The 144,179-nt window shown below is 49.3% G+C and overlaps 1 protein-coding gene and 2 pseudogenes across 6 annotated transcripts; 2 read left to right on the top strand and 1 right to left on the bottom strand.

Annotated features, from left to right (window-relative positions):
* Positions 1-8,533: 8,533 nt before the first annotated feature.
* LOC114491110 lies at positions 8,534-8,872 on the top strand (annotated as a pseudogene).
* Positions 8,873-38,284: 29,412 nt separating this feature from the next.
* On the bottom strand, positions 38,285-142,427 carry FBLN2 (fibulin 2). 6 transcript variants are annotated; one of them, XM_036018313.1, is made up of 19 exons: positions 142,314-142,427; positions 106,897-108,252; positions 70,044-70,155; positions 68,514-68,643; positions 64,785-64,965; positions 61,139-61,348; positions 60,447-60,560; positions 59,736-59,837; positions 57,604-57,744; positions 53,412-53,546; positions 51,176-51,313; positions 49,235-49,378; positions 48,984-49,112; positions 48,427-48,552; positions 46,228-46,344; positions 45,584-45,712; positions 40,617-40,740; positions 38,719-39,076; positions 38,285-38,658 (listed from the first exon to the last, which is right to left on the bottom strand). In XM_036018313.1, the coding sequence occupies exons 2-18, from the start codon at positions 108,191-108,193 to the stop codon at positions 38,719-38,721; spliced, it is 3,687 nt and encodes a 1,228-aa protein (XP_035874206.1). In that variant the 5' UTR covers positions 108,194-108,252; positions 142,314-142,427; the 3' UTR covers positions 38,285-38,658. The 6 variants fall into 6 exon arrangements, with proteins under 6 accessions (XP_035874206.1, XP_028360305.1, XP_035874207.1 ...); XM_028504504.2 differs by having other exon boundaries at positions 38,285-39,076; XM_036018314.1 differs by lacking the exon at positions 48,427-48,552 and having other exon boundaries at positions 38,285-39,076.
* On the top strand, positions 78,020-78,538 carry LOC114490495 (annotated as a pseudogene).
* Positions 142,428-144,179: the final 1,752 nt, after the last annotated feature.

Genomic DNA, 144,179 nt, shown 5'->3' with positions numbered 1-144,179 from the left:
GGCCATTCTGACTAGGAAAAGCATTAGAAGCTATGGGGAAAAGAAAGCCTGCTGAAGGGCAACAGGCTTGAGGTTAGATCTGATGTCTATTGCCAGCTTGCTGAGAGACTGGGTGACTTGCCTCCCTGGGTCTCAGTTTCCTCTATAGGTACAAGGTGAGAGAATATATTGATCAGGATTATTTTAGGTGCAAAGGACAGCCAACTCAAACTGACTTCGAGAAATGGAGGAATGGGCCCTGGCTGGGTTGGCTCAGTTGGTTGGAGTGTCCTCCCATATCCAAAACATTGCAGGTTGGATTCCTGGTCAGGGTGACCCCTGGTCTGGATGCATACAATCCCCAGTCCAGATGTGTGTGAACTCTGGTTTGGGCGGGCATGCACCAGAGACAGCCAATCAATGCTACTCTCTTTTATTGATGTTTTTCTCTCTCTCTCCCAGTCTCCCTTTCTCTCTCTCTAAAAGCAATGAAAAAAAATGTTTTTAGGTGAAGATTTTTAAAAAATAGAGAAAAGGGAGTATTTGTGCACTGTTGGTGGAAATATAAATTGGTGCAGTCACTGTGGAAAACAGTATAAAATTTCCTCAAAAAATTAAAAATAGAGCTGCCATACAACCCAGTAATCCTACTTCTGGGGATATATCCAAAGGAAATGAAAACAGGATATCAAAAAGATAGCTGCACTCCCATGTTCAAAGCAGCATTATTTACAACAGCCAAAACCTAGAAACAACCCAGTGTCCATCAATGGAGGAATGGACAGAGAAGATGTGAGATGCACACACACACACACACACAATGGAGTGTTATTGGCCATGATAAAGAAGAAAATCTTGCCACTTGGGCAACATGGATGGACATTGAGGACATTATGCTAAGTGAGATAAGTCAGGCAGAGAAAGACAGATACCTCAAGGTCACTCACACCTGGAATCTAAAAAAAAAAAAAAAGTCAGACTCATAGTAGAAAACAGGTTGCAGTTGCTGGGGGTGGGGGAGGGGAATTAGGGAGAGGTTGATAAAAGGGTGCAAACTTTCATCTCTAAGGTCTGAGGGTCTACTGTGTAACATGGTGAATATACACTATGTTGTATACTTAGAATTTACTAAGAGAGTAGTAGAACTTGAATGTTCTTAACATACATATGTAAATAAATATGTGAAGTGATGGATGTGTTAATTAACTAGATGGGAGGAAGACTTTCACAATGGGTACATACATCACATCACCGTGATATACACTTTAAGTGTTTTACAAGTATATCCCAAAAAGCTGGGGAAGATAAATAAAAAATGGAGAAGTGCACAAAATAGGCACATGCAAGTAAGGAGTTCAGCAGAAGGCTCGAGTCATGTGGCTGCATCCTTGCTGTCATCAGGGACTGCCTCTTCAGCACTCAGCATAGATCAAAATTTATGTAGCTACATTCTCAGGCAGGGTCCCCTGGTGGTGGCAAGATGTCTACCAGCAGCTCCCAACTTGCAGCCAAGAGGCTTCACTCCCCCAGAAACCAAAAGGCATCTCCTTGATGACACCAAGCAGAATCTCAGGGGTGATTGGCCTGTCTTGTGTCATGTGACCATGTCCCCCAACTGCCTTGGTCAATCATGCTCTTCTCTGACATGCCCAGCCTGTGTCATATGCTCCCATCTGAAGCCTGGAGTGACAATCTTCCCCCAACCCCTGTTATCTCCCAAAGATAATAAATCTTCCCTAAGATAGCAAAGCGGGTGCTGGGAAGGCCAAATCCACGGATCACTAGAGAAAAGTAGGGTCTCCAGCTTATTTAAACACAGAACCCCATCCTCAAACTACAGCTCACACAGGCACCCAGTACCTGATGCAGAAGAAAGCTTAAGTTGCTTTGTTTGAGGGAGTGGAGCAGTCCAGGAACCCCATGAACACACTTCTTTCTCTGCAGACCTCAGCTGAGATATTTAAGGGCCCATCCAGCTGCCTAGAATCAATGTTCCAGTGGCATCTGGGGGTGGGGACTTAGGGGTTGTACCACCAATGGCAGCGTGTGAACAGAAATACCATGCCAACCTGCCTTTTCCTGCAGATAGACCCCCTAGCTCACTTTGCCCAACTACCCACCTGACAGTTTAATACCTCTTCAGCAAAGCAGCCTCATCCTCCTCCTCCACACCTCCATGGTAAGGGAACTCATTCTCCTGATAGTCTTTACTCCAGTCTGACTGGGACTATGAGCTCTTGCAGGGGCAGAAATGGTGCATATTGTCACTGTTGTGTCCCCAAGCTAGTGCAGAAGGTTCAATAAATAGTGGGTGGATGAACAAATGAACGCATGGGTGAACAGGACAGGTGGATGGATGGATGGACAGACGGACAAGTGGATGAATTAAAAATATATCTTCAAAATGGCATATCTCTTTCCCAAAAACTGAAACAAAAAATAACAAAAAACACTTACTGGGACAGAGCTAACACCCCCCTTCAGTGTCACCCAAACATGCACAGAAGGTCCTGGCCCTTCTGCCCTCTGACCCACACAGACTTGCTTCTGTCCTACCCACCCCATTTCAGAACAGCCCTATAGACACTGGGGGAGGTAGTGACCAAAACCCCTGGGGTTGCCTCTCTAAGCTGAGGGGTCCAGCTCCTCCAATTACATTCTATGAAGTGAAGTCTCTACTGTCTGGCTGCTCCTCTGGACACACTGCAGCCTATACCCATTTTTTCCTCAAAGATCTCAGCTGCAGCATGTAGGAGATTCTGGACAATACATGGAAAGAGGCAGCAATCACCTTCCTCTGTCTTGCCTCTGTGCCTTAAGTGACATGGCTTGGAATGCATTTGTGTGGCTACACCACCCAGGTGCTAAGCTCTGACCACCACGGGTAGTGCTAAGCCGTATCTTCTGATCCTGGCCATAAGACAGCTTACTTTTTGCATCCAAGTGCTGCAATTGCCCTTTATCACTGTCAGTGTGACAAGACCATTTGGATTCCTGAGTTATTTTATGGTCTGTCTGTGGCTTTGGGTCATCTGCAACTTGGCACAGCCATGGGCAGGATATGGTGGCACTTCGCCTGAAGAGACCATGACAGAGGGGAGAAGTGCTCTAGCCTCACCTTTGATGGAGAGGGAAGGGCAGCACAGTGTCCTCGTCATAACTGCCTGAGTCAGACCCTGACACACAATCTTTTTCTAAGTGTTTTCTTTCCATACTTGCTTCCCCTTATCTTAGCTTGAGCCATGGTGCCCTCCTGCCAGAAGTATCCTAGGGAGTCACTGACAAATGTGTGAGACACGAGTGTGTTCTGTGCTTTACAAATGGGAAACCTGAGGCCTATGGAAAAGGTGTACCTTGACAATACCTCTCTGAGCAGCAGCAACCACGTGGGATGTCCCTTCTGTGAACACAACTGTACAATGTCACAGGCAGACCCAGCCCTTATGAGCCAGGTGACCTTGGCCAATACCCTCTCTGATCTCATTTTGCCTCATTGAAAAATGGTGCTGTCCCAGATTTCCAGCCAAGATGGAGGCATAGGTAGATGTACTTTGCCTCTTTGCACAACCAAAAGACGGACAACAACAAATTTTAAAACAAAAAATAACCAGAACAGCCAGAAAATTGAGCCATATGTAAGTCTGACAACCAAGGAGTTAAAGAAGAAACATTCATACAGACCGGTAGGAGGGGTGGAGATGGGCAGCCAGGGCGGAGAGGACATGCAGCAAGGCAATGGCTGGCAGACTCGGGCAAGCAAGGTGGCGGCTGGCAGAGCAGGCAGTCCCACATTTGCTTGTGGATAAACCAGGAGCAACAACTGGTGAGCAAGACAGACCACACAACCCAGGGTTCCAGCATGGGGAAATAAAGCCTCAAAACCTCTGACTGAAATAACCTGTGGAAGCTGCAGCAGCAGGAGAAACAAGAAACTCCCAGCCTCACAGGACAGTGTGTTGGAGAAACCCACAGGGTCCTAGAATGTACACAAACCCACCCACCTGGGAATCAGCACCAGAGTGCCCCACTTTGCTTGTGGGTAGTGGTGGAAGTGAGTGAAAGCTGGCCGAGAGCCGAGCAAGCGGCATTGTTCCCCCTCTGACCCCTCCTCCACATACAGTGCCACAACTCAGCAAAGAGGGATGCCCTGCCCTGGTGAATACCTAAGGCTCTGCCCCTTACAACCTAACAGGTGTGCCGAGACAAAGAAATATGGCCCAAATGGAAGAACAGATCAAAGCTCCAAAAATATAACTAAGCAATGAAGAGATAGCTAACCTATCAGATGCAGAGTTCAAAACACTGGTAATCAGGATGCTCACAGAATTGGTTGAATTTGGTCGCAAATTAGATGAAAAAAAAATGAAGGATATGCTAAGCAAAATAAAGAGAAATATACAGGGAACCAACAGTGAAGGAAAGAAAACCAGGACTCAAATCAATGATTTGGAGTGGAAGGAAGAAATAAACATTCAACCAGAACAGAATGAAGAAAGAAGAAATCAAAAGCATGAGGAGAGGCTTAGGAACCTCTGGGACAACTTTAAACATTCCAACAACCAAATCATACAGGTGCCAGAAGGAGAAGAGGAAGAGCAAGAAATTGAAAACTCATTTGAACAAATAATGAAGGAGAACTTCCCCAAGTTTCCTTTTCTCGCAAAGGAAATAGACTTCCAGGAGGCCCAGAAAGCTCAGAGTCCCAGAGAAGTTGGACCCAAGGGAGCACACACCAAGGCACATCATCATTACATTACCCAAGATGAAAGAGAAGGAGAGAATCTTAAAAGCAGCAAGAGAAAAGGAGACAGTTACCCATAAAGGCGTTCCCATAAGACTATAAGCAGATTTCTCAAAAGAAACCTTGCAGGCAACAAGGGGCTGAAAGAAGTATTCACAGTCATGAAAAGCAAGGACCTACATCCAAGATGATTCTATCCAGCAAAGCTATCATTTAGAATGGAAGGGCAGATAAAGTGCTTCCCAGATAAGGTCAAGTTAAAGGAGTCCATCATCACCAAGCCCTTATTCTATGAAACGTTAAATGGACTTATCCAAGAAAAAGAAGATGATCAAAAGTATGAACAGTAAAATGACAACGAGCCCACAACTATCAACAACTGAACCTAAAAAATACAAAAACAAAAACAAACTAAGCAAACAACTAGAACAGGAACCAAGTCACAGAAATAGAGATCACACTGAGGGTTATCAGTGGGGAGGGGGAGGGGAGAATGGGAGGATAGGTACAGGGAATAGAAGTGTAATTGGTAGATATAAAATAGACAGGGGGATGTTAAGAATAGTATGAGAAATAGAGAAGCCAAAGAACTTACATGTACGACCCATGGACATGAACTGTGGGGGGTGGGGGATGCTGGTGGGAGGGGGAGTGTGCAGTGCAGATGGGAATAAAGGGGAGCAAAAAATAGGACAAGTGTACTAGCATAATCAATAAAATATACTTGAAAAAAGAAAAATCATGTTGTAAGGGTCCAATGAGGTCATCTGTGTTGAGTATGAAGAATAGAACCCCAGGCAGAGAAATGGGCAAGAACTCTGAGTGTTTTCACTGTTATGTGCCAGGTATAGCACTGGGCACTTTTCATACATCATCATTTTCCTTGTTCAGGGTACACATGGTCATCAGGATGCATTATTCCCATTGCCACCTGAGGAAACTGAGACTCAGAGACAGAAGTCAGATCCACTGCATCCCCTCTCTCATACTGTCTGCTGTGTGTTCTATTGAATAAGAGGACAAAAGCATTTACCTTTTGGTTCACATGCTTCCAAGTTCATGATTATTCTAGTCTCGTGTCCAGACACTGGCCCAGGCTCTAAGGAAACTGTAGGGATGGTACAGAGAATGTCCATGTTTTCCTGTCATGGAGAAATCAGGGCTGACGTACAGCCAGTGCCAATGGCTACCTTCACTTGGTGCCCCTCTATGCCTCTGAAAGAGCTGGACCTTATACAAGTAAACAAAAACATAAAAAAGACAAATTCCAAAAGTCTGTAATGAAGAGGAAAAGGATAATACAGAAATGTGGGTGGGCAAGTATAGATTAACTAGGATGGCCAGGGAACATCTCTCAGGAAATACAATTTGTGTTGTTGAGAAAATAAAAAACATATTTTGGCTATCTGAGGGAAGAGAACCCAGAAGAGGAAACAGGATGTGCAAAGGCCCTGAGGCAGAATCATGTTAGGCAAGCTCAAAGAGCAGTGAGGTACCAGCATGGCTAGAATGAAACAGGGTGAAAGGAGATGAGGTTAATATTTTTCAAGTATATTTTATTGATTATGCTAGTACACTTGTCCTATTTTTTGCTCCCCTTTATTCCCATCTGCACTGCACACTCCCCCTCCCACCAGCATCCCCCACCCCCCACAGTTCATGTCCATGGGTCGTACATGTAAGTTCTTTGGCTTCTCTATTTCTCATACTATTCTTAACATCCCCCTGTCTATTTTATATCTACCAATTACACTTCTATTCCCTGTACCTATCCTCCCATTCTCCCCTCCCCCTCCCCACTGATAACCCTCAGTGTGATCTCTATTTCTGTGACTTGGTTCCTGTTCTAGTTGTTTGCTTAGTTTGTTTTTGTTTTTGTATTTTTTAGGTTCAGTTGTTGATAGTTGTGGGCTCGTTGTCATTTTACTGTTCATACTTTTGATCATCTTCTTTTTCTTGGATAAGTCCATTTAACGTTTCATAGAATAAGGGCTTGGTGATGATGGACTCCTTTAACTTGACCTTATCTGGGAAGCACTTTATCTGCCCTTCCATTCTAAATGATAGCTTTGCTGGATAGAATCATCTTGGATGTAGGTCCTTGCTTTTCATGACTGTGAATACTTCTTTCAGCCCCTTGTTGCCTGCAAGGTTTCTTTTGAGAAATCTGCTTATAGTCTTATGGGAACGCCTTTATGGGTAACTGTCTCCTTTTCTCTTGCTGCTTTTAAGATTCTCTCCTTCTCTTTCATCTTGGGTAATGTAATGATGATGTGCCTTGGTGTGTGCTCCCTTGGGTCCAACTTCTCTGGGACTCTGAGCTTTCTGGGCCTCCTGGAAGTCTATTTCCTTTGCGAGAAAAGGAAACTTGGGGAAGTTCTCCTTCATTATTTGTTCAAATGAGTTTTCAATTTCTTGCTCTTCCTCTTCTCCTTCTGGCACCTGTATGATTTGGTTGTTGGAATGTTTAAAGTTGTCCCAGAGGTTCCTAAGCCTCTCCTCATGCTTTTGATTTCTTCTTTCTTCATTCTGTTCTGGTTGAATGTTTATTTCTTCCTTCCACTCCAAATCATTGATTTGAGTCCTGGTTTTCTTTCCTTCACTGTTGGTTCCCTGTATATTTCTCTTTATTTTGCTTAGCATATCCTTCATTTTTTTTTCATCTAATTTGCGACCAAATTCAACCAATTCTGTGAGCATCCTGATTACCAGTGTTTTGAACTCTGCATCTGATAGGTTAGCTATCTCTTCATTGCTTAGTTATATTTTTGGAGCTTTGATCTGTTCTTCCATTTGGGCCATATTTCTTTGTCTCGGCACACCTGTTAGGTTGTAAGGGGCAGAGCCTTAGGTATTCACCAGGGCAGGGCATCCCTCTTTGCTGAGTTGTGGCACTGTATGTGGAGGAGGGGTCAGAGGGGGAACAATGCCGCTTGCTCGGCTCTCGGCCAGCTTTCACTCACTTCCACCACTACCCACAAGCAAAGTGGGGCACTCTGGTGCTGATTCCCAGGTGGGTGGGTTTGTGTACATTCTAGGACCCTGTGGGTTTCTCCAACACACTGTCCTGTGAGGCTGGGAGTTTCTTGTTTCTCCTGCTGCTGCAGCTTCCACAGGTTATTTCAGTCAGAGGTTTTGAGGCTTTATTTCCCCATGCTGGAACCCTGGGTTGTGTGGTCTGTCTTGCTCACCAGTTGTTGCTCCTGGTTTATCCACAAGCAAATGTGGGACTGCCTGCTCTGCCAGCCGCCACCTTGCTTGCCCGAGTCTGCCAGCCATTGCCTTGCTGCATGTCCTCTCCGCCCTGGCTGCCCATCTCCACCCCTCCTACCGGTCTGTATGAATGTTTCTTCTTTAACTCCTTGGTTGTCAGACTTACATATGGCTCAATTTTCTGGCTGTTCTGGTTATTTTTTGTTTTAAAATTTGTTGTTGTCCGTCTTTTGGTTGTGCAAAGAGGCAAAGTACATCTACCTGTGCCTCCATCTTGGCTGGAAGTCCAGCTGAGATGAAGCTGATTAATTAAAGATTCCTAAGAAAGAAAGAAGTTTGCCTCTCCAGGTAGTATCCGCTCCTCCAAAGCATGGTCAATTGTGTTTGAAGAAGGATACATAGCACCGATCACTTTTGATCCCAGAACATTCTACATAAAAACTAACACACAGTTGCTGGGAGTATGAACTAGTGTTAATATCCAAACATTGAAAATGCACATTCTGATCCCACCAGGCCAAGTGGTGGGGCCTCACTTTCCTTTTCACCACCTTGAAGCCTGTGGAGCCTGCCAAGAACAGGACTTCTACAATGACAAATATGTCTGGAAGGCTGTGGTCCACGGCCATTTCTGCTGGCTATCAACGGGGTCTCTGGGACCATGGGGAGCACACCGCTCTTCTTAAAATTCTTTATGCTTGAGATGAAACTGAATTCTATCTAGGCAAGAGATGTGCTTCTGTGTATGAAGCAAAGAAAAACACAGTGACTCCTGGTGGTGACCAAACAAAACCAGAGTAGTGTGGGGAATGGTAACTCGTGCTCATGGAAACAGTGGCATGGTTCGTGCTAAATTCCAAAGTAACCTCCCTGCTGAGGCCATTGGACAGAGAATCTGTGTAATGCTGTACCCCTCAAGGGTTTAAACTGATTGATAAGTAAATAACAAGCCTGACTTGTGTGGCTTCATTGGTTGGGGGCCCTCTGGCAAAGCAAAGGATTCCAGGTTGGGGCGTGTTGTTGGTTGCAGGTTCAGTCCCTCATCAAGACACAAAGGGGAGCCAACTGATGAATGTTTCTCTCAAACATCAATGGTTCTCATCTTTTTCTCCTTCCCTCCCCTCTCTCTAAAATATATAACATCTATTTTAAAGAGTAAATAAATAAATAAAAATGCACATTGTTTTACTAAGAAAATTTAGCTATAATGGTGATGAGGAGAATTTAATTACAGCAGAGAAAATCTAGAAAACACTCAAGTGTCAACAGAAAGTTTGTGTGTATTATTATACCGTGTCAAAGTCATGGGATATGATGTGGTCATGTGAGATGATGCTGTGGAGAAATGTTTACTAAATGGAAAGATATGCATTATATACAGTTAAAATGAAAAATGCATGATCCCTTCTTTCTAAATATAAATCTATATGTATAGCCATAGCAAATGCTAAGGATCATCTCTGTCTGAGGAAATTGCAGGCAAGTTTTGGTCTTCCTTTGGTTTATCTGGGGTTTTCCCCCTCTGAAGTTAGTTCAGTCCCTCTAAGTTAGGTTTAAATGGGAACTTTAAAGAGATGCATAACTTTTTGGTTCTATAGCCAAGACAGTATGGGGTGGACCGTGGTTCTGAGAGATGTGACAGGTATGGTGGTATGGTGACAGGTATGACTCACTGCCATGAGTCAGTGCACCATCTGCAGCTTTCTGATGACATGCTGACCACAGCTGAGTTCTCTAATAGGACATTTTCATAGGCTAGGGGCTGATCTGAAGGGAAGGAAGGTGGAGGGGCTGGGCTGGGCACACCGGCCAGCCCTGGCACCAACAGCATCCATACAGCAGTGCCCCAGTGACACACACCCTGTGTCAAAGCATGCCCCTCATAGCCTCTCTTCATGTCTCCAGCAACACAATCTGGAAGATATTGTTGTCCCCACTTTAAAGAGAGGGAAACTGAGGCTCAGAGAAGGGCACCAACTCACTTGAAGTCTCACAGCTAAGCAGCACCAGAGCCAGGACCCAAATTCAGTCCAGGAGGACTCCAGAGGACATGTGATTGGAAAAGAGTGCCAACTTACAGCCAGGATCCCTCCTGCCAGCTCAACATCTCTCAGCTCCTACCATAGCCTCATTATGGGAAACTAGGCACAGAGAGTTTTACAACTCACCTGAGGCCACAAAGCCTGCAAGTGTCAGAGCCTGGAACTACACATCCCCACTCACACCTCAGCTTCCACAGAGGGGGATATCCAGAGGGAGCTGAGGAGAGAGCCACCTCCTCTCCCTAAGGTCTTGGTGGGGAAACTGAAGCAGTTGTGGGTGGTTGCTGGGAGCTACTGATGATCCCCTTCTCAGGCATCCCTGCCTCTCTGCCTGACCCTCTCTAGAGACTGAGGATCTTGGGTGTGGATTGATCAAAGTATCCACGGGAGGTGCTCCCAGAGCCATGGGGTCTCATGAGGAAGCCCACAGAGGCACAGTGACTTTCCCAAGGTATCACAGCACAGGAGCAAGGCAGGGACCATGGACCTTCTCCCCAAGCACCACAGACTGGAGTAAGGGGGTTGTCAAGGAGAAGGAAGGAGAAAGCCTGCCTCTTCCAGGCAGAGAGAGATTCCTCAAGTCTAGCAAACAGCGTCACCAGGCCAGGACACTGTGGCCTCCAGAGTCACCGTTTCTGTCCTTCATGACCTCATCTCTTGGCTGGGCCCCAGCACAGCACGTGGTGCCCAGAATCAATACCTCTTGGCAGGGCCCAAGCCTCTCTTCTCTTCCTTATATCCAACTCCCATCCCTACTACTGCCCCAGGTGGCCCTGCCCAGCAGCAAATAGACTGGCCACCTGCTTCTTGCTCCAAGACAGGAAGTTGAGTCAGAGCCACCACCACTGCAGTCTTGAAGTGAAGCCCCAAAATCTTCAAGGAGCTCAAATTGATGCTCATTCCCAGCCACTGGAAAAAGGCGGCCTCCTTTCAAGTTCAAAAACTTCCCCACGCTCTCCGTCCCATGGCAGGCAGCTCACTTGGGCCAGTTTTTTTATGCTTCAAGAGGGGTGATGAATCCAGCTTACAGAGTGGCTGTGGGGCTCCACTGTCAAATGCGGTGCCTCAAAACAGTAGGTGCTTAATAAATGCTAAGTCCCTCTGCCCTTTAGTCTGGATGCTTATAAAGCAGGTTTGGGGTTGTTATCACACTCAACAGCAGCCATGTGAAGTAGGCTTAGTGGAGACAAATGACTCCTACAGGTGGGGCAGAGGAGGTTCGGGGACAGGTTTATAACCCAGCACTTTACGACATCCCAATGCAGTTCAAGGCTGCATATCAGTGCCTGGGCTGGAAAGCCTTTTGGCTGCTTGTCACTAGTTCACTCCCCATCCACAGATGGGAAGGCCAGGGCTTAGAAAGGTCAAGGCAGTGCTGAAGGTCACAGAGCAAGTCAAAGGCAGAGACTGACTGGAGCTTGGTGCCCACACTTCCAGGCCAAGGGGGATGGCAGTCTTCAAGGCCTGGGACTGGAGGATGCTGTGACAGGATGGGCCCCGCCACTGCAGTCACACTTATCTTTTGGGAGCACCCTTGCCCTCATGGTGCCCCAAGGGATTGATTGCCCTGTGTCATGCACGTGGCTTCTCCAGGGCAGGTCCCTGTTGCCTAGGCACCACCAGCATCAGGGCGTTAAGACTCAGTGACCTGGGAGGGGGAAAGAGAAATGAGATTCTGACTAGGCTGGGGCTGTTAAATCAAGGCTCAGGCACCAGTCAAGCAGCAGATGAGAAATGGGAGGAGTTGCTCTGCTGAGCAGATTGCAGAGAGTGGTGGGGACCGAGAGGAGCAGGAGACCACATGCCCCTTCGAAAGCGGGGTGGGTAACTCAGCTCCAGCCACTTTTTGCCAGGTCAAAATATAGGTTGTAGGGGCTTCTGGGGTGGTGTTGTTGATATATTGGTTTTAAGAAAAGCAATAAATCCAGATTTTTATATAAAATCTCATTGAATCACTGAAAACACTGACTCTCAGACAGAACCCAAGAGCAGGCTGAAGGAGGCCCTGTCCAACAAGGAGTGGAGCAGCCCAGGATTGGGCATGATGAAGACAGAGGGCTGGCACACGGAGGCCATCAGTGAACAAGGCGGGGTGGAGGTGGCAGCATGCTATTTGGGTTTACACCTGGAACCTCAGTCCCAGCCTCCCATGAGTGGGGATGGTCCCCATGTAGGCCACCCCTATTCTCTGCACTGTGAGGCAGGACCCTCATCCTGGCACCCTGAGGTTAATGAGATGCCCAAAAGCTGCCCTGAATCTGCAGCAGAGGCTGTGGGTTTGGGGCACTTCCTGGTGTCTTTGCTGATACCCCCCTTTCTCCATCAACCCAGAGACCAGAGAGGAAAGTCAGGGTGGGAAGTGACAACAGAGCTACCTAGAATACGCTGTCCTATAGAGGGGCGCCATGAAAGTCAACCTTCCCATCTTGAGTCTTGTGAATTTTATTCAGGGCACACCCCATACCCATGCAACTCACTCCCATCAGCTCAGATGCCCCAGAGGCCCATACTTGGTGTGGGCAGGGGCTGCCACACGGGCCTTGAGAGGGCACAGCCCCTGCAGTAAGCAAAAAATGCCCCTCCTCCAAGACGCCCAAGTCCTGGATCCTTTGAATGTATTATCTAACCTGGCAAAAGAGACTTTGCAGATGTGGTTAAAGAATGTTGAGATGGGGGATTATCCAGGTCACCCAGGTGGGTACAAGGTCCTTATAAGGTGGAAGAGGGAAGCAGATCAGAGTCACAGAAACACTTGAAGCTGCTACACTTCTGGCTTTGAAGATAGAAGACAAGGCCAGGAGCCAAGGAGTACAGCAAGCCTCTAGAAACTAGAAAAGGCAAGGAGAACGATTCTCTCTGAGAGCCCCCAGAAGGAATGCAGCCCTGCCCACACCTTGATCTCATCCTTGTAATACCCATTGTGGACTTCTGACCTCCAGAACTATTAAGAGAATAAATGTGTTGAGCCACTGTGTTTGTGGTATGTGCTACAGAAATGATAGCAAATAATCCAGACACCAGTCTGGCTTGTAGAGGGTCTGAGGGAGGAGTACCCCAGGGCTGGGTGAGGGAGCCTGGAGCTCACCGCCCACGCATCAGGGGTCCTTGGGCACACCTCCCATGAGACAGTGTGCCGGAAGGCCATGTCCCCGTCTTGGGTGCAGCTGTGGACACAGGAGTGGCCCAGCCTCACCCAAGTTGGTCTGTGACATTCCACACCTCTTGCCTCAACCACTGATTCAGATAACCCAGAGCAAGGCCAACAGAGGGTGGCATGCTCCTCCTCTAGAAATTGGCACAGAAATGATCCACTTTATGCAAAGATCAGAATCTCTGCTGGCTCTGTGGAAAATCCCGCAAGTAAGGCTGGAAGCACTGCAGCCACTCTGCCATCTTGAGGGGGTTAAAAACTAAAGGGGGCAGATGAGAGAAGCTGAGGCCTCAGCTTGCACAAAGGCTGTGGAGAAGGCCGACGGTGTCAGAACGAGGAAGCTTCAGACAGAGAAGGGGATCTAGAGTTCTGAATTATAGCAGAGGGAGAAGAGCCAGCATTTCATCTACGTTCTCCCCACAGAAGCCCCATGAAAACTGAGGCCAGATCATGACCCTCCCCTCCTCAGACCTCCAGTGGCCTTCCTCGCCCTGAGAAAAAGCCAAAGTTCTTACTGTGGCTACAAGGCCCTACATGATCTGGCCCAGTGACCTCCCTGACCCCACCTCCCACCCTCCTTTCCCTTCAGCCATTCTGTTCCATCTTGCCCCTGCTCTGTAATTCAAACACATCAGACACACACCTGCCTTGGGGCCTTTGCCCAGGCTGTGCCCTGTGCCTAGCGTGCCCTCTCTCAGATGCTCACTGGCTTGCTCCTCCACTTCAAGTCTTCACCCAAAAGTCACCCTTTCAGCAAGTACTTCCTTGACCACCCGTCTAAGACTGCACATGCTGCCACTACTCTCCACCCCATTTCCTGCTTGGTTTTCTTCCTAGTGCTTATCACATACCATTTACTCACTTACATCTTTTGTTAACTGACCAGCTCCCCAAGGGGAGGGATCTTCTCTGCTGTATTCCCAGTGCCTAGAACAGTGTTTTCCACAGCCCTTGCCAAATACCTACAGAAAGCAGAACTAGGAGACCTCCAGATAGAAGCTCCCCTCTGACACCCCCTGTGCATAGCCCCCCACCACCCTGGAGTTTGCTCTCAGGTGCCCCAACCTCCCACGCTAGCCTGTGGCACCAGATCTGTGGAGTTTGCACAAACGACTTTGACTTAAAAAGGGCAGGCATTCCTGGGTGAACCCTCCTGCCACCCTGGCCCCCACTTCACCCCTAGCCACTAGTGCACACAGGCACATTTGCTGACAGGCCAGTGTGCCAAGCATGAGTGGACTCTAGGAGCCCAGGGAGCAGCCTGCTAAGTGCCAAAAAGCTGCTCACAGTGGGTCACCATCAGCCCCTGCCCTGCCACTCCCCAGGAGAGCCCCGACTCTGCTACCTGAATGGGTCCTGCTCCTAGACACACGGGCATGCACACACATGCACACCTCCTTTGGAAATTCCAGAATCCCAGAATTTTAAACTTTTGAAAACTTGTTTGTTTCAGTTTAGCTCATTATCTGTTCTTGAACTTCTGAGCCAGGGCAAATTGTATACTTCCAGACACTCCAGCCCCTCAGGAGTCAAACCAAAAAGGTCTCATGAGATCATCCTATGGCAGCCTCAGCTGATAGCCCCCAGCACCATCCTTCTCTTCTTTCTCTGATTTTCAGCTGGGTTCCCAGAATAAAATCTTATTCCCAGCCTCTCCTGTGTCTAGAAGTGGTTAGCTTTCACCTGTGGGATGTAAGAAATAGTGTCCATGGAACAACAATGGAAATAATTTTTAAAAAATAAAGAAAAGAAACAGTGTCCAGCATCAACTTTTGAAGCTTTTATCTGATAGCCACCACCAACCGCTCCCCCTGACCCCTGCCTTTTTTTTTCTCTCCTTCCTCTGTGCCTCTGCTTAGAACTAAGATGTGATGGCTAGAAGTCTGGCAGCCATTTTGGACCACAAAGACCAGATTTCTTCTTTGGTTTGGTGAAGCCAGGAGCTAGAAAGAGGCTGGTCCCCACACCAGCCCTGTACCACCTACCTCTAGACTTAAATATGAAAGAGAGAAAAGTTTCTCTTGTTTAAGTCATTACTCTTTGAGGTTTTCATTTGTAGTCCAACCTTCTTATTGTAAACCTGGAGCAAGTGAGACTAGAGTCAGGTACGGACCCGTGCAAGGCTGGACAATGAGTCACACTAGGGCCAGTATAGGACTGAGCACCTGCCTTGTTTTCTGATGAGCCCTGGGCTGGCTCTTCTGATTGCTGTACTATGCTACAAGACCTTCTTCTCCCAAGGTCACCTACGCTATTCCTCTGCCTCATTGCCACCCATGGAGGGCCCCTCAGAGGCAGCCCAGGGTGGAGGCATTTGGAGATGTGTTCTGGGCCCCAGCAGGCACCAGTGCGTGAGCGGGGGCCAGCCGCTCCCCTCTGTGGCTGCATGCGCTACGTCAGCCCCAGGCTCTGGCCTCCATGTCTCTCTTCCCTAGCCTCCCCTAGAACCCAGGATTCACCCTCATCTTAAGACCAGAGGCCCTCAGGGGTCCCTCAGCCCAAGCTTGGGCTGCTTGGGCACCTAAGGTGACAGACAAGACACTTCCTCCCCGACAGTCCAACCCAGTCCCTCTGCACCCCAACTGGGACACCTGGGCTTCACACAGAGCTGGAATCAGCCCCAAGGAGTCCCAGCCCTGTCCTCTGGGCCCACCCAGATAGGGACCAGGGCTCCCTGGGGCTCCTCCCCACATTTATATACACTTGCCACTTTCAGAATCCAGCACTCCCAGAAGAAGTTCAGGTGAGAGTGGAGGAAAGGGAATGACAGCTCATGACAGTTCCCCCTCAGGGGCTTGTTTTTTATCTCCATGGAGCTGCAGGCGTTGGTCCTGGCCTTGCTGGCACGGGAAGGGACCCAGCACGAGCAGAGTCCTGTCTGTATACCACGCAGTGCTGAGTGCTCTTCACACATGATCTGCTTTAATTTTCATAACAATCCTCTAAGGTGTACTCAGTTATCAGCCCCATTTCACAAACCAGGAAACTAAGGTTCAGGAAAGCTGTCTACTAGTCCTGCCCCCAGTGAATCCAGATTCAACCAAGGTGCGTCCTTCTCCAAGACCCTCACTCGTGCTGGGCGCCCAGCCAGCCCTGGTCCCTGGTCCCTGATCCCTGGTCCCTGGAGCAGGCCCCACCACCTCCAGTGCCCCTCCCTTGGTCCTCCCACAGCCCACAGCAGGACAAAACTCCAACTTGCAGAATACTTTATGAATAAGGCAAAAGAAAGTTGTCCTGGCCCCTGTGCATGCCTTAAGTATTTAAATTCTTTTTCACAATTATCTCAAATAGTAATTATTGCAGGAGCAGATGCGCTTATCGCAGACAAGAAACCACCTGCCTTCCCATTTCTGTCAAAAGTGGAAACACTGACATTATTTTTGTGATTCGCTTCAATAGCTGTTTTCACTGTAAATACCACCTTAACCGCAAGAAAAATACCCTGGGAGGCGCTGGAGGTATTTGAGGTTTCAGGGGCCGTGTCCCACAAGGACCGGGAGTGGCTCGCAAGGACGTGGGCGGAAAGGACATGGAAGAGCTCTCCTCTCCACGCTGAGGGGCAGTGCACCAGATGAGAGAGAGATGTCATCCTGGTGGGGGCTCACAAGGTGCTCCCCAAAACCCCTTCCTCCTCTCTGCCCTAACTCCCACCCCCACTGTCAATTCCAGCCACACACCCTGCACTGCCCATTCTCCAAAAACACCTTGTTCACTCCAAAAAACATCAAAATCAAGGCCTCAGCTCTAATAGGAAGCTCTAAGAATTCAAAAACTGGAAGGGACCAGGTTTCCAAGAATGCTGCATTCTAAGACTTGCAAGTCTCCAGTTTCACACAGCACAGGGGAAATTTGGCAGTGGGGAGGCAGGGTAGGGGCGAGGACATCAGGGACTACAGCCTGAAAATAGCCTACCTTGGTAAGCTCCTTCCTCACAGAGCTATAGGGAGGCAGAGCACTCCCTCCCTCTCAGTCAAAGCTGACTTGGGAGGGGGGTGACCTCCCTGGGGGCACGCAAGCAGGGCCTGGATAGCCTCTTTGAGAAGTGGCTAGCCCTGGGTCAGGGAGAGGCCCTATAATGGCAGGATAAGCCATGGCCAGGCAGCAGGCATCCTGGACTCTAGTCCTGTGTCTGCCACAGGGTGGCCTTGGCCAAGCTGCCAGTCCTCCCTGGGGCTCAGCATTTCATCTGTCAAATGGACAGGCAGCCCTGGAGGGGTCTCTTGGCCTCATTCTTGGGTAGTACAAGTTGGGCAATCCTCCTCTTGACAATTTCCAGTGCTCTCATCTGAATAGCAGGTTTCTCCTGGCTCCACACACTCAAGTCAGTAATGCTATTGTCAACATCAATTATTATCGTTGAGCATTTACTGAGTGTCAGGCACCATGCTGAGTATCAGCATGCGCTGTGCATTGTGTTGGTTTTCTTGCACAGGGTTTCCATGCCGTAGTCCTGCAGTCATCCTCATTTTACAGATGGGGAACTGAAACTCAGAGAGTGTAAAAGAGTACCCAAGGCCACACAGCTATTTGGCGGAGGCACTCATGACTACAAGCAGACAATGTTACTGACACCTATGACGTGCCTTTAGAGATGGAACTGTTCCCATTTCCAGGATGTGGGCATTGAGGCTCAAAGGAGACCTGCTTTACCAGAAGTAGTGGCATTGGGATTTTAGCAGGTGTCCCTGATGGTTAGGAGGGAGGAGCTTGAGAAGAGAGTAGCAAAGATGGATTCGGAGAAGCAGAGCAGGAGTGTTTCATATCCAGCCCTGGCTGCCTCAGAGCCCCCTCAGGGCTCAGATTCGAGCCTCAACCTCTGAACTCCTTCCAGGTCGTTTCTCTGCTGCCCTCTTATGATCAATGGAGTAAATGCAGCCTTCTGCCGTTTTGGGGGCCTCTAGAGTCCGCTTGAGTGAGGGAGGGGTACCTGGATGGGCAGAAGGCAAGGGGCCGGGAGCATGGGCACAGCCCTTCTCTCTAGTCTCACTCACCCCACTCCCACCACTCCCCTCCAGCACGTTCTTACCTCTCAGCCTTTGCCCTTGCAGGTCTTTCTGCCTGGGACTCCCTTTCCTGCCTTTTCATGTGGTGGCTCCTTCTCATCCTCCAGCTTCCTGATGCTCTCTGCCCTCAGCTCTGCTCTGCTGTCCATCTTTATATTTGTCACCACCTGACATCACATTTTAAATTGGTTTGCTGGCTATTTCTCCAGCACTATACTATCAGCTCCAGTGCCTGGCACACAAATGACTACATGAACATTCCCACCAAATGGGCACCCCAACTTCTTCACCTCCATTATGGGGCAGCTATGACTTTAAAAGGGGAACCTCCTGATGAGTTTGAGCCCTATGTTCCCAAGGCTCTCAGCCCTACCCCTCTGCCCCTCCTGCCACAGACTGTCCTGCAGAGAACTGGGGACAGCAGTCGGAACCCTTGGGGCCACCCATTTCCTGACTGAGCCACTCTCTCCTCACAGGATGGAGTCTCCAGAGACTGCTGTACACCTCAGAGTCCACCAAGGGGTCTAGAGTTGAGCACAGGAACTAGGGAGCTCAGAGGACAGCAAAGCTAAGCTGTATATCCTCTTCCTTGTTGCAAGCATAGACCTTCAGTAATGTGGTCTGACAGACACAGTCATCAGCTCAAGAAACATATCTTCATGCTGTTCCATGCTGGTACAGAGAGATGTGCAGAAATGAATCTGGTCTGGATGTACTGCTCGTGGGAGACACACAGTCCCCTTCACTCCACCCACTTCTATCTGGCTCTGTGAGACTCTGGTTGAGTCTTTTCACATCCTTGGCTTTAGTTCCTCTCAGGTACAGCATGGGTCTAGTGAGAATGGCTACAAAGTTCTCTGTGACCATGGGAACCTCCATCTCACTGCATGGAGTCTCTCTCTCTGCTCTGAACCTGTGCATTTCATAAGCACACCCTCCTGATGTGCTTTCCTGCTTCTCCAGCTACTTACTGACCATCCTCCCCTTGTAGCTCAAGGGATGGCAGACTCAGCAGCAAAGAGAAATGTATCATTGAGAAAGAGGCTGTGCCCAGGCTGAGGGGGACAACCAGTGGCAGCAAGGGCTGCCATCCACCTGCTCAGCAGCTTTCTAAGATGGCCTGAGAGCAGCTGTCACTGGCCTCTTCTGGACGGAGTGGGAGGCCTGGGCCTGGCCTCCCAATGCAAGCCTCTCTTTTGCTATGTGACAAAGTTAGGGGAGGCAGCCACCCCCATCTACTGCGCTCCACACCCTGCCCTGGATGTGCCCCATCTGTGATAAATGAGAGGCATCTGCATCCCAATTTTCAGGTGGGGAGACTGGGGTTTGGAGCATTTGGCAACTTGCCCACATCACCCAGTTCATCAGTGTCCCCAACACCATGATCTTGGCCTGGCATAGACTCCACCCTCTATTGCCCAACCTGCTGCAGCCTCTCATTTTCCTCTTCTTCCTGAAAAGAGAAAAATTTGGGCCAAATATCTCCGGGCTGCTCCCAAACATCAGGGTTCACACAAACCCATTTCTCAAATTCCTGATTTGCTGCACCTCCTATTATAAGTCTCTGGGTTTCTCAGCCCAATGAGTCAAATACGCTGTCATGAGTGATGCTAATCACCACCTGTAGAGCTATCATGTGCTCTCTCAGGTCCTCCCCACAGCCCTGTAAAGCTGGTTCTATTATTAATCCCATCTCACAGGTGAGGAAACTGGGACACAGAAAATAAAAAGACTTGCCCAGGTAAGGGACAGAGCCAGGATTTGAACCCTGGAAGTCTGGCTCCAGGCTCTGTGCTCATCACCCTACACTATACTGATGTTCAGAGATCACCTAGTACAGAGTTTAGGTGTTGAGATTTGAACACTGGAATATTACATACGCCTGAGTGTCGTCTCCTTAATGCAATATTCACATGACCTCCACTTCCGGGCTGGGAAAATGTCGAGGCCTAGACATCTCTGGGTACCCATGACCCTCGGGAAAATGGACCAAGGGCAGCTGCTGCTCCTGAAAAGTGCACCGGGGATGTGGATTCCTTGGGGAGGCTCCCCGTCTGCAGTTAGTTTGGTGACACTGCTCTGGCTCCCCCAGACCCATCCTGCTCTCAGGGGCACGAATGGGGGAAACTGAAGCTGTGTCGAGGGCTCCGGTTGTTTGTGTCTACCAGGAGGCCCCTTCCCTCCTTGTTGTACCAAGCTTCCTAGGTAAGCAGCCAGACCGATGGTAGGTTGTGCGGCAGACGGACCTGACCCAAGCCTTAGCGGCCAGGAGACCCTCGGAGCAACCCCTCCGCTCTCCACCTTCCAGAGCAGACCGGGACTCTGCGTGTGCCACGGTACCGCAGCGCCCCCTGGCGGCAGCTCCCGACGTCTGGCTCTGGCCTTGGGCGCGGGCTGGTCCTTCCCGCGGAGCCGGAGTTGAATGCCTCCCCTCCCCGCTCCCCGAAGCGGTGGGGAAGGGACGCGCCCTGGGAAGGAAAGAGGTGCCCAAAGCCTGGCACAGAGCGACTGAAGGCTGGTGTGGATGAGAGGATGGAAGGCGGCGTGTGACTGACAGCGGCTGGAGGAGCGGCACTCCTCTCACCACCTGCTGCAGGCGACTGGCCTTACCAGAGAAGCCTGGGCTTCCTGTACCCCTCCCCACGCCAGAGCAGCAGCTAGGAGGACGGAAGAGAGGGACCACACCCCTAGCCTTGAGGTCATGGACCTTCCAGCTGCAATTTTGCCCTGGGGAGGCATGGGCAGGGGTAGGGGCTGCCCACCACTCCACTGTGCCTAGCAGGCAGGCCCACCTTCCTGAAGAGCCCAAGGGACCAAATGGAGCAGAGGCTATGAGTTCAGCCAGTGACACACACTTCAGAGGAGCCAATATTCTGCCCCACTGAGCATGGGACCAGGAAAATGGATGGGCTCAACATTGCTTTTCTTAAAGCAGAACTGTGTGCAGATGGAAATACCAGGGGTGAGCCCGCCTGAAATCAGTGGGTGGGGGACATACCCCTGATCCAGATGCCCTGGGTCCTGATGTACCTGATCCTGCACCACTACTCAGTCAACTTGGCCCTTGTGTGATCTGTTTCACAAATTGGAGACAAAGTGTAGGCTGAAGGATAAGGAAGGTGCCCAGATTTGGGCTTTTAACAAACATACAAACCTTTGGTGGCATGGTTTCCCCAAATCAGGTAGCAATGGTCCTAGAAGGGAGAAGGATGGTCCCTCTGCTAGAGCCTAGTGCCTCTGCTTCCACAGCAGCCTCTCTTCCAGGACAAAGGGAAGACACATTGTTACCAACACCACTGTTAGTAGGCCTAGCAGGCCGTTGAGCAGGAAAGCCCAGGCCTTAGAATAAGATGGGGAAACTGAGGACCAGAGAGGAGAAGCAACTTGCTCCAAATCCCCCACAGACCCTTGCATTTCCCCCATCACAGCACTCATCACAGCGGAGTCTGTCTCCCAGGGGCCCCGGACAATGATCACATAAAAAATATCAGGACACGTTTGGAAGAAAAACACAAAGGGTGAAAAGACAGGGGATGCTGGGTGGCGGGGGAGCAGTGCTTGTTGCAGGTGTGGGGTCAGGGAGGACCTTTCTGAGAAGGGGACATTTGAGAAAAGACCTGAATGAAGAGGGGAAGGAATCTTAGGAACACCTGGGAATCAAATGTTCCAGGCAAAGGACCCAGCAAAGGCCCAGAGGTGGGCACAAACTCGGGGAGCTTGGGAACAGTGAGGAGCACCCACGTGAAAGTGGGAAGGGAGTGGAGGAGATGAGGTCAGAGAGGGGGGCAGGGGCAGAGCTGGCAGTCTTACAGACAACAGTAAGGAAATTAAATTTATCCTGGGTGGGAAACAAGCGGGGGGTAAACACAGGCAAGTTATTTAGAATAATTGCTTGGGTAGATGTGAGGGGAAAGGGCCACGTGGGCAGGAGGGAGGTGGATGGGACAGGAGGCAGAGGTGGTGTAGGAGCCAGGTGCTGGCAGTAGAGGCAGGGGAGGTGGCTGGTTCTGATATGTTCTGAGAATTGGTTGTGCAGGATTTGCCTACAGTTGAATGTAGAGGCTAGGGAGGAGCAGAAGCCAGGGAAGAGGCTGGGTTCTGGAATGTTCTGAGGGCCCAGTTGGCAGGGATCACTGGTGGTTTGGATGTGGTGGGGTAGGAGTCTGGCTACCATGGCTCCATCTTGTGCAGCCCTTGATCTAATTCAGGTTCAGTCAGACCTTCCCACCGTGACTCCGGGAACCCCTAAAACCACCTCTCCCCTTACTTCTTGCCCATCTAAGCAACCCTGTGATCCAGAGGCCCCTGTTGAGAGTGTTCTCTCTTTAACCCCCATGCCTGGAGGGGTGGGGAGGAGGACGTACAGGGGACAGTCCAGCAAAGATTGGACGGGAAAGCGGCCATCCCCAAAAGACAATAGGGTGGGGGTGCTAGCACAGCAAGGAGGGAAGGCAGACACAACCAACCCATGCCCTCTGTGGGCGTGCACGTTAACTGATGTCCAGTGGACACACGCTGTCCCAGGGCCTGAGGAGTGGCTATGAAGATCATGCCCATTCTTGGTTATGAAACTGAGGCCCATGGAAGCAGATGTCCTAGCCAATATCCCTCAGCTGGGCCAAGCTGGGCTTGCATCAGCCTCGTCAGTTGATGCTATCCCTTCACCACAGGTGGTAGGTGGGTTTCCCCAGGAGTTCCTGTCCCACAGCAGTGACAGGGTGATTTGTATTCACTCTGGGCCCAATCTGAGGGTGTCTCAGAATGCCTCTGCTCCTCCTGCCCACCTCTGGGTCAGCTGCCCCTGGTCCCCAGTCCTGCTAGGCCCTCTGCAGGGAGGGCTCAGCCGTAGCCCAAGGGCATCTGCCTGGTGACCAGTCCCCAGGGTGGAAGCACTGAGGCATAAATCCTGACACAGCTGACAGTGCCCTGGGACAGACACAGAGGCCCACTGTCCTCTTCCTGTCCCCACCCTTCCTGGAGCATTTCACAGGGTCAGAGTAGCTAGGGTGGAGAGAAAAAGCACATAAACCTTGGCTCTTCCAGGCTGTTTCAGCCTTGAGCTTCCGACCTGATAAGTGGACTGAGAAGAGGATGAGGCCTGGCCCAGCACTGACCTTTTAGGGCTGAGAGTGAGAGAGCCTCGGAGAGCTGGGTCCCACTGGGGACCTTCGGGTGCCTGTGTAGAAGCCACGGCAAAGTCCCACCTGCACCCCAAGGAGCATGCAGAGAGGAACCTGGGACATGTGCTTCAAGTATTAGGGGGGTAGAGTAGGTCCCACACAGGCCCCACCCAACTGGTGCTGTCATAGCCACCCAGCTCCTGCCTCCAATCTGGCCCTAGCCTGGACAGCTGGACAAACTCTGACTACCACCTGAATGCTGGAGAGGACCCAGCCTTTCTCTTAAGCAGCTTGGAGTGCACACACACATTTTCATTCATTCAACAAAGAGCTATTAGTGCCTACCTTATTCTGTACCTGGTGCTAAGTATGGGGAGGACAGTGATGATGTTTATCTGCATAAATTTGGAGAAGGGCTACCCCACAGGGATGTGTGAAGGCAGAGGGGACACAGAGCAGGGACATGCCAACTCTGTGAGGGGATCAGAGTGGACCTCGCAGGATGAGTAGGAATTGGCCAGGCACTCCAAGCACAGGAAACACAATGGGCAGAGACCTGAAGGTGTGAAGACATTGAGAAAAGAACTGGGAAGGGCTACTGGCTGGTGTGGCTGGAGCGCAGGGCATGGATAGGGAGTGACCTGGGTCTGTGGAACTTAGACTTGATGCTTGCAGGTGGGGAGTCACGGTGGGCCCACACAAGAGGGGCCCAGAGCTGAATGCCTCCTCTGCTAGCTCAGCCCCAGATGTCGCTTCTCACCTCCTGACATGGCAAGCAAGGACACAGAAAATTCAGGGGTCCTGCTCCTCATCATCCATGGCTGGACTCTCTGTGTGGCCTTGGCAAAATATTCAACCTGTTTGGGCCTTAGTTTCTGCATCAGTAAATGGGGATGATAGTGGAAAGGAGGATGAATGTGGTGAAGCAAGAAGACTGAACATGTAGCCCATCTGTCTCCCTCAGAGGAAGCAAGGCAGACCCTACCCCCAGACCACTTGCCATCCCTGAGCATGCCTGGGCAAGGTCTCCTCTGAAGGCTAGCATGACCATGGGGCCATAGGTCAGGTAGCTTCCAGAACCCAGGCACCAGAGATCAGAACCCCCTACACACACACCACATCCCCACAACTAGACAGTGACATCCCTCCACCGCAGATGCACGCCCACGCAGGTTCTCTTGCCCACAGAAATGCAATTAATATGATATGATCATCTGTAGGGAAGCTCTTGTCCTAGTGTGCTGAGCAGAGTCTGCTTATACCCGTCGTCCCAGGCTAATCAGTGCCCCTTCTCTCACTCAAGTGTGCAGATTTAGACAATAAGTTATGAGATCAGGGATACTTGTTGGTGTTGCCTTTCCTCTCAAGAAGAGTTTTCAATCATTGTGTGCGAGTGCATGTGTGTTGTGTGTATGCACGCACATGTTTGTGTTTTATGTGTGCACACATACATGTGCATGCCTAAATATGCACTTGCATGCACGTATCTGTATGCACATACCCAGTTGTGTGTGCATGTTTGTGTGTTGTGTGTGCCCATGCCTGTGCCTGTGTGCATTTGCATGTACGTGTGCCATATGCACATGCACGCGTTTCTGTGTTTGTATTTCATGTGCACGTGTGTGCAGTTTTGTGGGATTGGGTGCATGCATGTGCCAGAGATGTTTGGCAGTGTGAAGGAAACTGTAGGTTTTTAAGTGCTAATTAGATTGAAATTATAGTTACCAAAAATACTGAGAAGAAGTCTGTAATACAGCACTATATGGAATTCTTTCTTAAGACCATATTAATGAATAACATGGTCTAGCAGCAGGTCTAATATTCATGGCAACTTTAAAGCACTGTTGAGCATAAGCGATGTTTTGAGATATCTGAAACACATATTAGATTTGTGAACACAGCTAACACTACTGTGGTTTGTTGCCTGCATTTATGAAAGGAAAAGCTCCATTTGCATTACAGGTTAGGAACAAAGAAAAGATGTCATTTTTGTGCATCTGTAGTCACCATCCCAATTTCTTTCCAGGTCCTGGAACTGGCTCTCAGACCCAGCACTTGCTGCGCTGTGCCCCACACACAGCACTCCCCTCTCTGTGCCTGCGTGGCCACCCACACTGCAGCAAGCTAGAGTCCCGCAGAACCCCACACCTGGTGGCCACGAGGAGCCTCTGCAAAAGGCCCCACCTCACTCTGACTCTGTGTTAACTCCATGAAGCTCTTGGGGCAGCACCCAGTTATCTTGCCCACTGCCTGCAACTCAACTGTGCACAAGCACCCCCACTCTGCACCTTGGAACTGCGCCGCTCCCCCAATACCTCACAACTTGGTGCTTTCATTCTTTGATTGCTGGTTCCTCTGCCTGGATTGCCTCCCCTGCTTCTTTATCTGGGCCTTCAAAGCCCACTGGAGGCAACACCTCCTCCAGGAAGCCTTCCCTAATGCCGTGTAATAGCCCCCCAAAGTGTCCATAGCCCCTTGCAGTTTCCTCATCACAGCAGTGACTGTCCAAATGATCATACCTGTTTCCATATCCAGTTCCCACCAGACTGTGAGCTTCCAAAGACTGGGCAAGGCAATGCAATGAACTATTTTTTTAGTAGACTATTTTTCAGAGCAGTCTTAGATTCACAGCAATATTGAATGGAAAATGTAGACTTTTCCTATGCCCTTACTATTCACACATGCATAGTCTTCCCTGCCATCAACTTCCCATCAGAGTGGCACATCTGTTACCATCTGTGAACCTACATTAACACACTGTCATTGCCCAAAGTCTGTCATTTACACGAAGGCTCACTCTTGCTGTTGTACATTCTGTGGGGATAGAAAAAAGTGCATAATGACATGTGTCTGTCACTATGGTATACAGAGCAGTTTCCCTGCTCCCAAAACTGTCTGTGCTACACCTATGCATCCCCCCTGCCCCCTAAGTCCCGGCAATCATAATCTTTTCACTGTCTCCATAGTTTTGCCTTTTCCAGAGCACCTATAGTTGGGATCAGACAGTACGTATCCTTCTCAGATTGGCCTCTTTGACTTAATAATATGAATTTAAATTTCCTCTGTGTCTTTTCATGACTTGATCGCTCTTTTCTTTTTAGTGCTCAATAATATTCCATTGTCTAGATGTATCAGTTTTACTTACCCATTCACATGTCGAGAGGGCAGCCTTGTTGCTTCAGAGTTTGGCAATTATGAGCAAAGCTGCTGTAAATACCTGCATGCAGGTTTTTGTGTAGATGCAAGGTTCCTGCTCGTATGGGTAAATACCAGGGAGCACGATCGCTGGGTTGTAAGGTGAAGGTTTGTTCAGTTTCGTAAAAAACATGCAAACTGTCTTCCAAAGTGGCTGCACCTGTTTGTGCCCCCACACGCAGTGGGCGAGAGCCCCTATTGTCCCACACCCTCACCCGCATTTGGTGGCATCAGTGTTCGAGAGTTTGGCCACCCTCACAGGTGTGTAGTGGTATCTCCTTGTTTTAACTTGCATGTTCCCAATAATATATGATAAGGACAATCTTTCATATATCATTTTTGTCATCTGCACATCTTTGGTGAGATATATATTAAGGTCATTGGCCCATTTTCAGGTCAGGTTATTCATTTTCTTATTGTTGACTTCAAAGAGTTATTTGTATTTTTTGGATAACTGTCCTTCAACAGCTATGTCTTTTGCAAATCTTTTCCCCCAGTGTGTTGCTTATCTTCTCATTCTCTTGACAATGAACTTTGGCAGTAAAGCACACTTGGGTGCAAGTCTCCTGATGAACTTGGGCAAGACACCTGCTTCCTCTGAGCTTCAGTTCCCACCTCTGTCCCACACTGTATAAGGATGAATGAAATCTTAGAGACGCAGAGTCCCCACTCACACAGGCTGCTGAGTAGAGGTTGGTGAAGCAGTCATTTCAGTTCTCTGGGTGGTGCCCTCTGCCCACAGTTCCACCATTAAAGCACTTGGCTGTTAATGGTGGTCCCGTCCATGGTAGGGAATGTCAATAAGTCCATTTGCCAGGAAGATTCTTGTGGGTGGGAATTCTTGGTCTCACAGGTGGGACAGAGGAGCTGACCCCAGGGAGAACACAGCCTTGGGGCAAGGGACACACTTGTTGAAAGGAGGGTTGTCCACTCTGCCAAAGTCAGGGCACCACTTAGGCCACATCCCCTCAAGGACATCCCTCCCTCAGCATCCAGAGCCCTCCCCATCCAGCATCCCTCAACCTCCACAGCCTCTGCTCCTGAAACACCCTTCACTCCACCCACTGGGCCATGGGCCGGGCTTCACGTGCCCCTGCCAGAAGGTATCCTGGCCCTCCTTGCCACCAGAAATACCTTTCCCTCATGCCCACGTGTCCAAATCCATCCCTCTCCATTGGTAGTGAGCAGAGCCCGCTGGGTTAGAGCGAGGGCCACAAGGGGGCACTATTACCCAGTAGATGTGCCAGAACTCACTCGAAATGTAGGGAGGTGCCACTTGCATCCTCCTGGCTTACAGACCAGAAAGGGGGGAGAATGCCTGTCTCAATAACCAGGAAATCTGGACGAGACAGAATTTCAAGGACCCTATCCTATGTCGAGGCATACCAGGCCCAGCTCGTACACCTCTAGTGATGGGGTGCTGTCCACTTCCAGTCAGGCTGCCAGGCTCAGACAGGGCTGCTCTTCCTGTAAGAAAAGGGCTTTGCAGTGATTGGAGCCTGATTTGCGGAAGCCACAAGGTTTTAAGAGGCCATGGGAACTACCAAATCCAAAAATTGGGTTGGCCAAAAAGTCCATTTGTTTTTTTATGTAAGATGGCTATAGTAGCATTTAGTTGTCTTTAACTTCATTTGAAATAAACTGTGTTAGACTGTATTGTGACAGCTGCCATATCAGTGTGCATTTTCTAAACAACTCATCAAAATTGGTGAATTTTTGTATAGCCATTTTAATATTGAAAATGGAATAAAATAAGCAATATTTTGAGACATTATGATTTATTATTTCAAGAAGGGTAAAAATGCATCTGAAACACACAAAAAAGACTTGTGCAGTGAATGGAGAAGGTGCTGTGACTGGTAGAACGTGTCAACAGTGGTTTGTGAAGTTTCATGTTGGAGATTTTCCACTAGATGATATTCCACAGTCGGGTAGACCAGTTGAAGTTGATAGTGATCAAATTGAGACATTAATTGAGAACAATCAATATTATACCACAGGACATAGCCGACATACTCAAAATATCCAAATCAATAAAGTTATTGGTGAAAATGAAAAATGTATCTTTTATATTACAGGAAAAACTAAATGGACACTTTAGCCAAACTGGTATTTCCAGAGAACAGATTTACTTTAAAAAATCATGAAAAGAAAGAAGACTGGGATTTCCAGAAAAACTCAAACCTCAAAAGTTTATGTGAAATTTCTCAGTGTTTACATGTTGGCTCAAAAAATTTCTAACTGTTGTGCCAGCCAAGCAGTGGGGCACGTGGGTCCTCAGCTCGCCAGATGGGGCCCTGATGTGTGGTGTGGTTCAATGGCTCATATGAAGCCAGCTCGTGGGAGTGTCCATATGTGGCGGTCAGACAGCGCACCTGTGCATGGGCCAACGGCACTGCATGGCCCTCAGCTTAGCATGTGTGAGGAAGTGAGATCATTGATGGAGACAGAGGTTGCAGGAGGCTGACTAGTGCTGCCTTTCTGGAGGGCAGACACCAGATGACCAGCGGTTCACTCCTGGTTTTGCATCCAGAGGAGTCCTGGAATAGGCTCCAAGGGCACGAGGCAGCCTGCTCACTGTGGCAGCGTCTGAGGGGTTGGTACCTGGGACAGCCTGGGAATCATCACCAGGGTCTGTTGTGGAGGCCCCGTGGAGAGCTCTGCATCATCAGACCAGATGCACACAGCAACAATAAAATTTTAATTGCCGTGCTGGGTGCAAAGCAATTAAGAAACAGAATGAACGTCTGTACCACAAGACCATTCAAGAATTAAAAATATGTGAGCAAAAGAATGCAGTATGGGAAGAGGATAAAGAAAAAGTTGCTTCACATCCAAGAAACCTAAAAACATGACCTCAGCCAGTTGATCAAGATCAAAATCAACAGTGACATGTCGTGTTAAATAAAAGCATGTACCCTTGATACGGTGGGTCTTTCCCCCCAGCCCACGATCCCAGTCTCATCCTGAGGAATACATCCGCCACATCCCAGGAGAGGGCGCCTCAGAGTGCCCTCGGCCCACACTCCTCACACTATCGAGGGAGTCAGAAACAAGGACAGTCTGAAAGGCCGTCATAGCCCGGACCAAAAAAAGGGATATTAGGTAAAAACGAAGGAAATCTGAACAAACAATGGACTTTAGTTAATAATTATCTATAATGGTTCACTCATTGTGACAAGTGTGTATAATAATGTAAGATGCTAACAATAAAATTGGGTGGTGGCAGTGCACAAGAACTCTGTGCTATCTTTGTACTTTTTTGATAAACCTAAAACTATTCTAAAATAAAAAGTTTATTCAAAAATTACATGCACACTAAGCCACAGTATTCATTTTCCAAAGCTCCTTCTAAGGCAAAGATACACAACCAAGATGTTAGAATGGAGGCCTGGAGGAGCAGGATGGGGATGTCGATATAGCCCCCAGGGACAGTCATGAAGGGAATGCCAGCCCTCTCTCCCAAGGTCTGAAAAGCCACAGAACAGAAAGGCCAGCAGCCCCAGGCTCCCCACATGACCCCCTGTGCATGGACACACCGGCCACCCCTTGTAGGGAAGCCCTCGTGCCATGATGGTGAGATCAGCCCAGACTTCCCCCTGCAACGTGTGCCTATGTCCAACTGGCTCCAGGCTGGCTCTGCCCAGAGAGGGCAGGCAGGCTGACCAAGGTGGGCCCACCAGCAGCAGGAATGCCTCAGCAGAGGAAGCCAGCAGGCAGCTGGGGCCTGCTTAGAAGCTACAGGAGGGTGTGTGTGTGTGTGTGTGTGTGTGTGTGTGTGTGGTGTTGGGGTACTATGCTCCACCTAATGCAGGCCATGAACTACCACCCCTCCCTGGGGCCTGAAGAGCACAGTGCATCATGCAGAAAACATGAGCGCTAGTGGGGATGTTGCAGATGCATCTAGCAGGCTTGTCCAGTCTGATGAGGAAGTCCTTGGCTTGTCCCCAAGGTAAGGGGGAGGGGGCCTAAACATGAGATAGGGCTGAAGTGATAAGACCAGCACCCATGGGTCCTAATCACAAGGCATTGGTATCCTCAGAGGGACCCACCTCTACAGGGACCTGCCCTCAGCCCTGTACTCCATTCTCCAGATGGGGCCAGGGAGACATTTGTAAAATGCAAATCTGGCCCTGTTACCATCCACAACACTTCATAGCCTGTCATCTTGAAGATTAGATTAGAGTCCTATCCAAGGTCTACCACATCCCCTCTGACCTCGCCGCAACTCCCTTCCCACCATCCAATCATGCCACTCATCTTTCTTCAAGTCTCCTGGCATATCAGCCTCTTCCCCATCTCAGAAGCTTTGTACATCATGTCCCCTTGCCTAGCATGCCCTTCCCACTTGTCACTGTATTATGTTGGATTTTTTCCTGTTGCATTTGACAGAAAACTCAACAAAACTAGCTTACACAAAACAGGAAGTAATCACAGAAATTTCAAGTATCAGTGGCCTGGCAGGGCTCGGCTCGGGCACTGCTAGCAGCCAGGACCATGTGTCTCCAGCTTTCTGCTCTGCTCTTAACAGTGCTGGCTTCAGTCATACTGTCACCCATAGCAGTGTGGAGACAGCAGTTCCAGTCTGGAGAGCCTCTCAGGTTCAAGGTCAGGGGAAAGAGTACCACCTGCATCCCAGTATTCCCAGCAAGGGTCTCATAGCACCTCATTGCCTCAGATGACATCAAGGGGTGTCCTGTAACCAATTACGAGAGTCAGGAAACATGCTCCTAGTCAGCTTAGGTCCAACACACATGGACACCACTGTTCAGGAGAGGAAATTCCCTAACAAAAAGGGAGGCACTGAGCCCAAAGAAGGGGTTTTGATGCTATGCTGGTGAAATGCAGATGGCCCCCAGAGCCCACCCTTTTGATTCCCTAGAATCCAGATGCCCCTTCCTCCCACTCTGAGCTCACACATGTATGAAAAACACAGAAAACACAGTGTCACCCAATCCACATCTAGGACCTCTGGTGGATGGCAAGTGTGGATGTGCCTCCTGATGATGAACCACCCACACACCCAGTGTCCCAGGTTGAGAGAGAAAAGCCACCATAAACCCCTTGCATTTTCATCCTTGGATGCTGTCAGGTGAGACAAGTTTCAAACTTACTTGTCTCTTTTCTTATAGCATTGAAAGGTCATCAGAAAGAGGTAGCTGATACCATCCAGCCTCCTTAGTTTATTCTCCCAAGACATGCTGGCACACTGACCGGCTCTTTCACACCAAACAATGGGAAGCACCAGTTTCTCAGCCAGGGCTAGGGCAGCTCTCACATTTCTCCACGACTCAGTCAGTCAACATTTACCGTCTGCCATTTCTAACACCCTACTCCCAGTACCGTGTTCAGTAAGAGGAAACATAACTTTAACTGGTTTACACAGAAGGTGGTTCATAGACTCATGGAATCCAACCCCCCAAGGAAAACCAGTGTCCCTCCTGGTCGCTGGAACCTTTTTGTTTAGATTAGTGTTTAACAGAGATGAGGTCATAGAGTAATGATCTCTTCAGCATTATTCATGTGTGTGTGTGTGTGTGTGTGTGTGCACGCACACATGTGCACACATATTAATTCAACTCTTTCAAAAAACAGACACCAGGACTGTTAGTGAAAATGGCTGTGAGAGAAATGGGGTTAAGTCTGGGGAAGGCTGGGAGCAAGCCATCTGCCCCTAGCAGAGGGAAGGAGAACTGAGTGGCTGGCCACAGCCCTGCCTGCCATTCATCTAAAGAAGGTTCAGCAGGACTGTTGGCAGTCTTCAAGGAGGAGCCCCATGTCTGCCAGGAAGGCGCCTGCCACGGTATTCCTGTTTTGCTCAGTCCCTAGCTGGGAGCATCCCATGGGAATCATGAGCTCACACAACATGACAAAGGCTTTCAAAGCTCAGCAGTGGGCATACATGGTCAGTTATACTCCAGTTAGTAGGAAGTCTATGAGGTGCATTCCCAGGGCACCCTGTTCTCAGGGCATCCACACAGGTCTGGTGGGCCGGTTTATATGAAAGAAAACTCAGCAAAGGAGGGTGAGTGGAGTGAGCCACAGCACCTGTCACTGCAGTTGATCTAGGGGCGATCACCGGTATTCCTCCTCTCCCTCCTCTACTATCAAAAGTGCCTTTGATCATAGGTGTGACTCACCTAATAGTATAACCCAAGTCTTCATTCTGAGGGATCTTTGAGAACTTGGTGTTTGACACCTGGACCATTGTGCCTATCTTGGTCTGGTATTGCTGCACAGGTCTGTTTGCAGGTACAATGGGGCAAGAGCACCTGAGATCATCTGAGTCCTCATTTTCCTTCCTGCCCCATTGGGTCAAAGCATCTCTCTCTCCTCTGCTGCCCAGGGCCAATCACCCTCTCAGTATATGGACTCCACTCCTTACTTACTAGTCCAGGCCACTAGGAGACCAAAGAGCGGTGACCATGATGTGCAAGTCTATTGCACCCTGCTTTTTCTCCCAGGAAGAGTGTGCTCCTTAGGGGAACAGAACCTCCAACTCTGAATAGTCCAGAGTTGCAGAGATAGGAAGAACAGAACCACTTAGCGGCCACTGGAGTGATGACAAGTGGGGTATACTCCTTTCATCCCTTGGATCCTGGTCAGCTTATCCTTCCTTTCAGACACAGCTCCATATAGGGCTCAGATTTAATTACCTGCATTCTATGGATGGCACCCCATTGTTTCATAATGTTTCCCTCGAGCCAATAATTCATTCACTCTTAGAAGGCCATTCCCACACTCTATAAGGATGGCCACCTCTGAGTCTTGTTTGTGCACGACCAGTGGGTCCCATGGTCATGGGCTAGTCTCTCAGCTGCTTCACTGTAGATCAGGACCCCAGTTGGATCCTACGCTATGCCCAGGGGTCGGACACTGTGTTAGTCCCCAGATGGTACTTCTTGCTGAATAGGCATCTAGCTCAAAATGGAAGGGGCTAATGTAGTGTTCCTTCACTGCCAAGTGGCCAGCAACACATGTAGGCTCTGTGTTCCTCCCGGTTGCATTCAAAAGCAGCAGTAGCCAGATCTGCTTTGGCAAGTGGGCACCCATTCCCTTAGGCCCATGGGTCACCCTAGGACTTGTTTTATGGGATGGGGTCCCAATGCACTGTGATTCCAAAACCTTTTGTTAAAGTCCCAATGGGGATACAGTTGGACCTGGGAGGATACAGAAATGTGATGGCTGAAGGGATTAAGGTGAACATTTCCATGAACACAGGAATGTTTGAACAGACCCTGTGCCTGCATCCTCATGAGAACACATATTTGTGTTCGACTGGGAAACACTTCCCCTGCCCAACTGTAAAACAGAAGACATGTACCTCTGCCCTTCAGACAACACTGGTGGACAAAACATGTTAGCAGACCTGCAACTGGTCAGTTCACTTGGGTTTTGGAGGACACATATTCCACATCTGGGGATATTGCTAACTCCTGTAGATAAAACTGATCCAAAGAGTCTCTGGAGTCCTCCCGCAGCGCAGACCTGGGCTTAATGCATAGCTGTGAGTGCCAGCCAGGAGTGACTGCTGAGGTTTGGGTCTAGAAATTTTCCATTGAGAGACATGGCTGGACATGGACCTTGACTGACACTGCTCTTATGACTGAAGGCCATAAAATAATCTTGAAATCCAAAATACCTATCATGTCATAGATGAATTTGAGGAAATGCTCTGATGAGGAGGGCAGTGGTCTCCAGAAGAGATCTTGTAAGCAAATGAATGTGTTTGTGCAGGAAGAGGCTACCAAGAGAGTGCTAGAAAGAACTTGACACAACCACAAGCAGGATTTCCCCCCTTCAGCTGAGTTTGGAACCACCTGAGTTTCCAGTCATATCCTACAGTCACTTGTGTGGTGTCCTATGAAGGCTCTTGATTGAGCAAGAGAGTTGCTTGGTGTATGGATAGCAGTTTCAACGTGTATAGACAGCATCCTGTTGGAAGGCTCCTCTGATGGGAGAAAGTAAAGCAAGTCTGCAGAATAGGCTGATGGCATGCTATTTGTCCCATTTGGTTTTTCATTGACTTGTAGGTGATGGCCAATGGCATGTTTAAGAAGAATAATGAAAACTGATCTATTAAAGGGTCCCCATGTGGGCCTGGCTCTATGGAAATTAGTATATGGGACTAGTTTATTAGTATAAAAAGACACTGATGCCCATCAGAATTCCAGTCCAGGATCAGGAGACTGGAATTGGCAAGTAGGTACACTGGTGTACTCCTCTGAGGTGGCCAACTGGGTCCATGAAACAAGTAGACATTTGGGGGATGCAGCAATGCAGAAGCTGGTTAAATCAAGACATATTCCTCTTGCCCCCCTCTGAGACACAAAATTTCAACAAGAACTGTCCTGTTAACTGGAGAGACTATAGATTGCTATGGGAAGATTCTCTGGAGTTGGCAAATGGACTAATTATGGAAGCCCCAGGACACTGCAAGTGGGTCCCAATAGGAAGAGATATTTTCTCTGGACTGGGCTTTGCACGCTCAGTTAGCCCAGTGGTAGATGGAAATCCTCGAGCTACTATAAGTCATTGGCACAGGAGACAGTATGCCAATTGGGACTGACGATTCACATTTCTTTGAAGACACAGTGGTAGTCCAGTGTTGTGTCCCACAATGGGCAGAGAGATCTCCCTTGGAGTAATTCGAGATAGAGAATCAGAACCGGCAACTGAACCACTGTCTATCTAAAACAGGGTGGGGAGATGCAGGCACGAAGGGCTGGCTTACATGCCATCAGCAGTGTGTGCTCACACTCAATATGAGAGGTGCAAAGGGAATGTCCCCCCAGATAGATTCCTCTGGTTTTCTAGGTGATCTCAGGGGAGAGTACTGTTATGACAACACAACTCTTCCCACAGAGAAAGGGTGCTGGCACGACTGTGTTTTCCCCCTAGTATCATCTCAACTTGCTTTTTTCCTATCTAATGCTGTTGTCCCAGAACCAAGGCTGCAACTATGGGGGCCAGAAGCAGGGAGAATTCCTGGGCACAAAACTATAACTAAACCTTTAAACCTTGATGTGACAATTCCTAAGGGCCTGGCAGGGTGGATCCTGCCTTCATCCCTCTGGCAGAATGTGGTTGGCAGTGAATGAGGCAACACGCCTGCTGGTTGAGGTGGTCCACTGGTTCTGCACAACCCATCCTCGCAGGATGGGAGTGGACTGAGGGGAGGCAACTGCTAGACTAGTACTGCTGCTTGTAATCTAGACCAGCACAGAGACTGACTCTAACGTCCCTTTCAGGGGTGGAAGAACTGGAGTACAAGTGGGGAGGGCAGAGGGAAAGGGAGCAAATGCATTATGAATGAAGGACACCCAGCAGAACACTGGTGCAGCTTTACATTATCTTAAGAGGCTTGGAGAAAGAGGACACTGTCTCTTATCTCGATTACAACAGACGCCTGAAAGGTGAAGCAAAGCCTCCTCTTAGTTGTGATACCTAACGAGGTTGAATGGAAGCTGCAAACCTGAGTGGCCTCACCATGGGACACATTTTAATGGGCTGGATGAACTGCCAATAGCTCAATGGGCCCCAGTCTTACTTTCCAGGTCACACTTACCTGCTGTGACATGGCATAGCACTGGCATTGTTGGTAAGGTCATACTTACACCAATGGTCAAGCACGCCGGCCATAGAGTTACAGCCTCCCCAGGATGCAATACCAATGAAAGATGTCCAGCCTGAGGAACCATTAACTCATTTCTATGCCAAGTGACTCTGCACAAGTTTATCATAAGGCACAGACAACACATCAAGAGAGGTAATGAGTAACACTAAATGTAGATGCCCAGATACATTCCTTCCGTAAGAAAGTCCCAGCCAGAGGCTGGAGGGGCTGACCTTTGCTTATCTGAACAAAGTCTGGCTTTTGCCCTTGGTTCCTGGGAGGTTGTCTCTAGACCGCTGGGAAGACCTAACTGGGTATCTTTGTTTACCTCAGGGTACTGGATGGTCTAATAATCTGACTTATGATAGGGACCTTGGGACATGCCCTATCAGTCTCACCTCCAGGAGGAACTAGACACTAAAGGTCAGCCACGCTGACAGTATGGGGCCAAGCTCCAATAAAAATGCTGGACACCAAAGGCTCCTGGGGTGGCAACACTGTGTGGACTGTCCCCCTTTGTGCCAGGACACTGACACAACCTGAGGACGTGAGAGCGACATTTGGCAAGAAGGGTGGCTGTGGGAACCCTCAAGCTTCTGTCCGGACTCTGCAGTGGAGACACACTTGTAGAGACTGTTCTCCCAAACTGCAGCTTGCCAAACTCCTTGCAGGTCTGGAATTCTAGAATCACTGAATTTTGGAAACTCTAAAATCAGAAGGAAAATCGTTTTCCCAGAGAGAGCCTCAGGTAAGCCGGCGCCGAGCCGGAGGCTGTATGTGTGTGGGCACAGCAGCCCCGTGAGAGGAGTGTGGGGACCCCTGCACTGTGGAGGGGACAAGACCCCAGGAGGGGACGTCAGTTAACCGAGTTCCTGTGGGGGGGTACTCGTCAGCTGGGGGAAGGACCCTGGATGGTGTGGGAGTCTGTCGTAGGCCTGCTGGGGCCTCCGCCAGCCAGCCAGGTATCACCCACCCCTCGCTGGTGTCCCCAGTCTGCTTCTGGAATGGAAGTCTGTTCCCTACTGGTCCCTGCCCAGTAAGTAAGCACGTCTGACAGATTTGCCAGCTCTGGTTCCCAGAAACAGAGGAACAGGGGCAGCTGGGCCAGTGAGGAAGAAGTCTTGGCTTCTGCCACAAGCCCTCGAGACCAGAGCCCGGGAAGAACAGGGGGAGATAAGGGCACACGAAGGTGGGCCTTCCATGGCAATCTCACACCTAAAGGTTTTAATTAATCACCACATTTTAAAATTGAGAGATTTTACATCAAAATGTACTTTGGGAACTTGTCTTGAAGAATGAGAACATCTGGCCATCTGGGCCCAGGTCCCCAGAAGGCAGCAGTTTTGGGAGCTGCAAAGGCCACCCCTCCACACAGGGCCTGTGCTCCCAGTGCCCCACAACCCCAGCGGGCCCGCGAGTCTCCATTTCTGACTGCCACACAGTCTGAAACAGACCCCGCGGCATAGCCGAAGCTGGCAGCACCACGGGTGCGCACACAGACACGCACACTGCTGTTTCGTGACCCGAGTCTTCTCTTCCCCAGGTACACACTCTGCTAGTGTCTGTCGCGGTTTTAAATGCTGGCTGCTATCCACTGTCCACTACATGCAAGACCCACAGAGTCACACACTGCACAGTCTAAAGTCCACTGCTTTAGAGAAGGAACCGGGGCGGTGGCAAGTGCGTGCTTAGGGGCCTCACACCCGAGTCCTCCTCCTCCATCCTGACCGGAAAGCCCCAGAAGTCTAGAGTGGAGAAAAAAAAAAAAAAGAATTCTCTCACCATCAGGTCCCTGTCTAAACCCACTGTCTGACCTGATGTGTTCAAGCCTCAGTGACAGGGACTAGGACCAGAGTTCCCGGACAATTCCAAAGTGACACGCTAGCTGAGGTCCACATGTGGGGAAGGAGGAGAAGAAATGAGGGGAGAGGAGGGAGAGGAGCAGTGGTAATTGAGGAAACGATCACAAAGCCAGCAAGTTGACACTGTGACCCGTTTACCCCCATGGGGCCTCTTAGTTAGGGACGAACTCCTTGAGTAAGACAATTGAAGGAAGGTCTAATCAACAGACTGACTCAATATCTGGCCTGGGGAAGCCGGGAAATTCAGACACCATCATCAAATTCAAACACTGTTTTTTCTTTTCTCACTTTTTTAGTTTATAACCCTTTTGTACTATTTGAAATTTTTTTTGCAATGTGTACTACTTTTACAATTAAATGAAAACACTTAAAGTGAATTTTTTTAAGTAAAGAAGTAATCACCGTGAAACATGAAATGGAAAATCAACTTTGGGGAAAGGCCTCTTCCAGTTGAGTCCAAAAGCCACAACATGGTCTCTCTTTCCAGTCTTTGGCCATCTTCTTGCCTTTGGTCCTCTAGGTCCACCTACAGAGCACTCGAAGTGACCTTGAACAGTTTTCAAAGCTTCCCTAAAGCTCCCGCTGACAAGATCCCTACCAGGAACCCACAAGGAATCAAGTCAGTAAAATTAAGTTAATTTACAGTTGTAGCAGAAACTGGCCCAAGAACCCAGCCCCACGCACTTGGTGCTGAGTGCCACAGGCAGGTGCGTTGGAGGGTGGTGCAGAGGGTGCCACAGGGACCAGCGGTGGGACTCCAGGTGACACGACCCCCGCATGCGCTCAAGGGGGTGCCTCACAGGGCAAAGGTGGTAAAGAAGATGTGCATCTTGGCCAGGAAGGTGGTGACGGAGCCCTGCCGCCAGAGCTTCATCTCCACATCCAGAGCAAAGTCCCTCGGCTCGCGCACTGACCGCTGTAGGTAGACAAGGCCTGTGTAGGCGTTGAGCCGACGTGTGCCAAAGTAGCCCTCCTCGTTGCCCCTGGTGATAGTGAGGGCAATGGTGTCCCCGGCAAAGGCGGGCACTGGGCTGATGCGGAAAATGTGAGCCGGAACCAGGAGGCCGGTCTGGAAGCTGAGCTGGTAGTACGTGATGTGAGCCGGTGAGTTCTGGCACTCCAAAAAGTCATGGCACGTAGTGCGCTCACACTTCCTGTGGGGTGCACGGGACTTGGTCAGTGGGCCGGGGGCTGGAGTACATCCATCCCAGGAGCTCCCACCCCTGCTGCCCATCATCCTGGACAAGGTGGAGGCAGGCGTGAGGGCCAGCTGGCCCCAGCTCTACCCTTCATAGCCTGTAGCATCTGTTGAGTCACCTTTTCTTTCATTAATTGACGCTTCTGGGCCATTTCCTCCTCTGCCTTGGAATGCCCTGCCCTTTCCAGGTAGAAGCCTCAATACTCAGCTATGCTACATGAGGGTGATAAAAAAAATAAATAAATAAAAAATAAAAAACCCTCTGCCAAATCCCAGAGGGGGCCAAAGGCCTCAATTCTTAAGCATAGCAGCAATGTGGTCTCTTTCTAGCCCTCTAAGCTACTGGCATGTCCATCATTAAATCAGCATAAAAGCTGACTGCTTCCCAGATGGGATGCTGTTTAGGTGCCAAGATTCAGCAACTCCAAAGACCTTCTGAGCAGAACTCTCTAACTGGCATGCTGCAGCACCAGGCCAGGCCAGGCCAGGCACGCTGCCCAGGAGCGTGGGCATGGCACTCATGCCATGCTGGGCCACGACACAGTGTGCCAAACACACGTCTTCACTCCTCTGATATGCACACCCAGGGGTGGTGCTGCTGTCATTCCCATGTTGCAGATGAGGCAGCTGGGACCCAGAGAAAGGAGGTCACTTGCCTAGGGCCACCCAAACACACTCCCTAAATCATGGACATCCCCGTGTGTAATAGTGAAAAATGGTAAACTGCCAGCAGAGCAGCAGGAAATGACACATTCATGCTAGGGAACCCTGTCTGAGGCAGGCTGCGTACAGGCTCCAGAGAGCCACAAGGCAGAGACAGCCAGCTGGAAATACTGGGGTGAGTCTGTGTGACAGCGCCGCGACACGTGCTGTATGCTCAGAGAAGAGAGCGTGGATACACCCCAGCTGGTCAGCAACTGTGTGATTGGTTTCATGAGAGGGGCAAGAGCTTATTTTGCACATTTTTATTACATGAATATTTTCATAACCATGTATCACTTTTGCAAAGGACTGTCACTCACTCTCTACACGACCTGTGCTAGGGGAAGACATGTCTAGCTATGGAGAGACCCACCTGGTGAGGAGCTGAGGCCTCCTGCCCAGAGCTGTGTGACTGGACAGCAGGCTCCTACAGTCCCATAAGACCCTGGGCCAGAGCCATCCAGCTAAGCTGCTCCTGATTCCTGACCCTCCAAAGCTGTGTGAGACGATGTATTTGTCAGGTTAAGGTGCTATGTATTAGAATAACTAGTATGGCGTGTGTGTGTGCATGTGTGAGAGAGATTTTTCTGTGCATCTTCCCTTCATAGACTGAACTTTCTGCAAGGTGCTTTCATCTGTGCCATTTGTGGTCAGTTTGACCACAGACTCTCCAGTGGGGGCAGGTGAAGAGCAGGGTGTGGTGAAGACAGGGGCCACGGGTCTCTTGGCCTCTCCCTGGGCATCATGGGATCTGTACAGGGTCCCAGGCCCAAGGCTGGGGTGGAGACACTCACGTTTCGGAGACTCGAGCGTAGTTTGGAGGACACTCAAAGCGCAGGCAGCGGAAGCTACCCTGGATATTATGGCAAGTCTCGGCCTCAGAGCAGTTGTGGGTGCCCAGTGCACACTCGTCCAGGTCTGCAGGGAGGAGTGAAGGTGGTTGGCAGGGATGCCCCACACTAGGGACTATCATCCAAATCACCCAGGCCTCCAGCCTGGGTCTCAGAGCAGCTGTTCCTGACTTCCAGACACAGCTCATAATTCCAGCCTGTGCTGTACACATCCCAGCCAGACCCCTACCCCCCCACACCCAGTAGCCAGGGGGCCTTGATTTAAAATGTAAGTCAGTTTTTGTCCTGTTCTCTGAGGGCTTTCCATGCTCCCAGAACAAAAGCCCTAGTCTCTCCTACAGATGCCAAGCCCTACATTACAGGGCCCCTCTGGCCCTTCACTGGGCCCCTCTTCACTTGGGCTACAGTCCTGCTAGACATTTCTGAGCTGCCCCAGTGCCCTGATCCTTATCCCACAGTTGGCTCCTTCTCATTTTTCAGGTCTCAGCTCAGGGCCACACCCTACAGGATGCCCTCCCTGAAAATCCTACAGTGGTCCTCCTCCCCATCGCCCTCCATTCCTTCCCCTTTTACTCCCCGCATACTGCTAGTCCTGCTCTCAAACACATGCAAACTATTTTGTCTGTCTGTTCTGTTTCCCACTCTCCCCCTCCTCAGTGTGAGCTCCAGGAGGGCGGGGTGGGGGGAAGGCATGTCTTCCTCAGTCCTGTGGGGTCTCCAGCACCCAGCAGAGTGCCGGGCACATGGCATGTTCTCTACATGGATTTTTGGGTAGATGCTCAAGACTCCCCACTTGTAAACACATGCTCCAAGGTGCACAGCTACGAATGCCCCCATGAACTGCATGGACACACTCACACTTCCTGTGCATATGGCTGGGCATATGTATAAGCTCAGACACACGTACACAGACACACCCACACACACATAAGAGCCCATTCAAGACACTGAAACACCCCCCCCCCACACACACACAAACATGAGTAAATATCTCTAACAAAACCTCAGAGAAGCAAGCGCGTGCGCATGTGTGTGTGTGTTTCACAGGGAACCTATGGATCAAATAAATGGCTCACAGAGACCTTCCTATGTATGCCTGGGGTGGAGGAGCAGGGGTCTGTCAGGTACTTTATGGGGGGCTTCAGATTTTATTCTCTGGTCCTCCATACTGAGCCAGTTTAGGGATTTCTCCTCACCCAATCCTCATGCCAGTCCATTAGGGTGAGGGTCACTGGCCCCAGAAGAGGGAACTGGGGATCTAAGATGGACATAATCTTGCTCAAGGTCACACAGGAGTCAGCGAGGCAGTTGGGGCTGGAAGTCAGGTCCACCTGATGTCAAAATGTGGGATCTAATCATGACGCCAAGCTGACTCCTAACAATACCAGCTGCAACATAATAGTAATGACAGCAACAGCCAACCTGCATCATGAGTTCACCACCCGACATTCATTCAATGCTCCAGGTACTCCACACTCACTCACTTATCCTCACAGGTATGGGTGTCACCCCCACCCCTGCATCCAGACATGCCCAGGGCTGACCAGCTGCAGCAGGACAGGGCCACCGCTCAAACCCAGGCCTGCTTCAGACTCTGGGCTGCTGTCTGCCATGCTCGACCATGCAGACCAGCTCACAATCATTCACCTCTCCAAGCCTCACTTTCTTCCTCTGCAAAGTTGTCAGGATCCCAATTTCCCAGGGAGGTGGAAAGGAAAGTGGGAGGAAATATGGCAGGGGCCAGGGCTGGCGGGGCCAAGATGGGCATTGTTGTTGTCCTGATGTTCAGGACAATTGAATCCACATGTTGCAAGGACCTCCTTCTTTTCCTTACCCTATGCCAGCCGCCCACAATGTGAGCAGGAAATCCTGACCCTGAAGCCTGGGTGGGGGTGGAGCAGGAATGAGATGGCAGCAGCTTCACTGTCTGCCCTGGGCTGGTTTTGACAGGTGTGTCCAGAAGTGGCAGGAGGACCCCAAGGCTCAGTGGCTGGGGAAGCTGCTGCAGGACTTCCCTAGGACCGCAGGGTCCTTGCCCCTTGGTGTTGCCAGGCGCCTGGAGCCTGCAGGCCTTTGACCCTGAAGCCTCCCCTGGAGAGCTCCAGCCAAAGGGAGAGCTCAAGGCTGTGCACCAGGGAGTGTCCCTACACCCCATCCGGGTGGTGATGTCATAACTCAGACATGCAGAAATAGGGGATAAAGTCAACAGGAAGTCTGACAGCATTGCCAAAAGCTGGCCCTTATTCAGGGGCATAGAGCCAAGGGCTTCACATACACTAAAAACGGAAGAAAAAAAAAGAAAGAAAGAAAAAAAGCAGGATTCCAGGTATCTTCTGCATGATCTTAGATAATATTATATTGCATATGTACAGGGTGGACAGAAGTAGGTTGACAGTTGTGAGTATGCAACACTGAGTTTTTTCTTGTATTGTTTATTAATTGTGTATTATTTCCCACATGAATGACTGTCAACCTACTTTTGCCATACCCTCTATATATGTTTGTACATATTGGCATAAAGACAGATCAGAAGGAAAACATCCAAATACTGGCAACAGTTGCCTCTCAGTTTGGTCGCGTGGTAGGATGTTCGATGAGCACCTGTCATGTGCTGGCTGCTGCTGTGTGTATTTGTGAACTGAAGTCACAACCCTTCCTTCACAGAGCGTAAGTTCCAGGGGGTATGCTGAACCTCAATGCCTGAACACTTTTCTGTCCCAGTTCTTACTATAAAGGAGAGGCAGATGCTGACATGAGATACAAACTGGCACACTCTGCCCCCCAGGGCCATCCCGCCACTGGAGCCATGAAACTCAGTGTTTGGTCCAACTCAGAACAGGACCAGGGAGCTCAAAGGAGAAAATGCTTAACTATGAAGTCCAGCGGCCACAGAGGGCACTGCGGCATGACTCAGGACATGGATGTGACCAGGCAGAGCCAGCATCTCAAACTCTGCCCTTGTGCACCTGTGATAGCAGAGACTCTTCCAGCAAAACAGTTTGGAGAGAAAATACAAGTGTCCCATGTGTGGGACACCTCCCAGGTGGAGGCTGGTGACACAGCATAGAGGAGATCTGTGCCTCAGTTCTGTTGCATCTCCGGGAAGTGGGTCACTGGGTAGGCTGTGAGGGAGCAAAAGGGCTGCCCCCTACTCTGGAACATGACGCAGAGAGTGGGATGGGGAGGCCAGCAAGGGGAGCTACGGGTGCCAGGGCCCAAGACCAGCGGTAGAGGTCAAGATGCACCTGTGGCCAGCACAGATGGGACACATGCCTGGGCCCAGAGAGCCCCCTGGTACGGCACAGGCACACTTGGATGTCTGGGCATTCCTCTGATCCTAGCCAGCACAGGCCAGGGAGAAGGGGTCAGAGAGAGACAGTCTTGAATGTGACCAGGTTTTCAACCTGAAGTGCTGTCAAGAGCAAAATTCGCTGCAGTTCTGATTGAATCTTCCTAGAAGTGACCACACTTGTGTTCTTCCACCAGGCACACAGGGCCTCAGTCTCGAAAGTGAAATCACGTTCTGGGAACATAAAGTATTTCCCATACAGCTCAGTTTATGGGGGGTAAAATCCCTACTTTTATGGAGTCCATACCAATTATTTTTTAAATTAAAAAGCAGGGTGCTTTGCAGCCAAAGAGACTAGGTTAGCTTCTGTGAGCGAGCCCAGCAGGCCTCCAATTTACCTGTTCTTACTCAGAACCCTTTAATTTTTATTATTATTAATTAATTTTATTATTATTAATTTTATTATTGTTGTTATTATTATTTATATCAACATACAGTAAGGAACCCTTTTGCATTGCAACTAAGGATACACATGGGACTGAAACAATCCTTTTGGGCACAGTGCACTCTGACCTACAGCATGTCCATTCTACCCAACCTGACCCTAGACCCTACATTCTATCCTACATTAAAAAAAAAAAAAAACTGAGCTGGCTGAGACCTACAAATTTGATCTCAGGATCCTTTTATAGGTAGCAACTGTTAGTCCACCTCTGTACCCTTTTGGGTGCCAACCCTGACCACTAGTTCCCCAGAATCACAGGGTCTGCCTTAGCGGACTGAAGCTGCTACCCAGGGACCTGCGGGCTCTCAGCCCCACCACCGGAGAAGGCTCAGTCATGAAAACCGGCACGGCACAGGTGAGCTGTGCTCTGAGAAGCTGCATTGTTGGGGTTGCGGGTAATGCTCCTATATCCGGCCCCAGGTGGGTTCTCGCCACTTTGCTCTGGTGGCTTGCCAGGCCTGGAATTTGGTAACTTTGGTGTATTCTAATAGTGCCAGACTAAAGATCATGATTCTTCAGCTTAAAAGACTGGATGTCACAGAACCATCCAGGGAAGCAGTCTCCTCAACTGCAAATTAAACAGGTGACTACCCAGCCCCTCTTTGTACATCTTCAGTGACAGGAAGTCCCCTTCCTCCTTTCCATCCCTTCCCAGCTCTGGACGAATATCTTTTTGCATGAAGCTCTACGATAAGCCTTCTGTAACCTTATTTCCTTTACTTTGGGACCCACCTCAGCCTCTGAGTCCAGAGACCTGGCTGGCCCAGTCTCTGGATAGGATCATAGACACTTGGGGACAGAGACTGAGAAACCTAAAGCTGCTCTTCAGCAGGCTTCTCACTGGACAGGTCTCTCATGCCTTTTAGAAGCACCCCATGAGATCCCTGCCCCACTTGCAGGGAAGAGCCCAGAGCTAAGTCCAAGTCTAGAAAATTGTAAGCTGGGTCAAGCAGCAGCAAGGCTGTCACCTTTCTCATCCCAGACACAGACCACCAAAGACACTGGCCATTCTGTGTGTATGCACTTGGTGTCAGAGCTCCAAGTGCACAGCAGGCTGTGTGAGGCTGTCTGCTAGGACCCTGGCTGAGGCCCTGGTGGGCAGGGACCCCTGCTTACCCTTGCAGGATCTCCCGTTGGCTGTCATGGCGTAGCCCGGCTCTGGGCATGCACACTGGTAGCTCCCTGGCACGTTGACACAGCGGAAGCCGCAAAGGATACTGGCTCCTTGAGCACACTCATTGATGTCTGCCAGAGAGATATTTACCCTGTGACTCTGCCCACCCACAGGTCCCAGCCCCTACAGCCATGCTATCCCTGCCACAGCTATGGAGCTTAGAACCCATTTTACAGATGAGGACAATAAGGCTCAGAGAGAAAAAGAGTTGCCCAAAGTCACACAGCAAAACAGGCCTCCCATTCTAGTGCTTGCTCCCAGGGGCTGCTCCACAAATACTATCAGCTAAGGGGCAATCAGGCACTGACACAGGCCTGGACGTAGTACTCAACTAAAGAACCCTTCGCTCCACTGAGGTCAGAACTGGCATCTCCACTTTGCAGAAGAGGAAACTAAGGTCAGACTCAGGAAGCATGTGCCCAAAGTCACACAGCCAGGAGGTCACAGGGATGGGACTCCAACTCTGCCGTGATGCTAAAGCCTCTGCATGTCTTGTGTGCCTCCGGCCCAGCAGGGACTCTTTGGGAGTTGGGTACGCAGGGAAGGGGTACCTCTCAGGAAGGGGCCTTGGGCAGAGAAAAGGTACCTGTGCAGGTATGCCCATCCTCAGCCAACTGGTAGCCCTGGCGGCAGTAGCACTGGTAGGAGCCATAGATGTTGGCGCACTCCTGGCTGCAGCGCTGGGCCTCACACTCGTTCACATCTGCAGGAAGACCAGCTGGTGGTCACAGTGGAACCCTCCCAAGACAGAGATGAAGCCCAGGGTCCAGACTCGCCTACAGCCATCTCTTGAAAGAACATTAGTTCCAGCCTCCCTTTGGGGCTGATGAGGAGTCAAAGGCCCAAATAAGGACAAGTGGCCCACCTGGGGCAGGCAACTGAGGCAAGGGCAGGGCTGGGCTTGCTGTGGAGTCCTGGCGTTGCCTGCTGCCTGGAGGAGGCAGCCACTGGCTGGACTCAGATCCCCTGGTCATTATAAATGCTTCCCTGCTGAGGGTCCTCAGCACCTGGTACAGAGAGCTCTGAGAAGTGTCACCCAGGTGCTAACAAGGACCTCCTCAAGTACTGCATGGGTGTGAAGGGGGAGCAAGTGCTGACATACAAGAGAGTGTGGGCTGAGCAATGTGGGACTGATGGAGTAAAGGGTCACCTAACAGCTTACAATTAGATGGAACATCAACTGGACTGAGTTCCTGTAGGCAAGGATGGGTCTTTCATTCACAAAACTGAGACCTGCTGACCTCTTATGACATGCTAGGCCTGTCCCAGGACCTGGAGGTGTCACCATGAACAAGAGGGACAAAAATCTCCAGCTGTGGAGCTGACACTTGTGTGTGTTAGAGAAGAAAGGGGGTGGGGTGAGGGTGGGGGGGCTAATTAAATGAGTCAAAGAACCAGCATGTCAGAAGGCGGCAAGTGGATGGAGAAAGAACAGAAAGGAGAAAGGGATTATGTCTGGGAGGGTTGCAATTTCGGAGCCACGTAGGCATCTAGGGAAGCATTCCAGGCAGAAGAAGGTACAGGAGCAAGACCTTGAGATGGGCGCGGGCCTGGAGCAGTAAAGAGCAGCAAGGAGATGGGTGTGATCAGAGCAGAGGAAGTGGAGGGAGATTGGGGGGAGGGGCGGTCAGATGCTGCAGGGCCCCGAGGCCAAGTCTGATCCACACCCAGACCCTTAGGGCATCACAAGAGACAGCATTCACACAAAATGAATCAACAACAGAATAAATGAATACTTGCATCTAGGCTCTGAGCTTCTGAGGGCCAGGGGCCACACTGGTTTCACCTCTGAGTCTCTAATGTCCAGCCACAGATGGGGAATGGCACTAGGTAGGGATGGGGTTGGTGAAGCCCTAAGGGCCAAAAAGTGGGTGAATGACCACTATAATGCCTGGGAGGCAGAGGCCTCATCCCCACAACTTGCACACAGCCAGGTGCAGAGGAGGTGCTCACAGGCGATTATAATTCAAATGAATGAATGATAAGAGTAAAAAGGTGTGGTTTGGGCGCCCATCCCAATGTCAGATTCAGCCAGGTCTGGTCACACTCCTCGGCCCCTGGACTGGTCCTGACCATGGCAAGGCCAGCTCCCACACACTGCCCCCTCCACCAGCCTTGGGTACATCCTACACAGGTGAGAACTTGTCTTCAAATGCCAACTGTGGGCAAAGTCCAGCCTGTTCACATACACGGTTTAACCCACAGTGTGTTCTCTAAAAGTTTAAATCCATCAGCAACATGTAAAAACTAGATTTTATATAAATACCTACTTTTCTGGCATCTGGAAAAGCCAAAAAGATTGGGCACTCAGGACTGTCACTGCTGGGTGGCACCCATCTGTGGGTGCTCTGTGGCTACCACCCCCTTTTGCCAGCAGATCCTGGACTCCTCAGATAGCCACAGGCCCTATCTCATGTTTTACCTACCTCTGTTCCCTATCTGGCCCCCAGGGCACTGAACCAGGACCAGGATCAGAGCTCCCCAAGGGGCAGAGGCTGCACTGCCATTCCTGCCTGCATGGGGCTCCCATCCAAGGATGTACATGACACAGAGACCCAGCCCCTCTGGTCTGATGTAAGTGGGGCCCTGGGCCCTTAGGGAGGACTCATGGCAGGAAACAGCTGAACCAGCTGAGGCCAGGGAGGGTTTGCAGAGATGGAGAAGTGGCATGAAGTAGGGCTGATGGCCCTGAAGGTGTGGGACTGGAGGCTGGACGCTGGTTTGGGCTTTCTGAAGTAGGTACATTTTTGTGGGGTCAGAGGTCGGAGGTCAGGGTCAGCGGTACCTTCACAGTGCTTGCCGTCAGCAGCCAGCCGGAAGCCAGAGGCACAGGAACAGCGATAGGAGCCGAGCGTGTTCTCGCACGTGTGCTGGCACAGACGGCCAGGGGACGTCCAGCACTCATTCACATCTGTGGGTAGGTGGCACGGGGGGATGGGTAGCTCCTGGAAGCCAGCTCCCTCCATCCCAGGTAGAAGAGGGGGCTGGGTGGGAAGTGGGACCCAGGACCCCAGGAGAGACAGGGAGACTCAGACTGGGAGAGTGGCAAAAAATACCGGGGACAGGAGAAAATGGCAATGAGAGTGTTGAAAGAAAGCTGGAGGCAGAAAGAGGGACAGAGAGTCACAGCAAAGGGCAAGAGAAGAGGGCAACAGGGACAGAGGCTAAGAGGGGCAGACGAGGCCAGAGCAAAGGGAACAGAGACACAGCCAGGCCAGAGGCAGGAGGGAAGTCCAGACCAGTGAGGGCAGGGCCGGCAGAAAGGAGGAGGCAGCCAGAAGGCCGGCCTGGGGCAGGCAAACACTGGGCCAGAGAGGAGCTTGGCAGCCAGCCCCCACCTACCTACACAGACCCGACTGAAGGGGTCCTGCTGAAAGCCAGCTTTGCAGTCACAACGGTAGGAACCAGGGAGGTTGTGGCACACCTGGCCCTCCCTGCATTGGTGTGCACCCGTCTCACACTCATTCACATCTGCCGGGGAAGGTAGGAAAGGCACACTGAGGCCCGTGCCCTCCCCCTACAGGGGTCTCCCACAGGCTAGAAACCCAGAAAGGCCAAGGCCGGCCAGGAGGCAGGGAAGCGTCTGGTCTTACCCACACACTTGGTCCCGTCCTGGCTGGCGTGGTAGCCTCGCCCACAGATCAGTGGGTTCCTCTGGCATGTGTAGGAGCCCACCGTGTTAATGCAGCTGAAGCCAGGCCGGCATGGCTCAGACAGCGACGTGCACTCGTTGATGTCTGCAGAGGTGGGTGTGGGTGACAGGGAACCAGGCACAGCCCCTCCCCAGGCCCCAGCACCTGGGTCCAAGGCTGCACGGGGAGGTGGCCAGTCCTGGGCTCCAGACCAGCCCAGGTAAGGGTTACAGGGGTAGACTGCCCTACCCGTGTCTCGTGGCACAGGGGCTTCAACTCCCAGAACTCAAGAACCTGCCAGCTGTTTTCTAATGGAGCAGCTAGAACCAGAGGGGAAATCTAGGCTGACTTATAGGCTGGCTATGGTACACCACACTCCTGCTCTGGCTTCTCCAAACCTACCAGCCTGCCAACTTCCTCCTCCATTGCTGCCTCCCATACTGTGCCCAGCCCACTGGCCTCTTCATCAGTCATCCCATCACACTTAGGCACAGCCTGCCACAGAGCCTTTGCACATGTTGTCTCCTCTTCTCCAGTGCACAGTCCCCTAATATTTTCATGGTCGGCTCCCTTATTTTCTCAGACCCCTGCGCCAATGTCGCCTCCTCAGGGAGGCCCTGACTGACCATTCTAGGTACAAAAGCACCCCCTCTTTGTCTTATTAAGGAAAGCACCCTAACTGCCACTTGTATAAATGTGTTTGCTCATTTAATCCCTCCCCTCCAAGATGTCTCATTAAACTGCTGCAACCCCTGACACACAACAGGTGCTCAGGAAGCGCCAGCGAGCGCATAGCTGAGGAGCTGTTTGCGGCCGGGCAGACCCCTCCCCACCTCGCCCTGACCCTGGCTGGGTGTTCCAGGGCAGACCACAGGGACCTTATCATGTCCACAGCCCTGTGGTGCCCTGAGGGGTTGCCCGTGTCCTGTGACAGTGTTGGGGCTCAGCTGTTAAGGGGGAAAGGGGCTCAGGGAGAGTTCCAGATGCCAGACTGGCTAGAAGAACCCCCAAACAGTCTTGAGAAAGCCTTCTTAAGATAAAGTTAAGGCCCCTCTGTCCCTCAGTGTCCTCCCTGTAAGATGGGGATGCCCACAGCTGTTCTTAGTAGTCAAGGGTAAGTGACAGAAGCTGTGTTCTAACAAATCCCTTGTTTCTTTCTCACCCCGAGCTCTCCTTGCAGTGGCCACCTTTTCATCCCTGTCTTTCATCCCTCCCAAGTTGAGTGTCGTTTTGATCACGTCTACACTCTGGGTGCCATCAGTAATCTGGGGTGCTGATGCTCCACCTCCAGCCTCATGGTCAGCAGCTTTGGGGAAGATGGGGCCCCGGCTGTAGGCCATGGACTCTTTGGAAGTCACTGAAGAGAGATGGGACGAGCATGAGATCTCTTCAGACCCACGTGGGGACAACAAGGCCAGTATCTGTCATACTGTGGGTCTCCACCCATGAGTGCAACATGAAATTAACCATGAAGGTCTTGCTAGCATTCTTTGCAAATATAAATTTCAGTATCACATGCAGTAGTGTTTTGTGAAGCCTGTGTTCCAGTCATGTTTGTGTGCAAATGTGTGCCACATCAAGATATAAAACATTCCTTCCTATTAACTGGGTTAAAAGAAAGTCGGTACATGTTCATCTAGTCCAGCCCCATAGATGGATAAACTGAGGCCACAGGGAAGTAACTCAGCCAAGGTCAGACAGCTCAACAGAAGAGTCTCTGTTTTGCAAGAGCCTCCTGGGGCCAGGCTCTGAAACGTCCATTCACAGGTTGGGGTATACTGAGGTTGGGAGAGGGAGAGAGCAGTTAAGCCAGGTCTCCTTGATCTCTAAACCCTCCAAGGCCCCCACCCACCCATGACACCTCCCAAAGACATCCCTGCAGGGCACTCCCTACCCACTCACCCACACAGTTGCCCTCCGGGTCCTGCAGAAAGCCCTCCATACAGCGCTGCCGTGCCTGGCAGTAGAAGGAGCCCTTGGTGTTGTGGCACGTGGAGCCCGCCTGGCAGCCGTGTGTGCCCAGCTCACACTCGTCCACATCTGACACACAGAGGCAGAAGTCAGTGGCTGGCAGGTCATAGGGCCTTGCCCGTACAACCCTACCATGAACTTGATGGTTACAAAGGTCCTGTGTATCATGGGAATAGGGGGAGTCCCACTGCTGCATGCCCACGCCCAATAACAATAAAGTGACGACATCACCGTATGGACTGTGTTCCTCCATGGTACCATGCACGATCCCCAGCAATCGGAGATCTATTTATCTATTTAATGCTTACAACTACCCTAGGAAGTGGGGTCTATAACAAACCTCACTTTACACAGGAAGATCCAGAGCACAGACATGGTTCCACAGCTGGGACCAGAACCCGGGGGGGGGGGGGCTATATTCTTCACCACTGCCCCTTGCTTCCTTGGGCAAGCAGAAATGGGGGACACGTGCTCACATCCCTAAGGTCATGTGTCCAGGCTTCTTTGAAAGTGGTGTTGGCAGCAACAAGGCTTGGAACTCTGAAGGATGGAGCTGCCAGACTAGGATGAAACTGATGCCCTCCCACCCCACCCCACCCTGCCCCCCACCTGCTGGGGCACTAAGCGGTTAACAAGGGGCTTGCCTCTGCTCAGCGCTCCGCAGTACACACAGCGGTGCCCGTGCTTCCCCTCATGCTTCCTGCACAGCAGGTACAGCAGGCTGTTTCCAGATAGAAAACAGGCAGAGCAGAAGGGCAACACGCAGAATCGATGGCAGGCCAAACCTCCCTCAGCTTTGCTGATTGCCAGACCAACCCCTGTATGTCTGTGTGTCATCTGCCCATCTGTGCTTCCTCCTCCAATCCCCTCTCTGGTTTCCAAAGCTTCCGCCACCTTCCCATAGCCACTCAGTCACTAGGAGGCCATGTGCTAGGCTCCAGGCAGCCAGACATGATTAGGCACAACCCCCATGTGGTTACAGTCTGGTGCCTGAGAGGCAGCCTCTCCACATCCACTGTAAGGAGCCCAGCACCCTGAGGTAGGACAGGGTTAGGGGGTGCTGGGGCATGTCCAAGGAGGTAGCACCCCTCCGCAGTCTGGTTTCATAGAGGGGGGCTTGCCCTAGATCTGCATCTGCCTTTGTGGATACATGCAGGTGTGTGCACACGTGTGCAGAGGGCCCTAGGCTCATTTCTCATCTAGCTCATCAACCCCACCTACGACCAGCTGGGAGCCAAACATGACCGTGTTAACCCACCTCCCTGAGCTCACACCCAACCTCAGGGCTCCTTCTCATGAGTATTCCCCAGGGCTTGTAACAAATGAGCACTTCAGTCTTCAGTATATGTTCCCTCCTTCCCCTAAAAGAGTGTCTGACACTCTTCTAGACACTTTTACTTAAAAATAAAATGCTTCATATCACATGAGAAACAGATTCCAAACTCCTTCCCCATCTGGGCCTGTCAACCCTGTACCCTCCTTTGAAGATGCCGGCATCTTGCTCCAGCCCTGAGACCCTCTTTGTCTTCTTTGAATGTGCCAAGATCTCTCTCCTCTCAAGGTCTCACACTTGCTGTTCCCTCTTCCTAGAACACCCTTCCTAGGAGCTTCTCATTATGTGGTTCTCCACTCCAACTTCACCTCCACAGGGGGCCTTTGAACCCCCACCTAACAAAGCACCAGCTTGTGGCTATTCTGCCATCCTATTTGCCTGTGTGATCCCATGACCCTCATCAGGCGATCGGAAACAAGGACACCATGACCTACCACTATCCCTGCCACCCAGATCCCTGAAGGCACATAAAGACACTGGGAAGTATCTACTAAAGTGATTCAATGCAACTCGTCCCCCCACCCCGCTCCAGAAGGCTAGAAGTCTCCAGTGAAAGGGATGGAAGTGATCTGTGGGCTCCACCCCAACATACAAACAGGAACGGAGGCGTGGCAAGGAGAACAAGTGGTACCTAGGCATCAACAATGGTAGCAAAGCCAGGAGCACACCCTAGCCTGCTCCCACCAGCCTCAATCTCTCCTTTGCCTCAAATACCATCATTTGTGAGGCCTTCCCAAAGGCATAAAACCTAAGTGCTAGAAGCTCTTCAGTCTGGGCAGGTCAGGAGGCAGACGGGGCAGATCAGGGGTGGGGCCTGCAGACCACTGTCCTCACCTGTACACTCGCCATCCTCGAGGACATAGCCCGGCTGGCAGGTGAGAGCCTTGTAGCAGCGGAAGGAGCCTACTGTGTTCACGCAGTGCTCTCCCCGGCTGCACGTGTGCAAGTCTGTCACGCACTCGTTGATGTCTGCAGGGAGAGTGATGTCATCAGAGGCCACCGGGTACTTCCTGGATGGCGGCTGAGCGCAGCCAGCACTGGCCTCAAGGTGCTCACTACCCAGAAAGTAGTGCACAGTTGATTTCCACCTGTCTGTGCATCTGTTCATTCAACAGAGATTTACCGAGTACCTGCCACGTGCCAACGAGCACTGTTCTTAGCACCAGAGGTGCATGGCGAACAAGATAGATAGAAATCCCTGCCATCAAGGGGACACTCAAGAAAAGGAGGCCCAACAGATGAACAAGCACATGTGTAACAGGAAGGGTGGCCATAGTGCTGTGGGTGAAGAAAAGGAAGAAAGCTGAGGGTGCTGAGGGGGGCAATGTGGGGAAGGCACACACCAGTTTAAGTAGGAGGTCAGGGGAGGGTCCTCAGAGAACAAGACATTTGAACAAGCATTTGAAGAAGTGACAGAATGAGAATGAGCCCAGCAGGTATTCCAGGTTGAGGGGACAGCCAATGCCAGGGCCCTGAAGAGGGGCCTACAAGGCAGGTTCAAGTGCCAGCTAGGAGGGGAGAGAAGGGTGTCAGGAGATGCGGAGGGAGGTAGGAGCCAGAGAGAGTTCCAGCCGGGGAAGAAAGTAGTTGGACTTCTTTATAACACGGTCCCCTGGCTGGGTGTGAATACTGCGGGGATGAAGGTGGAAGCTGTTAGAATAGGAGATGAAGGACTGCAGTCGGTGGAGTCAAGGAGCCACCAGGTTCTGAAAAACATAGTGAAGATGGAACTGGCAGGATCCAGCAGTGCATGAGATGAAAGAGAGCGGAAAAGAGGAGCCAAAAGGTCTACCGAGCCTTTGGCCAAGGGGCTAGAGAGGTGAGAGCACCAGCACCTGGGGTGGGGTGGCGGGGAGAAGCTGGCTTGCAGGGGAAGGTCGGGAACCCTCGTGGTCACACTGGATTTGAGGTAGCCAGAGGCATACCACTGAGCTCACTAAAGGGGTCTTGAGAGCGGTCAGCTGCTGAGGTTATCTGGTGGATGTGGCACAAAAAGAAGAGGCCAAGGACTGACTCCAAGAATGAGCCATTGGGAAGGGAAGAGAGAAGCAGCAGGGAGGGTGGAGGAGAGCCCTTGGAGAGGTCACAACTCAGAAATCATTACAAGTTGGTGTTAAGGGCACACGGACGCATAACTGGTGACTGCCTCCATGCTGCACCTGCTGGTGGGGGGGCAGCGATCATTCACTGATTCAGTCATTCCTGGACACTCATTAACTAGCGCCTGTTCTGTGGTGCTAGGTCCAGATGGCCGAGTAGGAGAGTCGGCCACAGCCCCTGCCCTCAGGGAACTGCCAGCCTGGGGGGGCAGACAGGACAGGAAGGGTGGCGACTCTAGGGAGCAAAGCTGGGCAGTCTCTGGGTCCTAGACTGTGAAAGTCTCTCCTCAGAGGGTATCGACATCTGAGCCAAGTCTAGAAGGATGACAGTGGGGAGGAGGGGTGCAGGGCTGCAGGGAGAGTGGCTCTCCCAAACTCACAGGTGACCCAAATGGTTAAGGTCATGCCAACTCTGGTTTGGTGGTGGGGAGTAGAGGCAGGAAAAGATAGTTTTGGGTCAGCGGTTTCTAAGGAGGGCTTGGCTGGGCAAAATAAGAACTTCGGATTTACAGGCTGATTAACAGAGGGAGACACGTGCCCAGGAGCCCCGTCTCCCGAGAGGAATCATGGTGATAAACAACAGCAGACACTACTGACTGAGGCTCGCTGGGGACCGGGCAGTCCGCAGGAACTGCCATCCTGCAACACTGTCTCACAGACAGGAACACAGGTCCCCCAGAGGGCAGGTGGTTGGGCCAGAGCCACGCAGCCTGCATGTGGCAGCAGCAGACCCCCGAGTGCCCGCCCAGGAGTGGGCCCTTCCCCTGCTGTGGGCTGGGCCCCAGAGCTGGTGGCTGCTCCCTCCCCATCATCTCGAAGCCCAGCCACCTGGGACACTTTTCCCATGAACCAAGACAGTCCTCAAAGGGCAGGGAACAAAATGCAAACAGCAAAGCACAGCGGAGTCCCCACAGAGGTCACATGTCCACTAGAGGTACTCTAAACTTGACACCACCCAGCAGTGTCCCACTTCGCCTTACAATACCTGTAGTGATGGAAAACTCACTACCTATGCAGGCTGCCTCAGTATAACACATTTATTAAATCACAATAATGACATCAAACACTTGGAAGTTCTCCTTATTTAATCTCCACAGTAACCCTCTGAGGTGGGTACTATTACTAACTCATTTCAAAGGTGAGGAAGCTGGGGCTAGAGAGGATAAATGGCTTGTCTAAGGTCTTATAAGTAGAAAGTGGCAGAGCAAGGATTTGAACCCAGGCAGTCTGGCTGTGGAAGCCCCACTCTTTATCTGGGCACCAGTCTCCCACCTCACCAGCTGGGATTAATAGACATGCCTGAAGCTAACAAGTGAACTGCAGAAGACACGAGTCTACACTTGCGGATGAGTGAGTACTGGAACAAAGTACTGGAGGACAAAGACAGCCCTGACAAGCCTGTGCAGGATGAACAAGGAAGGAAAGACATGAATGAGAATGCGCACTCAATGAATTTGGTAAACGAAATGTACCTTTGCTCTTTTAATCCTGGAACCTGTGTTCCGGCTGCCCAGCAACCCTTGTAGCACAAAGTCTTCTCTCCAGACCCCCAGAGGAGCCTGCACACCGGGCCACGGCAAGCAGGCGGGGCGTCCCAGGAGGGGTACTCACAGGCTTAGGACCTGCCTGCCCAGACATACACACACAGGCACAACCCAAACAAGAGGAGCCACCCAGCCGCTGACAAGCGGGTTGAAGAAGGCACATGTTGTGCCAATGGCTGGAGGCCAGGGGCAAACATGTCTGCGGTGGCTGCACAGCCCAGCAAATGGGACTGTCAGTCAGCAGTGGAAGTGAAGACAAGGACACGTTCAGGCTGGACATGGTCCCCAAACACAAAGACGATGGACTTGGCCCTAGGCACATGCCCTGAACGCATCTGTACTGTTCCTACCTCCACATCTTTGCTCGAGCTGTTCCTTCCACCTGGCAAGTCCTAGCCATCCTTGGAGACAGGTGCAAACGCCACCTTCTTCAGGAAGTGTGGGCAGGTGCTACAGCTAGAATGGCCTGTCTCTTGGCCCGTGTGTCTGTTGGAGCACTTCCTTGTCTGCCATGAGTTCCTGCTACTTTGGGGTTATAGTGTTCCTCCACACATGGGTCAGCATCAAGTCCACCCTCCTTGCTGCCCATAGACTACAGCTGGAGCCCCAGCACCCAGCCACCACAGGCACTGAGAGGCAGGTGGACAAGCTGTTACCATACACCAGCCCCATCCATGGCAGGCAGCAGAGGGGCACCGTCCATTCTCCAGTCCTGCAAGCCCTAAGGTTAGAGGTGAGGAAACAGGCTCAGACAGGAGAGCTCCAGTGCTCATGGCAAGACAGGAAACACCATGTTGGGGTGCGGGGCTGGTTCTGTCAGACCCCCCTCCACCCATTAATCTCCAGAGGGGACTCTGGATGCATCTAAGGACAATCCTGGCAGCTGACATCTCATGCTAACTGTGCCCCAGCCTCTGCTGCACTGCACACACAGGTAGCATAACCTACAAAGGAGGATCAGTGCCCTCAGTGTCTCCTTTTTACAGGCGACATAACTAAGGGTTGGAGAAGGGCAGCCATTGATTCAAGGCCACAGAGCTACTAGAGGGTCCTGCTTCATACCCAGGACCCTCTGCCTCCAGACCTCACAAGCTCTATCCTGCTGCCCCTGCCCACAGGTCCGACCTCCTCATTTCAATGACCCAGCCACATCATAAATCTATGGGAGTTTTCTGACTCTCAGATACGTCCCAGGGGAAAGCAACCTGCCAGGAGCATCAGTGGAGAAGCAGGACAGGACACCAATGCACATAGGACATGACATGGGGTGCCAGCTGTGCTGGGAGCTCATATGCAAAGGGCAGGCCCTGTAGCGTGTGGCAGGCTTGGTGTGGAGCAGAGCAGGGCACCATGACGTTGGCGGCAGCGGGGGCTCTCGCTTACCCACACACTTCCTGTGCACGTTGAGGATAAAGCCCTGGGCACAGAGCACTGTGTGGTTGACACAGTAGAAGGATCCCAGGGTGTTCACACAGAACTGTCGCCGGCTACAATCGTGAGCACCCAGCAGGCACTCGTCTTGGTCTAGTGACAGCCGCAGAAGGAAAAACAGAAGGGCCATTAGAGGGGCACAGCCTGTCACGGAGCAGCAGTGACAGATGGGAAAACTGAGACCCAGAGAGGGACAGGCAGCTACTCAGGGCCTCCGAGCCCACCAGTGGTATAGCTCTGGCTTTGGGCCCAAGCCTGAGTTTGTACAGTCAAAGCTGGAATTCCAGTAAGGACAAATGGCAAGGTCAGGCTCAGAGAGGGTAGTAAGCAGCCTGCCACCCACCCACATTCTGGAGATGCTCCACCTCCACAGGCAACCAAGGGAGCCATGTAAGGCTGGGGCTGCAAGTTCAAGTGTTTAGGGGCCAGGCTGGCAACATAAATGGAAGAAGGAGCCAAAGGGAGTTCTATGGGCAGTGCAAGGCCTATGTTCTCTCCAGAGGGGGACTAGAACTGTAGGCTTTATAAAGTTTCAAGAGAAAACTGAAATCTGGACATTTAAAAAAAATACTGTGCTTTTCATGATTAGTAATTCATCTGATTATTGTAAACAGGTTAGAGCCCAGCAGGACTTGCTGCAGGCCAAGCTACACCCTCAGAATGCCTGTCTGCAACCTCTGGCCTGGAACCCACAGCCTTTACTGCCAGGGCTTGCAGGAGGGAGGGAGACCTGGAGAGACAGAGACACCGGCCTGCAGCCTGGCTGGGCCTGAAGGGATCCTGACCCAGGAGAGACACATCCTCATGTCTTCAGGGCCCTGAGAGACAGGGAGTGAAGCCCAGAGAGCACCTGAGATCTGTCTCTATGACCTAAGACAAAGGCCTGCCAGTCACCATCATGTTGTGTCCTGAGCGAGTCTCCTGTCCTCTCTGGGCATTGGATAGTTGTCGTCCACATCAGAAAACAGTTTCAGCCCAGAGGCTAAATAAGGGTTTCAGCTTCTGGCAGAGGTGTATGCATTTTCCCTGACAGACTTAACCCTAGCATACCCAGAAACCCACCAGGGACACCTTTCCTGAACTTGAACTTGAACTGAAGTGTGTGTTAGACCATCTGCACATTCCATGTCTGTCTTACCTCCAGACATGAGGAGGTGCAGTCTCGAGGCCTCTCAGGTTATTCTCAATGTACTACGTACTGTGGAAACCACCCCAGCAGGTGTTAGGTCCAATGCCCCCATCTTATAGGAGGACATCCCAGCTGAGAGAGGCCCTGCTGAGACAAGATCACTGGCAGGGTCACTGGCATGAAAGGAACATGCTTTTAGAATCTCTTCAGCCTCTTTGTGCATGGCAGAGGTAGTCAACTGCCACCAACATCCTCTGTCCCCTCCTTAACAGAACTGAACTTTTCTTTAACAAACTGAACTCATGCCATCCAGCTGGGACTCATACTCCCCAGTCTTGCTTCCAATCAAAGGTAAATGGGAGGGATGAATGCCACTTCTGGGTCCTGCCTTATACTAATCTGGCATGCACTTCCCTCTTTCTCTTTCTCCCCCCATGACTGGATCAGGGACAAGGTGGTCAGAATCAACTTAGGCCATGCAGACAGAGAAAACCCTCAAGGACAGGAAAGGTGGAGCATGGTCCAGAGACCTGGTGAGAAATACATATTCTCAGGCCCCACCCCAGACCTACTGGGTAAGGATCTCTGGGTAGTCTATGGAATTCTCAGGATCCATGCTGTCACTAGGCTTCCAGATGATTCTGGTGCATGCTGAAGTTTGGGAAGCATTGCTCTAGAGAATAGCAAACAACATGATAAAAGAGGCCTGGGGTCCTGCCAGCCCGTGTGCCCACCCTGTACTACACGCACACTTATACATGGTGACATGAGAGGAATCACTGCTTAAGCTATCTGGAGCTCTTCATCACAAACAGCCAAACCTGCTCCCTCATAAACCTAAGTTTTAGATCCAGACCGCTTCCCTTATTTTGTTTGTCTGATCCTCACTTGGGGACCCTCACCACAGACTAACTCAGGTTTGGACAGGTATGAGGGTAACCCCCATGGTACTCACCTTCACAGGACACACCGTCTGCCATGATAGCATAGCCAGGAAAGCAGGAGCACATGGCTGTGTCCCCAATAATGCGGCACACCTGCTTGCAAGGCCCATTGTCTGGGGGAAAAATGCACAGAAATCAGAGACTGCCAGGCTCATCACCTCCAGCTCTAACCTATAGGTGGAAAGGCTGGGAGCCAAGGAACCCCACACCTGGACCTTTTTACAAGTTCACCTGTTAAACTGGTTCATACATCAGCTGGTGTCTAAGATGATGTGTTAGATCTCCCGCCACCCCCACCACACCCTTCCCTCAAGTAAGTGATGGTAGTGAGGAGGAGACAGAGAAGACAAAAAAGATGCAGAGAGAGAAGAAACAAGGAAGAAGAGAAGAGCAGAACAAAGAACTTTTTACACATTATAGTCTGCATGACAGTTCTACAAACAAAGATGTATTCTCTGAATTTCACAGGAACTGAGACCAAAAAAGTACCTAATTGGCTTGCTTGGGGTCATCATATACAATCACCCCAGGCTGTCCTCTATTCTCATCTCCTTTCTCACCCCAGGCTGACCCTCCCCCAAATCTCACCTCCCAACTCAGACAGGCAAGGCCAGCCGACCCCCAAAGCAGAAGCACCCCTTCGACAGGGCCACCTTGCACATGCCCAACACTAAAGAGCTCTACCTACAAGCAAGCCAGACCCATCCCGAGGCCCACATTACCTTTGCAGGTGTTGGGTTGCGGCCGTGGTAGCAGGATGGTGTTGGGAGGCACTTGGGAGGACTCTGACCTCAGTGCAGACTCCTCTGCAGCCTCTGGCTGTGGGGGGCGATTGTCTGTCCCAGGCAGAGCAAACAGGAGGGGGAGGTCTGTCTCACATCTTGTAGCCAGGCCTCAGGCCAGAACAGGCATCATTCCAGCGCTTGATAGAAACTGCTTCATTTAATCCACCACCACCCATTTCCCAGGAGAGGAAACTGAGGCTCAGGGAGCTATGCAATATACTTAGGTAAGGTCAATCTCACAGCTATTCACAGCAGAGGAGGCAAGGAAGAAGAGGAGTGAGTTTCTAGACTGACAACAAATCTATCCCTAGAAGCTGGCAACTTCCTGGGCCGCCTATTGGGGCTTAACCACCATGGGCCCAGGACTGGGGAATCAGACTGGGCTGATGGGAGCCTCTGTAGCTGGGGTCCCAGTCCTGCATTTGAATCCAGAGCAGGGCACTGGGGCTTACCATGCAGTAGAGTTCCAGGAAGAAGCCTATATGCTGGGCCTCACAAAGCCCATCTCCTATAGGTTCCAATGTGTGGGGGGGCAGGAGGAGAAGTACCCCACAGTCCCAACTGCTGGAATCCCGCACTCCCCTGGCAAGATTAACCCCAGCCCCTACCTCAATTGCCTGGGTCCTTACCTGGGTGGCAGGCACGGCCATCATCCTGTAGTGAAAAGCCAGGAAAGCAGGCACAATGGTAAGAGCCCACAGTATTGATGCAGAGGTGCTGGCAAAGCTCCCCTGGGAGAAGAAGGCACTCATCCTGGTCATCGCCAGGCAGGCTATTGGGCAGCTCGGTCTCCATGCTCAGTGACAGGGCCTCCCGGCTCCCTAGCTGCGTCTCTGAAACTGGGGAAGAGGTCAGATGGGATCTGGGTTGGCCCCAGCAGGTGGCCGAGACCTCAGGCCCCCAGAAAATCAGTGCAGGTCCTTATCAGAACCTTCTGCATGCCCAGCTGAGAGAGCATGGATGGATGATAGGTAGATGGATGGATGAACAGATGGATGGATGATGAAGGATGGGGGGATGGACAGACCCTCAGAAATAAGAGTGAACCCATCAGAGCCAGATCTACAACAGCCCTCAGGAAGCATTGGCTAAAGTGATAAATGGGCCCTGGCCAGTGTGACTCAGTTGGTTGGGCAACATCCCGCAAACGGAAAGGCCAAGGATTCGATTCCCAGTCAGGGCACATGCCTGGGTTGCAAGTTCTATCCCTGGTTGGGGGTGTGCAAGAGGCAACCTATCGATGTTTCTCTCTCACATCAATGTGTCTCTCCCTCTCTTTCTCCCTCCTTTCCCCTCTCTCTGGAATCAATAAAATAAAAAAACTAAAGTGATAAATAGGACTCAGACCCCTGACTTCAGTGACATCAGAGAGGACCACCTGTAGCAACAGAAAGGGCCCAAACCTGAGTTCCATCAGATTAAGAGCTGTACCCTCACTTGGGCGTCCCCTAGCTGTGTCACTTTCAACAGCACTAGGTCTTTCCATGCATTCCAACTATGTTAAGGAGGAGGTGAGAGTGGGAGAGAGAGAAGGCTCCCAGGGCAGAGCTGTCTTGGAAGACTCTAGATATACAGTCATGGAAAAGGGAGAGGCCCGCAATTCCTCCATATGGTAGCCTGGTGCCTCAGCTCTGCCCACCAGCACCAGACAGCCAAGCCCCTGAAGGGAGCAACTGCATAAGGTCACATCTGAGGAACATGTTTCATATTGAGGGCATTTATATTAAGTTCCAGCCCAATCAGCCCAGGCCCAGCACCTGCCAGCAGGGCCATAACGGATGATGGCCCAGCCCTACGGACCTGTGCTTGGGCTCCACTGAGCTTGCTACAGGCTGGGCAACATCTCTAGGGTTCAAGCTCAGGCCACCTTCATCAGCATCTGTCTCACAATGATTTCAGCAGAGGGGATATTGAGGCTTAGAGGAACAGAGTGATTTTTTCCTAGGTCACCTAAGCAGAACTGAAACCCAAGTTGGTCTAACCCTGATATTTTTGTCCCCTGAGGTCCAGGTTATCCCCTAGTTCATCACAGAAGGAGAGGAACACGTATCTCTGGCTCTGGACCCTTCTCGGCCCTGCACCTACCCTCTGACCCCCTGAAGCCAGACTTCCAAAATTTTACCTTGAATCAGACCTATGGGTACTAACCTAGCCTTCAGACCAATGCTCAACCAGCCCCCTAAAAGCCATTCTCATCAAGTGCAACTTCCTTGGACTGGACAGCCCCTGTGCCCATGCTGTCCTAGTGAAGCTGGCTAGTTCCTCTGTCTTGGCAGCTTCCCCTGGTCTGGCCCACGCACCACATGCTTGCCACCGCACACCATGCTGGGAGTCCCAGGTACCTACTGGGCCTACTACCATATCCAGCAAACTTTGTACCCACAGGTTACAAGTTCTCCCAGGAGCCCCTGGCCTTGTAGCCTACGGACAGCAGGCATTCTAATTTCCATGCACAGATTTCCATTGTCTTCTGTTAACATGACAGAGACCCAAGGATGACTGGGTCTGGTCAAATCCAGGACACTAGAAAGCCCAAGTCAAAAATGGGAGTCATCAGAGCCAAGAGTCTGGTCCCAAGTATGCCAAAGACCCACTGTGCATGTGGGGCAAGGTCCTGCCCCTCTCTGGCCCTCAGCTTTCTCATCCAGACTACTAAAACATGGCGATAGTAACAGGGTAGCATCTGAGTGTTTTGCCAGGCACTATCATAAGCTCTTGACGAGCATCCTGTCATCCACCCTCATAGAGGAGGAGGTGAAAAGCAGAATCCCTATCTGACAAACTGTCCAAGAAGGGCCATGATTTGCTGAGAAGAATGGTGGAGCTGGGATTCCAACCAGGTCTGCTGGACTCCAAAGGCCAAGAATTAACCTTGATGCTAGGACCATCTTTGGGGCTTTCATTCCCAGACCTTGCTCAGTCCTTGAAGTGCCCAGGCCTAGCCTAGTATTTCTGGAACCCTCGTGAGTACCTGATCCCTGGCTGGTCAAGGCTAAGTGTGTGAACACCGGCAGAAGTAACCTGCCAGGCACTAGCCCCAGGGCTGCTAGGCCCAGCTATACAAAGGATAACTGCTGACTCATAGGGACACCTTGACTGGGCTCCTGCTGGCCCACAGGCACAAAGAATATTAATGGCCAAGAGTCCAGGAGATAGCCCTAGATAGGGTGACAGAGGCTGCACATGGCAGCTGGAAAAATGACCAGAGCACATGGAAAGCACAGGAGGAAGAAGACCCCAGAGACACTCCAAGACCTAAAGCTCCCATGGAAGCTCCAGGACCTGGCTCCTGAGCCTCAGGTAGGAGCAAGCACAAATTCCAAGCTCTACAATGCACCTGGAGCTCCCCGCAACACACACACTGCCTATAGCTTCTGAGGCCAGTGCCAGGCAGGTATAGAGAGGGTAAGGGCACAGTCCTGGTCAGCCCTCAAGAACTCATGGTCTAGTGGTGAAGGAGGGCTGCCAAACAAACTCATCATTCATTCAGTCATTTGCTAGTGATTCTTCTACGAAAAGCACAGGGACAGGCACTGAGAATATAGACATAAAAGACAGTGATAGCCTGAAGGCGCTGATCAGGCAGGAGTGGCAACATTTATGAATGTATTCTCCATACTAGTTATACCCTGTTCCCTGAGGAAACAAGAATGGGATAGGTGAGAGGGATGAACACAAGGAAAGGTAAGCGAATGAATGGATAAGTGAAAGGTTTGCTGACCAGGTGAGTGGGTGAATACATGAACAGATGGACAGACAGATGGATGAATGGACAAACAGATGCATGAACGAATGAATGTGTAAGTGAATGGGTGCATGAGTAAGTGGTTGTGTGGGTGCATGAGTGAGTGGATGGGTGCGGTAGAAGAATGGATGGATGAATGGATGTGTAAATGGATAGACAAGGGAATGGGGGATGAATGGTGTATTGGATAAATGAATGGACAGTGAAATAGACCAGAGAATGGGTAGGGGATGGGTGAGATGATAGATGGATAAAACAGTGGATGGAAGCATGGTAGGTAGTAAGTAGTTGGCAATTCGGTGGGTGAAGTGGATGGTACTTGGAAAACTGAATGAAATCTCCATCTTGGAAATAATAGGCCAGAGCCCACTATCAGAAGGTACAAGAGAACTCTGTCCAGAGCAGAGCTTGTGCCTGAAGTCACAGATGGCTATGGATGCAGGGTCCCCAGGGAAGACCAGAGGGCTACCAGCTCTCTCCCCTCACCCAACTATCCCATATACCCTAGCCCAGGTTGAGGCAGCACCCACCTCTCTGTGGTGCAGCCTCAGGCTCTGGAGGCTGGCGGACCTCAGGCACAATGAGGGGGTCTTCGCCCTCACAGCAGGATAGCATGACGTGGTTGCAGGGGTAGCCCAGGTTGGGGTTGGATTCACATGACTGGCCCTCGGCCCTCACACGGAGCCCCAGGCCACAGCAGTCACAGCATTGCTGGAGAGAGACATGCAGTCACTGCCACACCCTGGCCCCTCAGCCTTCCCCTGGGTCTGTGAGCCGGTGGGACTCACTAAGGACCCCCAGAAAACAGCCCGGGTCTGGCTCAGTAGAGGAGCTGATAAGTGAGAGTGATTCATTTTGTCTTGTTTCTTCTGTCCAGTATGTACTCTCCAAGGGCAGAGGAGTCACTTTTCTCTATTTTCCACGTCTCTCTCAGACTAGGGCTAATGCAAGTTTTTTGAAATAATTAATAAATGACCTCTATGAAAAGAACTACAAATTAGCCCCAGCCACATCCACTACCCTCTGTTTTCACTAGCAGACTGGCAGCTAACAGCATTTTCAAGTATCCCTTGAAGTTAGAGACTAAAGTCACTGGATAAAGCTTTCAGGAGAGTTTTTAACTAGGGCTGATTCACCTTGAAAGTATATCCTTTTTGTAGCCCTCTTCCTCCTTTTCAGAACAGATGTGGTGGCTGGAGTTCTAGCCACTATAATGGGACATAAGGCGACTTTCAAGATGGAGGCTACAAGCTAAAGATGACCGAGCAGAAAAATAGAAGACAGAGTGTCTGAAGATACCGTGTAGATACACCCTTGTCCCAGACTGCTCGCTTCTAACAAAAATCTTCAATTGTTTAAACTACTGTGGTAGACTGATTATAATAGCCCCAATTGTTTCTGCTTCCCCGTGTCCACTGTCTTTGCACTGTGATAGTGCAGTTCCTCCAATCAGAGGAGAATATTTGCCAACTGCTTGGTTGCACTGTAAGATTTGCTCTGGCCAACAGGATGAGACAGAAGTGACAGTACACCAGTTCTGAGCTTAGGCCTCAAAAGGCTTTGAACATTTCTACTCTGTGTTGGAACTCTGCCCACCACTAACTGAACAAGCCCAGACTAGCCTGCTAGAGGTTGAGAGACTGCACAGAGTACAGAAAACTCATGCCAGCTGCAGCGATCCTAAATCATAAAGTACCAGGAGAGCCATCAGCTGGTAGCAAACACATAAGTGAGCTTAGCCAAGATCAGCAGAGCATGGCCCATGCCATTAAAACTACCCCAACTCAGGCTATGTACCAGTCATAAATCACTATGGTTTGGGATTGTTTGTTACACAGCAATAGCTAACTGATACTCCAGACATGCATCACCCAATGGTGACCACTTCACCACTTAGTGAAGACCCACTAGGCACTTAATAAACAGTTAGCCTTAACTCTGATCCTCACAACCACCCCACAAGACATATATTATTATCCTCACTTTGTAGGTGGACAAGCTGAGGCTCAGAAAAGAAGGCTGGCCCAGGGTCAAATATACAGATAAAAAATGGGATTCGAAATGTTCCTGTCACCAAAGTCCTTTCCCTAATATCATCTTTATAAGCAATCAACCCCAACACAATAAAAATTAAAGTCGAAATAATCTCCCAAATGCCACCCTCCTCCAGAGGTCCCTGTCACAGTCATCCAGGCTTGTGATACTTCAATTCCTTATACTCCTCTCTCCTAAACACCTCTTTCAGCGATGCTTCCTGAAGCTGTCCACTGCCCTAGTCTGCCCCATCCTCTGCTGCATGGGGGCCAGGTATTAACCCCCAATGTCTGTTTTCCATTCTTCCCAATTTTCAGTGGAGCATGTGACCGCTCCAGAATAAAGACATTCCTCAGCCTCCCTTCAGCTAAGTGTGGCCACTGGACCTGGTTCTAGATAATGTGATGTTAGTGGAAGTACCGCCTGTCCTCAGAAGAGGGGCTCTTCTCACACCCGTGTCCACAGCAGCATTAGTCACACAGCCATGAGGTATTGATACGAAGCAACTCAATGTCTACCAACAGATAAATACATGAATAGAAGCATTCTATACATGTAATGGAATATTAATCAACCTTGAAAAGGATGAAAATCCTGGCACATGCTACAGCATGGATGAACCTGGAGGACAGTATGCTCAGTGAAATAAGCCAGACACAACAGGACAAATATTGTGATTCCACATTTATGAGGTATCCAGAGTAGTCTAATTCACAGAGACAGAAAGCAGAAGGGTGGTTGCCGGGGGCTGGTGGTTAGTGTTTGATGGGGACAGAGTTTCAGTTTGGGAAGGTGAAGAGAGTTCTGGAGATGGAAGGTGGTGATGGTTGCACAATAATGTGACTGTGTTTAATGCCACTAAACCATACACTAAAAAATAATTAAGATGGTGAATTTTACATTATGTGTATTTGGCACAATGAAAAATAATGTAAAAGGGGGGGCCCCTTCCTTCCTGCTGCTCGGAGCTCAAGCAGCCATCTGGGACCAAGAAGCAGCAAATCACAGTTGGTAGGGCAACAAGACAGAACGAGCCTGTGTCCCTGAAGACCACAGAGCCACTCGCTCCTTCGGTTCTGGCCTGGCTGCCTCCAACCTCCAGCATATGACAGAATAACCAATGTTCAGGGAGTTTTCCACTACTTGTAGCCAAACCAAGGCCTCATTCCTAGCCCTGCCACCAGTGTGAGCTCTAGCACAGTAACTGATCTTATGTGAATCCTTCCCAGGGCCCTGTATACCCTTGGCTTGAAGCCTAAAAGATCTCAGGGCAATAGTTACTGTCCTTCACATAAGAGCCAGAGGTCTCCTAGCAGCCTGTCCTCATTACACCTCAAGCCTGCGGAACCCCTTTCCCACCCATTCTTGCCTCTGTGTCTTTGCTCACATTGTTCCCTCTCTTAGAAGTACCCTCCTCTTCTCTCTGTCCCAGTCTGCCACCTGATGAGATCTCACTCCATCTGGATCACATTGTCCATGTAGAAGAGCCCCCTCAATGAATGGTTCCCACAACTGCCAGAAGGAACCAGATAGTGTCCTTCAAAACTCTCTATGCTTCCCACCTCACTCAGAGCAAACCATCACCCTTATAATGACAGAGAGGGTCTGCCCCATCACCTCTCTGGCCTCAGCTCCTGCCACTCTCTCCTAACTCACTGCACTCCAGACACATAGGCCTCCTTGTTGCTTCTCACACCTGCCTCAGGACCTTTGCACTTGTTCCCTCTGCCTAGAAGATACTTCCGACAGATGACCACATGGCTCAACCCTCTCTTCCTCCAGGGTTTTACACAAATGTTCTCTTATTAGTGAGGCCATCTCCAGCCACTGTTAGCTGAAACTCCAGTCCTTCCCCACCCCTGACAGAGCTTATCCCCATCCTCTCTTGAATTTTTCCTCCCTGGCACCATCACCTTCTTTCTACCACACCATGTATCAATCTCCATCTATCTCCCTGACTAGAAAGAAGACCCAGAGAAGGCAGGGATTTTTATGTTACTCATTTCTGCATCCCTCATGCCTAAAACAGGGCCTGGCATACACTGGTGTCCAGTAAATATTTTGTGAATCAATAGATCAGTATAATAACTGATGATATTTTCTATGCAGATGAATAGACACAGGTATGAGGGTCCCCCCCACCATGGAACCCCACAGGGGAGCCCAAATCCAGCCCTCAAGGACCCTCAGGGGCCCAGGCAACAAAGGCTACAGGTCAGTCTTACCTTGTACAAGGAGACACCACAGGTGTCACTGTCCTCAAGCCCACAGGCCTCGCCCTCCTTGGCTCCCACGACGCCAGCCATACAGCTCTTCTCCTTCAGGTACGACACACAGCAGTGCTTCTGGGCTGTCCTGCAACAGAAGTGCCCTCAGCCCCACCTGAGTGCTGCCCCATCCTCCCACTGACCCTCTATAGGACAGATCACAGCTCCCATCTCACAGAGAAAAAAACTGAGGCTCAGACAAGGGAAGCCCTTATAAGCAGGGCAGTGCTGGTGGCAGGTGCCTTGGCAAGGCCAGCAAATCCCCCACTGGGTCACATGGGTTTGTTTCTTCTTAACCAAGAAGACTTAGGCCTAGGCTCCACTGGACTCATTGCTGTGTGTCTCTGACCAACAACAAAAGGGGAATTGGCACTCCAAACCCCCCACAAGCAGAGAAAGTTAGGAAGACCCAATCCTGGGTTGGCCTGGAGGAGAATAGGGTTCCTGGTAAAACCTCCTAATCTCTGCAGGGCTGTCCTGAGGCAGAGGCAGCTGATGAGCCAGGAGCATGCAGACAGAGCCAGGACAGAGAAGCAGGGTCATGGGAAGTAGGGTTCAGCCCCACCTGAGGAAGGGCATGTCCTGGCAAGGGCTACCCAGTGAATTTCCCATCACAAGAGAGATATAAGCACACACTAGGGTACTCAGCACAAAACTCCAGGAATGTGAATGGTGCAGGCTCTAACTACTAACCAGCCAAAAAAAAAAAAAAATGGTGAGACAACAAAGAGAAAAGAAAGGGAGAAGATTAGAATTTAAATGTTTCCAAAGTAGGCATGATGGGCTGGACATTCGCAAACATGGGGTCTAATCCTGGCCATGCTCCCAATGAGCTGTATAGCTTGGGATGAATCACATCACCTCTCTGAACCTTCTTTTCCTTGTCTGGAAAAATGGGTAGGTTGAAAAGATGGTATCACTAGAAAAAGGAAACAGTTAGTGGCTGACCAAGACGTCTTCTAGGCCTGGCAGAGGGCTGGCTGGCATGGCTGTAAATGATTCCATTGCTGAGATACTACAGTCCAAAGAAACAATCAATACAGGCAGTGAAGACGACAGTGAAAGGTCAGCCTTTCGGAGACTCCAAGGCAGCAAAGTAGGGAGAAAAAGAGGACCTTGTTCCCCAGCTCAAAGCTGAGTAGGTAAAACCTGTGTGGGTGGAGCACTGCCCAGCAGAAAGAAGTCCCCAATTACTCCTAGGTGACAATGGTCCTGTAACACTTGGTCCACACTGTTCACTCCTTCAATTTTGTGCATTAGGCTGGCTATGAATTTATGTGGCTAGTATATACACTGGGGACCAGTTTTGGGCTCTCCACACCTGCAGAAATCCTTACCCTCTGGGCCACAGCTGCCACATCCAATCACTCTTGTGCACCTGGAAACAGGTGAACCATGTGCTCACCGTCAGGGCCTGGGGTCCATGGCAAGCAAGGATCTGGAGAAGGGGAATAGGCAGCTCTGCATGCTCCAGGGTGCCCACCTTACCTGCAGACGTCACCCTCAGCACCACTCTCAGGGATTTCAAGGCACTCGTCATTGTCAATGGCCCACTGCTGTCCAGCTGCGCAGCAAGTCTCAATCAGGTCCTTTGTGGAGACTGTGGGTGGCAATATGGGCAGAGTCACCACCACCCTATAAGAGGTATGCAGTTCCAAGGTGTCTACGTCAACTAGTAGAATAGATGCTGCTGGTGCCCATCCACACCCCCATTACTGGGAAGGTAATGCACTCCCTCCACTGTTCTGGATGGTGGCTACCAGCTCACACTGCAAACACCTTTGGAGAACTGCTGAGGATGGTAAGTTAGCCCCATGGGGGTACACAGCCAATTGATGGGTGGCATAGGAGTACAAAGGTGACAGTCTTGTGGGGCCACTCACACTTGAGTTCCCTGTGGGATCAGAAGCCTTGTCCAGCTCCTTCCCTGCACCTCCCCAAACAACCTTGTGCACAAGGACCCCAACTCAGGCTCTGCTCTTAAGGAGCCTAACCTAAGACTCCAACACAGGACAAGACATAAGAAAGCAACTGCAGCAGCAAGGGAAGTTTAAAACTCAGGTGAGTTCGTGGAACAAGGTGCATGGAGAGAACTTCTATGACCAGGGAGGATGGGAAGGGGTCAGGGGCTCAGGGAGAACATCTTCCAACTCAAACTCAAATGGGTGAATCTGACCAGCTCAAAATTAAACTTCTCTGTATAACAAAGACCTCCATGGACAAATATAACAGGTTGCTGACAGGCTAGGAGGCAATTTTAGAATGTCTACACATGACAAAGTATTGCTATTAAGAAATATAATAACCTCCTGAAAACTAGCAAGAAAAAAGCAACCCCAACATAAAATACCTTTTAAACAAAAAAAAAAATCAGAACAAGCATTAAATGCCACCTAGGGGTGGCAGTGGGAACTGGCAGCCATTCTGGAGGGAGATCTGGCACTACTTACACAATGAAGTCTGAACATCAGCTAGGGCCTTGTGGTTCCGCTCCAGGTATACATTCTAGGGGGATCCTTGGCCAGGCCCATCATGCAACCAGCACATATGTGCACTTGAGCGTTATTGGGGAAGGGGCTTGGAGGAAGTCTGGAAGTTCACATTGGAAGAGTGGATGAAGAGAATTTAGAGACATCCTCCATATAGGACTCCACTTCTGTCAGAAACAACAGACCAGATGTCCACATGACAACATGACAACATGACAACACATGCACACAAGCAACGTGAGTGGTACAGAACAGAAGGCTGAGGAGGAATAGGAAAAAAACAAGTGGGATTCATTACACAAACCTAAAATATTGCACACAAAATAACAATACACACTTTACAAGAACATATAAAAGCAAAAAAATAGCTGCAAATTAAATAGAAGAGAACAGTTGCCTGTGGTGGGGGCAGAAGGATGGCAATGTGGATAGGAAATAAAAGGGAACAAAATACATAAATAAAACAAGAGGATCTTCAAAGGTGATAAGATATAAAGTGCCAGAAAATGAGGAGTACAACTGACCCAACCACTTCCCTCTGAGGTCTGAAAATATGTGACATTCAAAAATAAAGCTCATCTAGAATATCTATGTACATGATGAGGGGCAGTAGGGTGTAACAGAGAGTAACTCTAAGCCGGGATCCACATCTTCGTGCTACCATGTGTAGCTGTTTCTCCTCCCTAAAGACTCAGTGTCTGTCTCTGTTACAGAGGACCTAATGGCTGTACAGCTGCTGAAGCCTATAAGGACCTCTAAATAACCTGTAGCAATTCCCATAACCTGACAGGGCAAAGCAACTAAAGCACCAAGGGATGTCAGCAAGGTTCTAGGAACAGAGTGAGAGCTGGCTAGAATCACCAGCTTTATGCTAAAAGGGCATTTCAAGTCCTTGAACTTTTCTGTTTCCATTACCTTCTGTAAAACAGGGAATATAAGTTTCAATAACAACTTAAGGGCTGCTGTAAGACACCAAAAGGTATAAGAATAATTCCTAATAACTGGTGTCTACCAGAAATAAGTCATAAACATCACACTCATTAGACACATGCCCCACTGAAACATTAGACACATGCCCCACTGAAGTCAAAAATATGACAAAAATGCCCTGGTCAGGTCACTCAGTGGTCGGAGCGTCATCCCAATACGCCAAGGCTGCAGGTTCAATCTCTGGTCAGGGCACATATAAGAATCAATCAATGAATGCATAAATAAGTATAACAACAAATTGATGTTTCTCTCTCTGTCTCCCCTTCTCTCTCTCAAATCAATCAATAATATTGCTTCTCAGCCTTTTGGCTAAGATCAAGTGTAAAATCAATCAATAAAAAATATTTAAAATATGGCAAAAATGCCTACTGACACTCCTACTATGTAGCAGTTTCCTAGAGGTGCCAGCAAATGCAATAAAACAAGCCATAAAGAGGCAGTAAAAATACTAGAAAGAAGGAGGTGATGGTCATTATTTGTAAACTATGAGTTCATCTTCCTAGAAAATCCAAGTGAATTAAAAGTTAATACAATATTAAAATGAATACTACTACTACTTATTATTATTAATAATAATATCTGGTAACCAAAATCAATATATTCAAAATGGTGGCTTTCCTATACACCAACAACAAATAAAAGATAGTACAGGAGACTTGACTTGGAGTGTGGAACACACAATACGATATAGAGATGATGTATTATAGAATTGTATACCTGAAACCTATATAATTTTATGAACAAATGTCACCCCAATAAATTCAATTTAAAAAAATATAGTAGAAAAAATCCCATTCAAAACAGATAATTCTAGAAATAAATCTATAGTAAACATGCTAAATCTACATGAAGAGAAAAACTGTCTAGTAGGTACAACAGTTCACTTTATTAAAAAATAGATATATTGTGTCTGGATGACAGTCTCCAACACCTTGAAGAGGTCAATTTTCCTCTATTATAATTTCAGTGTAATCTCAAAGTCCCAACATAATTTGTTATAAAATTATCAACTGATTCTAAAATTCATCAAAAAGAAAATGTTGAGATTCTAGCAAGATGGTGGTGTAGGTAGACATAGCTTGCCTCTTTGCACAACCACATTAAAATTACAACTAAAATATAGAACAACTATCACTCAGAACACTCAGAAATCAAGTTGAATGGAAGTCTGAAAACTATGGAATTAAAGAAACCACATCCATTAAGACTGGTAGGAGGGATGCTGACAATGAATGGGCAGGTATCTCACTCACTGTGGTAAATAAAATTTTGGGAGGGATATCTCAGGAGCAAGTAGGCCCAGCCACACACCAGGCTCCCTAGCCTAGGGTTCCAAGGCCAGCAAGATAAGTCCTCACAACTTCTGGCTCCAAAAACCAGCAGGGATTGGGTCAGTGGAAAAAACGTTTGGAGCTCCAAGCAGTTCCTCTTAAAGAACCCACACATGGACTCAGCTACTCAGACTTACTCCTTCTGAGACCCAGCGCTGGGATGGCAGCTTGAAGGGCACCAGTGGCATATGGGGAGGAACCCATATGTCTGGCATCAGAGTGAGCAGAGGCCATTGTCCCTTTTCTGAGCCCTCTCCCCGCACAGCCACAGAGCTAGCAGGCTAGTGTCATATTTGAGACTCCATCAACCTAGATAAAACTGACCTGCTTTGGAGAGCCCCACAGACCCTGGGCCACTCAACTTACCTGCCCACCCAAGCTGCTTTTCCATATGAATGGTTGGTCTTGGCTCAAGCTTCACAACTTCCTAAATCCTTTCAAACAACCAACAGCTGCACTCAGTGATCTATAGGCCAGGTATCACCAGCAGCCAACCTAGACTCACAGCTTGGCTTTGTCTGGGAATCTCTAAGCCCAGTACAAGTAGCAGCCTTCTCAGACTGCGCTATAAAGAGCAGCCCTGGGCAAAACACAAGTAGAGGCTGACTTTGGCCTGCACCACCCGGGAAACCCCAGGGCCAGCACACCCAGTGGACAGCTACAGACCACATCAGAGCACCACCACTCTGCCCCTGCACAGCTCACACTCCAAGGAGGGGGGAGGTTGGTGGCCAGTGGTCACGGCCAATCCTTGCAGCTGCCTGGCCTGGGTAAATCCCTCCCATTCACCTGCCAAGAGCAACCGAGGCTCAACTACAAGAGGAGGGTGTACTCAGCCCACATGAAGGGTGCACCTCAAGTACCCAGCTTGGGTGATAGGGGAGGCTCTGCCACTGGACCCTTCAGGACACCTACTACATTAGGCCATGTCAGCAAGACAGGGACGCATAGCTGCTCTACCTAATACATGGAAGCAAACACAGGGAGGATGCAAAACTAGGAGATAAAGAAACATGTTTCAAATGAAAGAACAGATCAAAAACTCCAGAAAAAGAACTAAATACAATGGAGATAAGTATTCTCCTAGATGCGTAGTTCAAAATACTGGTTATGAGGATGCTCAAGGACTTCATAGTAAGAACCTCAGCAGCATGAACAAGATCTAGTCAGAAACAACGGATTCACTAATTGAAATAAAGAACAATTTACAAGGAAACAACAGTAGAGTGGATGAAGGTGAGAATCAAATTAATGATTTGGAACATAGGGAAGCAAAAAACAACCAATTAGAACAATAACAAGAAAAAAGAATCCAAAAAAATTAGGATAGTAAAAGCAGCTTCTGGAACAACTTGAAGAAGCCCAATATTCACATCATTGGGCTACCAGAAAGAGAAGAGGAAGAACAAGAAATTGGAAATGATTTGAAAAAAAAAATAAAAGAAAACTTACCTAATTTGGCAAAGGAAATAAACATGCAAGTCCAGGAAACACAGAGTCCCAATCAAGTTGGACCCAAAGAGGACTACACCAATACACATCATAATTAAAATGACAAAGGTTAAAGATAAAGAGGGAATCTTACAAGCAACAAGAGAAAAGCAGAGAGTTACCTACAAAGGAGTTCCTATAAGACTGTCAGCTAATTTCTCAAAAGAAACTGTGCAGATAAGAAGGTGCTGGCAAGAAGTGCTCAAAGTGATAAAAAGCAAAGATCTACAACCAATATTACTCTATCCAGCAAACCTATCATTTAGAATGGAAGGGCAGATAAAGTACTTCCCAGACAATTAAAGCTAAAGGAATTCATCGTCACCAAGCCATTATTACATGAAATGTTAAAGGGACTTATTTTAAAAAAAGGGGACTACTTTCAGCCAAGATGGAGGTGTAGATACACTTTGCCTTCTCACAAAACCAAAGATGGACGACAACAACAAACTTAAAACACAAAATAAACAGAACTGCCAGAAAATCGAACTGTATGGAAGTCCAACAACCAAGGAGTCAAAGAAGAAACATTAATCCAGACCACTAGGAAGGGTGGAGAAGGGCAGCCAAAGTGGAAAGGACATGAGGCAAGGCAGAGGCTGGAGGACCAGGGTAGGCAAGGTAGCGGCTGGTGGACCTGGCAGTCTAACATTTGCATATAAACTGGGAGGAACAACTGGGGAGCGAGACAGGCAATGCAACCCAAGGTTCCAGCACAGGGAAATAAAGCCTCAAATCCTCAGGCTGTAAAAACCTGTGGGGGTTGTGGTGGCAGGAGACTGTGGGGGTTGTGGTGGCAGGAGAAACAAGACACTCCCAGACTCATAGGAGAGTTCACTGGAGAGATCCACAGGGTCCTAGAATGAATACAAAACCACCCACCAGGAGTTAAGCATCAGAAGGGCCCAATTTGCTTGTGGGTAGTGGGGGAAGTGACTGAAAGATGGCCAAGAGCTAAGCAAATGTCATTGTTCCCTCTCAAACCCCTCCCCCACATACAGTGCCACAACACATCAACGTGGGTTGCCCCCCACCATGAATACCTAAGTCTCCACCCCTTACAACATGACAGACCCAATGAGACAAATATATATATATGTATACATATGTATATATGTGTATATACATATATATGTGTGTATATGTGTATATGTGTATATGTGTACATGTGTACATGTGTATATGTGTATATACATATACACATATATGAAAGAAAAGATTAAAGCTCCAAAAATACAACTAAGCAATGAAGAGATAACCAACCTATCAGATGCAGAGTTCAAAACCCTGGTAATCAGGATGCTCACAGAAATGGGTGAGTATGGTCACAAAATAGAGGAAAGTATGAAGGCTAAGAAAAGTGAAATAAAGGAAAATGAACAGGGAACCAACAGTGACAGGAAGGAAACCAATACCCAAATCAATGGTTTGGAGCAGAAGGAAGAAAGAAACCTTCAACCAGAACAGAATGAAGAAATAAGAATTCAGAACAATGAGGAGAGGCTTAGGGACCTCTGGGACAATTTTAGATGTTCCCACATCTGAATCATAGGGGTGCCATAAGGAGAAGAGGAAGAGCAAGGAGCTGAAAACTTATTTGAACAAATAATGAAGGAGAACTTTCTCAATCTGGCAAAGGAAATAGACTTCCAGGAAGTTCAGGAAGCTCAGAGAGTCCCAAAGAAATTGGACCCAGGGAAGCACACACCGAGGCACATCATAATTACATTACCTAAGATTAAAGATAAGGAGAGAATCTTAAAAGCAGCAAGAGAAAAGGAGAGAGTTACCTACAAAGGAGTTCCCATCAGACTGTCAGCTGATTTCTCAAAAGAAACCTTGCAGGCAAGAAGGGGCTGGAAAGAAGTATTCCAAGTCATGAAAGGCAAGGACCTACATCCAAAATTACTCTATTCAGCAAAGCTTTCATTTAGAATGGAAGGGCAGATAAAGTGCTTCCCAGATAAGGTCAAGTTAAAGGAGTTCATAATCACAAAGCCCTTACTCTATGAAATTTTAAAGGGACTTATGTAAGAAAAAGATGATGATCAAAACTATGAACAGTAAAATGACAACAAACCCACAATTATCAACAACTGAACCTAAAAAACAAAAACAAACTAAGCAAACAACTAGAACAGGAACAGAATTACAGAAATAGAGATCACATGGAAGGTTAACAGCAGGAAGGGGAAAGGGGTAAAAGGTACAGGGAATAAAAATCATTAATGGTATGTACAAAATAGAGAGGGGGTAGGTTAAGAATATTATAGGAAATCGAGAAGCCAGAGAACTTATATGTGTGGCCCATGGATGTGAACTAAGGGGGGGAATGCAGGGTGGAGGGGAATAAAGGGGCAAAAAAAATGGGACAACTGTAATAGCATAATCAATAAAATATACTTAAAAAGTAAAGACTTACATTGTCCCACTCCTAAAAAACTGAAAAATAAGATAAAAACTATGAACATGAAAATGACAACAAACTCACAACTATCAACTGAATCTAAAAAGTAAAGACAAAAACAAATTTAGCAAACAATCACACAGGAACAGAATCATAGCTATGGGGATCATTTGGAGGGTTATCAGCTGGGAGGGAAAGTCAGGGAGAAAGAGGGAACTGGCACAGGGAATAAGAAGCATAATTGGTAGGTACAAAATAGACAGAGGGAGGTTAAGAACAGTATAGGAAAGGGAGAAGCCAAGGAATTTACATGCACGACCCACAGACATGAGCTAATGGGGCAGGCGATTACTGGAGGGAAGAGAGGTACCAGGTTGAGGGTGACAACATGAAAAATTAGGATAACTATAACAGCATAATCAATAAAATATACTTTTAAAAAAAGGAAATGTTTAAGAATACCCAAGAAGCCCTGGCCAGGTGGCTCAGTTGGTTGGAGCACTGTCCCATACACCAAAAGGTTGCAGATTCGATTCCCAGTCAGTGCACTTACCGGAAGGAATGGATCCATGTTTCTCTCTTGTATCGATGTTTGTCTCTCTCTCTAAAATCAATAAACATAACCTCAGGTGAAGCTTTTTTTGTTTTCTTTTGGTTTTGTTTTTTAAGAATACCCAAGAAAATTCTCAGCTCATCTGCCAAGACACCCTGAGTACCAACCCTGGTCCCACATGGCCATGTTTCCTCTCCAGCAAGATGAAAGGAGCTATCAGGAAGCAAGAGAAACTCGCAGAAGTGCAGGCACAAGTGCACATTGGGAGTAAAGGAACTGCTCGTAGAGAGAAGAAGGTGGTTCACAGAACAGTTACAGCTGAAGATAAAAAACTTCAGTTCTCGTTACAGAAGTTAGGGATAAACAGTATCTCTGGTTACTGAAGAGGTAGACATGTTCACAAACTAAGGAACAGTGATCCACTTTAACAACCCTGAAGTTCAGGCACCTCTGGCAGTAAACACTTTCACCATTAATGCCACACTGAGACACAGCAGCTGACAGAAATGCTACTCAGCATCTTAAACCAGCTTCGCACAGTCTGACTAGTTTTAGGAGACCGGCGAAACTCTGCCCAGGCAGTCTGTAGATGAAAATCACCACTTGCTACTGGAGAGGAGGAGGAAATTCCAGATCTCGTGTAGAACTGTAATGAGGCTTCCGAGAGTGAAGCAAACTGACCTGAGTCAACTTCTGAAGAAGATAAACTTGAAGAAGTTACTGGGAGGTGCTACTTTATGACTGCTTTTTCAAATTTTGTTTATGGATCTGATAAAATTCAGATCTTTAATATTTTTAAGTCCAAGCCCATTGGATACTGCAGCTCTTTTCAGTTTTTGCTTATATACAAATCATGCTTTGCAGCTCATTAAGCTGAAGAAGCCTGGGAATAAAGTCTGAAACAAAGGTCAAAAAACAAAAAAACAAAACCCAAAAACAAAGAATACTCAAGAAAGTTTCTGAAAAGAAAAATATACTTTGAAGTTGTAATAATTAAGACAAAGAGATCAATGGAACAGAAGCGAGTTCAGGAACAGAACTGTGCATACAGGTATTTAGTATATAATAAAGGTGGCATTCAAACTCAGCGGGGAAAGGATTCAACAGATGATGGTAGGACCTACCTCACACCATACACAAAAATAAATCCCAGTTCTATGAAGGCAGTATTAGAAGAAAACCTAAGAAACTAATTTTATAATAAAGAGAGCCTTCTTCCTAAATAAAATACATAGAAGAATGAAACTGGACTATTACCTTACACCACATAAAAAAATTAACTCAAAATGGATTAAAGACACAAATGTAAGACATGAAACTATACAACTCCTAGAAGAAAACAAAGGGGGAAAGCTCCTTGACATTGATTGGTCTTAGAAACAATTTTGTTTTGTTTTTTAAAATATATTTTATTGATTATGCTATTACAGTTGTCCCATTTCCCCCCCTTCTCTCCCCTCCCCCCTGTACCCTCCTCCCATCCACATTTCCCCCCTTTAGTTCATGTCCATGTGTCATACTTATGAGTTCTTTAGCTTCTACATTTCCCATACTATTCCTGCCCTCCCCCTATCTATTTTCAACCTACATTCTATGCTACTTATTCTCTATACCTTTTCCCCCTCTCTCCTCCTCCCACCCCCCTGCTGCTAACCCTCCATGCGCCCTCCATTTCTGTGGTTCTGTTCCTGTTCTAATTCTTTTGGTTTTGCTTTAGGTGTGGTTGTTAATATTTGTGAGCTTGCTGTCCTTTTACTATACATGTCTTTTCTTTATCTTCTTTTCTTAGATAAATCCCTTTAGCATTTCATAAAATAAGGGCTTGGTGATGATGAACTCCTTTAACTTGGCCTTATCTGAGAAGCACTTTATCTGCCCTTCCATTCTAAATGAAAGCTTTGCTGGATAGAGCAATCTGGGATGTAGGTCCTTGTTTTTCATGACTTGGAATATTTCTTTCCAGCCCCTTCTTGCCTGTAAGGTCTCTTTGGAGAAATCAGCTGACAGTCTGATGGGAACTCCTTTGTAGGTGACTGTCCCCTTATCTCTTGCTGCTTCTAGGATTCTCTCCTTCATTTTTACCTTGGCTAATGTAATTATGATGTGCCTTGGTGTGTTTCTTCTTGGGTCCAACTTCTTTGGGGCTCTCTGAGCTTCTTGGATTTCTTGGAAGACTGTTCCCTTTGCCAGATTGGGGAAGTTCTCCTTTATTATTTGTTCAAATACGTGCTCAATTTGGTGCTTTTCCCCTTCCGATTCTGGTACCCCTATAATTCGGATATTGGAACATTTAAAAGTGTCTTGGATGCTCTTAATCTTTTCCTCGATTTTTTGAATTCTTATTTCATCATGCTTTCCTGCTTGGTTGATTCTATCTTCCTTCTGGTCCACTGTATTGTTTTGAGACTCAGATTCCTTCCTTTCACTATTGGCTCTCCTCCGCATATCTTCCTGCATCTCTTTTATGGTAACCTGCATCTTTTCAGCTAAATTGCACCCAAAATCAATCAATTCTGTGAGCTTTCTGATCACCAGTGTTTTGAACGCCCATCTGATAGATTGGCTATTTCTTAGTCACTCAAAAGGATGAGTCCTGGGGGACTGATCTGCTCTGTTGAAAACATATTTTTCCCGTCTCTCCTTTTTTTTTCTTTTTTTTTTCCGGTCTGGTTGCTCTTGTTACGGTGGGGGATGGAGCCTTAGGTGCTCACCGGGGCTGGGCACCCCAGTCGCTAGATTGTGACATTATATGTGGGGGCGGGGCGGGAGCAGGGACGGGAGAAAACAATGGTGATAGTTCCGTTCTCCTGGACTCAGACCCTTCTCTGGGCTCCCAGGCTGCGAGTTCTGCCCTGGTCCACAATCGCTACCCCTCTGGGTCTGCCAGCCGCAGCTTGCGTACTCAGGGATCACCGCTGCGTTCTTGCACCCCCGGTTGGCTGTCGCACCGATTTCGCGCCAAACTTTCCCCGACTTCCGTGCGCCAACCCGTGCCAGCCCCGCGCCCACCCGGCTCGTCTTCTCCTACCAGTCCGGATGAATGTGTCTACTTCAACTTCTTGGCTGCCCGACTTCCATTCAGATAAATCCTCTGCCAGATCTGGGCGTTATTCTGACTGTAAATTATTGTTGTAAATTATTGTTGTTCTAATCTTGGTTGTGCGAGGAGGTACGGTGCGTCCACCTATTCCTCCATCTTGCAGGAAGTCCAAAAGTAGGTTTAGAAACAATTTTTGGGGAATGACACCAAAAGCACAAGCAACTAAAGAAAAATCCCACAAGTGGGACTATGTCAAACTAAAAAGCTTCTTTCTCCACAGCAAAGGGAGCCACCAACAAAATGAAAAGGCAACCTAGTGACTAGGAGAAACTATCTGCAAATCACATAGCTGATAAGGGGTTAATATCCAAAATATATATAAGGAACTCAATAGCAAATTAATTAATTCATTAATTTAAAAATGGCCTAAGATCTAATGCACATTTTTACAAAGAAGACATACAAACGGCTAACAGATACATGAAAAGATGCTCAACACTGCTGATCCTCAGGGAAATGCAAATCAAAACCACAAGGAGCTATCACTTCACACCTGTTAGGGTGGCTATCGCCAAAAAGACAAGAGACAACAAGTATTGATGAGGATGTGGAGAAAAGGGAACCCTTGTGCACTGTTGGTAGGAATGTAAATTGTTACAGCTACTATGGAAAACAGTGTGGAGGCTCCTCAAAAAATTAAAAACAAAACCACCAGCAATCCCAATTCAGGATATATATCCAAAGGAAATGAAAACACGACCATGAAAATATATCTGCACCTTCCATGCTCACTGCATCAGTGTTGACCATAGCCAAGACATAGAAACCACCTAAGAGTCCATCAGTAGATTCCTGGATAAAGAAAATGTGGTACATATGTAGAATGAAATAATATTCCACTGTACAAAAGAAGGAAAACCTCTCATTTGTGACAACATGGATGGACCTAGAGGGCATTATGCTAAGTGAAAAAAGTCAAACAGAGAAAGACAAATACACTATATGAAATCTAAAATAGCCAAACTGGTAAACACAGAGTAGACTGATGATCACCGGCAATGGGGGGGGGGGGGGGGGGGGGGGGGGAGGTAGGCAGGTGGTGGTCAAAGAGAACGAACTTCCAGTTGTAAGACAAACAAGTCCTCAGGGTCTAATGTACAGCATGGTGACTACAGGTAACAGTCCTGTTTTATATACTTGAAAGTTTCTAAGGAACTAGATGTTGTTGTGGTCTCACCACAGGGGGGACAAATGGTAAATATGTCAGATAATGGAGGTGCTAACTAGCCTTATTAATCATTTATATATATATAAATCATTACATGGTATACCTTTGTAAACTTACATGCTATATAAAGCTGAAAGAAAAAAGAAATAAAATCCACATGCAAAAAATAAAAACCTTAATACAACTGAGAACATTAAAGTATAAAATACCTCTATGGCAAATGGCAGCACATCCAACCAGCCCCACTATTCTCTTACCATGTCACTCAGTTTTAAATTTCCCCTTAACATTTCTCACTATGTGATAAATGAGCTCTCATTTAGGTGTTTTTTCAGTTGTCAGTTTCCTCCTCTGTAATCTCTGGCTCCAAAACCTATGTGTTTTATTTATCTTGGCAGGGTGCCTGGTACAGAGTGGATGTTCAACAAGTATCTGCTAAGTGAATCAGTGAGACACTGGGCAAATGAGAACCTGTTACAGACCGCATGATCGGCTGGGGCACACCATAGGAACATAACACAGCACAGATTACACAGAGTCAGGACTCAGTCTCTGTGGCCACTAAGAGTGACACCACCATTGCATCCTTTCTAATTACACTCTGGGCAAATGGGAGTCTCACCTTTGTCTAAATACTTCTGGTGATGCAGGGCTCACTCCATGCAGGCAGCTTGTCCCTTTTCTGTGTAGCTTAGGCTCACAATGCCCTTTCTTTTACTGGACTAAATGAACCCTTTCTCCCTGAGCCTTCTGCAAGATTGCCTTACAAAGAGATTAGGAGATTGCAACAGATCCCTGGGTCTTGGCCAGGCATCATGAAATGGGTACCCTGTCTGGGTAACAGCAACAGCTGGAATGAACTGGGTGCTACCAGCGAGCCAGGCACAAGTCCAAACACTCCGATTTTCAGGAGTACTGTTGTTATGCCTACAAGACAGATCAGGTAGGAATTTAGAAGTCCTAAGCCTCAACTCCCCCTCCCCACCCCTCAGCTTCCGCACCGCTGTCGGCTGGGTGAGCTGAGGCAGCTGATCCTAAAGGCCCTCTCTATGAAACTAATCGTCACCAGCCTGAAAGGTGATTCTGCTTCCCTGTGGACTAAATGGTGCTATCTTCCTGCCCCTTCCTTGATCAGATGACAGGTTTCATCCTGAGCTTGGCAAACTTCCCACCATTCTTTCCTGGCCTTTCCCACCCTGGCTTTCCTCCTTTTCAAAGGAACGCTGGGGCCATGACCCCTTATGCTGGAGGATCACCCACTTGGAGCAGAGGGCCAAGCATGTCACTGCCTGGTACCATCCAATATATAGGAAGCAGGGCCAGGCAAAGCCTAACAAGATGTGTATCCCTATGTCTTCATCAAGAAGACCCACCTGCTTCCCAGCCCAATGCTTCAAGGCTCAGCCCAGAAGTCCTCTCCTTCTTTGACCATCCTTCTGAGGTTTCCCCAGCCCCAGCCCCCTGTAATTCTTTTTAACTCACTTAAAAGGTTGATGCCCAGTGAGCCTTTCAGGGTTCCAGTGATGGTGCCTTCTCTATTCTCCATCTATACCCTGGCTAATCTCATTCAGGATCTGAGCTTCAAATGCCTTCTTCATCTCGCCCCCTGCACATCCAACCCCAGCTTAGTCTCCTACACACACACCACTGGCTACTAAACTCCCACATCTCCCTGGTGTTCCTAAGGCCAGAATCTGTTCAGCAACTGATTTTTGTCAAACCACCTCTCTGAATTTCCATTTCCTTGCCCTTAGTTCACAAAAAGGGGAAGTGAGACAATTCAGTGTCTGGCAAATAACAGGTGCTCAGTACATAGTACCTTCTGGCCTGCAGACACAGAAGGGATTTGGTGACATCTCCAGTTAGTTAATTAAAAACGAAGGAACAGACCAATAAATGCACACACAGGACAAGCATCCCTTAAACTAGAAGAAGCTGCTGGAGCTTTCAGCAATCCCTCCCTATCTTTTCTGCTTTCCTCTAGATTTTCATAGAGTCCATTTCTGACCACTTTTCCACTTTGTCTGAGCTTAGGCCAAGGGGGTGCATGTCCTTCCTTACCTGTCAGTTATCTGCAGCACTGTGCACACAGAGGTAAAGGCCACTTCCCACTGTGAGAGCCGCAACTCTGGTTCATTAGGCTCTCTCGCCTCCTGGCATTACCAAGGACATGGGCCAGCACCACCCTGGCTTCAGAATGCTTGGACATGTCTGCCTCACAGAATCTGGGCTTCAAGGCCCTGCCAGCATGAAGAGCAGGACTCTGCCTCTGACATCCCTGAGTAGCAAAGGGAGACTGACTCCCCTTCTGAAAACGATTTACCATTATCTGATAAAATGGAAGATACACAAAGCCAAAAATGCAGCAATTGCATTGTCAGGTACACATCCAGGACAAACAGGTGTCTGTGGCCCCACCTGGAAGCCCACAAACAGTAGCCCAAACTGGAAGCAACCCATCAACAGGAGAAGGAGAGACTAAGCCGTAGCATGAACACACAGTGTGAAGGAATGCATGCTAACCACACAACACAATATGGATGAATCACACAGACATGAGCGTGGGTGAAAGAAGCAAATCACAGAAGAATAATGCATACTGCCTTTTATATGAAGTTCAAAAACAGGAAAAAGCAAACAACTATTTAGGTGGTAAAACTCTAAAGAAAAGGAAGGAGCTCCTGCCCACAGAAGTCAGGATGGTAGTAACCATGGAGTGGGAAGGGGTTCAGGGCAGGCCAGTCACAGCTTCTGTCCCACTGGCTGGTGCCTTCATGGGCACCCACTTTAAATGCTTAACTTTAACTTTTCCCACAAGTCCATATGCTCTTCTATTCACAAATACTTCCCAACAAAAACATTGTTTAAAAAGGTAATATGATTAGAAAATTCTAAAACTAAAGACTGAGTCTTCAAAAATGTGACCCCCAAAATGACATAAGCCAGATACAAAAGGACAAATATTATATGATTCTACTTACATGGGGTACCTAAAAAAGATTTATAGACACAGAAAGTGGAATATAGGTTCTCAGGGCTGGGGTTGGGGCCCAGGGAGTCAGTGTCCAGTGGGGACAGAGTTTCAGTTTGGGAAGATGGAGAAGTTCTGAGGATGGCTATTGGTGATGGCTGCATAACAGTGTGAATGCACTTAACACCACTGGACACTTAAAAATGGTTACATTTTAAACACAATAAAACGAAAATAATGCATTGCAGTGTTAAAAAAAAGTGACCCAGCATGTCCCCTCATAGACTCTAATCAGTGGACAGACACCCATGGGCACAAACACGCATGTCACAGATGCTTGCCATAGACGAATTTATGAAAGAAAAGGTCCAGAAACAATCAAAATCCTATCAATAGAGCAGTGATTAAATAAAGGGTGTCACATCCATCCAATCTTATCTAGGTGGTAAAAAATATTAGATCTTCATACAATAATTTTTCAATGCATATGAAGAAGGAAAGGCTCAGTGTTGAACGCATGTATAATAAGTCATCAGTTATCTTTTTAAAGGGATGTGTGCACATATGAGAGTGTTTCTGGAAGAAGACCAAAGAAACTGGTCTAAGTGGTTTGTGCTGCAGAGGGTGGAAGCAACTGAGATTTCACTGTTCCCCCTTTTTATATTTTTGTGGGTTGGTTACCATATGCAGACATTGTCCAAACAAGGACTCTGTTATAAAAGGATTCTGAGACTCAGGAGATGCTAACTTCCTTTGATCACAGAACAACAGGTGTCCTGAACAATACAGCCCAGGGATTGCAACCCCTCTAGACAGTCCCTGCCCAGACATTAAAGCCCTTAAGAACTATGGGATTATGAAGTACAAACTGCCAGTTATAAAAATAGTCATATGGGGAATTTAGGACTTCCAGCCAAGATGGAGGCATATGTAGACACACTTTGCATGCTCGCACAATCAAAAGAAGGACAGCAAATTTAAAAACAAAAAACAACAAGAACTGACAGAAAATGAAATTGTATGGAAGTCCAACAACCAAGGAGTTAAAGAAGAAACATTCATCTAAACCAGTAGGAGAGGTGGAGATGGGCAGCCGGGTGGAGAGGATTTGCAGCTGGCGGACTGGGCAGTCCCACATTTGCATGCAGAAAACCAGGAGGAACAACTGGGAAGTAAAATAGACCACACAACCCAGGGTCCCAGCACAGGGAAATAAAGCCTCAAAGCATCTGACTGAAAACATGTGTGGGGGTTGAGGTTATAGGAGAAACTTCCAGCCTCACAGGAGAGTTCACTGGAGAGACCCACAGGGTCCTAGAACATACACAAACCCACTCACCCGGGAATCGGCACCAGAAGGGCCCAATTTGATTGTGAGTAGCAGGGAAAGTGACTGAAAGCTGGCAGAGAGTGGAACAAGCAAGACTATTCCCTCTCAGAACCCCTACCCCCCATATACAGCATCACAGCACTGGGGTGTGGGTTGCCCTGCCCTGGTGAACACCCAAGGCTCCACCCCTTACTATATAACAGGTGAGCCAAGACAAAAAAAATGGCCCAAATGAAAGAACAGATCACAGTTCCAGAAAAAAATTCAACTAATGATAAGGAGACAAGGAGATAGTGACAAGGAGATAGCCAACCTATCAGATGCACAGTTTGAAACACTGGTAATCAGGATGTTCAAAGAACTGGTCAAGTATGGTCCCAAAATAGAGGAAAGTATGAAGGCTAGGAAAAGTGAAATAAAGGAAAATGAACAGGGAACCAACAGTGACAGGAAGGAAACCAATACCCAAATCAATGGTTTGGAGCAGAAGGAAGAAAGAAACCTTCAATCAAAACAGAATGAAGAAATAAGAATTCAAAAAAAATGAGGAGAAGCTTAGGAATCCCTGGGACAACTTTAAATGTTCTGACATCTGAATCATAGGGGTGCCATAAGGAGAAGAGGAAGAGCAAGAAATTGAAAACTTATTTGAAAAAATAATGAAGAAAAACTTCCCCAGTCTGACAAAAGAAATAGACTTCCAGGAAGTCCAGGAAGCTCAGAGAGTCCCAAAGAAGTTGGACCCAAGGAAGCACTCACCGAGGCACATCATAATTACATTACCCAAGATTAGAGATAAGGAGAGAATCTTAAAAGCAGCAAGAGAAAAGGAGACAGTTACCTAGAAGGAGTTCCCATCAGACTGTCAGCTGATTTCTCAAAAGAGACTTTGCAGGCAAGAAGGGGCTGGAAAGAAGTATTCCAAATCATGAAAGTCAAGGACCTACATCCAAGATGATTCTACCTGGCAAAGCTATCATTTAGAATGGAAGGGCAGATAAAGTGCTTCCCAGATAAAGTCAAGTTAAAGGAGTTCATCATCACCCAGCCCTTATTATGTGAAATGTTAACAGGACTTATCTAAGAAAAAGAAGATAAAAAACATGTGCAGTAAAATGACAGCAAACTCACAATTATTAACAACCACACCTAAAACAAAAACCACATGAAACTGAAACACGCAAAGCCTGGCCTAGGCCAGCAGAACTCAGCCCAACTGCTGACCCACAGTGGTTGCGAAACTAGCATTAACCCCAAGTAATTAGCTAGGAATAGATCTCGTTAAAGATGTGGGTGACCTCTATACTCAACATTATAAAAACAACACTGAAAAAGATTAAAGTCAGAATAAACAGAGGGATATACCATGTTCAGGGATTAGAAAATTAATATTAAAATGGCAATTCTCCCAAAATTGATGTATAGAGTCAACATAGTACCAATAAAAAATCCTAGCAGGCTTCTTTAATGTAGAAATTGGAAATGCAAATACCTAGAATAGCCAAAATGATCTTTTTCTTTAAAAGAACAATAGTGGAAAACTTCCACTACCAGGTAATCAAAACAATATGCAAAGATAGTCAGCTTGACAGAATGGGAATAGTAAAGAGAAGCCAGAAATAGATCTACTCATACATTCCTGACAAAGGTCACAATGCAGTGGGAGAGAGATGTGCTGAGTCAATTGAACCTGCATTTGAAAAAATAATGAATTTTGACCCTTACTCACACCACCCAGAGATATAAACCTACATGTGATCTAATGTGAAAAGTGAAACAAGTTAAGATCTAGAACATAGGAGAGCATCTTCATGACTCTTGGATTGACAAAGATTTATTTTTTAAAAAACATAAAATGCACTAACATAAAAGATTAATAAATTGTATTTTATTAAAATCAGAAATCTGTGTTTCTCAGGAGACTGTGTTTTCTGTTGAGGAGACTCAAGAGAAAACATCATTAAGAGAGTGGAAAAAGTCACAGATGAGATGAAATACTTGTGATCCAAAGAAAGATGCATAATCAGAATACATGAAGAACTACTATGAATCAGCAAAGCAAAGAAATCCAATTTTAAAACAGGCAAATGACAACAAAATGTAAAACAGTAATATGAAAATGTGCTCTGCATCATGTTATGAGGGAATGTATATTAAAACCATAATGAGATACTATTACATAACCACTTGATTGGCTAAAAAAAAAAAGAAAGAATTACAACATCCTATTGTTGGCAAAGATGTGGAGCAACTGAAACTCTCATCAACCGCTAGCGGGGATGTAAACCAGTAACACACTAGGAAAACTGTGTGGTAGTATCTGCTGAAGCTAACCAAACCTTTGATGTAGCAGTTCCACTCGTAGGTCTATATCCAACAGAAATACCTGTCTAAACCTTCCAGAAGACGCACACTTTCAAATGTTCACAGCAACTGTATTCATCACAGCCAAAAACAGGAAACAGCACAAATGTCCATCCGAACTAGGATAAACTATGATTTACTCCTACAATGGAATAATAAAGGGCAATTTAAAAAAATAAACTACTGCTACGTGCAACATGAATGAATCTCAAACACATTATCCTGAACTAAAGAGGCTAACAAGCAAAATCATACTGTATGGCCCACACTATACAAAATAAATTCATGAGACAATTCTCCAGACTTCCTATCAGGATGGCAGCGTAGGTAAATACGGCTCACCTTCTTGCACAGCCACATTAAAATTACAACTAAAATACAGAACTGTCAGAAATCAAGTTGAATGGAAGTCTGACAAGTACAGAATGAAAGAAACCACAACAATATCAAGACTGGTTGGAGGGGCAGACACAGAAAGGGCTGGTCCTATGTCCACGTGTGGTAAATAAAATTTCAGGAGGGATATTTCAGGAGCAAGGAGTCCCAGCCACACACCAGGCCTCCCCAGCCCAGGGTATCAGTGCCAGGAAGATAAGTCCCCATAACTTCTGGCTCCAAAAACCAGCAGGGCTTGAGTCAGTAGAAGAAACTTCTGGAGTCCCAACCAGTTACTCTTAAAGAACCCACATACAAACTTCCTGAGACTCATGCCCTCTGAGCTCCAGCACCAGGGTAGCAGCTTGAAAGGACCAGTGGCATGCAGACAGGAACTGAAGTGTCTGGCATCAAGGCAAGAAATGGGGGACAGCTTTCTCCCAGGCAGTAAATGGACAGAGCCACAGAGCAGGCAGGCTTGTACCACATCTGAGACTCTGTCAACCTGGCTAACTCTGTTTGCCCTACCCTGGAGATCCCCTGAGGCTCCATCCTCCCTGTTAAAAATGGCTTTTCCATATGAATGACTGGTCTTGGCTCAAGCTTCACAACTTCCTAAATCCTTTCAAACAACCAACAGCTGGCCTCAGTGAGCTCCCAGCCCCGCACCCCCCACCACTTCTTGTAAAATGACCCCAGGCATGGCACTAGCAGCAGCCAACCTACATTCACAGCTTGGCTTTGTCTGGGAATCTCTAAGCCCAGTACAAGTAGCAGCCTTCTCAGCTTGCTCTATAGCTCAGGAAGGGCAAAACACTGGTAGGGGCTGACTTTGGCCAGCACCACCCAGGAAACCCCAGGGCCAGCACACCCAGTGGACAGCTACAGACCACATCAGAGCACCACCACCATGCCCCTGCACAGCTCACACTCCAAGAAGTGGGGAGGTTGGTGGCCAGTGGTCACAGCCAATCCTTGCAGCTGCCTGGCCTGGGTAAATCTCTCCCATTGACCTGCCAAGAGCAACCAAGGCTCAACTACAAGAAGAGGGTGTACTCAGCCCACATGAAGGATGCACCTCAAGTACCCAGCTTGGGTGATAGGGGAGGCTCTGCCACTGGACCCTTCAGGACACCTACTACATTAGACCATGTCAGCAAGACAGGGAGGGAGTCATAGCTGCTCTACCTAATACATAGAAGCAAACACAGGGAGGATGCAAAACTAGGAGACAAAGAAACATGTTTCAAATGAAAGAATGGATCAAAAACTCCAGAAAAAGAACTAAATACAATGGAGATAAGTAATCTCTTAGATGCAGAGTTCAAAACACTGGTTATGAGGATGCTCAAGGGACTTAGTGAGGACCTCAGCAGCATAAACAAGATCTAGTCAGAAACAACGGATTCACTAATTGAAATGAAGAACAATTTACAAGAAAACAACAGTAGAGTGGATGAAGGTGAGAATCAAATTAATGATTTGGAACATAAGAAATTAAAAAAAAAAACAACCAATCAGAAGAAGAAAAAAAGAATACAGAAAAAAAAAAAAAACGAGGATAGTATAAGCAGCCTCTGGGACCACTGTAAGCATTCCAACATTTGCATCATAGGTGTGCCAGAAGGAGACGAGAAAGAGCAAGAAATTGGAAACCTATCTGAAAAAATAATGAAAGAAAACTTCCCTTAGGTGAAGGAAATAGACATGTAAGTTCAAGAAGCAGAGTCGCAAACTAGAGGGATGCAAAGAGGCCCACTTCAAGACACATAATTAAAATCCCAAAGGTTAAAGATAAAGAGAGAATTTTAATAGAAGCAAGGGAAAAGAAGTTAGATACCTACAGTAGGTAAAGTTACTAACTTTGCATAAGATTATCAAATTGTTCAAGTTGTTTATTGTGTTTACTTATTGTCCTTCATATATCTGTATATCATAGAGTGACACACAGTCCTAATATTTATTCCTGGTGTTAGTAATTTGAATTCTCACTTTTTCCCCCTTGATCAGTCCTGCTACTTTTTCAATTTCATTGATCTTTGAAATAATTAATAAAACTTGTTTCATAAAAATAAATATATAAATTCACAAACAGGTAAGAATAATTGATGGTGATAACAGTCCGCACTGCGGTTTCCAAGGGGTAGGGAGGGTAGAACTGATTGAGAAAGCCAGGAAAATGCTGGAGCACCTGGAATGTTTATATCTTGACTGGGAGGAAGCTGCCTGAGTTACACATACATGAAAATCCATAAGCTGTTCTAGGAAGACTTGTATGCTTTACAGTCCAGAAATAAAAAATAAAATAAAACAAAAATAAAAACGTTTATAGGAAGTAATTTTGCAACAGGATGCAGCTGGGGGTGAGGGGGCATTGCAAATAGGGATTTATAATGGTGTCCAGAACTCAGGGTATCCAGGAAATAATAAAAAAATATATAGGATGTCCTCACCCCCACAAGTCTGAACTGGGGGATGGGACACATGGAGTGGGGCCCTTGAGAGCTGTTTTGCATAGCAAGTTTCGCAAATAACCTCAGGCATGGTCATTTAACATATCTATAACTTTTAACTGGTTTCATGGATATGTTAAATAGCTGTGGCCAATGCTTTGAGACAAGGAGATGGGAGTGACTTCAGCCCATGATGTAATTGGGAGGCAACTCCCCCTGGTTACTATGCCTGCAGGAGAACTAAAAGAAGGAGGGACCACACAGCTTTGGTGAAAGAAAGGTTGGGACCACCCGGCTTTTGGTGAGAAAGGGAGAACCATGTGGCTTTGGAACTCCCTTTGCCACAGAGCTTAGGAAACTAGAAAGCAAGACAGTAGCACTGATGCAGAGCTCTCTCTTAGCAGTTCTGAAGAATGCAGGAGAGATGCTGTGGGAAGGAAAGGGGTGAAGGACTCTTGCTGGTGGGCCAGGAGAAGGCGCCATGCGGGAATGGATTAACTGGAGATCGCAGCAGCGACACGGCTGCTGGTGCTGGGAACCAAAGGAGGCCTGCCAGCTGAGCACGGATTGCTGGGAACCGAGGGGCTACCTGAGCCATGGACTCCTATTTATTTTCCTGATATACGGTACCTCAGACTGGGCAAAGGGGGAAGGAAGGACTGTGTGCATTTGTGGGTATTCTAAGGGACTTTGGGATCTCAAGGAAGACATTAAGTCATTCCTCTAAGTCTGTAAAACCTTTGAATAAATAATTCCTTTCCTTTTCACCAATCCTTGGCATTGAGAGACGTAATTCCCTGGCGGCGGGCAAGGCAAACCTAGTACAGGGGGACCCAGGGAGAAGAGGAGGGGTCCATTCGGTAATAGTATATTGTACCTCCCTCACAGTGGGTCTGTTTGGTAACAATTTTATTAATCTAGATAGTCAATAACAATACTCAAGAGTATCTGTAACATACTTCAACACAAACTTTTAGAAAGAAGGAAACTCAGGAAATGTAACAACCAAATATTGATTAGATATTACTTGACAAAACAAGCATTTTACAATACACTTTGGTGACAAGCAGAGAAATACAAACGGGGTCTGAGTATTAGATAGCATCAGGGAGTTGGTAACTGTGTTAAGTGTAGGATCGTGGTATGTGGGTAATATAGCAGACTGTCTTTACTTTTTAGAGTTGCAACACAGTGTCAAGATTGAAATGTTTCCCTTGCTGCGGCACACACTATCTCAAATGAGAGAGAGAGGAGTGAGCACTGGACAGTTATAGCACTGAGTCATTTTCCCTGAGGCCCCTTAGAACAGCTTTACTGAGGGTCTGCCCAGCTGCCTGGTGTGAATGGGGATCCTTTCTGGCTGGTGGAGCCACGGGTGTGAGGGTATGTTATGGTGGGCTTTGGCCACATTTTGGGGCTCCAGTGTCTCACCATGCCTGGCTTCAGACTGCTCCTTGGGAAGCTTTGGGAGATGGTGGCTGAGTGGCCGGACGACCCCTGGACAGGCCCCACCCTCTATGGCCTCCCAGGTAGCGTGTGGTGTAAGTGCACCTGTCATCGGTGTTTTAATGGCTATTTCTGTTCAGACCTTTACAATGGATGATAAGCTGAATCTATGCAAAAAGAGGTTAGCAGCTTGCACAGAAAGGGCTGCTCTGATCAGGAAGAGTGCAAAAACTCTTGACAACTTTAGCTCTGTTCAAAAGGAATGTATGCAACTGGCATCATTTTAGGAGGTGGCTACCCTAAAAAGAGTCACCCTATGCCCTGGCTGGTGTGGCTCAGTGGATTGAGCGCGGGCCTGCAAACAGGAAGGTTGCTGGTTTGATTCCCAGTCAGGGCACATGCCTGGGTTGCGGGCTAGGTCCCAAGTTGGGTGTATGAGAGAGGCAACTGGTTGATGTATCTCTTGTACATCGACATTTCTCTCCCTCTCTTCCTCCCTCCCTTCCCCTCTTTCTAAAAATAAATAAATAAAATCTTTAAAAAAAAAGAGTCACCCTAAAAAGATATGGAACCTGCCAGTTTTTAGGCAAACTCCAAAAAGCTGAACAGCATCAGTCTAATCCCTGAGGAGGAAAATACTTTCCCAGACCAACGACAGAACAGAGGTGTAAAATATTTGGACACCAGAGTGGACAGCTCACCTGAGGAATGCACTGTTCACTGGACAATGGCTCCAGAATTGAAACACTGCAAGCCCATTATGGTCCCTCACCAGCTGGTAGCCTTAATCTAAAAGGAGAGCTGTTTTTCCTCCATGCAGGCTCACTCCTGACTACTGGCCAATGTTCACCACCTGCAGAGGCTCACAGTGGCCCCAGGTCCAAAGGCAAGCACCCCTCTCCCTCCCATTCCCTGGAGAGGCCTCCAAAACCCCTCCTGACTCCCTCCCAATACAGCCATCAGTAACTCATTCAAACAAACCAAAATGTGGACTTGCAGAACTCCACCAAGACATTCCTCCTCCAAAGAACTGTGATTTATCTCTTTCATTATCAATGTAAGAAATTGCTGCTAAGAGACTATACTTACACTCTGACAAAAGCTTGGTGGAATTCAGTTCTTGGAATAGCTTTTTGTTTTATAGGTGCATCTAATGGATGACTTGCTTTTTTTTATCATTCTTTCCAGTTTATTTTAATTACCAATCCACCATACATACATACAGTTTAATATGAGAAGATGGTTCACTATATAGCAATTTGGGTTTTCCCAAGCCAGTATTTACTCTAAGAAAAATGTAAATGTAATTTTATTTTTACCTTAATAGTGATTAGTAAAAGAACACAAAAGTTGCCCTCGCTGGTGTGGCTTAGTGGCTTGTGTGCCAGCCAGCAAACAAAAGGGTCGTGGGTTTGATCCTAGTCAGGGAACATGCCTGGGCTGTGGGCCAGGTCTGCAGTGCAGGGTAACCACACACTGATGTTTCTCTCGTTCTCTTTCTCCCTCCTTTCCCCCTCTTTAAAAATAAATAAATCTTTTTAAGAAACACAGAAATTATAATACCACATAAAAAACTAGCTGGGTTTTTCCTCCTCTTAAAGGCAAACGGGAACCAGGGCACTGGCACGGTTTCCTGCGCAGCTGACTGGCCATGCTGGCCCTGGGATGTGGAAATCCCATCTGGCGAAAAGGCAGCAGCACCCTGGGGGCAGTGCCAGATGAGGCCCTGCTAAAGCAAGGGAGGGCAGAGGGGCTGCACTGGTGAGGGGTCTGGGTGGCGCAAGTCTGTGCCCTCAGGCTCCCAGGGTTCTCAAAGAGGAGCACACAGGCTCCTCCAGAACCAATTCCCAGGGCTCTGCTCAGCCATTTTCCATTTATCTTCACCCCTATAGCTGGGATCTTGGTCCCAGCAGGCCAATGCACCACGTAGCCCTTGGCCAGATCTTTTCCCCACTCCCCAAACATCGCTACGGTTTGTCTTGTTCCCCCTGCAGCTTGTAAAGTGACTGGTGACTCTGAATATCGCAAGTGAAGCAATGAACACCATCAAAGGTGTCCAGGAGAGGAAAGTTAACAGGACTCCACACAGATGGTCATGAGCTGGGGTCAGGTTGCAGCACAGACCTAGGAAGTCAGAGAACCCTGCCCAGAGCCCTGCTCTGGCTCCCCGGGGCTGACTGACCTCAGGCAAAACACTGAACTCTGTTCCTGAATCCAGGCTTTGGGGGCCCTGTGATGATGCATAAGGAATCATGAGACCTTCCTCAGGTGCTCACTCAACACCCACCTGCTGCTCACCTGCCAAGTGGGGCCCAGCCTTTCTCTGAGTTTGTACCTCCAGCCCAGACCCGAGCTCTGTCCTCCAGACTCAAAACCCCAAACATGGAAGTAGTGTCTCCACACTGGTGTCAGCAACCGGCTTCAACACCTCCCAGATGAAACCATGAGTAGCCCTTGCCCACTGACCTGGGATTCCCCATCTCAGCATGCACACACCACACCCAAGTGTGGGAGCTGGCATCTCGGAGAGATCCTGATCCCTAGCCAGGCCCACTTGCAGTCACCCTCCACTAAACCTGTGGCCTGCCTCCTGCTGTCCCATATTTGCCTTCCACCTTGCTCTTTGCTGACAGAGGCTGATCTATAGGAGCTGCAGCATGCGCCCCCATGGCCACTTCTGCCTAAGGCCACGGGGCCCTCCCAAGGCCTCAGCTCTCACCAGGTTCCCCTTCAGGCCTGGGGATGACAGCTCCCAGTACTGCCAGCCCAGGTGCTGCACTGTGCCCTGCTGGTCCCCTACCCCACCCTCACCTCTGCATGTAATTCCTTTGTTGACTTCACTGGGCAGGAAGGTCTAGGAGGAAAGGGTAGGGGGCTGGGGGTAAGGACATCAGGGGCCCCATCCTCTGAACTCAATTATGAGTCTTTAGACATCTTCTTATCCCACTCTGGGCCTCTGTGTCCTGGCTGTATAATTAAGGGGTGGGGGCAGTTGGCACTCTGAGTTGACACTGTGGTAGCACACCGGGCCCACTGCATGCTTTATTGATACTGTAATATATTTGATTCAGTTGCCCACACTTACAAATTGGGAGCTTTCTTATACAATTAAAGATCCCAGGCTTCTCTTGGAAAATCCAAAGTTATGGGCCATGCTGGGCCTGTGCTGCCCCAGGGCAACAACTGCAGCTGGAGAGCCAGTGGTCCTGCATTCAAGGCATCATCCTGGTCCCCATGGCCTCCACTGGCCAGTGGCTCCTCTCCACCAGCTCCCTCATCTTAATCACCTACCTGGCTTTGCCTCCCCACTGTGCGCATTCCAGAGGCCTGCTTGTCAGCAACTGAGTCCACCCCAGTGGAGGGGTGCCTTCACCTTTCTGGTTCCCACTGGATCCCCTGGTGCCTGACATAACATGGCCTACACACGTGCCATGAATGAGTGAGTGCAGCAGGTGAGACTGTGGGAACTGGAAGCAAGGAAAGACTCTTCATTCACACACCCGGGACCTGTCACATTCTCTCCTCCACACCCCTCAGGTTCTGGGAGCTCTCTGGGCCCAGCACAGAGAGTCAGCATTTGGCAAGCATCTGCTTCACTGCCCTCGGTCAGCTTAGGCAATTCACTTAACTTCCCTGTGCCTGTTACCCCACCCCCAAAAGGAGCATAATGACCATCCCCTTCTCACAGGGGCATCAGACAGCTTAATGTACCAGTACACGTCGTGATAAGCACAAAGCCTGCTATGTAATAAATGCTCCCCCCTCATGGGGTGCACCCACTCCTCTGGTTTCTGGGAAGTCAGCCTCACAGACAGGCTAGACTGTGCCGCTGAAGAGAAGATCTCAGGACTTGGCCATCTGCCAACTCAGCTAGCTGAAGCAAAAGCCCAGGGCAGGGAGGCAGCGGGGAGGACTGCTGCACTGCACAAATGCAGGCAGGGTGATGCAGGTAGGGGTGGGAGCAGGAGGTAAGCAGTGGACATCCCCCACCCAAGCCCACAAGGCCTTGTTCCTTTGCTTTTCCCCCAGAGGGCCAACTCCGGGCCACCAGAAAAGACACCTACCTGTTCACTTAAATAAAGACACAAATCCATTCTGCCACTTCCCAGTGGCCCTCTGGCAGGAAAAAAGGAAACTCACAGTACCCAATGTCCACTCTATGCTGACTAGCATTCTCTCTCCCACTCTTCTCAGTAACCTTGGGGGTGGAGCGGGAGGTAAGAGACTACTCTCCCATTTTACAGGCGCAAAGAAGGTGACTTGACTTTATCTAAGGTCACACAGCCAGGAGAGCAGGATTCACACCCAAGGATACACACCCTCTGAGGGCCTACTTGGCTCATTCCCCAGCATGACTCAGGCCCTAGCCCACTATCATGGTGTGGAGACCCTGTAGTAGACAAAGGGGTCCCAGCAAATCCCCAGGCCACAAAATGCTGACCTTAGTCAGATGGAAGCCTCCTCCTCGAAGCCTCAGAGACTACAGAACAAAGGACCCCACAGCCACAGAACTGTGGCCCAGCTTGAAGGAGGTGCCAGCAGGCAGATGATACTGCACTGCTACCACTGCCCACAGGGAAGCCTGCAGCACAGACCTGAGCTCCAACTCAGAGCCACCCAGAACTCTGGAAGGCTAAGGGTGCAGGAAGCCAAAGGAGCGTGGTTAACCCTAGGAGAGCTGCATCTGCTGCCTCAGGCTTGGCGTGTGAACAGGAAGCAACCCAGAGCTCAGAAGCCACAGTCCGTCCAGCAGTGCTACCAGGACTGAAATCACAGCACCAAGGACAACAGCTATAAGCGGAGCCCAGCACCTGGTGCTCAACACCAGATTTCTTCTAACTGAGAACACAGCTCTAGGGGAGAGCTCTCAGTAAACCCATCACACGGTGAGAAAACTGAGGCCCAGGGCAGTGAAGTAATTTGCCTAGGGTCACACAACTAGTGAGGGACAGAACCAGCCTCAAACCTGGGGAGGCTTGTACCAGGTCTACCCCAGCAGGAAATTCAGAGATACCCTAAGCACGGGCGGACCTGGGTTCGGAGCTGGGCCCACCACTTACTTGCTGCTGGGCCATGAGCCAGTCACGTTTCCTTCTGAAGGGAAGTACCAAGTGAAATGAGGTACATGGAGCACCCAGCCCACGGCCTGGGGTACATCCACTGCACTGACTGCCCCAATTCTGACTGGTAATAGGATGCGACAAAAGCAACAGTTGTGTTAGTTTCAAGCCTAGGCCCATGGATCCTTATGTGATTCTAATGTTTTCACCAGGGGCCCTGTCTCCAGAAGGAGAACCAGCCAGGGCTAATCCACTGGAAGATGAGAGAGCACCAGGAGTGGAGATGAGCCGTCCCAGTGAGGCCACCCCAGACCAGCCAGCCCCAGCCGACATCAGCTGCACCTGGCCTGTGGACTTGGGAACAATACTGAAAGTTTACTGTGTGCTACAGAGGTTCTGTGGTAGTCTGCCACTCACATTATTATGGCAATAAATAGACTGCCCTTATCATGCCCAACGTGTGTCCCCAGCAGGAAGGACTGACACCAGTTTAGTGGGAGTAGCAGAAAGACCCCACCACAGCCTCACACAGTGTTAGTGGGAGTGAGGCCAGACTGGCTGGAAAGCCCTTGATCAAGACAGGGGGAGAGGAAAGCCCATGAGGCAAGCCACTGTAAGACACATATTCACACCTCCCCTATTTGCCAAGCTGGGAACATTTTATAGCACCCTGCTCGGTTCTCTCCTTAGTGTTTTTCATCCTCTAACCATAGACTTTACATGTGATTGGCTGTGTGTCCCTTACACACAGAGTGTGGGATGGGAAGTTCATCTGTTTTCATCACTGCTGTATCTCCAGCACCTGGAACAGTATGACAGGCACTCAAATATTTGTTGAATGAATAAATTGGGGAACAGGCATTCTCATACATTGCAGGTGTAAATAAAAATGGTAGACCATCAAGGGAAGACAAGTTGACCGCATCTACCAGGATTATAAACATGCATTCTGTGTCTTCTAAAACTGAGTACACACCAGCCAACACCTCCCAGAGGAAATGCTGGTCATCTGAGCAGGTGCATGGCAACATTGTTCCTGTGATCCCAGACTGGAATTCACCCCAAGGCCAATCAATGGGAGAATAGCCAGCTGGACTGAGTCCACCCACACAGTGGAGCACTTCTCAGCAGTAAAAAGGACTGACTCTGAGACACAGCTCGGTAAGCCTTAGAAATGCTATGTGAATGAAAGAAGCCAGACACCAAAGAGAACCGCCTGCATGGCTCTATTTGTGAAAGTCTGACAGCTGGGCTGCTAGAGGCAGCTCCATAGGATGGTCGCTGAGAGGGGACCTGCCCTGTCTCATGATGTTTCCTGGTCTGAATGATGGCCCCACAGGTGTGTTCATTTGGGAAAATGACTGAGTTTTTCAAAATAAAAATAAAGGCAGGCATATGCACGTTGACTGCTGGGTGCAGCATAAAGATGTTCACTGAAGCATTGCTTTTTAGTGGCAAAAGACTGAAAGCAATCTGAGGGTGCATCACTAGGGACTGGCAAACAAAAGGGAAACCATGCACACAGTGGACCACTAGCCAGTAGGGGACTCTCCACATACTGACAAGGAAAAGCTCCAAGATATGATAATTGAAAAAAAAAAAAAAAGCACAGGAAAGCACACTGCATACCATGCTAGTATTTGCGAAAATATGTGCGCACCCTCCATTACTGTAGTGGTATTGACCAGTGGTGCCCAAGTGTGAACGTGGGCCCTGGAGGGACCCTGAGACCTTTGCAAAGAGCCATTTTCACAACAACACTATTTGCCACAGCTGCCTTTTCCATCACTGTTTCTCCCACAACCACTCAGGAGTTCCTCGGAGACTACATGACAATGTGATAATGTCACACATTGATGGCTAATGGAATATGTGTCTGTTTTTCTGTTTTCTAGAATTTTCTAAAGTAAGCTCATGAAAAGATGGTCGACATTGTCAGTAATCAGGAAAATACAAATGAAAACTACAGTGAGACACCACCTCATAGCACTGAGGCTGGCTGTACTCAACAAGAGAGACAATAACAAGTGTTGGCAAGGATGTAGAGAAACTGGAACCCCCACGCATTATAGTGCATTATTATTTCTGCAGCCTCTGCAGAAAACAGTTTGGCAGTTCATCTGGTGGTTAAACACAGCATTAACATATAATCCAGCAATTCTACTCCTAGGTACGCTCCCAAGAGAAATGAAAACATACATCCTCACAAAAATAGGTATGTGAATATTAACAGTAGCAGTATTCACAATAGATAAAAGGTGAAACACAGTGGCCATCAGTGGATGAGTGGATAAACTGGATGTGGTCTATCCATGCAATGGAATGTCACTGAGGCACAAAAAGGGATGAAATACTGACATCTGCTACTATATGCATGGACCTTTAAAGCATTAATGTTAACTGACAGAAGATAGTCCCCGAAGTCCAGGGATGTCCAGTATATGGAAATCCATGGAAATGGACAGTAGGGTGATGTTTGCTGGGGGCTAAGAGAAGGAAGAAATGGGAAGTAGCTGTTACAGAGTACAGGGTTTCTTTTTGGGGTGATAAAAATGTTCTAAAATTAGAATATCTGGCGCTATTTTCACAACTATACTAAAAACTACTGAGTTGTACAATTAAATAGGGGGACTTTATGGTACATATATAATATCTTAATAAAACTGTTTTAGAAAAAATAAAGAAAACATAGTTTTAAAAGTTAAAATAAAGAAACCTACCAAACGTAGGCCTAGCCTTGGCCCCAGACCCTCATGATGGGGAGCACTGTTTGCTTCAGGTGGCTGGCACACGTCCTGTCCTCTGGGAGGCAAATTCAGGGAGGGCTTGGCTCTAGGCAACACAGACCCACTGCAGCTGCCAGGTCCCCCACGGGGGCCATGAACCCACCCCTTCTACTGGGACACTGGGGCCCCCTGCTTAGCATCCTATGCCTTCCAGAAAAGCCCCTTCCCCTCTCGGGACACCAGTGTCTCTTCCATAAAATAGTATGACCACACTGATTCTCTCAAGGTTGCCACAGGGTGAAACGCTATGCTCTGACAGGTGCCCCAGCAGAGGACCCAACCTAGCTGTGAACCAGGGCTGAGCAGACAATAAAATCGAGGCAAGCTGGCCCAGCAAAGTGCACAGCACCTGCCCAGTCTGAATGGCAGTCTCATCTCAGCTTCCCTGATGGCCAACCAATGGCACATGGACCTAGTGTACCCACAATTGCCAATTTTCAACAACAACCACAAAGCTGAATCTTGTGCGATGTGTTCCAGTTTCTAAATGTCACAACACAATTCTAATGCTTACAAATATGCTCTGCAGAAAGAAGCTAGCAGGTGGACAGATAAGAGGTATGCACACAACTTTAAGCAGGGCAGCAGGCAGAGGTAGAACCATGGCCTCACTCTCTCTCCACACAGCCCCTGCTCCAGAGACGTTAGTTCTCACTACAACTTCACATGCTAAGCACATCATTTCACCAATAAGAAAACTAGAGCTCAGAGGGCTGATGTCCCAGGTTCCAGGTCACACAATGACTGGGAACTCACTGTGGGCCTGCAGGGATTGGTGGGAAACCCAGGCCTCTTTTCTGCCTGTCCTGGTCCTTGTTGCTCCCAACAGAGACCCTGACAGAGCCAGACATCCCATTTCAAGACCCCATGGGCTGGGAGTGCCTATGGGAAGGGGCAGGTGGGCCCACCTGTAAACTCTCCTCACAGCACTCTGCTGCTGCTGAGCAGGGCCACGGTCCCCACATGGTAACCCCCTCCCCAGCTGGCCCCAGGAGCCTTGAGTTCTTGCAGGAGGTCATTCTGTTGTATAGGACACAGACTCACGTGTCTAGAATCCTAGCCTGGCTCCCTCAGATCCCACACAAGTTTAACCTTCCATAGGCAAGTACTAGAGAGGAGAGGGCAGGGTTTGTAGGGGTCATCTGGGGAACAGTCTAAGGGAGTCCCCCTCGCCTGCTCCCTGGAGCAGCGCCACAACCTCGTGATTGTGGGGCGCCTTGGAGGCCCACCGACACTGGAAGGCCCAGTGCTGGCTCCTGAGGGCTGCAGGGTGAGGCAGGCACAGCCCTGCTCCTACAGTCTCCACCTTGCACCCAGGGGGGCACTACCCAGCACAGATAAGGTAACACCACCTCCTGCCTGACACCAGCAGCTCCCCACAAAGGCCCAAATCTTCATCCCATGATACGTACTTCACCCTGGGCCTGGCCCCTGCCCCTGCCCCTCTCAGCTGCCTCCCACACCAGCCACACAGCCTCCTTTTAATCCAGTTCACTCCCCTCAGGCTGCAGGGCCTTTGTACATGCTGTGTCCTCTAACTAGGGCACTCTCTTCTCTCTGCTTCCATCCCATCAACCGGCCAAAACCGATGCTCAAACATCACTTCCCCTAGGAAGCCTTCCCTGATCTCCAGGAGGGATGAGACCCCGCCCCCAACAGACACACACAGACACACAAGCTCACAGGGCACAGAAACTTCACACCCATGACTACTGGGTTTTTTACATCCCCCATAAACCATAAGCTTCCAAAAGGCAAAGACGATGTGAATTTTACTCAACACTACACGTTTTTCATCTGTCACAGCCTGTGTACACACTGGCACTCAGGAATGACTGTCAGAGATGAAGGCGTGAAGACCTGCGAGGGGCACCTGGGTCACCACTTCCTACACGAGCGTCTGTGGGTAAGTGGCCTGAATGCCCTCCGTAAACCATGGCAGTGGCTACAAGGATTTAAGGGGCGAATAATCAAAGAGGGCTTACAATGATGCCTGACTGGCATAAGCACTATATGGTGTCTGCAATTAATATTCAGTTATTTGAATTTAAATAGCTTCTCTGCTAACTTGATTGTCAAAGCACTCAGAGACCCCTGCCCTGCAGACTCTGACTGAGTGAGGCCCTGAGGAAGGGGCCTCTTTCCTGCCACATTCCTGGGGCCTGCAGAGGTGGTGTTGGGGCCTTTTAAGGAGAGGGACTGCCTCCAGCTGCTCAGGAGACCTGTGACTTTCTGAGGGCTGCCCTGTCCCAGGGTTTCCTCCCTGTGGCCTAGCAGGGCAGCAGGGTTTGGGGAAGGGATGCTTGCTGACCCCTCCATTGTGCCAGCCCAGCAGTAGAAACCCCCTCACAAAGCCCCCTGAATGACAACAGGCATCATACCCCTCTGCCTGGACCACAGAGCCAGGCATGTGGCTTCCATTAGACCACATCTGGACATGTTCAGAGGCAGTCTGGATCCCTGACAGGGTTCCGGCTCAAAGACAGGAACCCCTCCTTCCCCCACCCCCTGCCCCAGCCAGCCAGGCCTGGGGCAATGGCTAGAAACCTCCTCCAGGCCCCAGGGCTGCCATGGCAACATGGCTGGGGGTCATATCTGGCCCCATGGCCCACCTCTCAGCAGGCCCACAGGCAAGCAGGGCAAAGCCACCTCCCCAGCTTCTCCTCAGAGAGGGCCCTTGCATCACTGGGGATCCCCCAGCCCTTCCCCACGATAGCATCCAGGTGTCTTACTTTTCTCAAGACGCTCAGTTGGGCACCTGACCCAGCCCCTCAACAGGCCTCCCTGCCCCCGACAGCCCCCTTGTCCCATGCACTCAGCTGTGACCACGAATAAATCTGTGTTCTCATCCATTTACTGCCATCCTCCCCCATGAAACCCCAAAAGGAGAGAGGCTGTGCCTCCCTTTTTACTGGCACAACCCCTGACACAGACAGGTACTCCCTAAATACTTGTTGAAGTGAGCAGACTGAAGAATGGAGAGTTATAATGGCTAATACTGTAACTACTCAGCAAGTACTAAGTTCCCTGCCAAGCACTGGACACGAATCAACTCATTCAGTCCTCAAAAAGGTCCCATGAAGCAGGAACTTCTCTGCTGCTTACAGGCGAAGAAACTGAGGCACAAAGAGGTAGGCCATTTGCCTAAGTTTCACGAGTGATGGATGGACACTGAGTGAGTAGGAGGACAAAAGATATGTGGGGGTGGTGGACGGCAGGCCAGCCCTTGTGTATCTGGCCCGGACCAAGCCCCTGGTTCCCATTTAAAACCACCTACTCTACCCTTCCCCCGGCCCCACAGCAACCTCCTATACCTTCCTTTCCCCGGCACTGCCAAAAGCTGCACATCCTGATAATTCTCATCAGTGGGCCTTGCATGTGTGGGGCCTTCTGCCAGAATAGCCTTCAGATGAGAAAAGGGCACTCAATCATAGACCCCCTACCCCCAAGCAGCCCTCATCAAAGGCCACACTCCAAAATTCAGTGAGAAAGCCCAGGACAGAAAAGAAAAACAAAAACCAGGGATCCTGAGAACAAAGCAATTCCCCAGGATTCCAAAAGGCCCGGGACCACAGAGAGGCCTCTGGCGGCAAGAGGTGGGGCTGGGGGTGGGGCTGCCTCTATTTTGGAAACCCTGGAGGCTGCAGCCCAAACATGCTGCATGTGCCATGCTCTGGAGCCAGGCCTACAGCCCTCTCTGGGCACACGTGCACTTCATTACAGCCCCCACCTTGTCCCACGCACACTCTTCACTTCCCACAGGCTCTGGGCTTGGTGGGAAGGAGCCCCCTGGAGCACAACAGCCTGGCCCAGTGCACCACCTCCCATTCTGTGACCTAGAGCCACTAGACACACCTCTCTGACCTTAAAATGAGAAGAAACTTACCTCTCTGGCTTGTGGGGAGGACCAAGTCACAGAAACAGGGCCTGACACCCAATAGGTGCTCTGTGAATTCTGTGCCCCGGCCCTGGTAAGCAGGCTGGATGCAGAGGTGTCTGGGCTTGCAGACCATCTGGTCAGGAGGAGCACAGTTTCCCCCCTCACTGCATGTGCGCAGGCTTTGCACACAGTTGATGCCCATTAAGGCCTATAGCACCTGATGGATGGGAACATGGAGCCCAGGCCAGCTAGAGACTTGCCCAAGGCCACACAGCTATGGGCAACAGGGTGGGTCAATGGGAATGCTGCAGAAATCCCAGAGTCCCACTGCCCCCTCCTCCAAAAAGCCTTCCCAGCTACCTCCCAGGGATCCTTCCCTCACAGCCATTCCTATCCACCAATGGCCCACCAGGACCTGCTCATTATTTATACCTAGTGAAGGCTGATAGAGTGAATGATATAGGACTGAACAAGACACAGACTCCCAGCTGTGGGGAGAGATCTCTGAGGGAACCCTCAGAGGAAAGACAGAAAGAAAATGGAACTGGGGGGAAGGGTCAGACAAGACATAAAGATTCCAGGAAGGCTTCCTAAAGGAGGTGCTACCTGTGCTTGCTGGAAACCGTGTGAGCACATGTGTGGATGACGCTACAGGGTTCATGGGACGGCAGTGCAACCAGGATGAGGAAGGGTAACTGACAGGGGAATGGCCGCAGAGCCTCTATCGATTCCCTCATTCATCCCCCCAGCATCTACAGAGTACCCACTGTGTGGAGCACCCTGCTGGAGGCTCTGGGCACAGCAGAAAAGATGACAAATGTGGCCCCTCTGCTCATGGCACTCACATCCCACTCGGGGAAACAGAGCACAGAGCACAGTAAGAGGAAGGAGTGGTGTTCTTTCAGCTGGGTGCCGGGGAAAGCCTCTCTGGGGAGGTGACCTTGAACAGAGAGCTGAATGGGCGAAAGGGGTGAGCCACATGGACACCTGGAAAAGGAAGAGGAAGTGGTGAGCGTAAAGGCCCCAGGGCTGCCAAGGTGCCTAGACAGGAGGCCAGTGAGGCTGAGCAGAGTGGGTATGAGGGAGGGTGGTTATGAACTGGATGTTTCTCCCCCCGCCCCAAAGTAGGGTGTGTTAAAACCCTAATCCCCAACGGGAAGGTATTTGGAAATGAAGCTTTTGGGGGGTGGGATTAGGTGATGAGGGTGGAACCCTCATGATGGAATTAGTGCCATTCTAAGAAGAAATACCAAAGAGTCTGCTCCTTCTCTAATGTTACCTCAGATGAGATGTGCCCTCCCCTGGCAGAGCAGGCACAATAAGAAGCTGGCCGCCTACAAACCAGCAAGTGGGCCTGCAGCAAAGACCCAACCTTCACACTGCCTTCCTAGCCCCCAGAACTGTGAGACATAGTGCCTGTCATTTAAGCCACCCGGTCTACGGTATTTTTTGTTACAGCAGTCCAAACAGACTAGACAAGGGTGATAAACACAAGGCCCAGAAGCCACAGAGGCAGGCTGTGCAGAGCTGGTACCCCCAAGAGGATTTTGGCTTCTGCACCGAGTAGGTGAGAGCCACGGCAGGGTGCAGAGCAGGGGGATGAGAATAACTTGTGTGTTAGCAGGACTGACTGGAAGAGGTAGCAAACCTGGTCCTGGACTCTCAAAAAGAGCCCCCGTGAGAGACTGCATCCCTTTGGCTGTCACCTCAGAGACCAAGATCACAGCCATGCCTGGAGGCCACTGTCGGGAAGGATGTGAGGGGGCAGCTGCCCTGGGTCTGTGAAACTCCCCACTTCCTGCTGGGGCACTTTGGACCCTGCCAGGCCCCCACCTGCGCCTGAGCAGGAACCCTCTTCAGTGACTCCCCTACACTGATGAGGGATGCCTCGACCACAGCCATACCATCCATGCATGTAGCCCGGCAATGACCACAATAGAACTTCACCCCCACCCACCCACTCCATCCCCAGGAGCTAAGCCAGGGAGAAAACTACATCTAAGAGGCTCCCGCCCTACAGGGTGAGGTCCCACAGACCCAGCTTCCCCTGCCGCAGGCAGCTGCGTAGAGACCTTGGGCAATGATGGGGCCCGAGGCTGCCCTTCCCTGGACTGAGTGCCCCTGAAGGAATTAAGAAAGGGGCTTACCTTCAGGGTCACCTCTGGGGACAGAATGGACAGAGTTGGGGTCAGCATCCTCCTCTGGCTGAAGATGGGACAGAACCGGTGGCTGCTTGGGCACTTCCTGGATGGGCAGGACCTGGGTGGCCTCGTGGGGAAGTGTGGTCAGCATGGTATGGTTGCTGGGCTTCATTGGGTCTCCAGGAGAACTCGACGTGGCCTGAGACTGGAGGACACTGGCCATCCTTGACCCCAGCACAGGGCGGACTCCCTCCTGTCCAGGGCTTTGAGTGGTGGCCTGGGCGTCTGGGATGAGGTTCTCTTTGGGCTCTGCTCCAGCATCTGTCCCCTCCTCTTGGACAGGGAGACTGGGCCTGGCTGGGCCTGTGCTAGGAGGCCCATCAAGCCCCCTGAGGCCACCTGCTGCCAGCTGCTCCCTGACAGCTATTGTTTCCCTCTCTTCTTCCCCTTCCCCTTGTCTGTCCTCTGTCACTCTCCTGGCTTTGGCCTGCACAGGAGCTGGCGGACCCAGGGCTGTGGCTGCTGTTGGCTTAGAGAGGGCGGCCGGCCAGGGGGTGGCCTGGATGGCAGACGGAGGCTGGCTTCCACCTCCCAGAGTGGCTGGGCCCCCTGTGCCTGCCTGAAGCTTGCCCTCCAAAGCTGCTGCCGCTTCTGCTACAGCTACCTCCTGGTCATAGCTGTAGGGGTCTTCATAGTGTCGCTCAGAGTCGCTGTCCTCAGTCTCTGAGAAGTTCCCGGTGGCAGTAGTGGGCATGGCCTCAACGTCTCCGTGACAATTGGGGACCTGGTAGCAGATGAGCTCACCACCGGTGTCAGGACAGTGGCAGGCCCGGCACGGTGGCAGGTGGACTGTGTGGCCAGCGGGGTACTTGAGGCCAGTGTGGACGCAGCCCACCTGGCCACACTGGGGGCAGCTATCAGCTACCACCACAGCCTCAATGCAGTTGGGTGGGAGCTCAGGGCACAGCATGAACTGGCAGCTGATCTTGCCACCACCTGGTGGGCAGGAACACTCGGTGCTGCCAAAGTCCACAAAGTAGGACTGGCCAGCGGGCACCCGGCCGCGCACAAAGCCACCCTGCAGACAGTCATAGTATTGGTAGCCCTCACAGGCGCAGCCCTGCTGCACACACGTGGCGCAGCAGGCACCGGGCTCCAGGGCCTCCTCGATGCAGTTCTCCAGCGGTGGGCACTCAACACCTGTGCAGTCCTGCTGTGGGGCTGCCAGCCCTGTGCCTGCACCCAGGGCTAGGGCCAGGGTCAAGGCCAGCCAGGCTCCTACAGGCTCCCAGAGCAGCACCATGGTCCCACAGCAAGCCCAGATGCCACCTCGAGCCAAAAGGTCCCCTCTCCTGCGAGGCCCTGGGGGAATCGGAAAGGACACCTGTCAGCACCATACAGGGCCCACACGTGAAAACACATGCACCCCACCAGGCACACACACCAACACGTGCAGCAACTGGACACAGCCTCAGCCTCCTTCACTCACACATGTGCACTCACTTCCATGTCCCCATACATACACTTGTGGTCACATGCGTTTGCATGTGCAGAGGCTTTGCCACATGTGTGAAACAGTCACAGACAGTGGCTTCCACAGTCGCTCAGGCACTGCAGTTCTACTGTCCAGAGTACAACATGGCCCCATGCAAGGCAACTGACCCACCCCAGCTGCTTTCTGACACACGGCCTCTGAGTGGGACCCTCCTGCCCATTCACACACACACTCACAGACTCACACCTGCACTCACTCACCAGGGCACCCGCCCAGCAGTCTAGGGCACTCTGGTCTCTCATACCCTCCGTGACAGGCACCCATAGTTGCTCACAGGCCAGCCCCAATCCTCAGTCACACACATTGTCACACACACCCCGTCTCACCTACAACCTCAGGACACCGGGGCAGTCTTCCACACACAGTCCCCCATATGCATGAACACATAACCACCCAAACAATTTTCCTCCCCCCAAATCTTGCTAAATCCCCAGCCATCTGCCCTGTGGCCTGTGACTGACTACCAAAGGACACGGTCAGCTGAAAGCTGGGCAGCAACAGGCTCCCTTCCAGGCCTTGGCACAGACAGACAGCTCCCTACCACCGCCCCGAGCAGACCTCAGGGCTCAGGAACAACCTCAAAGGGACCTCCTTGCTCTGCAAGTTTGGCCATAGGGGACACTCCTACCAACCTCCTCAGCTGCCCCAGCAAAGGTTACCACCACTTACAGAATTATCCTGGACAGCCAGTGCCCCTACACCTCCACCCCCTCCCCATGCACCTCTCAAGTCCTTTGACTCCGTGAGGCTCTCCACCTCTGTCCCCTCTGTCCAGCCCTGGGAAACCTCCACCTCCCGCCGTTCCCAACTCCACTGCTACCCTTTCTCGGCAAAGCCAGTGCAATCCCAGAACAGCTAACCTGACACACCAGAGGCCCCAAACTATGCCCCTGTGTCAGGCTGCCAGCAAGGAAAGGCCTGGGTGCCCTGTGGGGCTGTCTGACCCTCCCCTCTCGAAGGCCCTCACATGACACTCTCACAGGACCCTCTTTTTCCATAGCCCCTCCTTGTCATCCTCTATAGGCCACTCAAGTGCCACCTTTTCACCAGTCCTCAGCCTCTCCCACTGCTACCCTCACAAATGTCACTGGTCACCACAGTCAATAGCGGCTCTGGGGCCAGACTGTCCCCACCTAGGCTGCCTGCTCCTGGGTCACAGAAAAAGGGCTCCTTCTCCACCCACTCCCAGCCCACACCCTGGGCTACTGTGTATTATCCAATTTTTTAAAAAAGGGATAAAAAGACAATGAAGTGACATCTCTAGTATTTTAAGTGTTTGTAATTTCAAGTCTAAAAATAGTAATGAAAACTTCTTAAAAGTTTTTGACAAAGAAGAGAAAGAAGGCAGAGGGCAGAGCCACTGCTAATTCTAGAGGAAGTGACCGCAAGCTCCCCACCTCCTGGCTAAGCCTAGAGCAGGGGCAGGCAAGCACGACCTGAGAGCACAGGACCGGTGTCTAGTGGGGCAGTGACAGGACCGCAGCCACTTAGTGTCCAGGCACAGCAGAGAAAGGAAATCTGCCTCTGCCAGCCACTCAGCCAGCACTGACTGAGCAGCAGGTCCTCTGTGCCATGGATCCTTCTAGAACTTGGGGTTTATTAGCAAATAAGACAGGCCCCCTGGCCATTCTGCTAGCACTGACCCTCCGATGCAAAAACACAGGTCCTACACCCACAGAATTCAGTGGGTTTCTGAACGTAGTAAGTACAATGAGGCAATAAATGAATGAGAGCAGGGAAATGGAACAGGAAGTGGCTGGGAGGTATGGAAAAGCCCACTTCAGCCAGGGTGGTCAAGCAAGGCTTCTCCAAGAAAATGGCATTTGAGCTGCTGAGACCTGAGTAAATCAATGGAGACAGCCATGTGAACGTCCAGAGGCCAAATATGCCAGGCAGCAGGAACGGCAGGTGCAAAGGGCCTGGGGCAGGCCCAGCAGGAGGGAGGTAAGGAATAGCAGAAGGCCACCAATGCTGAGCAAAATGAGCAAGGGTGAGTGTGGTAACAACCAGATCAAGCAAGGCTTCTGACTACAGTAAGGGCTTCTGGAAGCTCTGGGCCTGGAATGACTTGATGGGACTCTATTAAGGCTGCTATGTTGAAAGCAGGGGAGCTGGGCGAGAACAGAGAGGCTGGGGAGACAAGTGATAGGAGGCAAGAGAGGACAGCGCACAGGGGAATACTCTGAAGGTAGAGCTGACAGGATTTGCTGCTAGACTACAAGCGTGTGACAGCAGAGGTGTCCAGGATAAGCCCCGGTTTCGGCTGGAGCACCAAGAAGGATGGAGCTGCCGCTTCCTGAGTAGGGAAGGCCGTGGAAGGAGGGCTGTGGACCTACAGTAGAGACCGAAGCTCAGTGTGGTCAGTACTGAGTTTGAGAAGCCCAGGGATCATCCAAGTGATGATGGTAAGAATGTCGCCGGGGATAGGAGTCTGTGCCTGGGCCAGGGGGCTGGGGGAGTCAGTGGACTCCAAGAGGTGACCCGCACATCCCTCTAAGCTGAGAAGCCACTTCAAGAGGGTAGAGGGCTCCATAAAGCCAGTCTGATTAGGTATCAGGCACTGGGAGAGCTGGGGCCTGCAACCCCCAGTGACAAAATCAACCACCTTCTACATGAAGATAGAAGGCAGGGGCACAGAGGCCCTCTGCCTTCTGTGTTCAATTGTGTCATTTAAGAAGCAGACTAAGACCTAAACCCTTCTGCCAACCTCCATCTGCCTTTCCATTCATCACACACTCACAGGAACAACACAGCCTAGGAGGGAAATACTCCTACTGGAGGTTGGCAGACTCCTCCCAGAGAACCTGTTTGTTCCCAGCTGGGCCCGCTGCACCCATCCCCACCCCCCACCACAAGTCAGTCCCCTAGTTCCGCGCACCCCCTCTGCCCCCACAGTGGCCTGGCCCTTGGACTCCACCCCCCAAGCATCACATTCTGCCCACTCACAAGTAGATTCCACATCTTGGGTTCACCCATCACCTCCACCCCAGAGGAATGATAAAGAACATTAGGCCCCGGCTTTGTGTTTTCCTCATTTGCTGTGCAAACCTAAGTAAGGCTCTTGCCCTCTCTGAGTCTGAGCTCTGCATCTGTGTAGTGAAAAGGTTCTACCACACCTTCCATCATGGCCAGAGGCCCACAGGCACTTTCTGACCCATGACTGCACTTGTTTATCTCACATGGTGGGTTTTTAGTTTTAAATTAGTTACCTATATTTACAACTTGGAAGTCTTCACATGAAAATTCAGGTTTCCAACTCCTCTTGAACACCGCTGAGACCTGGCCACCCTAAGATGTCACACAGGGCATGGACTCTCAGTTCCCTATGAAGCCTACAGGACCTCTCCACTCACTCACATGTGGCTGGTATGTTTGAACCCAGGCTCACCTCTGAACTGGGAACGCCATGGTCAATCCCACTGTGGCCTCCAGCTGGGAGAGTGGGGATCTGGAATGTTATGCTGGGAGCTGCCCTGCCTGGTTTCAGAGGCTGTAACCACCCTCATGGCTAAGGCTGAGTGAGCAACCTTCGGACCTTAAGCCACTAAGGAGACAAAGCTTATCTCCCTGGCAGGGACGCTGTTTCTGCTCCTTTCACTTCACCTTGCCTGGCCCCCAATGCTTGATCAGCTAGCCAATGACGGGTAAGATTCCTCAAGGGAGGGACAAACTAAGATAAACACGATCATGGGGAACCCCCAGGGAAGGACTTGGGAGCTACAGAAGAAGGGGGTGATGGACCCTCACCCCTCAGCTTTGACATAGCCTGAGTCCTCATTCTGTCTACAAGAAGTTTCCTAATCTCTTGGCTGCTTGACTTCCCCTGCCTGACTTAAGCCTGAAACAAAGCTGGAAGTGGATACTGCCCTGTGCTGGAAAGGGCAGGTTCCCTAGGGCGATAAGGCCTAAGAAAGAATGCATAAAATCTTATGGAATCTACTTTGCTAATACCCTCAATTTAAGGGACCAAGCAGGAAGTGAGTTTGTTCCCCTAAGTTTTATGGTCCTTTAACTATCTGATCCTGACTCAGAATATGCTCTCAGAGTTCTTTGAATGTTATCTATTGTTTAATCATTTCTGCATGACAATGATTTGATGAGCTTTATTCCTGTGCAAATTGAACCCAATAAAAGCCTGTCAAAGCAAGGGTCAGGGCGCTGTCCCCTTGAGAGAGTGGCCACGCTGTCCCTTTTCCTCCACAGTACTCAGTAGTCCATGTGAATTTCTCGTTTCTCACCCACAATGTGGCGGACCCCATGAGCCAGGGTCCGCATCAATGTTGCATGCTGCTCAGAGCCCCCAGTACTGTATGAAGGTTGTGTGCCACCCATGAGGGGGATGGGACCAGCTGGGATGTACCTGGAGGAGGTGGCCCAGGCCCCTAGAGGAGGCTCACCTGGAGAAGAGTTAGCCTCAAGAGGCCCTGGTACATCACTACAGCTGCTCTGGATGGTTCATGGGCCGTGAGTGTATATGCGGTGGGGGGTGGGAGAGGGGGGAGGGGGCAGGCACACTCCAAGCCAAGAGCTCACCAGGACCAGGGAGAGTAAAAGAAAATCTCCCACAGGCTCTGCCCTGTTCCCATCAACTGAAAAGCTGGGTAATACATTTACATTAATAATGCAATTATAATTTTAGATGATGATTATTATGCCAGCTGACCTAAATGATCACGGGACAGGACACTCTGGACAGAAAAATACATGCAAATCGCCCACATGAGCAGTGTATGATGGCAGTTCTCATGCCCTGTGAGACACCTAAAGACACCTGCACCAGGTCCACACACCCACGATGGTCACTGGGTATCTCTCTGTTTGTAGGAGGGGATAAGGCAGGGGTAGCTTACCATGCTGGTACCTGTCCCCAGATCCACTCCCTGCCCTTCTCCACCCTGCTCTCCACTGAGGAGGCTGACCTCCTCAGAATGTGCACCCAGGCCCCCTCATCCTCCAATAACAGCCTCTAAGAGGAGATCAAAGGATGGGAAAAAGGTTGGGATGCTCATTTCCCACCCCCACCCACTTTACCACCTGGGCAGAGGTTTGGTGGTGGCTGTCTCCGCTCCCCCATGGCCATAGCTCCTGTTGGGTGACCCTGCTGGGTTATGAGACCTGCCTCTCCCCCACCCTTACAGGCCCAAGGTACTAAGGGCTCCCCACCCACCTACCATTGCTACTCCAAGGGCTGGCCAACCCTCTGTAGAGTCCCCCAACCCTGCTCACACCTGTTCCAGGTCTCTTCATTAACTACTCCTTCCCTAAGCCCAGTATCCTGAGAAAGAAGGTATCTACCAAGAAGGACTCCTGGTGGCTTAACTGGGCTCAATATCTAAGAAAAAATAGCCTAGCAGCTATTTCCACACCGGGGTCTCTCACACAAATCACATATTAGAGAGAAGCCTGCACTAAACTGCCTTCCTGCACGGTGATTCTTCCACCTGTGCCAGCCCTTACAAAGGAGTTCCTGGAGACCTATTTCAACCAATAGGACTGAGGCTTTCCCCATCCAACTAGAGCTGCACAGCAACATCCTCATCAGCATCTTCACCAAACGATACCATTCAAACTGTGAGTATTTGGAGTCCTCATTTGCATGAGAACAGACCATTCAAGAACCAGGGCAAGGACTTCTGTCTATATACGTCAGCTCCCCTCCAGCTTGGGAAAGCACTTTCCCTTTCCACTAAAGACTGAAAAATGAATTTTCTGCACTGCCTCGCCAAATAGGGGCCTTGGCCTAGGGCTTCTTCACAGCATGCTTTTCCACAACCCTGCTGTCTCCTAACTGCGCTGTGACACTATAAAGTTATTTTCACTGCCACAGTCATGTGGTATCACAACTGAACTGTTGGCACTGAATAAAGTCTCCTTCTTCACTGCACCCCAAACTGGGGACTCCTGTGACATTGAACTGGCACCAGTGGCCATTGGTTGATGCCCATGACGGGCTCCCGTTTCCAGCTGGGACCCTGACAGGCACAGCCCCATGCGGACCTCACAGAACTCAGAGCTAATGACTGATTCAGTGTACACAGAGCAATAAGAATGGACCTTAAGAATAGAACACTAAGCCCTGGCTGGCGTAGCTCAGTGGATTGAGTGCGGGCTGGGAACCAAAGTGTCCCAGGTTCGATTCCCAGCCAGGGTACATGCCTGGGTTGCAGGCCATAACCCCCAGCAACCGTACATTGACGTTTCTCTCTCTCTCCCTCTCTCTCTCTCTCTCTCTGTCTCCCTCCCTTCCCTCTCTAAAAATAAATAAATAAAATCTTTAAAAAAAAAAAAAAGAATAGAACACTAAATGGAAAAGGTAAGAACCAGAACAAGATAGCCCAACCCTGTTACCATAAAACCATCAGAGCACCAAGGGAGTCTCTGCCCGTTGGCCAAGATGGCGGCAGAGGGAGGTTCTTACCTTATGTGAATGGATAGGGCTCAAGCACGCGTGAAAAGCTAGAAAGATGAATAGACAGGGCCCTGAGCACGCCAAAGGCTAGAAAGATAATTGGATAGGAAAAAAGCTTTCCCCTCCCTATCCCTCTAAGAACTGCAGGCTTGAGCAGAAAGACTGAGATGGTCTCTGAGACAGCAATCCACTGCCCCAGGCATGCGGCACCTGAATAAAACCTTTCCTTTTGCACCAGCACCTGCCTCACAATTTTAGCTTTTGTGGATGCAGGCAGCTGAAACTCCATTATGTCTGGTTACAACACCACTCATGTCAAGTAAAAATGTACACACCCAAGGTAAAAAAAAATACCACTTGCAAAACATAGGCAATTAAACAGATCCACACAGACTAGAACTGCATATCTGCCTGTAGTGGGGAAAGGAATGGCTCTGGAGCAGAGATAGTAGAATAAACTGACCAATAAAATAGGAGCAGTATAGAAGCAGTATAAGAGCAGTACCTGGCAGAGAGGAAGATAATTGTGTGTTATTATTTAAGAGAGTAGCTAACCCAGCCCTTAGCTCCTGAGGTCCAGCTGAGAAATCCAAAGGAATTCCCATACTGTACCCATGTCAGAAACCCCAGCAGTCTGGGAGAGGGGGGGGATGTTGTTCCTGCATCCAGCTGAGGTGGGGGAAGGGACACTGTCGCTTTGCTGCGATTGGCTGAGGGGTGGAACTGAAACCACTCCTAATTAATGAGACTCAGCACTGTGACTGCTCTCACTAAAGACCGGCAGAAGGCATGCCAAGCCCCTCCGCAAGGCCTGGCAGCCTCTACCTAGGTCTCTAAAAACACTGAGCCACTTGGGAAGATGTAGGGGCCAGACTGCCAAAGAGACCACATGCTGGCCCGCTCCGTTTAATAAATGCACTGGGTGTGTGCATGAGCTCACTTGGGAGCCCTTCTCTGTGAGGAGGCAGGTATACCGAAGTCCCCAACTGATGCCATGTAGAGATCCCAAAAATAAACAAACAAAAAAAAAAGAGCCTGGCCTACCCTTGCCTAAATTCCTGGGCAAATTACATGACTATCGCTGTTTCAGCCTCCAAGTGTCAGGGTCGTTGGTTATGCAGCAGTGTGTAACCTGAACCATTGGGATCTCAGTCAGCGATTACAAGCAGATAATCCAGAGGCAGGACACCTCTATTGGACAAAGGCCCACCTCCTCAGCACACAGGAAAGCAAGGAGAGAAGCTGCTCTACATTAGAACAGGCCTGGGATACAACCGCCAATGCATGTGGGATTCATAATGAGACCCAGCATGAGGAATCAGCTGAGAGAGATGCTGGGGCCAAATGAGAGGCTCCAAGGATGGACTGAGGACCAAAAGATACCAAGGAACAGCCAATATTCTGTGATGTGTGATGCCTGGCAAACACTGGCATTTTTTTTTAAAGCTTTTTTTTTTCTTAAAGATTTTATTTATTTTTAGAGAGGGAAGGGAGGGTGACAGAGAGAGAGAGAGAGAGAGAGAGAGAGAGGGAGAGAGAGAAACAGAAACATCAATGTGAGGTTGCTGGGGGTTCTGGCCTGCAACCCAGGAATGTACCCTGGCTGGGAATTGAACCTGGGACACTTTGGTAACACTGGCATTTTTAAAAGATGAATATTTTAAATATCATCATGTCTATAATATGCTCTAACATACTTCAGCATGAAAATAGCCAAGGGCAATATATGTGAAAACATTAATACTGTGAAATCCAGGTGTCGGGTGTCTGGGTATCCTTTCTGGTCTTCTCTATTTTGGTTTGCCAACTCCACATGAAGAGCCACAAGACAGTCAGTGTTTAGGTGGGAGTGAAAGGTGGGGAGCCACCAACATAGAGTCTGGGGGTACATCCAGCCCTGTACAGAGTCTTTGACTCCCAAGCTAAAGGTCCAGAGTGGGCTTAAGGCAAGGGCAAGTTGAGGTCACAGTCTGAGCTGTCACAGTTCAGTCTTTGTTGATCAGTCCCCTGCTGTGGGTGGGGACAGTGGAGCTTCTAATGCGGCTTGGGGTTAGGTTCTTAGGCCATAACTTGAATGTGGACAAGACAGGACAGTGGAGGGGGGAACAACATGCTCAGTAAGGGTTTATCTCCAGGGAGCACCTGCAGAGAGGTGGTTGGGTGTGGAGACACACTGACTTCCCCCACAGCTCCCACACCACAGGGCATCTGAAGGTGGGAAGGGTTAGGGAGGGAAGTCTGGGTCAGGTGCTTCAGCATGCTGCTCAAACACCAGCTACCTTGGCTCACCCTGGCTGCAAGCTCCTCTCTCTGCCACCCTCACTGCTGTCCCCCCTCCAAAAATAAAACACAGACACATCCTTACAGTAAGGCAACATCACCCCCTTTGAAAAATTAACCTTGCACCCGTCCAGAGCAGGCCCCAGATGAAAACACTCCAGGCTCACAAGGCCACCCCTGATGCTCCTCAGGCGACCCCAGGGGACACAAATTCACCACCAGTACCACAGTTACCTAAAGTGGGGTCTGGTCTTACATGCCTTTGAGTCACAAGGTAGAGAAATTCTTCCTTTTTCCAGTCCTCAGATCCTTCGGACACTGGCAAGAATAGGCTTGCCAGAGCGAGCAAATATAAATCACTGGAACTTGAGGCAAACACTGCATAATTGTGTAGTATAAGTATGTCCTGTGCAATACTTGGGACATTCTTATTCATCATTTATCTCAAATCCCAATTTTACTGGCATCCTGTGTTTTTACCATGCAACTCTAGATAAGAACAGTATCAGGTTGGTGATGGCATGGTTGAAAACTTTTTATATATTTGCAGAGGATCTTTCTTTTAAACAAGACACTAGGACATTAAACCACTTGGACTTTCAAACAGCTGGAGATGGTGAAGGGAAATAAACATGCAAGACACTTGTTCACATACCAAACACAGGAGTAATCAGGACCACCTGCCCGCCCACTGGCACCTCTGGAGGCAGCACTTCAGCTCCTCCCAGCAGCCTGCCTGCACAGCTGCCCTGCCCCAAGCCCATCCAGAGAGCCGGACCATCTATTCATAGACCATGTTCAGGGAGCCCATATGGTACTTTTGAAATTAGTTGCTGACATTATAATATTATAATGTTATTATTTTAATATTTTAACATTTAAAATCAGAACATTTTACACTGAAGCTGGATCCCAACTTCTCTAAGAAAACTAGAAGGTAAAGCCTGACAGCAGAGTGATACTGTCCACCAGGATCCACGCCCACTCTCCACTGCCACACTGGGGTCACTGCTGCCACATTGGGGTCACTGCTGCCCCTCTATCCCAGACCTTTCTGGTCCCTGGGTTCTTCTTGTCCACACCCAAAGGAGAGAGGCCCAGAGGAGGTAGAAGCTCCAGCACCCTCCTGCCCAAGGTCACCTGAATGGCCAGGTTTCCTGGGTTAGAACCTGCCTCTTCTCTAAGTGATGGGCACTGGGAATTTTGCCCCTTTCCAAGGAGCCCATTTCTACCCAGGTGGCCTAGTAGGTAGGTCTCAGTACGTCAGTCACAGAGGAATCCAGTGGCATACCTCCAGCCATACAAGACACACAGCTGAAGGAGGGAATATAGGAGTTATACACTGTCTTAGCCTGGGACCCCCAGAAGCAGAGCCTGAGCTGGGTTTTTGAGCTCACGGTTTACTGGGGGAGAACTCTCAGGAGAAGGAAAAAGGAAAGCAGGACAGAGGAAAGAACAAAGCTGGGCAAGATATGGCCTCAGCTGGAGCCTGGCACGAGCCTGATCCTATGCGGAGTCCCACAGTATGACCAGCGTCCCAGGGCTCATCCCACCCACAGAGACACCAGTCAGTCAGTGACTGCAGACCAAGGTAGGGAGAAGGGAAAATCATCTCCCAGGCATGGGGGCAATGAAGGGGGGTTGCACAGGCAACTCCTGTGGACCCAGGGCAAGCACCTGGACAAGGGCCATTAGCAGCTCAAATCTGGCGCAGCTGGGGGAGGAGTGCTTCTTCAGGGTAGGGGGAACCAGAGAGGGCACAGGCAGTGGCCACAGCATCTGTCACACAGACACACACACACACACACACACACATGTTCTAGAAATTACTCATGCTCAACCCAGTGTCAGAGGGATAAGGAAGTAATTTACTAAAACAGTGTTTGCACACCCATGCCTTTAGCAGCATTATTCACAATAGTCAAGAGGCAAGAGTAACCCAGTGTCCACGGACAGATGAGCAGACTGACAAAGTGTGGTCTACCCATACAAAGGAATATTAATTCTCAGCCTGAATAAGGAGAGAAATTCTGACACATGCTAACCATGAATGAACCAGGAGGACATTACGCTCAGTGAAATAAGCCAGACACAACAGGACACATACTGTGATTCCACTCTTATGAGGTCCCTAGAGTAGTCACATTCATAGAGACAGAAAGTAGAAGGGGGAATGCCGGGGGCTGGGGAGAGGGTAATGGGGAGGCAGTGTGTAACGGGTATGGAGTTTCAGTTTTGCAAGATGAACAAGTTCTGGAGATGGATGGAAGTGACAGATCCACAAAATGTGATTGCACTTAATGCCACTGAACTGGACAGTTAAAAAGAGCTAAATTGGTCAATTTTGTGTTATATATATTATACCATAATAAAAAACAATAATAACACATGTACTATGGAGCCAAAAGCAAATAATCAGAGCAGAGACAGGAAAGGGAAACAACTACACTGAAGACCCAACAGGAAATAAGGGCTGCTCCTGAGACCTCCCCTTAGTAGTAAGCTTCCTGGTCACCAGGACCAAGAGGGAAATTAGAGGATAATTCAGTGCTCCTGTCTGATAAGAGGAAGTCATCTAGTTCACTGGGAAAAATAAACATGTTTTTGGCACAAAATACTTGGAGGAATTTTAACTGTTGCTAAGTTCATATTTATAATCACTTCCTCAGTACTGACATGATGCCAGACACTGGACTGTGACATTCCAGGATGTTTAATTTATTTAACCATACTCTACAGATAAGGAAACTCAGGCCCAGACAGGGTGAATGATCTTCCCCAGATTACATCATCAATAATAGGTGGTGCAATGATTTGAACCCAGGTCTATCTGGCCAAGGGAATATGCATGGCCCTCTGGCCACATTGTAATATCTGACCTTCAGTTTGTAGATATTAATCGGGCACCTGCTACCTGACAGCCCCTATTATAAGTAGTGGGAAGTGGCAATAAACGAGACCAACAGAGGTCCCTACCCTCAGGTGCCCAGTGTTCTGGTGGAACAAAGAGACAAGGAACAAATAAATAAGATAATGTCAGCATTGTGAAGGAGAAGAAGCAGGGCACTCCTCTGGCAAGAGCGGTCAGTGCAGGCCTCACGAGGAGGCAACACTTTGGCGGAGGCTTGCCTGGTAAGACGTGGTACCATACAAAGACCTGGGGAATGGAATCCCAGGCAGCAGTAACAGCATGTGCAAAGGCATGCACAGAATAAAGAAGAGAGTGAGAGTGAGGCAAGAGAGAAGAAAATCAGGGAAAAATCCCTTCAAGTGGAATGAGGAAGTAGGAGCAGGTCTCTCACCAGAGCCCCCACCCATGAGCATGATCAAAGGGTAACAGTTTATGGCAGGAAACCCTTGTGGTGGTCACAGAAGTCAACAACAGTAAGGACTGGCCAAAACCAGATCCATCCATGATGGAGGAAAATTAGTCAGAGAAAGACCCAAAGCTTATGTCATTGTTCTAATGAAAACTAACACTACAAGGATGGCCAAGGGTGCTGAACACCAAGATACCTCTGGAAAAGACCATTAAACCTAAATGTTAGGAACAAGGCCCCTGCCAACCAGGAGGCAGAGGCAGGATTTGGTACCACAACATTCAGAACCTGGAAACATAAAATCCCAAGAACTGACCACAGCAACTCACTGGCGAGTTCACCTGCGTCCATTCACGCACTTTCACTTCCTTCACAGGGTGCCACTGTCTGGCTTTGTTGCTCTCTACCTACCTTATTTTTTGGACTATAAGATGCACCTAGGTTTTAGAGAAAAATAGGGAAAAAAAACTTTTGAAGCAAAAAATGTGGTGAAATATTTAATAACATAATATTTCACCAATGTAAATGTAAACAGAACTCAACAGCAGCATTAACAACCATTATTCCTCCCAAATTTAGGGGGATGGGGGTCGAGAAACGTGCGTCTTATAGTCTGAAAAATACGGTAAATAAAACTTGCTTTTTCTCTCACTCAGACAGACTCTTACTTGGACTTGTTCTTGAAGTCTTCCCTGCACAAATCCAGTGAGGTCCCAGACCCAGACCCGCGGGGCAGGGCAGGGCGGGGCAGGGCGGGGCGGGGCAGGGCAGGGCAGGGCAGGGCAGGGCAGGGCAGGGCAGGGCAGGGCAGGGCAGGGCGGGGCAGGGCGGGGCCAGCCCCCAGCACAGAACAGGTCTGGTGACAGAGGAAGTAAGGTCAGTAGCAAAAGGAGGAAAAGTGGGTGAGGGATGTGAAAATCAAGAAAGGAGAGAGGCTGGAAAGGGGGAAAAGGCCAGTCGTCCATATCCAGTGCCCCAGGGTCTCCACAGAACATCCAGTACATTCAGTGGACACTGTTCCTGTAGGGTGGCAGGGGCTACGACACAACATACTGTAAACTCGGTAAGGGACCTTTCAGGAAGTACGAGGAAGACCCCAGTTATGTAAAATACAAAACCAAATTAAACCTAGACGTCATTATTTAGGGAATGCAAATGTTGGGGGCGGAGCAGAACACCAAGCCAAGCAGTCCCAGGAGAGACCAGTGGAGGGCACCTCGAAGGGGGAGGGAACGAGATTGGGGGGTGGTGCAGCCCTCCTGATTCACCCAGGTGCTGACTATTCGATGGTCTGTTCAATTGTATGCCCTTATGGACTTTTTGTATGTGTGCTTTTTCACAATAAAAGAGATTCTTTTTTTTTAATATTTTATTTATTTATTTTTTAGAGACAGAAGGGAGGGAGATAGAGAAACATCAATGTGTGGTTGCTGGGGGTTATGGCCTGCAACCCAGGCATGTACCCTGGCTGGGAATCGAACCTGGGACACTTTGGTTCCCAGCCCACGCTCAATCCACTGAGCTACGCCAGCCAGGGCTAAAAGAGATTCTTTAAAGAAAAAAAAGCCAATTGTAGTAACCTACAAAGGAAACAATAGGCAGAGAAGGTTTAACACAAGAAATAGTGAGGAGGGGAGGGAAGCACAAAATAGTCACAAATTCTCAGAAGAAAAGGTGATCTCACCTATAAGAGGAGGAGGGAGGGAGGAAAGACAGGGAAGGGCCTAGCTAAAGAACAATTACATAAATGACCCATGGACATGGACAACAGGGTGGGGATTGACTGTAGGGGGCGGGGCAGAGCAGGGGAAGCAACGGAAAAATTGGGACATATGTAATAGAACGACAAAAAATGAATGAATAAATAGGAATTTAATGAACAAAATAAACTAAGGAACAAAATAGAACCACAGGCATGGAAATATGGGACAGACTGACAGTGACTGGGCAGGGGAGGGAATAATGGTGAAAAGAAGGGGAAGGGACTAGTCAAAGAGCATGTATGAAGGACCCACGGACATAGACAAGATTTTGGGACTTGACTGTAGGAGTGGGGCATGGGATGGGCAAAGGAGGGTAAAAGGGGAAAAACTGGGACAACTGTAATAGAAGAACAAAAAAAGAAATATTTCTGATAAAAAGCATTTTTCAAATTGAATTTATAGGGTGATGGAGCTTGAAGATTAAAAAAAATAAAAGGCAGGGTACAGGGTAGGGGGTTTGGGAAGGGGCCTGGGTCCTTTCAGGTAGAAGAGCCAGAGCAGGTCAGGCCCGGGCGAGAGGGCAAGGCAGAAGGCACTCATGGGGTTGCCTGAGATCTCCCAGGATGAGGGAGGAGCTAGGTCCAGAGCACAGGGGAAACCTGGGCCTCTGAGCAAACGCTGTGTAAAATGTGCTGAGGAGCAGAGGGACCCCAGGTGGAAGGCAGAGAGGGTGCCAGAAGCCCTGAGTCCTCACATGCTCATTGGGCCCTGTGGACCTTCAACCAGTGAGCTCATAAAACCACTGGGGAAAACCACTCTTCAAGTAGAATAGTCAGGTTTTTCCCCTGAATATAAAGCTCCTTAAACCCTGGGTGAGAGCTGACCCTTCATATATAATCACTAATCTTATTACCAACATAAGTGAAAAATTACAAAGATGAATGCTCATGACTTATAACCAACCTTTGAGAAAAGAAAATGTTGCTTCTGGCACCAGGACAGGGTTGATATTTTCCTTCCCCGCAAGTCACAACTCAGGAAAGAAGAAACACTCCTAGGGCGGAGTGATGAGAAACAGCTCTGCAGGCAGCCAAGGCTGAGCTCACTGCTTTCCCCACCTGGCTTCCCCATGCCCTCCACCCAGCCCCAGATGGATGGGAGTCACACCCTTGGCCTCTTCCTCTTTCTGTGAGATCCCAAGGCATCCTCCATCCAGCTCGCCCGTGGTCCTGCCACTGGGAACTTCTCATCTGATCTCCCACCTCCACTCAAAATCTTAAATGGATCCCTACTATCCCTGGTCCCTTTGAGAACCTAAGAGAACCCACGGATAATGCACCCCCTTCCACCAAAAAAGGGAAAATACAAACAGAGCATGGTAGAGTGGACCTGGGGTGCTTTCTAACCACCTAACATATATTCACCCTCCTTCCAAGAACAGCGCCTAGATTTCATTCTGGGGTTCATACCACTCCACTGTCACTCCATTCAGTGCTTATTGTTCCTCTCGCAACAATGACTAACTCAGGGATGGACAATGAGCGAATCTGAGCCCATGAGAACCAACTCAGGTGAGACACTGGGCAAACAGCCTCTCTCTTTCCCACTGTATTAGACATGAGATGATTTATTATTAAGAATCCCTGAGGCCATCTTGTCATCAGGTAGAGTCTGGAGCAAACTCAAAAACAAAACAACAACAACAAAAAACAAACAAACAAGAGAAGTCAATAGGTGGAGAAAAGAGAAACAGAGTCATAGTAATAGCTGCTGAACAACTGGATCCAGTCATGGCTGAAGCTAATAGAAAAGCTAAACTTTGCAATGACATAAACCCATTTTGCTTAAGCTAACTTGGACCAGGTTGTCTGTTTCTTGCAGCCAAGCATCTTAACAGATATATAAACATATACCAAAAATAGCTGTGTATCATTTTAGGGGTCTCACAGACTCCCTGAAACTTATGAATCCCTGGTTGAAGATCCCAGGCCCAAGGACAAAGTGAAAACTCTGAGTGGTATTCAAAGACCTTCACCATCTAGCCCCCACCAGTCTTTCCTAACCCATTTCCCTCTGTTGCCCTCCACGTACCCAATTCCTCCTAAACTGGAAGACAAGTGCCCAACCCTTCATCTTTGCCCATACCATTGCCCCAATTCAGGTTGCCCTCCATTCTGAGTCTCTGCATACCCAAATCCTAACCCCTGCTTTCAGGCCAAGCCCCAGCCATGGGTAAATGTACGAATGGATGAGTAGATGCAATGGATGTGATGGGTGGATGCGAGGGGTGGGTAGGTGGGTGTGATGGATGTGATGGACAGACAAACAGATAGACAGGTGGGTGGACGGTGGATGCAATGGGTGCATAAGTGGGTGGTCGATGAGCAGGTAACAGATGGCAGATGGAGGACAGACAGAGGAGAAGATAGATCAACAGAGAGGCAAGAGAATTGGTATGTGGATGGCCAGTTGACAGATAAAGAGAAGAATGGGTGAGCAGATGGGTGGGGGTGGATCTTGGGTAAGTGGGTGAATGGATGGCAGATGGAGGACAGATGGCTGGGAAGATGGATCAATGGATGGGCAAGAAATAAGTGTGTGGATAAATGTCTGATGGACAGATGGGTGGGTAGAAAGATAGCTGAGGGGATGAAAGATAGCATGGATGGCAAGGTAGGCTAGCTGGTGGGTATATCAGCATGGGGGCGAATGGCTGAGGAATGGCTGGGAACTGGCAGGTAATGGGTCAGTAGACAAGAGGATGCATGAATGGGCTCATGGGTACACAGGTAGGCCAGTAGGTGGGTGAATAGAGGCAAGAAAGTTGTCTTGATGCTCAGTCAGTGCTCTTCCCAATCCCACTCCTCCCTCCCCTGGGAAAACCCAGAGCAAGGCCGATGGCTCTCCCAGAGACCAGCCTCTCAGACAATTCGTGTACCATGGTGAACAGCCTAAAAAGCACAAGCCCTGGAGACAGACGGGCCTATGTTCACAGGCCAGCTGAGCCGCATCCCACTGTCTGATCACAGACCAGAGACTGTGGCTCTCTGAGACTCATTCTCCCATCTGTTAGATGAGAAGCATCATACTTTCCTCACGGGATGCCATGCGACTAAGTTAAAAACAATCACAGAGGCTAGCCCAAGACGTGGTACAACAGAGCTCACAAGAATTCCTATCCTATTAAAAAAAATTGTTCCAGAGCCCAGAAAAAGAAAGGTGCCAGATCCTCTCATTTTATGAGACTAGGAAAACCCTAATATCAACAGCAGACATGGACTACAAGAAGAGGGATGTATAGGCCCATTTCACTTAGGAACCTAGCTGCCAAGTCATAAAGAAATTGTCAGAAAACCAAATCCAGCAGCATATTACAGGGATAATAATACATTGTGCCTAAGTAGGGCTACCTCAAGAATGCAAGGATAGTTCAATACTAAAACATCAATGCAATCCACTAAAAGAAAAATTGACCATCTCACTAGATGCTGGGAAAAAAAGTATTCAATAAAATTCAACATTTTTGCACAGGCTGGTGTGGCTCAGTGTATTGAATGCCAGCCTGTAAACCAAATGGTCACCAGTTCGATTCCCAGTCAGGGCACATGCATGGGTTGCAGGCCAGGTCTCAGCTGGGGGCATGCAAGGGGCAACCACACATTGATGATTCTGTCCCTTTCTCCCTCCCTCCCTCTTTCTCTAAAAAAATAAGCAAATAAAATCTTTTTAATTCAACATTTTATGACTGAAAACTCTGAGAAAAGTAGGCTTCTCCTGGCAAGAGGACCACCTATGGGAGTGACCCCTCCCTAGAAGACACTAAGAATGGGTTCACCTGGCTCCACTTCCAGAGAATAAACTGGTCTTTGGGAGTTTAAATGCCTCCCTGCAGGAACAAGAGGGTGGGATTTTAGGCACTACATCAGGCCAGTGGGAGATAAACTTGGGGGTTCACCCCTCCTCCAGAGCCTTCCAAACATTAGCTAGGCCCCTTTTATCCTTTTTCAGCCTATGAAGTTGAGTTCAGGGATCCAGTAAGGAGTCCCTGTATGCTGAGAAACCCAGCAGAGACTGAACTGCTCCAGGGAGGTGAGCAGAGTCCCTAAGAAGGGCCTGGACCACGTTCATACCCTGTCTCTGGGCTCAAGCAGATATTCTCTTGCTTCTTTTCTCCTCTTTTTGATACAAGAGGTTTTTTTTTTTTTCAAGAGAAGCCAAAAGACCAAGAGTCCTTTCTATAAGAGATGTAAATACTTATGAGTGTATGTGTAGAAGTTTGAGAGTGTAAATGCATCTGTGTGCATGTGAAACATAATTGTATATGCATGGGTATGTAGTGGGTGTGTGCATGCAAGGTGTGTTTAAATGTGTATGAGTATGTGCATGAGGTGTGAGTGTGGGTGTAATTATGTGTGCAACTGTGAGCATGTGTGTATATGTGAACTACAAGTGTGTGAGTGGGTATGTGAATGTGAGGTGTGTTTAAGGGTGTGCAAGCATGTGTGAGTTTGTATAGACAGTGTGAGAGTGTGTGAGAATGTGAGCATGCACGTGCTCACACACAAGATGGGCCTGGCGGGTCCTTGCCCCTTCTCCATCCCCAGCCAGTGGGTCACTGTTCCCCAGTGCCCCGACCATCCTCCTATCTCTGGGCCACACTGCCTCCTTGGTCCTTCCATGTCTTGCTTCCTGCTCTCCAGACATGTGCTTGTACCCACCTTATTCACAGATCCATCAGAGTTCATCCAGACTCCTATACCACTTCTACCATCAGACCTCAGTGCAGAGGGCTCTGGGGGTTCCTGCAGCACCCTGGACAGACACATTCCATCAGCTGCATGCCAGAGTGCCCAGCTCCTCCCCTCTAGCCACAGGATAGTCATTAGGGGCTGGAACTGGCATGCTCCATCCTAGGAACTGACAGCTTGCACTGCCCGCCTCCTGGTCTCCTTGATTAGATTTCGACTCTTAACACAAGGACCCTGCTCTCCTGCTCAGCCTTCACCCAGGGGCTGGACCAGTGGATACTCAAGAATGCTTTTGATAGGTCAGTGGACTAATTAATTAATTTATGTGGTCCCAGCACAAGGCTGACAGAAAACATGGAATGAGTTATAAAGGTGAGTGCCACCAACACTCATCCCAAAGAGCCTTCATAGCTGGAGAAAACGTGCCTGAAGTCGCCTGGCAAGTCAGTGGCTAAGCTGAGAGTTTTCCATGGTTATAACCACTGTGCATATGTGATAGGGGAATTCAAGAGTTAAAGGTCCTAGCTTCAGTCATAATTGATAGGCTTAAGTGACTAATGCATGTGGAAAGCTGTTCCTCTAGGAACTGGAATGCATGACCACAGGACTCCAAGAAGACAAGCAGTTCAACCTTTGTGCCCCAGGGGGTCTGCAAGCAAGATGGTGGAGACAGTATCTGAGCCACTCTATTCCAGGAAGGGATAAAGATAAATAGCTCTTGATCAACAGATAAAGAAGTACTAGGAAAAGGAGAACTGCAACTCTTATCCAATTAACCTTTTATATAAACCCTTTACTTACTCTTCTATCCAATTAGCTTTTTCTACACCCCTTACATACCCTTCCTTTTCCTTATACAGCTTGAAAGACATTAAGATGGTTTTAAGGATACATAACCTGCAGTCTCTTCAGATCGTTGGTCATCTGCATATAGCACCCATAAAATTTCAACCCTTGTCTCTACTTTTGGTTCTGGAAGTGACAGGCAGCATGCCTTCCAACTTTTCCAGTTTCGCATCCACCCTTATGCCTCATCCCATGTGTCCTGTTAGCTTCCCTAGACCTGAGATTTTAGATGGAGGAGGGTGGGGTGGAATAGAGTCAGGCAGAAAGACAATGAAGACACACGGAGAGAAAGAGGGAGTGGACCAAGAGCCAAGCAGACAGGGCCAGAAAGGAAACAGATGACAGAAACAGATGGGCAGGGCTGAAACCAGCAAAGCTCAGCTCCCTCGGCCACTGAGGCATCTGGAGGGAGGCGTCAGCCAGAGAAACTCTACGACTCCCTTAGGTCTTTGCCATTCCACTGCCCCAATTTATTTGCATGGCCCCAAAATTAAGGAATTTCTCAGGGCTGCCAACAAGGCAGCCAGTGTACAGCAAATGGCAGGGTCTGGCCCAGGTTGTGGCACAACCATCAGGCCCCCCAAGGTCATCAGTGGCCACTGCCAGAGCAGAAATGGACAGCAAGGATCAAGCTCTGGACTCCCTGAGGTCAAGGTTCAAATTTTAACCCAGTTCTTCCCTTAGGCTGCTGGGTAGCTCAGAGCATGTGACCCCCTGAGCAGTCATGCTTTTTGTCTACATATGGGCCCCAACACAGTAGCCATTTGGCAACATCGGGAGGACTCAAGGAGATGATGTAAAGACCCAGGATCACACATGGAAAACAAAAAGCAACACATGTTCAATATAAATAATTACCGGCCCCAGCTGCTCTAACTTTTTCACATTCCTCAAGTCTGCCCATTCCTTTGTCCCCTCTGTCAGGCACACCCTTCTGACCCTTAGCAAACTCCTATTCATTTCTTAAGACCCAACTCAATATCCCCTGTTCTGGGAAACCTCTCCTCAGTGTTTATGGCTCCCTCCTTTGGCCTCTGCATGCTGTACAGAGTCCCTCAAACTTCAGAGTTCACAGAATAGGAAAAAAAATCCTTGGCTGGTGTGGCTCAGTGGACTGAGCCCTGGCCTATGCACCAAAAGGTTGTTGGTTCAATTCTCAGTCAGGGCACATGCCTGGGCTGCAGGCCAGATCTGCCTCCAACAGATATATCTCTTACACATGATGTTTCTCTCCCTCTCTTTCTCCTCCTTTCCCCTCTCTCTAAAAATAAATAAATAAAATCCCTGGGAAGGAGAGAAGGGAGGCAGGGAAGAAGGGAGGCAGGGAGGGAGGGAGGAAGGGAGGGAGGGAAAAACAAGAGGTTTAGAGCAAACCCTCAGAGAATAACTAATTCTGCCCACATCCTCACCACTAGCAGTAGAAGTGGCTGGGTTGGAGGTCAGGACCTCATAACCCTTACCCCTCTTTCCAACTCCCTTTTTTAACAAAAGCCGCACAGATGGTAAAGAGCTGCTGTTACTCATACTAGAACATCCTCGAGTTCTCTTATGATGGGTTCACCGTGTAAGACAGGGACAGGGAAAGGATTGTAGAGGCCATTTACCTGGAGCATGCCAGAGATGCTGTAGGGATGTCTGCCCACTTCTCCTGGTAAGAGAAACCCACTTTTCCTCTGGGAGACACACTCTCCCACCGTCAGGCTATGTGGACTGGTAGATGGCCAGTAAGAAGCCTCCTTCCCCAATCCACAATGACTGGTCAAGGACAGTCACAAAACTCAGTCACACTGGCCAGTGCTGAAGCTCCTGAGCTCAAAGCACTGACCCTGGAGCTGCTGGGCAACCACCTAACTGTCACATGGCAGAGTCTGCCTGAGACATGGATCATGGAGACACAGCTCTAACAGCATCTTCAGAGGCCCTGGATACAGCCAAGCCTGAAGCTAGTCCCCTGTATATTTTAATTCCATGCCTTGCTTGCTTAAGTTGTATTCTCTATCACCTGCAACCAAAAGAATCCTTACAACCATGAAAGAAAACAGTAACAGCAACTGTGTTGTATCTGTTGCTGACTATGACTGGACTCCAAGAAGCTTGAGCTTCTAAGGTTACTAAACTTTGTCCCAACAGCCTGCTACACTGAATGCCCATTCTCAGAGAATAGCTAGAGACATGCCCCTAAAGCCACACCTATATGATGACTTGCTGCCCCTGCCCCTGGCCACAGCTGATTAGCCCAGGGTGGGTATTAAGCTGGGTTAATCAAAGCTCTTCCCCAGGACTTTGACCTGGAAATCAAAGAGAACAGACCATTTCTAGAAGAAATTGAACCAGGACACATCCAAGTTGAGGATGGACACATTTAAATCATTTCGAGAGAATCAACCAGAGACAAGCACAGACAAAGAAAGATGGGTATCAGGGGAGACCAAAAAAAAAAAAAAAGGCCCAAATGAAACAACAGATCAAAGCTCCAGAAAAGAAAAAATACAACTAAGCAACAAAGAGATAGCCAACTTGTCAGATGTACAGTTCAAAACACTGGAAATCAGGATGCTCACAGAATTGGTTGAATATGGTCACAAATTAGATTAAAACATGAAGGCTACACTAAGTGAAATAAAGGAAAATGTACAGTGAACCAACAGTGACAGGAAGGAAACCAGGACTCAAATCAACAGTCTGGACCAGAGGGAAGAAACTTTCAACGAGGACAGAATGAAGAAACAAAAATTCAAAAAATGAGGCGAGGCTTAGGAAACTCCAGAACATCTTTAAACATTCCAAAATCTGAATCATAGGGGTGCCATAAGGAAAAGAGGAAGAGAAAGAAATTGAAAACTTACTTGAAAACATAATGAAGGACAATTTCCCCAATTTGGCAAAAGAAATAGACTTCCAGGAAGTTCAGAGAGTCCCAAAGAAGTTGGACCCAAGGAGGGACACAGCAAGGCACATCATAATTACATTACCCAAGATTAAAGATAAGGAGAGAATCTTAAAAGCAGCAAGAGGAAAGGAGAGAGTTACCTACAAAAAAGTTCCATAGACTGTCAGCTGATTTCTCAAAAGAGACCCTGCAGGCAAGAAGGGGCTGGAAAGAAGTATTCAAAGTCATGAAAGGCAAGGACCTACATCCAAGATTGCTCTGTCCAGCAAAGCTCTCATTTAGAATGGAAGGGCAGATAAAGTGCTTCCCAAATAAGGTCAAGTTAAAGGAGTGCATCATCACCAAGCCCTTATTCTATGAAATGTCAAAGGGATTTATTTAAGAAAAAGATGATCAAATCTATGAACATTAAAATGACAATAAGCTCACAGTTATTAACAACCACACCTAAAACAAAAACAAAAACAGACTAAGCAAACAACTAGAACAGGAACAGAATCACAGAAATGGACATCACATGGAGGGTTATCAGCGGGGGCGTTGGGGGTGGCGGGGAGAAAGATGGGTATGAGGAGTCCCTAGCTATAGCATTCCCTGGAGGTAGCAGTCACTTGTCCTCCTTTCCTGACAATGTAGGAGAATCACTGTAATGGATGGAGCCCAGGTCACCAATGCGTGACCATGCTGTATGCTGAGGAAGGGCCTCTCCACCCACCCCATGCATGGAAAGCCACAGTCACTCCAAGGGCACCCAAATCAGGCACATCTGGCCTTGGGATCATGGTGGGCATTTCAGGGACAGGCAGCTAATGTCACTACAACTTTTCCATTCCCAGCAGTACATTAAATGAATTTCTTGCTCTCATGAAAGAATAAGATTGGACACTTAGTTCAAGAAAACAAGTAGGGAGGGAGAGGGTGCAGTAAGAGGACTGAAGCGATCCTCCCTCACACCAGGTTCCGTAGCTAATTAAGGGCCTGTAGCCAACCAGCCATTACTGTGTTACTGGTATTACCCATTAAAAGCAATATTAATGACCTCTGCTCACCTGGACTCAGCAATTTACGGTTTATAAGGCACTTTCCCATCTGATCAGGTTTAGATCCCCACCTCACCCAAGCCCTAGACCACAGGTGGCAAACACAAGGCCCGCAGGCCGAATCTGGCCCTCCACCTTGTTTTATCCAGCCAGGCACCTTGTTTCTACCTGGCGGCAGTGCCAAGCTCCTTGCCTCTAGTTACGGAGTAGTTGCATTTATATAGTTCTAAAATTACATTCAGCCCTTTGAAGGCAACAGCAAGGCTGATGTGGCCCCCGGTGAAAATGAGTTTGACACCCCTGGCTTAGACCCAGCCTCACCTTGCCAGCCCCAATCGCCCTCTACTTCAGAGCTGAAGCCCTGGCCCTAAGGCACTAAGCCTTTCCCCCAGCACAGCCCCCAGGCTGCAGGACACCCCAGGCTATGCTGCCTTCATCCTCCCAAGCTCTGCACAGCCAGCACAAAGGGTGCAGAGCTGGGGAGCACAGAGGGCAGCTCCAGCCCCTAAAGGAGAACAAGCACCAGCCACTAAGAATCAGGGACTTTATTTTGAAGAACACATCCTAGCTGGAAGGGCTACCGCCTCTTCTCACAGCCCTGCCCAGTGAGAAACATGCCAAGGAGGGCTCAGAAAGCAGGAGGGTTCCAAGAAGATGTGAGGTGTGTGATGACCAGCCAGGGGGGCCTTTCCAAGTGGGGCTAGAGATAACCATGTACAGTGAGGGAAGGTCTTAGGGCAAGACACCCATGGAGAGTAAGGACCCCTCTGTATACTGTTTTAACCAGTAAGAACCACAGAAAACTTTCAGTGCCATGAACATCTCCCTGCCACTTACCAACCTTCTTTTTAACAAAGAGAGGACAGGACTCACTGGCTCAGTCTGAGGACAGGAACAAAAGGCAATGAGAATTTGGTCCTGCTTTGTAACTACCTTTATTTTCACGGGTGTTGTTGATTCCATGGGAGTGATCCTGATTTCTATCTATAGTTGTGACAGAACACCTCCTTCAAAAACGAATGTAGATAAAACAGGGGAGGCATTTTAAAAATATACTCAGTATAATGTAAGAGCATGGGAGGGGAGACACTAGATGGGATTATGCTAATCATCACTTCATGAGAAAATGCCAACACCCACTGGATCCTTCCCCAAGAAAGAACCACAGGGCACCCATGGGACCTGCCTGTATCAGCCATGTAATCAGACAACAGCAGACAGCGGTCCTGGGGTGTCCATGGTCGGAGAAGGTGGCATAATTCATCTGCTATGAAGGTACACAGAGGAGCAGATAGGAACGCTGAGATTCTAGGCCAGTACCAACTACCAGGAGGACCAGGTTAGCTGACAAAATGATGGACAGTGGGAGAGAGACAGAGAGCGAGTGAGTGCCAGGAGTGAAAGACGGTACAACGTGGTGTGCCTCTGAAGGGCTGGCAAGTATAAAGACCACCCGTTTCCTGAGCTGGCCCTGATCCTCAGTCCCCATCCCACGCCCACCTCGTCCCCACTTGGCCTGTCCAGTGCATTCCCAGGCAGCCTACACTTTCCAGCTCAGAGTTCTTCTCTGTCTATCACTCCAACTACAGGCCACAGATTCAGGGGGTGTTGGGGAGGTATTCTCAGGGATCCCAAGAGTTCTCTACCAAAAAAATTTCTAATGCCGTGCTTTCATTGTGAGGAGACTCAAAGAAGAACAGAATTTTCTGGATCACCAAAAGCTCATTTAATGACCAAATACATGGCTGAAAATGTAAGGCCAAGATGGGGAACTGAGGCTGAGGAAGAAAAAACTCTGGGAGGCTTCAAGAACCCGTGTGTCCCTTTCATTGCAGCTTTATTTACAACAACCAAGGTATGGAAGCAGCCATAAAAAAAAGAATGAAGTTTTGCCACGTGCAACAACGTGGATAGACCTAGTGAGTGAAATAAGTCAGACAGAGAAAGACAAATGCCATATGATGTCACTTATATGTGGAATCTGAAACACAAAATAAACAAGCAGAACAGAAACAAACTCACAGATACAGAGAACATTTTGACGGCTGTCGAGTGGGAGGACTGGAGGTGAAAAAGGTAAAAGGATTAAGAAGTATAGCTTGGCAGTTAAAGAACAGCCAAGGGGGTGTACAGTAGTATTATTGTACAGTGTTATCATACAATAATATTGCAAGTCAATAATATTGTAATAATATGTATGCTGCCAAGTGGGAACTAGGGTTCTCAGCATGATCATTTCTTAAGTTACATAAATGTCTAATCACTGTGTTGTACACCTGAAACCAATATAATGTCATATATCAACTGTAATTAAATTGTTATTTTTAAGAAATAAAAGAATGCAGTGTGTCCTGACCACAGAGCCCAGGGCTGGCTCCGATGCAGACAAAGGCATCTCACAGATCAGAACAGAGAAGAGAAGTGGGAGAACGGGATGGCCTTGACACTAGAAAGAACCTAGCTAACACGTATTATGGAGCACCACATACCTGCCGAGGCCCACACTTGGGGTTTCCCATACATCCTTCAGTCCTCACACCAACCCTACTACGTGAGCACTACCACCAGGCCCCTTAACAGACCGAGAGGTTGAGGCTGAGAGAGAAAACCCTCATTACCCAGGGTCAGGTGACTCAGGCCAAGTAGACAGAACAGGGAGCGCCCCCTGGGCTTCCCACACACGGGGCTGGGCCCTCACCCCACAGTCACTCCACCCATCACAGCCCTCTTCCCACGCTTTAGGCCATTCCCAGGGACAAAATGGCAGCAGGGTCAGCAAGGCTACCCCCAATTCATAGAACAGAAAACTGAGGACTTAAGAGGAGAGGTGGCCTAAAGCTAGCAGGGTCTGCCTGAAGGCAAAGGCCTCCTATGCCCCCAAACAGCCATCCCGCTCCCCAGGCACATGCCCCCCTCCCCACCCTCTTGGCCAGGCAGAGTTCCCAGGGGCCCCGGCCCCAGCCCTGGGCAGGCAGGCAGCACCACTTCCTCATCAGCGCTGTGCCTCGGGCGAGGTCACTCTGGCCTACAATACTCCACATAAAGCCAGGCTCCCCACCCTCAAGGAAGGAAATTAACCTTTCCCCAAGTCAGTACTTTCATTGCAACAATCCATATATGAGAAGGCAGAGGCATTTTTGCAGTGTTTCCAAATTCCAATAACCGTGAGGACAATGAAGTAAAATGACGCATGGCTTGACCCAAGAGGGGCCCTGGGGCGGGGGGACCAGCCCCGAGTAGATGAGTTAGTGGTATGTGTGTGCCTGTGGGACCTTGTACTCAGAGGGCAGTCTGCCTGGGACAGAATCTGGAGGTGGACAGACCTGGTTCCCTCTTCAGTTCTTCCTCCTCCCACCTCCCCTTCACCCCACGTCTCCAGAAGAAGCCAGGTTTTCTCCTGTCCCTGTGTCTCCCCCACCCCTGTACTTTCACATTACAGTGCCAATAACACCTCTCCCAGGAAGCCTTCACTGCTGACCACCCCCAGGTTTAGCTGAATGCTCCCACCATCCAGGGCCTCTGTGCTCTTCTCCAGGACAGCCCTGACCAAACAGCATTTCATAACTACCTGTATGAGTCCCTGCAGCCCTCAGGATGGCCATGGGAGGGACCATGGGCTGGCCCACACTACAGGCTACCGCTAGAGCTGTGTGTGAGAGAGAGAACCCCAGGCCTTGGCCACATGTCCCTGGCATGGGTGTCCAGGCAGCCACTAACCAGGAACCCCAACTCCACAAGCCTTCCCTGGCTGCTCCCAATAAGACCTGGTGAAGGCTGCTAACCCTCTGGGAGGAAGGCCACAATTCCACAACTGCCCATTACCACATAAGGCCTGGGTGTAGACCCCACCTGGCTCTCCCTTAGAGCTGTAAAATCTCATTCAGACCTCACCTCTCCAGGAATTGAGTCCTCATCACACCCAGAATAAAATCAAAACACCAGACTAGGCCCATGCCCTGACCACCCTCCCTTCTCACAGGGCTCCTGTCCTCCAGCTGCTTCCAGTCACTTGCACTTGTTATGCCCTCTGCCTGGACATCCCCACTGCACCCAGGCCCTGCCCTGCTGGCCTCCTCTCACGCCCTCCCCCAAAGAGCCCTACCCTCCCACTGCCAGCCTCAGACCAGCTTGTCTGCTCTTCCTCGCAGGCGTGGGGCACAGCGCACGCCACGCGGAGCATCCACTTGCCTCCCATCTGCTTTGCCCAACCGGAAAAGAAGCTCTGTGGAGACAGAAGGTGTCGCCTTGGTCACTGCTTTATCCCCAACACTCAACACAGTGACCAGCACCCAGTAAGTGTTCAATAAGTATCTGCTGAATAAAGGAATGAGTGGTCTCATTTCCTCCTTCCAACAACCCTGAGAGATACAGGTATGGGAACCATTTTACAGATGAGGGAACTGAGGCTCAGAGGGTGAGTAACTGGTGTAAAGAGGGCACAGCCTGTGAGTAGCAGAGCTAGGATCTGAACCTTGTAGGACGCCAAAGTAGCACTGCACCACTTCCCTGCACCGCTGCCCGCTCCCCCGGTCCCCTGGAGTCTGAATCTGTCGCTAGCAGGCTGTGGATGGGATCAAGACAGAATGGTCAGTGTACCAGTGCCCACCCCAGGAAGAGCCAGCAGTCAAATCACCAGAGGAAATACAACCACAGGAAAAGGGGGAGAGGGAAAGGGTGGGTTTTTCTTTTGTCCATTTGCCAAACCTTGCAAAGAGTGACTTTGTTACCATCTAATTTTAATCACAGTGGAAACTTTTGTATACCAAGCCAGGAAGACGGCTGTTCCACCACAAGGTCAGTAAAGCAGGCAACTTAAAATCCATCGTTAAACACTTCCATTTAAAAGTCACAAATGAACAGTCAACCACCAACTGCCCAGCTGCTTTTGAATTTAATGTAATGTTTTCAACATTGCGATATAGCCACATAGTTCAAAAACCAGAAAATATAAAAGACACACAGTGGGAAGTGTCACCTCACCCTCGCACGTTTGTCCCCCACCTGCACCACTTCCCCAGGTGACCACAGGTAACCACCACAGCTTGCTCCTGGTGTCTCTTCCAAGTTTGTTTCTGGACAGCCAAGCAAACGTGTATTTGTATTTCTTACTTTACATAAGAGGTAGTGTGCTTTACATACACAATGGTAGGTAAAGCATACTACCTCTTGTGGGCATACTACACAATGCCCACATCGTGTTTTTCTCTTAATAGATCCTAAAAATCATTCCATAGAAAGCATCCCATTTTTTACAGCTGTGTAATCTTTCCTTGTAAGGCCACGCCAGCATCTATGCAACCAGGGTGTGTCACCCTGGATCTCAAATATCTCTTGACGGGGCTCTCTCCCCAACCTGCCTGTAGGTTCTTACGGGTAAAAACTGCCCCCAGCACAGAGCTGGCTCTAATGAGTGATTATCAGGCAGCTCAGCACTCCCAGCTGCACCCACTCCATCCAGGAGCAAAGCCTCCTTTTGATCTTGCAGCTAGCTAGGGAGGGCATCTTAAAACAAAAATCAGTTCTCATTACTCCCTGGCTCACAAATCTCCAGCAGCTTTCAATCTCCCTGCCCTGCCCGCGTCTGCTGTCCCTCATCCATTCCATCCTCCTCCCTTTGTGTCTCTCACACATGCCAAGCAGGGTCCCACCTCAGGGCCTCACCACTCTGGTCTCAACTCAGAAAACCTCTCTTGAATGAGACCTTCCCTGCCTACCTGGATTTGGTTGCCCTGCAGCCTTATAGCCCCTTTACAGCATCTATACCTCTGGAAAATAAATGGAATTAACTTCTTTATTGACCAAGTTACCCCACCTTGCCCCTTCAATTAGAATATAAACTGCATAAGAGCAAAAATAGTCTCTGCACTGCCCACCATGAGCTCCCTACCCAGACCATTCCTGCCTGGCCACCCTCAGTACAGGACATTCAGGCTCCTATAGCAGCTCCTGCCTGACAGAATTAGAAGTGATGGCCCTTGGGGAAGCGACAGGCTGGCAGAGCACAGTGCTGGATCCTTTCACGGGCTGGAACAGCATCCCTGGGCAAGGCCATTGACTCAGAGGTAGGTGGAGGCAGAGAGAGATCAGGAAGCCAGAGAGGAGGGTCACGCACAGCTGCCACCTGGACAGCAGACCCTAGGATGCTATGACCATATCCCCACTTCAGGACCATGAGCACTGGAAAACCATTGGGCAGCATCTACTGGGTTGGCCAAAAAGTTTGTTTCATTTTTTCCATATGATGGTTCTGATAGCAGCTAGGAATAAGTGGTCAGAGGGGAAATAAGCCAGGGCCCTCACCATTGTAACCTAACAAAGAACTTAAACAGGAGGCTAAAAGCAAAGGAAGAGATGTCTCACCTATTGACCCAGTAGTCCTGAGACTGGCTTGATAAGGCTGCCAGACATTCCGAACAACAAGTAAAACTATGACCGAGCAGGAAGGTGCCGGGGGAGCGGGTGGTGCTTGAAAGTCTGTGTGCATCATCTCCACTAGCTGGAAAAAGGAAAACCTTGAGACTGTGTATTCATCCCAAGGCCTAGATGGGGGAAGGAGAAAGGGATCCACAGTGAAGTCCATAAAACAACTTTGGGTAACTGCCTGCCTCCCGTCACGTATGCAAAATGAACAAATACAGCCTGGAGCAAGACAAGGATTCAGGCTAACAGACCCCCACACATGCCTACGTTGGTGTAGTCACATTGCCCCAGGAAAGCTGACACCACCTTTACCTGTCAATCAATATGTAACTTCCTCACTCCATCCCATCAACTGTATAAATCCTCAGAACAAAGGACTCAATCTCTTGGCCTCTTGGCTATCTTACCACACGGTGGGGGGAAGGAGAGTTGCGTGGCCACCCAGCCTCTGGCCACTCTCTTTGGCCACCCAGCCTCTGGCCACTCTCTTTGGCCATCTGGCCTCTGGCCACCCAGGTGCTGCTGGCCACCCAGCCTCTGGTTACCCTGCTCTGGCTCCCCTTGCTTTTGCTCTCCCATTAGAACTGAGCACTAATAAACTTTGCCTGCATACCAATAGGCTTGCTGATCTGTAATTCTTTACTATGTCGGCAAGAAGAACCAGGTTTCTCCCTTTAATAGCACTAGTAGTGCTTAGCTGTGTTTAATGTCATTACGAAACAATTTTGTTAGATTATATTGTGACAACTGTCAAAGAAGAATGCATTTTTTAAAAAAAAATTAACAAAATAGGCAAATTTTTGTACAGCCATTTTAACATTGAAGATAGACAAAAATACACCACATCCTCAGAATATTGTGCTTGATTATTTCAAGAAACATAAAAATGTAAAAAAAGATTTGTGCAGTATATGGAGAAGGTGCTATGACTAATCAAACATGTCAAAAGTGGTTTGTGAAGTTTCTTAGTACTATTGACATTTTGGCCAAATAATCCTTTGCTGTGGGGCTGTCTTATGCATTGGAAGATGTTTAGCAGCACCCCTGGCCTCTACCCACTAGAAGCCAATAGCGGGAGATAGCTGACATACTCAAAATATTCAAATCAATAAAGTTATTAGTGAAAATGAAAGCTGTCTTTTATTTTACAGAAAAAACTAAATGGACTTTTTGGCCAACCCAATACTTTACAGAAGACTGAGGCCCAGAAAAGGGTGGGACAGGCCCTCGGCACCACCTTATGTAGCCCAGCCCAGCACCTTCTTCCTCAACAGAAACGAAAACCTCCAGGAGGAAGAGGCCAGGCACTGCCCATCATCTCCAAGTCCACGTGCCACCGAGAGAGCTGGTCTTCAGTCAGTCAGTCAACAGTCTTTCAGGAGGCCACATACCATGGGGGCCTTAAGCTTAAGTAAATTCAGCCACCTGCAGGTGGCAAACAAGAGAGAGCAGAGGGTCATGAGAATTCGGGCTTAACTCAGCGGCTGCCCCATCCAGTGCCATGCAATGGAGCTGAAGCCACCTTTCCCTCCTTGGACTGAGTCCCTTCTCCTAAGGCATCTCACCCACCAAGGCCTAAAAGGAGTTTAAAGGGAATATGCTCACACCCACAGTCCCCAAATGCAAGGCAAACATCGAATGTGATGTCCAACAGGACACACCACAATGCTCTTGAGGCCATACAGACTCAAGGGACTGGGAGCTCTTCACCCTGGTGGTCAATGGGATCATGGTGAACGTGGACATCAAGAGCAGGAAATTGCACTTGGCTTTCAGGAAAATTCAAAGGACATTTAATGGTCATTTAGGCCATTAGAGATCTTCATCTTAGGCCCTGAATTTAGTTCCACCTTGACCTCTGCAGAGAGCACAGCTTTATATCTCTCAGTTGTTCCACAAGCTCACTAAGCACCTACTGTATGTCACACATGCACCAGGCTCAGGAAACCTCCCCAGGGTCAATGAGACCAAGTCCTTCATCTCATGCATGTATTAAGAAGGAGGCAAAGAGCTTGACTTTAGGGTCAAAAAGAAAAAAACCTGGTTTGAAATCCCAGCTTGACCCTTGGCTTGCTACAAGACCATTTCTGAGCCTCAGTTCCCTTGGCTGGCACATAGGGGTAAGAATTCAACCTGCAGGGTCATTGACAAGATCTGGGAAGAAAACCAACGTATGAGGCCTGGCTCTGAAATACCTGCCTTTCTCTGATGTGGCCTCCAGGCTGCTATTTCCCGCAGTCTAGCAGAAGGTGCCTGCCAGCATCACAAGATGCCAGGCCCCTGGCACACCCAACAGTGCTCTGATGAGAAAGGCCTTGAAAGATTGGAGGCTCACTCAAGGATTCCCCAGCCATGAATGAGAGGACTAGCCTACACCCACTTTGGGGTGGGCAATGCAGCAAAAATACCCCCGTTTATACAGCACGGTTAGCCAACATGGAAGCCCAGGCAGGCCAAGCAGGAGCCAAGAATGTGCAAGCAGGCTGGGTGGGGACTGTGGCTAAATGATGCTCCAGCCCCATCCCCAGTGGCAGCAGACAGTTAGCACCAGCCTATGAGCATCACGTAGAGATGTGGACTTTGAGCTGCCAGATCCTGTGATTTTTCAGAAGACAGGAACCCAGACTTTTATGTGAAACCTGACAATTTGTAAATGCTGCCAGCTAATTAAATTTTTAAAAATAACAACAACATGGTAAGAGCCAAACAAAACATGCAGGGACAACTACAACCAGGGCTGGCTGATTTTCATGCCACAGGAATAAGATTCTTTGACTTCATCCATCCCCAGCCCAATGCCCCACCACACAGCTCTGAACACAGAAGAGAAGGTGGGAAGTTGAAGAAGCACTGAAAGCAACAGCTCCAGGCCCCTTCTTCCTACTGGTAGGGACCTACACCCCCATCTGCATGTAGGGAAGGTGAGGCCCAGAGCCCCACTCATTTAGCCACAAGTATGTGCCACTGGCAGGCCCAGACATCAATGCTCCCTTACTCCAGGGGCTCAAGACAATGACCAACACCCAAAACCTTTTTTCTTTTTCTGGCCTGTCATGTGACACCTCCTGGCCCAGACCAGCTTTGGACCAGTCCAAGTCAGGACAAGAACTTGTGACAGCAAAGAAGTGGGGGCACTCCTTCTTGGGAGAGTAGGGAAAGGCAGAGGATGCAGAGGGTGATAAGAAGTGGGGAGGCTGACAGAGTCAGGGCCACCCTGCAGGCAGAGGCCCCTCCCTGTGCTCCCCCAAAAGCCACCCAGGCCCCACTGTGAGGGAGTGTCAGACAAGAGCCTCCCCCACCCCAACTTCCAACCACTCAGGATAGCCTGAGGACTGCGCCCATGGAGGTATGGCATGGCAGTGCCTAAGCTATGAAGTTGTGGGCCTATGTGACTCTATGCGCAAGATTCACAGTGTGTGTGGAAATGTTTGTGACTCCGTGTATGTGAGACCCACATCTGACATAATGTGTGTGTGATAGTCTCACGTGTGGCAGACATAAGTGCATGTTAGAGACATGCACAGGTTTAACAGAAACACAAATGTTTGATACAGAGGCATGTATGTCTGAGAGACGCCAGTGTGCAAAGCACATACATATGAAGCACATGTGCACCAAAGGGCAGAGTGTGAGGGGTAATGTGAGGAGCCCAAACATGTGTGAGAGAAATTTAGGGGAGGAGGCTCTGACCATTGGACTAAGAGACCTGAGGAATAGAATGACAGACATGGAGGTGGGTGCACCCACGAACAGTGTGCAAGAACTTCTGCTGGCTACTCGTGTGAGTGCGTGTGTGGCAGCGAGTGTGACTGGGAGAAGGGGGAGGGGTAACTGAGGATGTGTGAAGGAAGCAGTGGTGCTTGACCTAGGGTTCCAGTCTTCCCCTAGGTTGATGGGGATCAGGCCTCTCGACCTGAGAGGCGGTTGGAAAGCAGTGGGACAAGGAAAGGGGGGTTGGTGACCAACGGGAACTGGCGCGTGGGGGACCTGCCCGCGGAGCCCTAGCCCGCTGTAAGGAGCCAGCTTCAGTGCCCACATCTATCCAATGGGCCTGGCGCGCTTAGGGGCAGTCCCTGCGGCTGGGACTTGGATGCAGCGCGTGAGGCCGTAGGGCCGCCGAGCCGTCGGGGCATCGGGGTGCTAAGCGAAAGCTGGTGGGGTCGCGGTGCAGTGGGGAGAGAGAGGCCCTGGCAGGGGTCAGTGCGCACTCACCAAGGGGAGCTACGCACGTCCGTCCGTCGGTGCGTCCGTCCGCCGAGCCGTCGGCGCCTCCAGAGCTCGTGCGCCCCGGGTTGTGCGCGGCGTGAGGCGGGGCGGAGGCACAGAGGGGCGGGCCGGAGCCGGCTCTCTGCCCCCTCCTCTGCCTCCGCCTCCGGGGCGGGGTCTCCGCCCGGCGGGGGTAGTGGGTGGGCAACCTGGTGTTGCTCCGTTCCCGCGGAGATGTGCAAACCGAGGCCTCGCGATGGCTGCGCTGTAGCGCGTTCGCCAAACACCTGGACCCCTTCCCTGCACCTCCTTCCCTCGCCCAGTCTAAACCCTGAGTTCCAGATATAGCACTGTTGCCCGGAGCTAGGGAGCTTTGTTCTGGCCACCTCAGCTAGTGTGACTCTTAGTGTCTTCCCATGGAAGATGGGCTCAGAAACTCTGGACACGTCGGGAGGGCCTGAGGGGGCTAGGTACATCTCTTCAAAGAGGCAGACCGGTGTGACAGGGTCCACCGTCCACGGGAAGCCTAGTTTGGCCCCAGTCTTCAGATCCCTGGGGGGTTCCCACACTCCACAGGGCCTGCTCGCACTTGACACCCTAATATAGGTCTTTGTGCCCATGGTTCCCAGCCCCTAGCTTTGAAACTGTTTAGGTTTGTCATTTTCCCCAGCCCACACAGCTTCTTGTGACCACTGTGTAACCTTGTCCTCTCTGAATCCAGCCTCCTCATCTCTTGAAAGGTTAACCCCTGGCTGTTGATGGGGAGACATAGGGAATCCCATGTCAAGCCCTCAGCACAGGGCCCATTCAACAGATGGTGGACCCCCTGCAAGTTGTAAGTTCAAAACGGTAATTACTGTGACTCTGACCCCCACAATCCAGGCAGGGTGGGCATCCCATGGCCTAGTACCCACTGATCCCCTTTGGCAGACTAGGAGCCTATGCCTGGTAAGAGGACCTGTGGGGAGCAGAAAGTTGGCAAGGGACTACCTCCCAGGCCCTTTCTCCTGACTGGGGACTCAAAACCCCACCCCCAAACCCACACAAACGAAATGCAGCGCTGCCAGAACAGGGCAGCACATTCTGGCCCCACAGCAGCCCAGGTGGAAGGAGGACTGGCCCAAAGCCACCAGGCCCTGCAGGACTAGACTCTGGTACAGAAACCCCAAGTCCCTCCCCCATCATCGACTTCAGAGTCCAGCCACATCCAAAGAGAGTGAGGACCCTGGAATTCTGATTTTCCACCTGTCTGTCTTTCCCCGTTTACCATTTTCTGTCTTTGTCTCTTCTTATTGTAGTGAAATTCACATGGCATAAAATTCAGCATTTTTGCCATCTTAAAGTATACAATTCAATTCAATGGAATATTCATAATCCCCTCTCTCTCTCTCTCTCTCTCTCTCTCTCACTGCACTTCTTACTCCACCCCCATCCTCTCTCTCTGTGTGTGTCTCTTTCCATTCTTATGTTTACCTGTCTCTCCAACTTACTCTGTCCTTGATCTCTGCATCTCCTTCTGATTCTGTCTCTTGGTCTTTCAGTCCTGGGTCCACATTCTCCTAGACCTAAAGCCTAGATTGGGTCCAAGAGGAAGTTAGAACCTCCAGAACCACCTCCAGAACCACCTGCCATCTCTGCAAGAAGACACATGGCCCAGTGGTTGCCACCTCACATCTGGGCAGCAGCCATGGGTCCAGAGTGTTCCTCACCCCTGCGGCCTCACTGCTGCCCCAGACATGGGTGAGGCACCCAACAAAAGCAGAGAGAAGGGAAGCCCCTCGCCCAGGATCATGCAGCTGGGAGGAGGTGAGCCAGGAAATGCTGCAGGGCTCAGACAGGGCTGGCCACAGAAGAGCCAGGAGGGGATGAGGA

This window comes from Phyllostomus discolor, chromosome 2, assembly GCF_004126475.2.
Source record: "Phyllostomus discolor isolate MPI-MPIP mPhyDis1 chromosome 2, mPhyDis1.pri.v3, whole genome shotgun sequence".
Taxonomy (NCBI): Eukaryota; Metazoa; Chordata; class Mammalia; order Chiroptera; family Phyllostomidae; genus Phyllostomus; species Phyllostomus discolor.
This window is presented reverse-complemented; position numbering and strand designations above follow the sequence as displayed.

What these genes read in the sequence shown, in the direction of transcription:
- FBLN2 (XM_028504504.2), bottom strand. Translation starts at nt 108,193, where the DNA reads ATGGTGCTGCTCTGGGAGCCTGTAGGAGCCTGGCTGGCCTTGACCCTG. An exon ending in TGAGGCTGCACCACAGAGAG is followed by an intron (nt 61,349 to 64,784) that starts GTGGGTGCTGCC and finishes CCTCTTCCCCAG; the next exon opens with TTTCAGAGACGCAGCTAGGG. An exon ending in CAACGGGAGATCCTGCAAGG is followed by an intron (nt 40,741 to 45,583) that starts GTAAGCAGGGGT and finishes TCCTCCCTGCAG; the next exon opens with ACCTGGACGAGTGTGCACTG.